This window comes from Hypanus sabinus, chromosome 4 (assembly GCF_030144855.1).
Source record: "Hypanus sabinus isolate sHypSab1 chromosome 4, sHypSab1.hap1, whole genome shotgun sequence".
In the NCBI taxonomy this organism is placed as follows: domain Eukaryota; kingdom Metazoa; phylum Chordata; class Chondrichthyes; order Myliobatiformes; family Dasyatidae; genus Hypanus; species Hypanus sabinus.
The window spans coordinates 50,435,070-50,562,321 of record NC_082709.1 but is presented as its reverse complement, the minus strand read 5'-3'; the positions used below and the strand labels follow the sequence as shown (position 1 = coordinate 50,562,321).

General features: G+C 40.2%; 1 protein-coding gene across 3 annotated transcripts; it reads right to left on the bottom strand.

Moving 5' to 3' along the window:
- Nucleotides 1–5,805: 5,805 nt before the first annotated feature.
- LOC132392752 (collagen alpha-3(VI) chain) lies at nucleotides 5,806–75,724 on the bottom strand. 3 transcript variants are annotated; one of them, XM_059967061.1, is made up of 10 exons: nucleotides 75,605–75,724; nucleotides 68,587–68,682; nucleotides 39,441–40,043; nucleotides 35,219–35,827; nucleotides 33,858–34,463; nucleotides 27,833–28,447; nucleotides 24,509–25,114; nucleotides 19,632–20,216; nucleotides 9,740–10,324; nucleotides 5,806–6,383 (listed from the first exon to the last, which is right to left on the bottom strand). In XM_059967061.1, exons 2-10 carry the CDS (start codon nucleotides 68,657–68,659, stop codon nucleotides 6,376–6,378), a joined length of 4,290 nt encoding a protein of 1,429 aa, XP_059823044.1. In that variant the 5' UTR covers nucleotides 68,660–68,682; nucleotides 75,605–75,724; the 3' UTR covers nucleotides 5,806–6,375. The 3 variants fall into 3 exon arrangements, with proteins under 3 accessions (XP_059823044.1, XP_059823045.1, XP_059823046.1); XM_059967062.1 differs by having other exon boundaries at nucleotides 24,509–25,111; XM_059967063.1 differs by having other exon boundaries at nucleotides 33,858–34,460.
- Between the last annotated feature and the right edge of the window lie 51,528 nt (nucleotides 75,725–127,252).

The following is a 127,252-nucleotide window of genomic DNA, read 5'->3' as shown; positions in this document are numbered from 1 at the left end:
TTTCTGCAAGTTTCACTCTCTCCTTGACTCCCTGATTTGCTCATTGCTCCCAACCCACCCCTCCCTGTCTCCAGATACATTTCCCTGCATCCATAGAGAAGTAACACCAGTCCTTACACCTTCTTCCATACTTCCAACTAAACAGCCCTTCTAGGTGAGGCAGAGATTCACATGCACTTCCTTCAGCCTCCCTTATGGTATTCAGATATTTTGTGGAATGTATACTCTGTGCACAATGGCCATCTGGAGCTCCCAGTTGCAAGCAGTTTCAACTCACCTTCCCATTCCCACACCCGCCTATCAGTCCTCAGCCTCCTTCATTGACATGTGAGACCAAATTATCATTGCAGGGCATTTCAACCAAGCAGGTTAGCTTGAAGAATTCTCTGAACAACTACCATCAACAAATCACCTGTGGAACCAGAAGAGCCAACACTCTTGACCACTGTTATACCAACATCAAGAATGCTTACCTTGCCACCACACGCCCACACTTTGGGCAGTCTAATCACCTGGCTGTACTTCTACTCCTGGTGTATAGGCAGAGACTAAAAGCTGCAGCATCAGAGGTGAGGATCAAGAAACTATGGTCAAGGAAGGTGGAGAATCAGTGGACTAGACAATACTGAAGGATTCTGAATTAATACATCACAGCTGTCACTGACTTCATCAAGACCTATTTGGATGAGCGTGTGCCTTTGATAATGTATCAAACAGACCCAAAGCAAAGCCCCTGGATGAACAGAGGATTCATAGTCTGTTAAGGGCTAGATCTGTAGCATTCAAGACCAGTGATCGAGAATTTTACATTCCAGGCACAACCTGTGGATGGTTATTATAAGACAGAAGAAACAATTCTGATTGAGGATAGGGATGGAATCAGATGCAAATCAGCTCTGGCAGGGTTTGAAGGCCGTTACTTCCTTCAAGGCAAAATCTTACATCATGAATGCTGTGATGCTTCACTCCCAGATGAGCTCATTGCCTTTTCTGCAAGCTTTGAAAGGGAAAATAAAACTACACCCATGCAAATCCCTGCAATATCTGGTGACCCTGTGATCTCTGTCTTAGAGGCCAACTTCAGAACATCTTTCATCAGGGTGAACTCTTGCAAGGCATCTCATGTACCTGGTAAGTCACAGAAAACCTCTGCCAACCAACTGGCTGGAGTGTTCAAGGGCATCTTCAAACTCTCACTGCTGCAGTCAAAGACTCCCAACTGCTTCAAAAGGGTAACAATCATAACAGTGCCCAAGAGAAGCAGGGTGAGCCACCTTAACATCCATCACCCAGTTACACTCACAACAAATGTGATAAAGTGCTTTGAAAGGTCGGTCAAAGCTAGAATTAACTCCTGCCTAAGTGAGGAATTGGAACCGATCCAATTTACCTCTTCTTACAAAAGATCTACGGCAGATGCAATCCCAAAGGATCCCCACTCAGCCTTGGATCACCTGGACAGTTGCAACACCTACATCAAGCTGCTGTTTATTGGTTATAGCTCAGCATTCAACAACATTTTACCACATTACTAATCAGCCAGTTCCAAACATGGGCCTCTGTTTCTCCCCTTGCAACTGGATCCTTAACATCCTTATCGGGGGACCACAATCAGTGCGGATCAGAAATAACATCTCCTCCTCACTGACGATCAACACTGCCTCATCTCAAGGATGCATACTTAACCCACAGCTCTACTCTCTCTACACCCATGAACATGTGGCCTGGGCCCAATATACTAATGTAATTACAAAGAAGGCATGACAACAGCTATATTTCATTAGGAATTTGAGGAAACTTGGTATGTCATCAAAGACTCACAAAAATTTCTACAGATGGATCATGGAGAACCTTCTAACTGGTTGCTTCACCATATGTTATGGAGAGGCCACTGCACAGAATCGGAAAAAGCTGCAGAAAATTGCAAACTCAGCCAGCTCCATCATGGGCACTAGCCTCCCCAGCATCCATCATTAAGGACACCCTATCACCTGTGATATTTGAAAGGTATTTCATTTCAGCATGGTCTCTTTGAAACTGCAACATGACTTTTTACCTTCTACCTCTTGTGTGGTCCATGTATTTTTGCATGTTCAATATGCTCTTTCTATTTGCCCTACGTTGTTGTATTTTCTGTAAGTTTTGTCTTTAAACCTTCCTTGGTTAGGTGTATGTGAGCCCCTGCCACAATGTAACACAATTTCTTCAGCCAGCCACGTTCCTGTTTAGACATTGCAATTTTGTTCATGTTCACTTTCATTCTTAATAGCAATTCAATTGTCTCCCTGGCTGTGGTTTCCATTGATACAGCAATTTCAACTGCCCTCTTAAATGTGAGTTGTTCTTCAGTTAGGAATGATATTTGAATGCTTTCTTGTAAGATTCCACAAGCTATATCATTTCTCAATGCATCAATAATCCCATTACTCAACTGGCAATGCCTATAAAATTGCTTCAATTCAGCCACATACACTGGACTCCCCTTCCTTCTGATTCCACTTAATGAAGCCTAAAGTGTTCTATAATGAACAATCAGTTCTATACGTTCCTGCATTAGTTTCATGATATCAACAAAGCTCATTGCAGCTGGCTTGGTTGGAACCAAACAACATGCCTTTAAACCCAATGAACTCAGCAAAATTGATACTTGTTTCTCATTGGATATTTCATTTGCTTCAAAATACTGCTCAATCCATTCAGTATTCAACATCCAAATATGTCATGCAATCAAACACATCTATCACGCTCTCTCCCTCTCTCTCTCTCTCTCTCTCTCTCTCTCTCTCTCTCTCTCTCTCTCTCTCTCTCTCTCTCTCTCTCTCTCTCTCTCTCTCTCTCTCTCTCTCTCCCCCTCCCCCTCCACCGCTTCAACTGGTTAGGTAATTGCATTGGGTTTATTTTAAATTTTACTCATTGTCACTTTTATTTTTTTGTAACTTCAGAAACTAATTGAAAGGAAAACATGGGAGCGAGGGATAAATGTACATGCTTTGTTTTTACTTTTCACAAGGCTCGCACTTATTACATGGCATATGACATAAGCTATTCATGCACTTTTACATATGAAACACTTTGGTTTCCCTGGCTGCATAAGTCTAGGGAAGACTCCCTCAAGTTCCGCCAAACTCGTGAGATTGAGAAGGAGGAGGGGATCCAGGGGCAAGTGATAGGCAGATGAGAAGAGCTAAGAGGTCAGAGTGGGGAATAGAAGAAGAGGGGAAGGAGGGTGGGGAATTTTTTTAAAGGAAGGAAAAATCGATATTCATGCCATCAGGTTAGAGCCTACCCAGATAGAATATAAGGTGTTGCACTCTAGTCTGAGAAAGGCCCCAACTTATCGCAAGAGGAGACCAACATGTCGGCATGGAAATGGGAATGGGAATTAAAATGTTTGCTCACCAGAAAGTTCTTGCTGTGGCAAATGTAGCAGAGGTGCTCGATGAAGTAGTCCCTCAATTTACGATGGGAGCACCAGACACAATCCCAGCAGATTCGAAGGTGAATGGGTTTGGACCCTGAATGGAGATGATGGAGGAATTGTATGAGCAGGTGCAGAATTTAGACTGCTTGCTGGGATAAGCGCCACGGTAGGGATAAATGAACAAGGAAATCCCAGTGGGAGTGATCACTGCAAAAGGAAAAGTGGGGTGGGGAGGTAAAGATGTGGTTAGTGGTGGGATCCTTTTGGAAATGGTGGAAGTTGCAGAGGATGATGTGTTGGATGTGGAGTCTCATGGGGTGGCAGGTAAGGTCAAGAGGAACTCTATCATTACTAAAGCAGTGGAAAGTTGGAGTAAGCATGAATGTTCAGGAAATGGAGGAGATGCCAGTGTGTGCTGCATCAATAGTGAAGGGAGGGAAACCCCATTCTTTGAAGAAGGAGGACCTCTCTGATGTCCTAGAAGAGAAAGTTGTATCCTGAGAACAGATGTGGTGGAGGTGAAGGAACTGAAAAAAGGAATCAAATTTCTATAGGAGATAGAGGAGGAAGAGGTATAATCATTATAACCATGGGAATCAGTAGTTTATAAAATATGTCAGATGGCATTTTATCTCCAGAAATGGAGACAGAGAGATCAAGAAAGAAGGGGAGCTGTCAGAGATGGACCAAGTGAAATTAAGGGCAGGGTGCATAGAAGCTGACGAAATTGACAAACTCAGGGTAGGTGCATGAAGCAGCATGAATGCAGTCATTAGTGTAGCAGAGGAAGAGCTGGAGAGTATTACTGGGAAAGGTTTCAAACAATGGACTGTTCTACCTAGCCTACGAAGAGGTGAGAACAGCTGGGGCCATGTGAGTGTCCATGGTACCCCATGAATTTGGAAAAAGTGGGAGGAGACAAAGGAAAAGTTGTTAAGGGTGAGGACTATTTCTGCCAAATGGAGGAGGGTGATGGTAGAGGGAAATTGGTTGGTTCTTTTGTCAAGAAAGAAGTAGAGAGCTTTGAAGCCTTCTTGATGGGTGATAGACCTGTATAAGGACCGAACATCCATGGTGAAGATGAGGCAGTCAGTTAAAAGTTATTGAGGAGATCATGAAAATGTGCTACAGATGTAGGTAGGAAGTGAACGAATGAAGAATAGAATGGAATGGAGGTATGAGAACGCAGGTTCAGTGGGGCAGGAGTAGGCAAAGTTCTCCAGAATTGATGAGCTCAGTGATTGTGTTGGTTTTCTTGGGTAAGAGGTACCTTTTCACCTTGTCTCTTCTACAGACCCAGGCAACTGCCCTTTGAAGTAGCAATTTACTTGCACTTCTACTGATCCAGATTCTTCCTACTGTATCTCCATCACCTTTCTCTGATAGACCACCCTAACTTGGACCTTCACACACAAAATGCTGGAGGAACTTAGCAAGTCAGGTTTTGGGGGAGGTGGGGTGGAGTAAACAGTCGATATTTCGGCCATGAGGCTATTTTCAAAGACTGCTGCTTCCATCTTCCCATCACTCACATACCTTTCTACCTGGGCTTCTTCTCCCTTGGCCTACACTCCCACCCCTCCTTCATCTTGTAACATCATCCTTCTCCTATCTTGTACCATAATACTTTCCAACCTTATCTCTCCTCTATCCCCTTCCTGGCTTCGATTAAATGCTGAAGTGTAATATATTGATTTAAGGAGTGATAATGATTGCATAATTGAGAACTATGTGAAAAGCCTCTCGTTGCTTGATACTTGATGAAACAGACAGCATCAGTAACATGAAAGTGAAATAAATAACAATTTCAACATCTTATTCATCATCTTTGTCCCTGAAGTCAGGTATTGAGTGTTTAGGTGAACTGTATATTTATTTCATGAAGGAATTCCTGTTATTTCTCATTTCACACACCCAACGTAACAGTGAACGAGAGCTCCTCATTTCATCCCCACTTTACGAGCATTAACATCAGATGAAGAAGTAACTGCAGTGTTAAAATTCATGTATTTTGGCGTGCCAGTGTGAGGTTACCCCAGTTTCGAGACAATGATTGTCAGCACCTGCTCTGGCATTTCCATTTCTCATATGCAGAAACTCAGCTCAAGTCTCTCCATCAACTTTTACTGTTTATTTACGTTTAGCATTAAAGTTGGTAAGGTCTTCATTATCATTCGCCCACATTCAACTGATGATAGATTGGTTTGAAACTATCCAAAATGACTTGGCAGTCAAATCTTACAGATGGCATACTATAACCCTAGAGCTAGATCTAAATCTATCAACTGTTGACAAGTTGTGTCGACACAAATATTTATCATATATCTTCTGTCTGACAGCCTCAGCTTTCTGAAAGCCAAGTACACTAAAAAAAAGACCAGAAGTGATGGTTCAAAAAGCAATGTTTAATTTGGAAAAAAAAATCAACTTTATATATCAACTTAATATTTGTCTTTTATATGTATTTATGTTTCAAAGATTACTCTTCTCGGCACTCCTAGTTTAACAGAGAAGGTGAAACGTGTTACAATTACTGTGATGTTCAACAACTATTATGTGTGAGCTCCTCTAACAGCACACAAATATAATCAAAGTGGGCCTAACTGTAACAGAGTACATGATCTTACACTGCATTTACATTGAAGCCTCTTGATCTCATGCACACTAGGTAAGTCGTGAACACCAGTTTTTACATTAACTGTAGATTGTTTCTTTTTAAATGTACAGAGAATAGATAATGTTTTAAATTTGTAGTTGCAGCAATCACTGAAAGACTAAAATTCTTAACACAACAACACTCAAAGACGTAATAATCCAGTTTCTTGACTTGCGATTGAGTTTGAACCAATTCCTTTCTCAGCGATTGCCTTATTGGTCTAGTTACTACACACAGTTTGGAGGTTGCTTATTATAAACCAATAAATTCACAAAGCCACAGCCACCTGGAAAGTCATTTATTTGTCTGTAAAGAAAAAAAGAAATGGGTTACCCATAATGTTTTACTTACAGTTCCAATGCTTATAGCTAACTGTCAGAAATATTAGTGCCAACTGCAGTACAGTTCATAGATTATTTCCTGAAATAGAGAGGATTTAGAATCTGGGAAATAGGAGAAGGTGGTGGGGATGTAGGAAGTTGTGGGCTAAAAACACATTTAAAAGAAAACTACATTTATCAGAAATTTAATAGAATAAAAAGAAACTGCTGGAAATGCATCATCGGCATTGCAAAAATAAAGGACAGATTTTGATGCCTTTAGGATCTTAGGGTCCAAGTTCACGGCTCTCCAAAAGTGGATATGTAAGTTCTGAAGAAGGCATAGGGAATGTTTGCCTTCATCACTAAGGACATACTGTATAAGCATCAGGAAGTCATATTGCAGTTATATAAAACTTTGAGGAGTCTGTAAATGGAGTATTTGCATGCAGTTCTGGTCACCCTATTACAGGAAACATGTAAAGGATTTGGCGAGGCGTCAGTATGATGCTACCTGTATTAGAGCATATAAGCTATAAAGAGAAGCTGAATCTTAGATGGTTGGATGGTTTTCTCTGAATCATTGAGGCTGAGGGAGACCTGGTCAGTTAATAAATTTATGAGAGGCATAGACAAAGTAGACATCCAGAGTCTATGTCCACATGTAGGAATGTCAAATACCAGAGGGCATAACATTAGGGTGAGACTGGAGGAGGGTGGAAATAGATTAAGAGAGATGTGCAGGGCAGGTTATTTTACATGGATGTATAGGTGCCTGGAGCATGCAGCCAGGGGTGAATGAGGAAACAAGTGATAGTCATAATCATACAAAATGCTGGAGAAACTCAGCAAGCCAGGCAGCATCTTCAGAAGAAAGCGCTGTCAATGTTTTGGACTGAGACTCCAAAACTTCAACTGTACTTTTTTCCATAGATGCTGCCTGACCTGCTGAGTTCCTCCAGCATCTTGTGTGTGTTGTTTGCTTTTCCAGCACCAGCAGATTCTCTCTTGTTTGTGATAGTTATTAATCAAGAGGCTTTTTATGAATATGCAGGGAAGGTGAGGGTTGGGTAATAATGGAATGTGTGCTGTCCGAAGGGATTAGTTTAATTTAGCAGCAAGCTCAGCACAAATGTCATGGGTTGTTCCTGCACTGTATTGTTCAATGTTCAACAACGAATGGAAAATCTTTGTTTGGAATGGTATAATGACTGCAGTTTACTATTGTTGTGGTGATATGTTATACTTCTGTTGGTAAAGAACAAAGAAAGCCGGTAACCATGAACAAAAAAGGTTAATTTCTATTGCCTATTTTCTTGAATCACATGGATCAAGCTGTAAACTTAACTGGAGTCTAAAACATACATTCTTTTCATTTTGATCCATCCACAAATATCAATTTCATTCTGCTGATCAATACACTTTAGTCACCAGCCAAACTTAGGCAATGGTACTGAGAGTTTAGGAACTCAAAATGTTCAAAGCTGAGCTGAATGCTAATGGAACATTTCATATCACAACAACTGAACTATGGTAATCAGGCCTTTCCTATTGATGTCAATCATAAATGCTTTGTGAATGTTAGGAAAGAGGAGTATTTAGTTTTTCTTATTTTCCTGCAGTTTCTATCTCACAACCGACAAGAACGTGACCATAGGTGTAGCAATCTCTTTCTTTTTCTCAAAATTTTCTTTCTGATATTTCCTTCTAACTCTCTCACTCATCATATATATTATAATATTCATTGGAATGCAATGTAGCCAAAGTTTCAAACAGTTACAAGAAAGGCCTCCTTTAACCATTATTATTTTCCCAAATGTTTGCTTTTTAGGAAGCTGCTGTCCAAGCTTCTTTTGAAGTAACTTTAACAGGTAATTGAGCACTCAGTATATATCAACAACATAGTCTGTATAAAATCACATTTGTGGTTGTGGCTTAAATAAATTATTGTATTATAACCAATGACGTATGACATCTGTAAGATCACAAGAAAGACACAAAATGTCACCAGAACAGACTCACGGTCGAGATCCCACATGGCAGACTGATCCAGAAGACTAGGTCGCATGGAATTCTGGGAGAGCTAGCAAGGTGGATTCAGAATTTTCATGATGATAGGAGGCAGAAGATGGTTGCTAAAGGTTGATTCTCCAACTAGAGGCCAGTGAATAGTAGGATACCCCAGTGGGGACCTCTGCTATGCATTAATAAAGTAAATTTGCTGATGATACAAAATTATGGAGCTTTGTTGATAGTGAAGTACATCACAGTGAATTACAGGGAGATCTTGATCAGTTAGGCAGATGGGCTGAGGAATGGCAAATGGATTTCAATATAGATCAACATGAAGTGATGCATTTTGGATGTTCAGATCAGGGTAGGACCGGAACAGTGAATAGCAGAGCACTGATGAGTGTTGTGGAAAAGAGGGGTCCTGGGACTACAAGTGCCCCATTTGTTGAAAGCAGCCACACATTGTAGATAGAGTGATGAGGAAAGCACTAAGCAGGCTGGCCTTCGTCAGTCAGGACTGCAAGTTTTGGAGTTGGGACATTATCTTGCAGTTATATAAATTGTTGGTGTAACCACACTTGGAGTATTGTTTATAGTTTTAGTTACCCTGTTGTAGACAAAACATCATCAAGTTGGTGAGGGTGCAGAAGAGATTTATGAGGGTGCTGTCTGGACTTAGGGGCAATGCTGGATCTCTGTTCCTCGGAAAATAAAATAAAAGGCGGCCTTGTAGAATTTAATAAAATCACGAGGGCTATGGATGTCATTGTTTATTGCACAGGACTGAGGAAACCAAAACTAAAGAGGAACAGATACATGATAAGGAGGGGAGTGATTTAAAAGAGAAGTTACCCTCTTTACAAAAAGGGTAGTGAGTGCCTGCACTGAGCTGCCAGAGTACGTGGAATGAGCCTCTAGAGGAAGTTGTTGAAGCAGGTACGATTGCACTATTTGTATAAGTACTTGGAGGGGAAGGGCCTGGAAGTTTTGGGTTGAATATAGCCAACTGGGACTAACAGGGAGGATGTGGTCAGCATGGACCAGTTGGGCTGAAGGGCCTGTTTCCATAGTGACTCTATGATTCTAAGGTACATGAAATGGGAAGGAACCCTTCTTTGATTATTGTGTTGTGATCAGAGGGAACTGGATGAATTTTTGTAGTGGCCTGTGCTCAGCCTATGGATGGTTAAACGAACTGTGCTGATACCCTAGCTAGAATTTGAATCACTTTGATCACTCACCTGTCAGGAAAACAAATGCAAATACTTCTTTTTCCATTTAAATAATTCAACCTATTTTAGAAAATAGAAGAAAATCTTGGATAAATACCTTCAACTGGAGTTTCAATAACTTCCACAGCTACTGTCTTTATTATTTGCTGAAGTTGATTCTGAATGTTGAGCAAACCCTGGAAGTTTTTCACAGGAAAAGCTAAGGTGGGGGAATATACCAATGGCTCCAGTACCATTTGGTCAGCCTTCTTTAGGCCAATCCCAAATAACACGATTCCAAGCTGCCTTAATTTATCTGCCTGTTGTGAAATATCATCATTTGACTTCCCAGAAGTGATGAGAACGAGAATCTGTGGAACAGCATTGTTGATCCTGCTTCCTGCTGAGCTGATAAATACATTCTTCATGACATGGTCCAGTGCCTGGCCAATGTTGATTTTTTGGCCACGCTTCAGTTTGAGTCTCTTGATAGCGACCAAAACTTTTTTCTTAGTTGAATGAGCGTTTAGAAGGAATTCAGTTCTTGGATTTTCACTGAACTGGACCACACCAAATTGAACTTTTCCTTCTCCAACATCAAAGCTATCAACCGTCTTTGCCATAAACTTACGAATTGATTGAAACCCTTTTCCAATCTTGGAAGAACCATCGATGAGGAAAACTATATCTCTTCTATCGACACCTGAAAGAGGTGAGAGTAGTCATTTGTTGAAAGATTATTGTGTTGTGCCAGCCTAATAACTTGCTAAAAGACTTTGACCCTCTCTAAGTCACATGAGTATAGATTCAACAGCGATAACTTTTACATTTGTATACAAAAGATTACATAGACATTGCAGCACATTTAATACAAGCCGTCAGTAATTATGCTGCATTTTTAGCCTCCTCCTGTCTTTCTCTACCTACTTCCATTTCCTTTTCTCATGAATGTTTCTCTAGGCCCCGACACCCACACCATTCATTGTGGTAATTAACTCTATAATCTCACCACTCTTGATTAAAGAATTTCATCGAAGGACATTACCTCGATTTTCAGAAGACATTTGATAAGGTCCCACATAGGAGATTGGTGGGTAAAATCAGAGCTCATGGCATTGGGGGGAAGATATTGACATGGATAGAAAACTGGTTGGCAGATAGAAAGCAAAGGGTAACGGTGAATGAGTGTTTCTCGGAATGGCAGGTGGTGACTAGTGGGGTGCCACAGGGCTCGGTATTGGAACCACAGCTGTTTACAATTTACGTCAACGATTTGGATGTAGGCATTGAGAATAACATCAGCAAGTTTGCTGATGATACTAAGCTGGGTGGCAGAGTGACATGTTAGGAGAATTCAGGGTGACTTGGATAGGCTGAGTGAGTGGGCAGATACTTGGCAGGTGACGTTTAATGTGAATAAGTGTGAGGTTATCCACATTGGGAGTAAGAACAGGAAGGCAAATTATTATCTGAATGGTGTAGAGTTAGGTAAGGGAGAAATACAAAGAGATCTAGTAGTCCTTGTTCATCAGTCACTGAAGGTGAATGAGCAAGTGCAGCAGGCAGTGAAGAAGGCTAATAGAATGTTGGCCTTTATTACAAAGGGAATTGAGTACAAGAGCAAGGAAATCCTTTTGCATTTGTACAGGGCCCTGGTGAGACCACACCTGGAGTATTGTGTACAGTTTTGGTCTTCAGGGTTAAGGAAGGACATCCTGGCTGTAGAGGAAGTGTAGCATAGATCCATGAGGTTGATTCCTGGGATGTCCGGACTGTCTTACACAGAGACGTTAGAGAGAATAGTTTGTACACGCTGGAATTAAGGAGATTGACAGGGGCTCTGAATGAAACATATAAGATTATTAAGGGATTGGACAAGATAGAGGCAGGAAATATGTTCCAGATGCTGGGAGAGTCCAGTACCAGAAGGCATGGTTTGAGAATAAGGGGTAGGTCATTTAGGACAGAGTTAAGGAAAAACTTCTTCTCCCAGAGAGTTGTGGGGGTCAGGAATGCACTGCCTCGGAAGGCAGTGGAGGCCAATTCTCTGGATGCTTTCAAGAAGGAGCTAGATAGGTATCTTATGGATAGGGGAATCAAGGGATATGGGGATAAGGCAGGAACCGGGTATTGATAGTAGATGATCAGCCATGATCTCAGAATGGCGGTGCAGGCTCGAAGGGCTGAATGGTCTACTTCTGCACCTATTGTCTATTGTCTATTGACATGAAATTGATGTGGTACATATAGACTTCCAAAAGACATTTGACGAAGTGTCACCTAGCAGACCTGACCTCAATATTGAAGTTCGTTGGAATAAAGGGGATATTGCACACTGCGTCAAAAATTAGTTAAATAACATGAAACAGGAAGTTTGTACTTAGAGAAAGGAATTGTACATTGCAGACATCTAAAGAACCATTATTCTGTTTAATATTTACAGTTTTTACGAAGGAATTGAACTTGGATACAAATTCCAGATTTGCAGAATGTAACAAAATTTGAAGGCTCACTAACAAATAAGACAGCAAACCGAAGAGATATAGACAGTCCAACTGAATTGGCAAGTAGATGGCACTTGAAGTTTACTGCTGGGAAATGGAAGGAAAATGGAAAGCAGCAATATGAGAGGCAGAGTACTATTTTAAAAGGGGTATAAGAACAAAGTGATCTGATTATATACAATATGTGTACATTCTGCTAAATTTGGGTAAAAAAGTATATTAGATACTAGGCTCTATAAACCAAGGCATAAAGTGCAAGAACAAGAAAGTCATGAAGGAACTTCATAAAACTTTGATCTCATGTCCCATGCTTTACGATGGCTTTAGAGAAGTGAAGAAGAGATTTACTCAAATTATTCCAGTGATGAAGGATATTAGTTATTCAGATAGAAAGCAAAAACCTGGTTGTTCACTGGAACATATGAACTATGTGGGATTTTGATAGTGATATTTAAAATCACAAAGGGTATAGAAAGACTAGGTAAAGCAAAATTGTTAACATTGCTGAAAGGCCAAAGGAAAAGTTATGGAAGTTATTGGCAAAAGGAAAATGTTGACCTGAGGATTCATTTTAGGTATTTATTAAGTGGTAGGAATCTGGAATGCATTGCCAGTGGAGAACGATTCAAATATGGTTCAAATGAGAGCCAGCTGAGTATCTGACCATGCAACTTAGAACAGTACAGCACAGGAACAGGCCATTTGGCCCAAAATGTTGTGCTAAACTATCTGAAATGCAAATCAAAAACACCCAAACACAAATCTATCCTACATACACAGTCCATATACATCCATCTTCCTTATATCCAAGTACGTATCCAAACACCTCTTAAAAGCCTAAATGTATTTGCCTCTATCACCATGTCAGGAAGCACATTTTAGACATCCATGAGTGAAAAACAATTGCAGGGAGAAGAGATGGAAGAGTGTATTGCAGAAGTGCTTTTACAGAGGGCAGGTCCGGACTTAATGGACCAATTGGTTTTCCTCTATACAGTAGCTATTCTATGATTCTGAGATTTTTATATAAGTTTTAACAGATGATTCTTTTTAGATGTTGATGCAATATTTGGAATTATAAGTTCTCATGTTTGAATCTTCCTCTGGGCTTGTCCCAGCCTCTGTACTAACCTGCAGTCAGGTGTCCTTCATTTTTCTCCATTTCCATTCCCTTGATTCTGGTGGTTTGCATATCCCCAATTTACTTCACACCACCATTGAAGGTTTTGTGGTCCATTATCAAATAGCTTTGTTACTGCATTGATTGCATTACACAGTTTTTTTTTGGATGAGATACTCCAATGAGAGAGATTTGAGGAACCCCTGGAGAAGAGCAGTTAACCATGAGGCCTAGTCTTGGTTTGACTGACTCCATTCTCCAATTGCTCCTAAATGACCAAGGCTGACTGAGATGAACCTGAAGGACTGAAGGATTGAGAGAAACTGCACTATCTGAAAATAATAATAAGGGAAAGGAGGAAGAGAGAGAGAGAGAGAGAGAGAGAGAGAGAGAGTGAGGAAGAGAGAGAGAGAAAAAGGGAGAGAGAGTGTTTGTGAGAGAGAGAGAGAGAAAGAGAGTGGGGAGGGAGAGAGAGAGGAAGGGAAAGAGAGAGAGAGATCTTCACATTCTACTTCAGCTCTTTACCCTTATTCCTGTTACTTTATTGATTAATCAGACCACACCAATTTTGACGCTACATCTTACCTGAAGTTGGACATTGAGTTGGACAATGTTATAGTCATGGCAGTGGTGCTGGGAGGTGTAGGAGGACCAAATTCATGATGACCAGGGAGGGTGTGTGAATGGTACAGACTGTGGTTTCATGAAGGCAACATCAAATGATATAGAGGTAAATACTGTAATAATGTCTTGCGGAACAGAAAAGTGTGATTGCTGCAAGCTGGACTTTAGTGCAAATTGGTAACATCAACTTCACTGTTGGGGTGCCTACCAGTGTGAGCTCACTTACTTCATACTGGACAGAAAGTAAATACTGTATGAGGAAGAGAATAACTTGCAGTAGGTATCTATTACTGAACTGCTTGTGTGGGCCAAATGATTGCAAGATAGCGCAAGTGAACCACGGCAACTTTCTGTGGACTACAATACTTCCAAATAGACAGGATCTCTTTTGAACTACTCTCACTGCAATCTGCAGCGTGTAATTTCTCTTTAAGTAATGTACTTCTAAATCGACGTAATGAACTACAGATTTCACGATCTGCTAAATGACTCGGCAGACCAAGCAGGTACAGCACCTTTACGCAGAAGAAGGTTCATCACCCTAGCCGGAAGTGTGGCGGGGAGTGGGACTCCAAGTTAGGCTAAAACCCAGAGGAATATGATCCCTCTACCCAGCATCTGAGGGCATGACTACTATATTGGAGGGAAATGAGACATTGCTGTGCATTATGTGTGATCAAGACATGGCCTACTCCCAGCATGCCAGAAATGGTGATCAGAACTAAAGGCATCAATATACACAGGATGGAGCAAACTACTGCTTTGGGAAAGGCGAAAGATGAAGGTGTGTGTTTCATAATTATCTCTCAGAGGTGATTCAATGTGGCAGTTTTGCTGAACTCCAACCTTGAACATTTAGTGGTCAAATGCCATCTGTACTATTTACCTAGGGAGTTCTCCATAATCCTAACCACAGTTTACATCCCATCAGTGGCTTTCAATAATCAGGTGTGTCAGACACAGCATGATGCCATCTCCAAACTAGAAACAGTCTAACCAGATGCATTTCAAATCATAGTTGGGGAATTCGACCCTGCATAATTACCATCAGCTTATTACCAATAGCACCAAATGTTCCAATATCCTTGACAACTGCTATATTGAGATAAAAAATGCCTACCATTCTGTGTCCAGACCACATTTCAGTAAATTGGATCACTTGGCTGTCCTTCTCCTTCCTACCTGCATACAGGCAAAGACTAAAGAACAAAGCTCAAGAGTAGGAAAATGAAGAGGTGGTCACAGAAAGCAGCGGAATGTCTATTGGATTACCTTGGGTTGGTGGACTAGGTCGTGTTCAAAGATTCATCTGCAGATCTGAATGAATACATCATTTTTGTCATGGACTTCATTAAAACGGTTGTAGATAAGTGTGTCCCCATAAAATCATTTCGAGTCTTCCCCAACCCGGAGCCTGGATGAACTATGAGATATGCAATTTGCTGAGAGCCAGATCAGAGACGTTCAAATCTGGTTACCAAGGAAGTTAAATGAGGCCCAGTACAATCTCTGGAAAGCCAACTTACAGGTGAAGTGACAATTCCAGACTAAACCTGAATCAACGAAAGATGCTCTACAGAGGCTTGATACAGGGCTTGAATGATATTACCTTTTATGAAGTTAAATCAAGAGAAATATCCAACAACAGATCTTCACTTCCAGATGAGCGCAATGTCTTCTTTGCTCGCTTTGACTGTCAAAATGTGAAGGAACCATCATGGACTCTCTCAGTCCCCGATGATCCCCGATGCCTCTGAGGCTGACAGGCAAGCAGCCTTCAGGGGGGTGAACCCATGAAAAGCATCCAGCTCAGACAAGGTACCTGGCCAAGTACTAAAGGTATATGCTAATCAATTGGTTTGAGTGTTCACTGAGATCTTTAACCTCTCACTTCAGCAGTCTGAGGTACCCACCTGCTTCAAGCGGACTTCACTTATACTGGTGCCTGAGAAGAATATGATAACCTGCCTTAATGACTGTCGTCCACTAGCACTTCCATCCACAGGGATGAAGTATTAAGAGAGGCTGGAGATGAAACATACCAACTCCTGTCAGAAAAGCAACTTGGATCTGCTTCAATTTGCCTAATGGAGCAACAGGTCCACAGCAGAGTAATAAGAGAAATAAGAAACAAATGAGCTGAAAAAACAAGTGAATCATAAAACAGCAGCAGTAACCAATATCAAAATGATTTGTTTGGAGATTCACAAGAGGTTTGTTTTTGAGAGTTTCAAGAGCTTTTGCAGTGTGGCTTGGAGTGCATGGAAAGCAAATAGAAACATAAAAAACCTACAATAGAAACCCCTGGGTCCACAAAGCTGTGCCGAGCATCCCTACCTTAAGACTACCCAGGCCTTACCCATAGCTTCTATTTATCTAAGCTCCATGTAGCCATCCAAGAGTCTCTTAAAAGACCCCATCGTTTCCGCCTCCTCCACCACCGCCAGCAGCCCATTCCCCGCACTCACAACTACGGCATAAAAAACTTACCCCTGACATCTCCTTTGTACCTACTTCTAAGCACCTTAAAACTATGCCCTCTTGTACTAGCTATCTCGGCCCTGGGGGATAGCCTCTGACTATCCACACGATCAATGCCTCTCAGGTCACCTCTCATCCTCCGTCACTCCAAGGAGAAAAAGCCGAGTGCACTCAACCTATTCTCATAAGGCATGCTCCCCAATCCAGGCAACATCTTTGTAAATTTCCTCTGCACCATTTCTATATTTCCACATCCCACCTGTAGTGAGGTGATCAGATCTGAGCACAGTGCTCCAAGTGGGGTCTGACCAGGGTCCTATAGAGCTGCAACATTACCTCTCGGCTCTTAAACTCTATCCCACAATTGATGGAGGCCAATGCACCGTATGCCTTCTTAACCACAGAGTCAACCTGTGTTTCAGATTTGAGAGTCCTATGGACTTGGACCCCAAGATCCCTCTGAACTACCTCACGCTTATCTAGGTTGAACTCTATCTGCTATTTCTCAGCCCAGTTTTGCTTCCTATCAATGTCCCGTTGTAACCTCTGACAGCCCTCCACACTATCCACAACATCCCCAACCTTTGTGTCATCAGCAAATTTACTAACCCATCCCTCCACTTCCTCATCCAGGTCATTTATAAAAATTACAAAGTGTAGGGGTCCCAGAACAGATCCCTGAGGTAGACGACTGGTCACTGACCTCCATACAGAATATAACCCATCTACAACCGTTCTTTGCCTTCTGTGGGCAAGCCAAATCTGGATCTGCAAAGCAACGTCCCCATGGATCCCATGCCTCCTTACTCTCTCAATAAGCCTGTCATGGGGTACCTTATCAAATGCCTTGCTAAAATCCATATACACTACATCTATGGCTCTACCTTCATCAATGTGTTTTGTCACATCCTCAAAAAATTCAATCAGGCTCATAAGGGACAACCTGCCCTTGACAAAGCCACACTGACTATTCCTAATCATATTATGCCTCTCCAAATGTTCATATATCCTGCCTCTCAGGATCTTCTCCATTACTTACCAACCACTGAGGTAAGACTCACTGGTCTATAATTTTCTGGGCTATCCCTACTCACTTTCTTGAATAAGGGAATAACTTTTGCAACCCTCCAATCCACCGGAATCTCTCCTGACCTCATTGATGATGCAAAGGTCATTGTCAGAGGCTCTGCAATCTCCTCCCTTGCTTCCCACAGTAGCCTGGGGTACATTTCATCCAGTCCTGATGCTTTCCGAAAGCTCCAGCACATCCTCTTCCTTAACATCTACATTCTCAAGCTTTTTAGTCCACTGCAAGTCATCCCTACAATCGCCAAGCTCCTTTTCCGTAGTGAATACCGAAGCAAAGTAATCACTAAGTACCTCCGCTATTTCCTCTGGTTCCATACACACTTTCCCACTGTCACACTTGATTGGTCCTATTCTCTCATGTCTTATCCTCTTGCTCTTCACATACTTGTAGAATGTCTTGGGGTTTTCCTTAATCCTGTCTGCCAAGGCCTTCTCATGGCTCCTTCTGGCTCTCCTAATTTCATTCTTAAGCTCCTTCCTGCTGGCCTTATAATCTTATAGACTCCTATCATTATCTAGTATTTTGAACCTTTCGTAAGTTCTTCTTCTTGACTAGATTTACAACAGCCTTTGTACACCACGGATCGTGCACCCTACCATCCTTTCCATGCCTCATTGTAACGTACCTCCACAGAACCCTACGCATATATCCCCTGAACATTTGCCACATTTCTTCCATATGTTTCCCTGAGGACATCTGTTTCCAAGTTCCTGCCTGATAGCCTCATATTTCCCATTACTCCAATTAAACATTTCCCTGATTTGTCTGTTCCTATCCCTCTCCAATGCTGTGGTAAAGGAGATACAATTGTGATCACTATCTCCAAAATGTTCTCCCACTGAGAGACCTGACACCTGACCAGGTTCATTTCCCAATGCCAGATCAAGTACAGCCTCTCCTCTTGTAGGCGTATCTACATATTGTGTCAGGAAACCTTCCTGAACACACTCTACCCCATCTAAACCCCTTGCTCTGGAGAGATGTCAATCAATATTCGGGAAATTAAAATCATCTCCCACCACAGCAACCCTGTTATTATTACCCCTTTCCAGAATCGGTCTCCCTAACTTCTCTTCGATGTCCCTGTTACTATTCTATAAAAAACACCCAGTAGAGTTATTGACCCCTTCCTATTCCTAACTTCCACCCACAGAGACTTCATAGACCATCCCTCCATGACTTCCTCCTTTTCTGCAGCCGTGACACTATCTCTGCTCAACACTGCCATGCCCCCACCTCTTTTGCCTCCCTCCCTATCCTCTCTGAAACATCTAAAACCTTGCACTTGAAGTAGCCATTCCTGCCCCTGCACCATCCAAGTCTCTATGGTAGCCACAACATCATAGCTCCAAGTGCTGACTCATGCTGTAATCTCATCTGCTTTATTCATGACACTCGATATACAGCAGCATCACTAGCAAGAAACAAACTGCAGACACTGGGAATCCGAACAACACACACAAAATGCTGAAGGAACTCAGCATGCCAGGCAGCATCTATGAAAAAAAGCACAGTCAATGGTTCGGGGGAAACCAAAATGCTGCCTGGACTGCTGTGTTCTTCCAGTATTTTGTGTGTGTTACACAGCAGCACAGACGGAAACTGTAGCAAACTAGGACATCCAAGAAGGAGTTGATCTAATTATCAATAGTTGGTCTAGTCTACACTACTCTGGCTTTGTATAACTCCTTGGATTATGTTCATTTTTCTCAGCTTGTGTATAGTGTAACTGTCATGACATCTGAATGTACTGATTCTAATATTTTATTCTCACCATTTGTTTGCATTACAAATCACTTTAGCATCAAGCACTACCTCATGATGGTGCCATATTGCTGATTTTCTGTTTACCAAAGCCTTGATGGCAAACTGTGACTGGTTGGACTTACATTCAAGGGAAAAGAAGATGGTCAGCTACTGGCCTGAGATGTGACCAGGACTGGATTGGGAGTGGTTGAACTTTGGGATGGTAAAGGGGTGCCTTGGTTTTTGGACACATTGCTTATGGGAGTCAGTGGGATTGGGAGCTGGAGACAAGCCATTGATACTGGATTAGGATTACAAGTAGTCCAAGTTCTTGTTGCTCTGAAATAGCGTTGTTCCCCTAAAACTAATTGTAAGCAATTCATAGATTGAGTTCTATTACCCCACTAAGCAAAGTTATTGCTGGCTTTCACAAGCTGTAAATTACCTGTGCTGATGGCAGGTGGTATGGGGATATTCTCAGTGTTTTGCGGGATGCTGAGCAGGTGCAGGTCCAGCTCAGAAAGACCCCAGTGGTTGTCAACCTGAAAACTCAGTTTGGGGGAATATGCAATTTGACGCAGTTCACTGGCCTCCACTGCCCCCACACCAATGCTGAATGGCACCACCCCAGCTTGCTTTAGCTCTTCTGAAGGCCGCTTCACGTCATCCTGTGACTTTCCAGAGGTGATGAGTAACAGTATTTGTGAGATGCCCAAGTGCTTTCTTCCCCCACCGGACTTGCTGAAGACGTTCCTCCTGACGAAGTCCAGTGCTGCTCCCGTCTTGAGCTTGCTCCCACCTTTGAGCTGCAGCCTTTTGACTGCAGTCAAGAGGTCCTCTTTAGTTGAGTAGGCATTCAAAGGAAATTCAACCCTTACGTTGTCACTATATTGCACCACTGATACTTGATCTTTGTCCTGTGCAATATTGAAGTTTTGGATTAAGTTGATAATAAGGTCTCGAATTAAATAAAACAACGTTCCCACATGTGAAGAACCATCAATAAGGAAAACAATATCTCGCTTATGGCCTGCAATATGAAAGAAAGAGTAATTATTACCAAAGGCTACCCAGTGATGTCGCTCTTACTTCATAAAACTGCTTGTTCTGTTAGCTCCCAGAAGGCCATGAAGTAAAAATTCTTGCTTTTATGTCCTTTCATTTCTTATTTCTCTCTTTTCCTTCCCAATATAGTATGTAACCGGAAATACAGAGGGTAACTCAATGGGTGGGACATTCAATTGAAAATTACCCTTTATCATTTTCCCTTTGCAGCAAAATTCTGTGGCATCCAACCCCTTCAGCCATCTTCTTCCAAACAGCAAGCTGCTGCTCTGATTTCTCCCTCAGTACTGCCAAGAATAGTATCTCCCTCAATGGAGCAATTGATGCTATTAATGATGGTGGTGGAAGAAAGGGCAGTCTTCATTCTTAATAATACATACGCAACACTGGAAGAACTCAGCAGGTCAGGCAGCATCTGTGAAAAGTTCTTAATAAACCATAAATAATGTTAATTCCAAAGAAACCTCTTTCTATTTATTCCACTTTGTTCTATTTATTTCACCATCATTCCCACTGTTGTTTTCTTCCTCCTCATTCATTATAATCAAAGTAATATTTCTTTATTTTTTTATTCTCTCCTTTCTTATCATTTTCATTCTCCATGTAACATTGTTCCCTATGAGTTTCTGGCACTGAGTCTGGCTCTGTGACTCAGAGGGGAGGGGAGAAGAGGCAAGCTGTGTTGGTAGGGGATTTATGAGTTGGGGGAACAGAAAGGAGTGTTTGTGGACAAGAACAAGATTCCTGGATGGTATGTTGCTTCCTGGGTGACAGGGTCCAGGACATCTCAGATTGAGTCTTCAACATTCTTAAGCGGGAGTGTGGGCAGCTAGAGGTTATGTTACCAATGACAGGTAGGAAGAGTGACAAGGTTGTGTAAAGTGTGTTCAGGGAGTTAGATGCTAGGTTAAAGACACAGCATCTAGGGTTGTGATCTCAGGATTGCTAGCCATGTCATGTGCTCGCAAGCCAGAAATGGGAAGATCAGACAGTTAACATGTGGCTAAGGAGTTGGAATAGGAAAGAGGGTGTCTGATTTTTGGATCACTGGGCACTCTTCTAAACAAGGTGGGTTCTGTACAGCAGGGTTGATTTGCACCTGAAATGGAGAGGGACTAATACCTTAGTTGGAAGGTTTGCTGGTACTGCACGGTGGAGGGTGGGAAGGGGGAAAGGGGACTGGGTTTAAACTAGATTTGCAGGCGGATGGAACTGGAGTGCCAGTAAAAATAGTGGAGAGGTTGTGGGGACAAATGTTGTTAAGACCTCTGACAAAGTCAGGAATCAAAGGTTGAGCATGGTGCAACTAATATTCTGAGCTGCATAGATTTCAAATCAGGAATTATTGTAAGAAAGGCAGATGTGTTCAGTGCATGGATCAATACGTGAAATTATAGTATTGTAGCCATTAGCGAGACTTGTTCACTGGAGGAGCATGACTGGCAGCTCAATATTCTGGGGTTCCGTTGCTTTAGATGCAACAGACCAGAGGAGATTAAAGGGGAATACAGGGTGGGGAGGCATTGCCAGTCAGGGAAAATGTCATAGCAGTGCTTAGTCAGGAATTTACCTAGTGAGGCTTTAAAGGTGAAGCTGAGGAATAGGAAAGGTATGATGACATTAATGGAGCTATATTATAGACCATTCTGCAGGTTGCAGACTGTTGCAAGAAACATAAGATTGTTATAGTAGGTGATTTTAACTTTCTGCATATGACCTGGGACTCCAATACAGTAAAAGGACTAGAAAGGCTTTGTCAAATGTGTTCAGTAAAGTTTTCATAATGAGTACATAGAAGTCCCAGTGAAGGTGCATGTGACTTTGGATCTGAGGCAGGACAGGTGGCAGAAGTTTGTGCTGGGGAACAGTTTGCATCTAGTGATAATAATGCCATTAGTTTCAAAGATTGGTCTGGTCCGTGGGTTGATATCCTATATTGGAGAAAGGCCAAATTTGATGGTATCTGTATGGATCTAACAAGTGTGGGTTGGGACAGGCTATTTTCTGGCAAAGGTGTACTTGGTAAGTGGGAGGACTTCAAAAGTGAAATTGTGAGAGCACGAAGATTGTATGTGCTTATTGGTATAAAAGGTAAAGATAAGAGGTTTAGTGAAAGTTGATTTTCAAGAGATGTTGAGGCCTCCATTAAGAAAAAAAGAGGTGAATAGCAAGTATAGGCAAGTAGGAATAAATGAGGTGCTTGTAGAGTATAAGAAATGCAAGAGACACAAATCAAGAGGGCTAAAAAAGTCATGAGGTTTTCCCTGCAGACAAGGTGAAGTAGAATCCTAAGGGCTTCTACAGATATGTTAAGAGCAAAAGGATTGCAAGGGACAAAATTGGTCTTCTGGAAGATCAGAACAATAATCTATATGTGGAGCCAATAGAGATGGGAGAGATCTTAAATGGATATTTTTTTTACACTTGTATTTATTCAGGAGACTTACACATAGTCTATAGAAGTGAGCAGAACAGCAGCGAGAACATGGACCCAATACAGATTACTGAGGAAGAGGTGTTTGCTGTCTTGAGGCAAATTAGGGTGGATAAATCCACAGTGTCTGATTAGGTGTTCCCTCGGACACTGTGGGAGGCAAGTGCAGAAATTGCAGGGGCCCTAGTAGAGGTATTTAAATCATCCTTAATGACAGGTGAGGTATCAGAAAGTTGGAGGTTAGCTAATGTTGTTCTGCTGTTTAAGAAAGGCTCTAAAAATAAACCAGAAACTTATAGGCCAGTGATCCTGACATTACTAGTATGAAAGTTATTGGAAGGCATTCTCAGGGACTAGATATATGAGTATTTTCATTGGAAGGGATTGATTAGGGATAGTCAGCATGGCTTTGAGCATGCTAGGTCATGTCTAATCAATATTATAGAGCTTTTGGAGGAAGTTTCCAGGGAAGTTGATGAAGGCAAGGCAATGGATGTTGTCTACATGGATGTTTTCAAGGCATTTGACAATTTCCCACATAGGAGGTTGGTCAGGGAGGTTCAGTCACTTGGCATTCAAGATGATGTAATAAATTGGATTAGACACTGTCTTTGTGGGAGAAGCCGGAGAGTGGTAGTACATGGCTGCCTCTCTGACTGGAGGCTTATGACTAGTGGAGAGCTGCAGGGATCAGTGTTGGGTCTGTTGTTGTTTGCATCTATATCAGTGATCTGGATGATAATATGGCTAACTGGGTCAGCAAATCTGTGGATGACGCCAAGCTTGGGGATCGGCAAGCCAGAGTATCAGAACTTGCAATGGGATCTGGGCCAGCTGGAAAAATAGGCTGAAAAATGGCAGATGGAATTTAATACAGACAAGCAGGGCTCACTCTACTGAGGTTGGGTGGGACTTCAACTAGAGGTCATGGATTAAGAGTGAAAGGAGAAAAGTTTAAGGGGAACATGATGGGGGAGTTTCTTTACTCAGAGGGTTGTAAGGGAATGGAACGAGTTGCCAGTCCAAGTGGTGTATGCGAGCTCGGTTTCAATGTTTAAGAGAAGTTTGGATAGGTGTATTGGTGGCAGGGGCATGGAGGGCTATGGTTCAGGTACGGGTTGATGGGAGCAGGCAGTTTAAGTGACTCAGCACTGGCTTTATCAGCCAAAGGGCCTGTTTCCATGTTTGACTTTTCTATAATTCTATGATTCTAAGTTCTTTTCCGCTCCTACAGTGCGTTATGTTTTCTGTTTATTGATATGCTTCCTACCTTACTCAGTAGTACTTTCTTGACAAGGTACTTTCTGTTATGTTTGCATTTTTACTCCTTGGCACTTACATTGAATATTTCTTTCATACCTTTTAGTTCCCTTGGTTTGGGGTATTTCTGTGCTCAGTTTCTCTCTCAGTGATTCTCAGTGATGTTCCTTTTTCAGTCTCTATGGAAAGCTTGTTGCTTTGCTACCATCATTTTCCCAAGTTCCTCACCTGTGTCACCACAGACACATTCCTTTCCATGGAATTTAGTGAGTTACTGAAATGAGTCACTAAACAATTTGCTGCTACTCGGGCTAGGCTTTAATTACTCCTTAATGTGGCTATTCCTAATGTGTGAGCCTTAGCTGCGAGTGTTGGCAAGCTAGTATACCTTGAAGGATGGTGCAGTATGCTGTCGGATTAATATCAGCTCAAACTGGCAACATTTCACCTCACTACACTGCAGGCTCCTTAAGCCAGTGCACTTAGAGTCTGTGTCATGACGTCTGAATTGGTTAGTTCATACATTTGGTGCGGAAAGGCAGTTGAAAATTAATCAAATATACCTTCCTTAACTCCAGCTGGCATTTTAATGACTTCAATGATGAGGGTCTTCAAGGGCTGAAGCAGCTGATCCTGGATCTCATGAAGTGACTTGAAGTCTTGGACCGCAAACAGCAGTCTGGGAGAGTATGCAATCTCCCGCAGCTCGTGGCCATCTGCATCTGCAGCGCCTACGACAAAGGCAACGATGGCAGCTCTCTTCAATGCATCTGCTGCCTCCCTAACATTGTCTTTTGACTTTCCAGAAATGAGAAGGACCAAGATCTGTGGTACATTGGTGGCTCGCCTGCCCCCAGCGGCCCTGGAGAAGACGTTCTCGATGACATGCTCTATTGCAGCCCCCGTGTTCAGCCCTCTTCCACCTACTGGCCTCACATTCTCCACTGCAGCCAGGACATCATCTTTGTTCAAGTAGGCATTCAGGGGAAACTCGACTCTTGTCCTGTCACTGTACTGCACCACCGCAACGCGATTCATGTTCTCCCCGATGTTGAGCTGTTCAATGATGCCACGGAGAAACTCTCGGACAAAAGGAAATGAAGCAGCAGTTCCCAATGAGCCATCAATCAAGAACACAATGTCTCGTTCCTGGGTATCAACGTTTTCTACTAAGACAACAGCCATTAGTTTTGCAGTTAAGATACATCCTTAAAAATGCATTGGTGAAACTTGAACTAAATTTCTTTTTGCTTCCTCATCTATACTAAGTTTCAAAGTCACACTATATGAATATAAATCCCTTTAATCTGCCAGGAAAAAACAAGAGCTGAGGGTATAGGCTTAGATTGTATTCTTGTATTCCATGCAAAACACCGTAGATCAGCCACACATTCAATTTGCAATGGGGCATATTTGCACCATTATTTGATTGAATGGGAAAAAAAGCTGTCAGATGAGTAAAAATACTAGCTATATCTATACCTGTCTGAGTTAGAACTCCAGGAACAGAACTGTATAGCGAGGAAATATTTACTCGAGTAACCCTGGTGTCTGTGATATAGATTGCCCCATTTTTCTAACACAGTACGGTTTTTCAATGAACAATGTTCTTTATAATGAAATTTACTTTAGCTTTTACTTGTAGCCATCAACTATTTCCTCAGCAATTCTTAAAAAGGCATTTAGCACAAATTTGGATAAAATAATTTATTCTACTATTAATGCTCCAATGATCTTCTTGGTGACCTTTCTTAAATCTGTCTCTTCTCTTAATTAATCTGATGTCCTTTGACATTACGATGTCCGTATATTTCTCTGAAGAAGGTGGGCCTATTAAACCAGCCTGCTCTAGATACCTTTTTCTTCAAGTATTATCTGCTTTGTATTTCTATCACACTTCATCGGGCAAATAAATTCAGAGTGTGGCGAAATTGAATAAGTACATATCTCTACCACAAGCTGGATGATGGACCTTTGTTCTGCATATTACCAGACTATTCATCCTAACTGAAGCTTGCAAAACCCACCAGCTTAAGCGGAACTTCTCTTTGAAAACTTTCAGAAGTGACAGCCTTACTTCTTACAAACACCACTGTGTGATGTACTCATCGGCTAATTAAACTTTTCTATAATATTTACCATAATGAAATATAACTCAGTAGGATGGAAGAGCAATTTGTGCCATGAACGGTCTTGCAAGGAAGCGTCTATAGGGCTGAACTCCCTAATTTAGGTGTTTTTGTACATTGGATGGGGGTGGGGGAGGATTGATGGTAGGAGCAGCGGCTGATTGAACTTTTCAAGACAATAAAGGGAGGTGATAAGGTAGATTGAGCAGTGGACAGATCCCATGAGCAGCACAGTGGTGCAAACAGTAGAGCTGTTGTCTCACAGCTCCAGGAATCTGGAATCTGGAATCTGGAATCAGGATCAAACTTGATCTCCTGAGTGTGAACTTTCCACATTCTCCCTGTGACCACCTGAGTTTTCACCAGTGCTCTGGATTCTACCCACGTCCCAACAATGTGCAGGTTTCTAGATTAATTGGCCATTGCAAATTGCCCCTTATGTGCCTGTTGCTGGTGGAATTTGAGGCTTATTGGAACATGAGGAACCTGATGAGGAGGATGATAAGGACATTTGCACTACACGCTGCATCCGTAAAGGAAACAGCATTATGAAGGACCCCATGACCCCATACAATCTCTTCTCCCTCCTGCCATCTGGGAAAAGACTCCGAAGCATTCGGGCTCTCCCGACCAGACTATGTAACAGTTTCTTCCCCCAAGCTATCAGACTCCTCAATACCTGAAGCCTGGACTGACACCTTGCCCTACTGTCCTGTTTATTATTTATTGTAATGCCTGCACTGTTTTTGTGCACTTTATACAGTCCTGTGTAGGTCTGTAGTCTAGTGTAGCTTTCTCTATGTTGTTTTTTTTACGTAGTTCAGTCTAATTTTTGTACTGTATCATGTAACACCATGGTCCTGGAAAACATTGTCTCGTTTTTACTGTGAACTGTACCAACAGTTATGGTCGAAATAACAATAAAAGTGACTTGACTTGATAAAATAGTCTAGTATAAAATGGGTACTGGATGTTTGCTGAAGACTCAAAGGCTGAAGAGACTATTTCCATGCCATATCTTTCCCTGGTTCTACAGCTTTATGAGAAGGAGAGCACTTCTGCAGGTTGGACATTCTATTAATAGAGAATATAGTCTAAGAATTAGAGCCAGGTCTTCAAGCTAAGGGTGGAAGAGGTTTGAAAACTTCATTTTTGAATGGCAAATGGTATGCTAATGTTGGTATTATTGCTAATTAACAAATTTTAAACAAAGGAGGTGAACAAGGAGTAGGTCACAATTACCCATAATCCTATTGAATACTGGGTAAGGGTTGAAGGATTGATGGCTTTCTCTTGTCTGTGTTCCCAAGTATTCAGGGAATAGAAATCACAGGTGCCTCAGTGGTTCCTAATAATTTAGCATTAAGATTAAAATTAGCTTTATTTGTCACGTACTGTACATCGAAGTATACAGTGAAATGTATCGTTTGTATCAAATCAAATCAGCAAGAATCATGCTGGACACCGTGCTTCACCATGTGTGGAAGTGTCACCATATTTCCAGTGCCAATATATCATGCCTACAACTCACTAGCACTAAATGTACATCATTTTGGACTGTGGGAGGAAACCAGAGCACCCAGAGGAAGCCCAAGAGGTCGCAGTATATAGAACATTTAAAGTTCTTACAGACGGTGTCAGGAATCAAACCCCGATCTTACAACAGGCATTGTAAAGCATTGTGTTAACTGTTAAGCTACTGTGCTGTCAGGTTTCACAAGATATTTTGTCAAATTACAAAGAATAAAATTCAGATACCATTGAGAGTCTTTACTGTTGGCGTTTCAGAAATTATCCTCACACCGGATAGAGTTGATAATGGCAACAGCACATCCTGCTTAATCTCTGGAAGTGATTTAAACTCCTTCACGTTAAAAACCAAACCGGGTTCTACAGCAGCCTCTTGTAGTTGCTGTTTTACTGCATTCTTAGCTCCGATGGCTAAAGTCATCACACCAGCTCGTAGCAGGGCATCTGAAGGTGCTTTGACATCATCCCTTGACCGTCCGCCTGTAATAATAATCAAAAACTGTGGAACACCTTCTTCTTTTCTGCTTCCTGCGTATTCAGTGAAGAAATACTTATGAACGTAATCCAGGGCTGCTCCAGTCTTGACCTCTTTGCCACCTCTCAGCTTGAGTTTCTTTACATTAGCAATGAGTTCATCTTTTGATGAGAAGGTGTTTAGATAAAACTCGGGCATTGCAGCATCACTGTACTGTACAAGGCCTACTTGCACTTTGTCACTTCCAATATCCAGGGACTCAATTATACTTATGATAAAGTTGCAGATGGCTTTTAGATTTCTGTTTCCCACATGAAAAGATCCATCAATTAAGAAAACAATATCTTTCTTGGCTGCTTCGGTTACAACTAAAAAGAGAATTGCACATGAATAATGCTGTAAATTCCAGGTATGATTTACTCGAACAAAGAAGCAGTAAAGTTACGCTAATTTCTCAGAGATAAGTCATTAAGGCATCAACACCTGTATTAAACTGATAAAAGGAGACAGGAAGCATCAGAGTTAAGTTGGCATGTTGCAACTATACAAAATGTTGGTTACACTTCATTAGACTTTCGGGCACGGTCCAAGTCACCATACAACAGGAAAGATGTGGTAGCAGTAGAGAGATTGTAGATGAGATGTAGTTATAAACATGAGTTAGTTTAAATTGGATGTATTTTCACTGGGACATAGAAGACTGAGAGGAGTTTACAAAACTTTGAGAGGCAGAGATGTGTAGTCAGATATTTTTGTCATATGAGGCAATCGAGAACTTTGGGGCACAGGTTTAAGATGGGAGAGGATAAATTTAAAGGATATGAGGGGTAAGTTTTTCATTTGGGGCCAGTGAATATCTTGAAGGAGCTGCCAAAGCAGGTAGAGGAGGAACATACAGTTACAATGTTTAACATGCATTTGGACGTACTTATATGGGAAGAGGAGAGGGATGTGGGCCTAATGCAAGCAAGTGGGATTAGAATCGAAAGGCACAGCAGCCAGCATTATCAGATAGGACAAAAGGCCCCATTGTATGGTGTGTGTTTCTACAATCCTATAAATTCAACACATTTCAGAGGCTCAACGTTCAGCAGTGCAAGCATTTGACCAGTTCTGGCAAATTCAGAACAAATTAGTTTGGGGAAGCGTTACTCTGTCATTCAACCTAGACTTGTTCTGCTCCAGCACTGGACAACTTTGTATTCTACAGCTCTGCTTCCAGTGAGTCCAGATTGTGCTCCACATCCCAGGAAAATGGGCAGCTCATTTTGCCAACAGCCTTTTTGAAATAGCCCATATCAATGGGTTTGCAGTAGAATTGTATAAAAGAAAAGAAACAATGACAGATGTAACAAATGAGTTCACTGAAGTGGGATTGGCCAGTGAAAATAAACAATCTTTCTCTGATTCTTAATTGTCTTTTAACTGCCAAGATCATGTTGCATTTGACTAAAGCCTTGTCCTTGCCCCCCCCCCAATATAATCAGATAACCTCATTAATCTTTTTGTAGACCCATAGGTTCTACTGAGCTAAAGGGCTCACAATATGAAGCGTAGAGAGAAACATGTGGCTATTAGATCTTAGCTAGTGAATCCTGATTCTGACTCATAAGAGTCAAAGAGTTGTAGAGCTCAGAAATTCCCCTATCAGCACACCACAGCTATGCAGCCCTATCTGCCCATCTACACTTACGCTATTGTTCCACATGACATCATACCTTCCTGTGCCTTGCCTAATTTGGTGTCTAAAGTCTCTTAGGCACAATAATTGTATCTGATTCGATCACCTCCTCTGCAGAAAATTCCTGAGGAAAAAACACTTCCTGAGGAAAAAAAACATTTTTCTCAAGTCCCTGTTAAAATTCTTTCCTCTCACGCCCTTCCATTGGAAAATGATTTTGATTATCTACTCTATATGTGTTTCTTATAGCTTTATATACTTCTTGCTTATCAGATTATCCTTAGGCCCCATCATTTCAGGGAAGATGAGCCCACTCTATCCAAATTCCTCCCCATAACTAAAGTCCTACAATCCAGGCAACATCCTGTTGAATCTCCTCTGAACTCTCCTCAACGCATCCATATCGGCGTGGTCACGTATCGATTAGCATAATGTCATTACAGCACCAGTGACCAGAGTTCAATCTCACACTGTCTGTAAGTGTTGGTGTGCTCTCCCCATGACTGCATGAGCTGCCTCTGGGTGCTCCAGTTTCCTACCTCTTTCCAAAGATGTACGGGTTCGTATTTTAGTTGGTCACATGAGTGTAATTTACAGTGCCAGCCCATTGGGCCAAAAGGGCCTGTTACTCTAAACTAAACTAATAGTAAATAAGTATCCTTTTATTTCATCTTTTGTTCATATTTACTTACTTGTTGTAAATTATAGGCACTAATTTTTGTCTTGCTCTCTACAACTGCCGGGAAACAACAAATTTCACAACATATACCAATAGTAACAAATCTGTTTCTAACTCTGATTCTATAATGTGGCAACCAAACTGTACATAATATTCCAAGTGCAATTTTTTGTAAAGTTGCAACATTCTGCCTCAACTTTTATATTCTATGCCCAATTTATGAAGGCAAGCATGCCTTTTGCCTTCTTCATCACACTGCCCACCTGTTTCATCTCTTTCATGAAACTTTGACATCTTTTACAGTTTGTGTTGCCCAAGTCTACATCACTACCTCTAAATATCCTTAAGATTCAAAGGAATTTAAAAATAGTTGAGATAGATTTAAATAACTTAAAATAAAACAAGTCATTTACCTTTACTTACCTTTTCTATCCAGACAGTGGACACTATTCAAACTGCAGTAATGGGCCAGATACAAAGTGTATCCAACCCCTCAGTACAATATAACTGAACTCTGATCTGGACTTGGGGGTTGAGCTCAGTAGCAGAATAAGGTGGTCATTATCACTTGAGGCGCAAATATCAGGGGTGCAGAGTTGGGTGCAATGCTGTTAATTCTATGAAAGAGGAGTAAAGTTTCTCCTTGTGCCTGCTCCACATTTTGAATGTCATTGGGGCATGTCAGACCTTGTGCTCAGTTCCACTTTCCTGTCCCAGATTCAGCCATCCTCCCATATGAATTAAAAATCTAACTTGGTGTTATATTATTCAGCCTTCCACAGTTCTCTGGGATGGAGAATTCCAAAGTTTCACCAGACTCTGAGGGAAAAAAAAATCCTCATCTCATATGGTGACGTCTTATTCTAAAATTCTCTCTTAATTCCAGGTCTTCCTACGAAGAGAAACATTTATCTCACTACCCCTTCTCAGAATCTCACATTTGTAAGGTCACCTTTCATTCCTCTGATGTGTATAATAGGCACAGACCCTTCAGTTTTCACCCCCTAAAAGATGCTAGGAAGCATGATAAAGGTGTATAAGATTTTGTGAGGCATTGTTGGTGTGGATAGCCAGAAGCTTTTTCCCAGGGCTGAAATGGTTAACACGAGGGGGCATCGTTTTAAGGTACTTGGAACGGGGGTTGATGGCATAGGTAAATTTTTCACACAGAGAGTGGTGGGCATGTGAAATGCACTGCCAAAGAAGGTGGTAGGGGCGGATTCAGGACGGTCTTTTAAGAGACTCTTCGGTAGGTACATGGACCTTAGAAAAACAGAGGGCTATGCAGTAGGGAAATTCTAGGCAGCTTCCAGAGTAGGTTACATGGATGGCAAAGCACTGTGGGATGAAGCGCCTGTTATTGTGTACAGTTCTGGTCACCTGACTATAGGAAGGATATCAGTAAGATTGAAAGAGTGCAGAGAAGATTTACTAGGATGTTGCTGGGCCTTCAGGAGTTGAGTTACAGGGAAAGATTGAACAAGTTAGGACTTTATTCCTTGGAGTGTAGAAGAATGAGGGGGGCATTTGATAGAGGTTTACAAAATTATGAGGGTTATAGACAGATTAAGTGTGAGTAGGCTCTTTCCACTCAGACTAGGAGAGATAAATACAAGAGGACATGGCTTTAGGGTGAAAGGGGAAAGGTTTAGGGGGAACATTAGGGGATCTTCTTCACTCAGAGTGGTGGGAGTGTGGACGAGCTGCCATCTGACGTGGTAAATGCGGGCTCACTCTTAGGTTTTAAGAATAAATTGGATAGATACATGGATGGGAGAGGTCGGGACAGCTATGAACTGGGTGCAGGTCAATGGGACTAGCGGAATAAAGTTTTGGCATAGGTTAGAAAGGCCGAATGGCCTGTTTTCTGTGCTGTAGTGTTCTATGGTTCTAATGTGCTATAGATTTCTATGTTCTATGCTCTATTCCGGGATCAACCTGCTGAACCCTTCTGATTGTCTGTAATGTATACTGCCTTTAATTAGAACATCAAAAAATACACAGTGCTTCAGGTGTGGTTTCACCAATGTCCTGTTGAGTTGTAGCAAATCCTCCAAACATTTACTGCTTTTCTCCGGGTCTGTCTGCTAAAGAAAAGCACAGTCCCTGTCCACAGCCAGAAGGCAGAAACTAACGGTTTCCCTCCAGTTTGACATGGCTTTTATTCCATTCATAGAGTTTCTCAACTATTTTTCTGGAATACAATTATTTTCCATGGGAGAATGCAGCATTATAAAATAGCATCTGTAGCAAAGAAGGAGAGCCATTCCCAACAATTAGAACTGGAGCAGAAAGCAAATCCTGGATTCACAAACACAGGAAGATCTGTAGATTCTAGAAGTCCAAAGCGACACACACAAAATGCTAAGGAAATTAGCAGGCCAGGCAGCATCTATGGAAAAGAGTAAGCAGTTGACATTTCAGGCCAAGGCCCTTCATCAGGACTGGAAAGGAAGGAAAGAAATCAGAACAAGAAGGTGAGGTGGAGGAAGAAGCACAAGGTGGCAGGTGAAATGTGAAACCTGGAGGGGGTGAGGGGATAAAGTAAAGAGCTGAGAAGTTGGTGAAAGATATAAAGGGCTGAAGAAGGAGGAATCTGATAGGAGAGGACAGAAGACCATGGAAGAAAGAAGAAAGGGAAGGGAGAGGAGCACCAGAGGAAAGTGATGGGCAGGTAAGGAGATAAGTTGAGAGAAGGAAACGGAAACAGGGAATGGTGAAGGGGGGGGGGGGGACAAGTACCAGAAGTTCAAAAATTTGACGTTCATTCCATCAGGTTGGAGGTTACCCAGATGGTATAAAAGGTGTTGCTTTTCCAACCTGAGTGTGGCCTCATCATGGTAGTAGAGGAAGTCATGGACTGACATGCCGAAATGGGGATGGGAAGTGGAATTGAAATGGGTGGCAATTGGGAGATTATGCTTATTATGTCAAATTCATCTCTGCCATTCATTTTTGGCTGTTTCTGACCATACATCTACATTGTGGATAGATGCCTGTAGCAGTTAGAGGGAGCTGAACAGCTCTTTACCAGAAACAATGACCCTATTAAGACACAACACATTGATCATTTTTACACAATTACAATAGGATGAATATTACCAAGAATTTTTGCAAAAATTACGGTCAAAAGAGGCTTATTGGCTTTCACCTTAACCCCTAGTCTAAATGGCTATATCGCTGTAACTAAAACAAAAAATGATGAAAATGCTCAATGGGTTAGGAAACAGCTTTGATAAACAAAAAAAAATAATATTTCAAGTTGCTTATTAATTGCAGAAGACTTTAGTTGCAATTATCATTTTACAGAATATTAGTAGTGTTCAGAAAGGAGATTACTTAGAGTTATGATATTTCTATTTACTTAATTAAGTGTAAGAGAGTTTAACTAAAGCACAGCAGTTCAAAAATCATTTACCTTTGGTGGTTGGAGATATCGGCAGGACAGAGGTTTGTGTCACACTATCTAGAGTTGACGAGGGGAAAAGCGCATCCCACTCTGTTGCTTGTAGGGAACGTATATCTTTCATATCAAAAACCAAGCTGGGGTCCAATGTAACCTCTTGAAGCTGTTGCCTTATGGCATTCTCAAATCCAATGGCCAGAGTTTTAATGCCAGCTTGTGAAAGTGTTTCAGAGGCTTCCTTTACATCATCTCTTGATTTTCCACCAGTAATGAGAACCAGAAATTGGGGAACACCCTCTTCCTGTCTGCTTCCTGAATATTTAGTAAAGAGATACTTTAGAACATATTTCAAGGCTTCTCCAGTCTTGAGAACAGTTCCACCTCTCAGTGAGAGTTTTCTTACATGAGAGATTATTTCATCTTTTGATGAGTAGGTGTTTAAAAAGAACTCAGAGTCTGACAGATCACTGTACTGTACTAGACCTACTTGTACAGCATCACTTCCAATGTCAAAGGCACCAACTGTTTTTATGATGAAGTTCTGGATAGCAGGTAAATTTCTTCTTCCACTTTTGTATGATCCATCAATAAGGAACACAATGTCTTTCTTGTCCACTACTGACCAAATAAAATACACAGTTACTACAATATAATATCAGCGACATCTGAGATATTAAATATAGGCATGCTTTCTTCTTAATTTGAAAGTAATCTGTTTCTTAAGCTTTGAAAATAACTCTTCTTTGAAAGCTTAAAACACAAGCCACATGGACTTGCTGTTTTTATAGCTATGCTCATTCCCAATAAAGACAGTTGTGGTATGACTTGAAATGCATTGGTATTTGGGCATCACCTGCTAATGTCATGAACTTTGTAATCAGTAATCACTCAGCTCTTGGGCCAAACAGGTGGCTGATTCCTAGCAGGAAGAACTTTTCAAGTGTTGCCCTGTATGAATCTGAACAGGCAGACAGCTTAATTAGGCATGTCCTGATAAGTAGTATTAACATGCCAATAATTGACAGCAAATACTAACGACAACAAGGGGAAATCAAACCAAGTACCCTTGGCATTCAGAGGCACTATTAGCATGAGAAACTAAAAGGTCAATCTCTATGGAACATATACAGTACGTTCATTGGGAAAAATTAGGACCTAACAATTTATTAATAACTTTAAAATGCAGCTGTTATAAGATTTTGTTATAATGAAACATAATGGGAAATCAAAGCAAATTCAAATAATCCCTGACCACATTTCTTTTCATGAAATACTGCTTTATTTCAGCAAATCTGGGAAAAGAACTATTATATAATGTGCTGGAACACGTTTAATGAATTAAAGAGATTCAGTAGTTTGCAAAGGTGAGATACCTTTTTTAGATGGTTCAGTCGGTTGTTCATAAATAATAGTTACACCAGCCAGAGTCGAGAGCGGTGTTAGCACTTGTTCCTTTACCTTTGGGAGAGATTGGAATTGTTCGACGTTGAAGACTAAGCTGGGGTCAATTGCAATTTCATTTATCTGTGCAGGATCTGCGTTATTTACTCCAATGGCCAGAGTCATTACAGCAGCTCGCTTAAGGGTCTCTGCAGGAGGCTTTACATCATCCAGAGATTTTTCTCCGGTGATGGTGACCAAAAGCTGGGGAACTCCGTCCTCTTTTCTACTTCCAGTTGCTCTGGTAAAGTGATTTTTGAAAACGTAGTCCAGTGCTTTGCCAGTGTTGACTTCCGAACCACCTTTCATTCTGAGTCTCTTTATTGCGGCTTGCAAATCAGATTTTCTTGAGTGGCTATTCAAGTAAAATTCAGTCCGTGCGTCGCCACTGTATTGCACCAGTCCTACTTGCACAGAGTCCGGTCCAATTACAAATTTGCTGACTATATTTGAAATAAACTTGGTAATTTCCAAAAAGTTAGCATTTCCCACAATGGAGCTACCATCAATCAGGAATATTATGTCTCTCTTGCTGACTTGGGCTGCAAAGTAACATTGGGTTAGATGAATAATGGAAATTTTTGCATCATAGAATTACTTTAATCCTAAAGAATAAATTTTGATCTTGTACTGGAACGCTGATGAAGCAGTTTAACAGATTTATTTATTCTACCAAAGATTGTTAGAACATTGAATTCTTGTAAACGTTAGCACAAAATAATTCTTGTAATAACAAATAACCATTGAGATAGTTGTGTGCTTGTAATATACAGGATCACAGCCTTGTGAGCAAATATCTGAAGGTTGAGACCATGTCAGCAGAGATGTGCCAGCTAGCTCATGGATGGATTATTATTGCTGAGCAATATCAATTTTAAAATGAATCTGAACAATAATAACTACAATATATTTTATTTTAGTTTTCCAATTTATACTCAGTGCTTCAGAAGATTGTGGTATTTACTGATTGAATAAGCAAACAAAAACTCTAAAAACGTACAAATTTCAGTGACGCTTGCCAATGGTATAGGTAATCGAATGATTTCAACACGATTTTACTGTAGACATCACTATTAATCAGTTTCTGTCCCTTTTAACTAACTGACAAATGGGAATTGAATTCAGCAGGACTTTCGAAGTTTTTAAGACTTGGAAGGGAAAATTGTGAAGGTGTTCATGCGGGAGGGTAGTGCAAGGCTTATCTGCCATCAATTTTCAATCAGCTAAAAATCTTGCTACTGAAGTAACTTAGAACACTTCCAAATAAACTTATTTCTTTTTGATAAGCAGGTTGAGTGCAAAATGACAGGAAACATTACATCTAAGGGAAAATACTGGGATTACTGCTAATCTGCTATACAGTGGCACGCAAAAGTTTGGGCTCCCCAGTCTTAATTTCTGTTACTAAAGCAAATAGCTAAGCAAGTAAAAGATGACCTGATTTCCAAAAGGCATAAAGTTAAAGATGACACATTTCTTTAATATTTTAAGCAAGATTACTTTTTCATTTTCATCTTTTACAGTTTCAAAATAACGAAAAAGAAAAAGAGCCTGAAGCAAAAGTTTGGGCACCCTGCATGGTCAGTACTTAGTAACACCCCCTCTGGCAAGTATCACAGCTTAAGAACGCTTTCTGTAGCCAGCTAAGAGTCTTTCAATTCTTGTTTGGGGGATTTTTGCAAAACTTCCTTGCAAAAGGCTTCTAGTTTTGTGAGGTATTTGGGCCATCTTGCATGCACTGCTCTTTTGAGTCTACCCACAGATTTTTGATGATGTTTAGATCAGGGGACTATGAGGCCCATGGCAAAACCTTCAGCTTATGCATCTTGAGGTAGTCCATTGTGGACTTCGAGGTGTGTTTTGGGTCATTATCCTGTTGTAGAAGCCATCCTCTTTTCGTCATCAGCTTTTTACAGGTGGTGCGATGTTTGCTTCCAGAATTTGCTGGTATTTTATTGAATTCATTCTTCCCTCTACCAGTGAAATGTTCCTCGTGCCACTGGCTGCAACACTAGCCAAATCATGATCAATCCACCCTCATGCTTAACACGTGGAGCGGTGTCCTTTTCATGAAATTCTGCACCCTTTTTTCTCCAAACTTTCTTTTACTCATTGCGGCTAAAAAGTTCTATTTTAACTTCATCACTCCACAGGACTTATTTCCAAAATGCATTAGGCTTGTTTAGATGTTCCTTTGCAAAATTCTGATGATGAATTTTGTGGTGAGGATGCAGGAAATGTTTTCTTCTGATGACTCTTCCATGAAGGTCATATTTGTGCAGGTGTCGCTGCACAGTAGAACAGTGCACCACCACTCCAGAGACTTCTAAATCTTCCTGAAGGTCTCTTACAGTCAAACGGGGGTTTTGATTTGCCTTTTTAGCAATCCTATGAGCGGTTCTCTCTGAAAGTTTTCTTGGTATTCCAGACCTCAACTTGATCTCCACTATTCCTGTTAACTGCTATTTCTTAATTACATTGTGAACTGAGGAAACAGCTACCTGAAAACACTTTGCTATCTTCTTATAGCCTTCTCCTGTTTTGTGGACATCATTTATTTTAATTTTCAGAGTGCAAGGCAGCTGCTTAGAAGAGACCATGGCTGCTGATTGTTGGGACAAGGCTTGAGGAGTCAGGGTATTTATAAAGCTTTGAAATTTGCATCACTTGTCCTTTCCTAATGATGACTGTGAAAAAGCCATAGCCCTAACAAGCTAATTAAGGTCTGAGACCTTGGTAAAAGTTATCTGAGAGCTCAAATCTCTAGGGGTGCCCAAACTTTTGCATGGAGCTCTTACCTTTTTTTCACTTTAAAATTGTACAAAACAAAAATAATATACTAATCTTGCTTAAAATGTTGAAAAGAGTGTTTCATCTTTAACTTTATGACTTTTGGAAATCAGTTCATCTTCTACTCACTTAACTATTCACAGTAACAGAAGTTTTGACCAGGGCTGCCCAGACTTTTGCATACCACTGTATATGATCATATATAAGCTGAAAAGGGGCAGATGCTAAGAGAAAGGGAAACAAGAGCTATTGTTTCAATCCACAACTAATATGGAAACTAACTTTTTTCTCTCTCTTTGGACGCTGCCTAATGTGTTCAGCATTCATAATGTGTTCTGCACATATTGATAGATTCCAATTCATGGAGTGAATTGATAATGGCGCTAAACAGTGACTCTTTTGCTTGCATCTTCGGAAACAGTTCTATTTCTATCTTTGATCTCTCTTTTTTTCCCTTTTCAAGGTTCTTTTGAAGACCCTGACCTGGAGTTACACTCTTGACTTCGGTTCTTTGCGGGAATGGGACCCGCTCTCAGGGCCTTTTGATATCCCAAGGATTAGCTGCCATGGGCAGTGTGTCCAGAGACCTGAGCTCTCTGGGTGCAGAGCTCAGAAAAAATGACACAACACACTTCTAACATCATAAATCAGAGTTATTTGTTACATCTCCCCTCTCGCTGTGAAATGGGGACACCTCTTTTTCCTTTATTAAGGAGAGAGAGCGCGAGAGAGCCTATGGTATGTTGAATTACCTGATGAACAAATAGTCTTTGGGATACTGCAAGTCTGTGTCTTTATTGATGCTTTGCTGAACACTTGAGTGCTCAGTGGGAGGTGCCGATGCTTTTTTGTTGGTGGGGGAGGGAGGGATCGTTGCCTTGTTGCTGCTTGTGTGTGGGAGGAGGGATCTGGGGTAGGCTTTAGGGTTCTAACATTTAATTTTCATTCATTCTTTGGGGCACTCTGTTTTCATGGACGATTGTGAAGAAGAAGAATTTCAAGATGTACATTGTATACATTTCTCTGATATTAAATGTACCTACTGAAGTATTTGCTGCTAAAATCATTCAAATCCTGAAGCAGCTATTGAGAAAGGTAGAACAAATTAATTAAAATATACACAAACAGATTTGGAATCTCATTTTCATTTTTAACTTTATTCTTCAGATTTCTTAAAGTTCTGGGAAGGCAAATGTAGATTTTCTATTTGCTGAGCTATTTAGCCTTGAACAGGTTGCTATCTCTCCAAACTGAAATCTTGTGTACAAACAAAGCCACCTTAGTAGAAAGAAAGTCATCTATTCTGTCGAAAATATTTGTCTTACATCTGCAAACAATAAAAATAATGTATTGGAAGTTGCCCACCTTCTACTTTAGATTCTTGCACCTGGATCACCAGTTGTTTTTTGGCCACCAGTGAGAACAGAGGCATAAGTTGTTGCCGTGCTGAATCCAGTCGTTGGTATTCAGGAATGAGCACAATAAATGAAGGATCAGTGGCTATTGTCTTAGCTTCAGCTGCATCAGCAAGTTTCACACCAATAACAAATGTAAAGGTGCCCTGCTTTTTTACTGAAAACACTCCACTCCGGACATCATCGCTGGACGGTCTTGAAGTTAGAAGGATCATTACCTGAGGTACCTCCTGTGCTGCCCTGCTCCCAGACAATGGAGTAAAGTGATAGTCGATCAGAAACTGGAGAGCCAGTCCAGTGTTAGCTTCACCTCCACCTTTCGGCTGAAGATTGTTTAAAGCTTCGAGCACTTCTGTTTTTGTGTTATACGTGTTCAAATAGAACTCGGTACTCGGGGTGTTGCTATACTGTACCACAGCAATCTGGATGTCATTGGGGCCAATATTAAGATCTTTAATGCAATTTTCAATGAATGATTGTATGAACTGAAATTCAGCTTGTTTCACATTATTTGATCCATCAATTAGGAAGATTAGGTCAGCTGATTCTTGTGCTTTCAAGAGAAAAATAAGATGAACATGTTAACACAGTATTTCAAAACACTTTTACATTTATGCAGTGCCATTCATGTTCTCAGGTTAACTAAAAAGAGCAAAATTGAATACAATAAAGTTTATAAAACCACTCAATGTATGAAGTCTAGGAAAATAACAGGGGAATTCACCAGGTGTTATTTTGCAACCTGAGGAAAAAATATTACTAAACTAAGACTGAACAAGCAGAAAGCAGTCAAAATGTCAAAAATACGTATGGGTATTAAGAGGACTGAAGAATGAAGTCATCAGGACTTCACTTGCATTCAAATAATAATTTATAATAAATTAGAATAATTTTGTGCTGATTGCAGATAGAGGGAGGAACTGTAGAATAGCAAGTTTGAGGTGGAAAGGAAAATAAATTCTGTGGACCAGTCATGTGTGCATTGCTGATAAAAACAGAGAGAGAGAGAGAGAGAGAGAGAGAGAGCCAAGAGCAACTGGAATATAACAATTCCTGATGATAGGGGCAAGCCAGATATTCGTTTTTTTTGGTAGCTCATGCAGTAAGTAGTGCATTGCCCTAACATGGGAGAAATATTCGTCTTGAAGGGAATAAATTAGAAAGGTTTTGAAAATAAAAGGACTGTGATCAATTTGTACAAGAAAATGCTCAAACTGGCGAGATAATATAGAGTTTCTTTTATTCCTAAGATTCTGTTCAAACTACTTTTAAAGAATATTAACATGTCACCATCACTTATAATAACAATGAAATCTTAATCAAATCAGGTGGCCATCTAGTGTTAAGGTGGAAAAATGCAGGTTCTGTCAAAAATTACTTAATGTCAGAGACATAGAGCAAGGCAGAATAGTTCCAGCCCTCCTGCCCAATCAAACCATGCCAAATACAATACCCTCCCAGCTAGTCCCAATTTCCTGCATTCAACCCATATTTCTTTAAGCCACAACCCTCCTTATTCCTTTCGTAGTGCTTCTTAAATGACACAACTGTACCTGCCTTAATATCTTCCTTTGGCAGCTCATTCCATTACTCATTACCCTCGACATGTAAAAATACCCCCTCGTGTCCTTTTTAAATCCTTCTGCTCTCACCCCAAATTTATCCCACTGGTTTTGGACTCCCCAACCCAGAGAGAAAAACTGTTACCACCCACCTTATCTATGCCTTTCCTAATTTTAAACCCTTTATATAGGGTTAAACACATCTATAAGATTGTCCCTCATTCTTCAATGATATAAACCTGGCTACATCCTCATTAATTTCTCTGAACTCTTTCTAGTTTAACCAGTCTTTCCTGACCAAAACTACAAAGTATTCCAAGTGCGGCCTCTCCAACATCTTATACTACTGGAACATGGTGTCCCAACTGTTAACTCAGTGCTCTGACTGATGAAGGCAATCAAACTCAGCTTTTTTCTTTGAAGTTGGGTATTAAGAGAGCAGATAAAGAGTATATTTCAAAATCAGAGTCAGGTTTAATATCATCAGTTTATGTCATGAAATTTGTTGTCTTTGTGGCAGCAGTACCAAGCAATGCATAATATTAGAGAAAAAGTGTGAATTACAGTAAGTGTGTATATATTAAATAGTTAAATTAAATAAATAGTGCAAAAATAAAAATAAGAAAGTAGTGAGGTAGTGTTCATGGGTTCGATGGTAGAGAAGCAGCTGTTCTAGAATCATTGAAATGTGGTTTTGGCTCCTGTAACTCCTTCTTGATGGTAGAAATGAGAACAGGAAATGCTCTGGGCGATGGGTGTCCTTCATAATGGATGTCACCTTTCTGAGGCATTGCTCCTTGAAGATGTCCTGGATACTACGGAGGCTAGTGCCCATGATGGAGATGACTCAGCTTACAAGTCTCTGTAGCCTTTTTCAATCCTGTACAATAGCACCCCCATAGTAGCCGGTGATTCAGCAAGTTAGAATGCTCTGCACAGTACATCTGTAGAAATTTGTGAGTCCTTTGGTGACATACCAAACGTGCTAAGCACTTTTTTCTACACCTCTTCTTCCTGTGATGTGACTTACAATGAGCTAAGCCCTTGTAGTCCCTACATTTATTACACTCCCTAGTTCCCTACTGTTGGTTTGACTTACCAAAATGCATCACCTCTCACTTATTCACATTGAGATCCATTTGCCATACCTCAGCCCAATTCATTGACTGATCAATATCCCCTGTAATTCACAATAACATTCTTCACTATCAATATCGCCTCCATAATGTTTAACAAAAGATTCAAAATACATTTATTATCAAAGAATGTATAAGGTTTATAACCTTGAAATTTGTTTGTTCACAGATAGCCATAAAGCAAGAAGCCCAAAAGAACCCAATTAAAGAAAAAAATAAAAGACCAACACCCAATGTGCAAAAGAAGGGAAAAAATGCACAAATCATGCAAACAATTGAAGTGAACAACAACATTCCGAACCAAATTGAGTCCTCAGATCTGAACCTTGGAGCAGCCCAGAGTAGACCCCAAGCCTCGATAATATCATATTAGCGAGCATAGAGCACAACAGCCAGGGCAGTCTTCATAGCCTCGGTGCCATGGCGAGAGGAGTGATCATCAGGAAGAATGAGTGAAATCAGCTCTCACCCTGGACCCTGTCTTCTCAATCTGTCTGGGCTGGCATTTAAATCGACCAAACAATGGAACAGCGAAAGGCTCCAGCACCCTGGAGAGAATAGTGAACATTGCAGAGGGTGAGTGAAATCAGGTCTCGCCTCCAATCTGGCCCGGCATTTAAATTATCTTTACAGTGGATCATACCTTGCTCTAGGACACAGCTAATGCAAAGGGCTCGGGCCTAGACCATGTCACCTAGCTTGAAGCCGCTCTCAAGCTTTTCAAATCAGCTCAACACCCAGAGCAATCCAACCTTGCACCTGGGCCATTTGTACAGGCATTGGAACTCCATCTGCAACGATTCTGCAATACACCATGTCGGTTCATCCCCTGAACACACCTTGCCATTGCTCACCCCTTTACTTTTTGCAGCGATAATTTAACACAATCTACCTCAGAAAATGTATTTTAAGTGATGTCGTTAGCTGGATTTCTTAACTTTTTAACTACCAGAGAGGTGTTGTATGCATTCGGTAGCACCACCTTATCTGGAAGTTACAGAGCCAAAATATATAGAGCCAGTAGAGAAGTGTGCATGGTGGTGTTTCAAATCAGACGGTGGAGCCGTAAATTTCAAACCTGAAGCAAATAAGTAGTCATGTATTAAATCTGAGATTACAGCACAAGAATTTAAAGCTATTGCATCAGGAATGTCATTATACAGGAAGGCAGATATATTTGGATGGTAAAGTAACATGCTGCAGTTGGAGGAAAGCTCCCAGTAGTGCAGCTCTGAACTGGTGATCAGATAATGGAGAATGTTTAAGAGGAGGAAATATATAAGGTTTGATATGCTGATGTACTGGAAAAGGACCAACATACACATGATCTTCACTGCAGCAAGTGAGTTAGTATGTGAAGACTATGCAAGAAAATTTAGTTCCATTGATGCGCTGATGCAGCTGATCCAGAATCATGAACTCCGAAGCCTGCTTTATTATTAACGTTGTTATGAGCCGGCAACAATAAATATAAAATCGAGACTGTTTTTTTATAAACAAATAAAATATTTATTAAACACTGCTCAATAAGAAAAACAAAAGTAATCAAACGACTAACTTAACCGGAAGTTAACTGCTATACGGCAACTCGAACAGTTCTTAAAGTGATAAATGCAAAAGTCCAAATGATTTACACAGTCAATTAGGAGAGACTTTCCTGAAGTAACAAATTCCTCGATGACGTGACGTTACTGCTGATCACAGCCGAAATATGCCTTGCCGGGGGCGGAGTTTCAAGATGGCGATGTAGACATCTGCCTTTTAGGCGCTCTTCATTTTTTAAACTATAATCACCCTTTAATCAAATCTTTTCGTACTTAATTACATGGGTTGATATTTACGATTTATTTCTTTTCTAAAATAATACTTGATTTAATCTTTTCAAACTTAAAATGTCTGTATCTAAGAAATCGGCTAAAGACCCTCCATCTCTTGAGGCAATTTCCAGTCTTCTGGATACTAAACTGGATACTAAACTTACAAGTCTGGAAAATAAGCTTACTGCGAAAATGTCTGAGCTTGAAGAAGTCGTTAGATCGTTTGATACCAAGCTTCAATCACAGGCAGCAGATATTGAACGACATGAAGAAAAGTTTGCGGCTCTTGACAAGTTAATTTGTGAAAAAATACATACTATTGAAACTTTGGAGAAGAAGGTACGGTCAACCGCTAAAATAGTGGAGCAGAATAAGTTTAAAATCACCGATCTTGAAAACCGATCTCGCAGACAGAACTTGCGAATTATCGGATTTCCCGAAAATGTTGAGACTGGTGACTTAACTGAATATTTCTCTAACTTATTGTGGGAAATTTTTGGCGAGGACGCTTTGCGGGCTAAACCTACTATTGATCGTGCCCACAGAGTTTCGAGATTTTCGATCTCGAGAGACAAGCCATGAGCTGTGATTGTTCGCCTCCATTATCCTCGGGAGAAAGAGCTTTTAATCCGATTAGCTAGTCAGAAAGGTATGATTTCTCACAGAAACAACAAGTTTCGTATTGTTGAAGATTATTCATTTGAAGTGATGAAGGCGAGAATCGCTTTTAAACCAGTGATGGCAGAGATTCATTCAATTGGACTTAAACAAGCTTTAAGATATCCAGCGAATCTCAGAATTACGTTGAGTGACGACAGTCAGCACTTCTTTAATACTCCGGAAGAAGCGAAGAAATTCATCGAAGAATATAGGTCTTCTAGAACAAGTTGAACTATGTGTTATGTAGAAGAATTTTTGGAGAGAAGATGCCATTTCATTTTGGGCTTTAACTTATGAAGCTGCGGTATAGCTTTTTACTTTGGTCTGTAGACCTGGGGTTTTTTTATTATCATGGTTTATAGATGCTCTTCTAATTTTACTATAATGTCTTTTTTCTTAATTTTTTTCCTCTGAATTGGATATACACGTTAATACTCTGTAATAATGATTTATTTTTTAAGATGTCGTTTCTTCTTCCCATAAGACTTTGCTTTCCGTAAGCATTTATTTGCTTGTACTTGAAAATGGGACGAATGTTTAGGATTTTTGGGCCTTTTTTTATATATTGTAGTGATTATTAAATCCTTTTTTAATCCTATTTTGATGACCTTTTTTTTAAAAAAATTTTTAATAGATTGGTGAATTTACATTTATATTCTGTAATATGGTTTTTTCAAAATGTCGTTTCTTCTTCCCATAAGTCTCTGTTTTTGAAACATCATTTTCTTGTATTTGAATATGGAATCTTTTTTTCAAGGCATATTACACTGTTTTAAACTTTAATGTTTATCCTTTTTATTAATGATCTTTTGCTTTATTATATTACTTTTTCATTTTGATTGATATATATTCTTTCTTTTTACAACCCTGTATTTATATCTGGGTGTTATATAGTCTTTTTTTTCTTTTCATGGAGTTGCCATCTTGAAATGGGGGTAATATTAGTATTAGTTTGTGCGCCTGCCGCTTGGCTTTTTTCGTGGGGTTGGGATCTTTTTTCACGCTTTTGCTTTTTATTTTTTTGCTTTTAGTTTATGGGCCAACTTTAGATTATTAATATTGTTGAAGTGTCATGTTCTCCGGTTGCTCCTGAATCATTTTTCCTTCTTCCTGAATTATGGGTTATGTGTCTTTTTAACCATTTATGATATATACAATTAATATTGGCATGATGGATAAGTCTATTAACTTTATCTCTTGGAATACTGATGGTTTAAACCATCCGATTAAACGTAAAAAAATATTTAAAGTATTCCATAGACTAAATGCTAATATTATCTTTGCACAGGAGACCCATATTAGGAGGGAGGATAATCAACGCTTTTTAGGTTCTGGAAGGGTCAACAATTTCACTCGAATTGTACTGCTAAAATTAGGGGTGTGTCTATTTTATAGACCCCTCAATTTCGTTTACACATCATGAAATTATTTCTGATACACAGGGCAGATTTTTGTTGATAACTGGCTCACTTTTTAATCGAAAAGTGGCTCTAGTTAATATTTATGCTCCAAACTTCGACTGCCCTGATTTTTTAAACGTTTATTTACTTCCCTCCATAATCTAAATGAATATATGTTGATAATGGGTGGAGATTTCAATTGTTGCCTGAATCCTTTGATGGATAGATCTAAACCTATTCGAACTCTTCCGAATAGATCAGCCTTACTTATTAATTCCTTTATGGTTGATTTGGGAATTACTGAAATATGGCGGTTTTGAACCCTAAAGATAAAGAATTTTCGTTTTTTTCACATGTATATCACAGTTATTCTAGAATTTATTATTTCCTTATTGATCATCATTTATTAACAGATGTTACTGATTGTAAATATGATTCTATTGCCATTTCGGATCATGCACCTTTGAAGTTATCTATCAAGATTTCGGACTCTTTCAATAATACTAGATCTTGGAGACTTAACGCTACTTTGCTTCAAGATCCAGAATTTATCTCCTTCATAAAACAGCAAATTGACTTGTTTTTTTCAACAAACTATACCGAAGAGATTGACAGAGGAATATTTTGGGACTCTTTTAAGGCTTTTATCCATGGACAAATTATCTCATATTCCGCCAGTAAAAGAAAACAAAGATATTTAGATATTGCTTTATTAGTGGATAAAATTAAAGAAATTGATAAGATTTATTCCATGACTCCTACCAAAGAACTCTATAAGAAGAGAGTTGAGCTTCAAATGGAACATAGCTTACTATTATCTTCTTCAATTGAGAATCAATTAATTAAGACCAGGGCTCAATTTTATATTCATAGTGATCGAACTGGTAAATTGTTAGCTAACCAATTAAAAAGCTATTTTGACTAAGCGACAAATTATTAAAATTCGTAAACAAGACAGTAATCTGACTACTGATCATAAAGAAATTAATAATACTTTCCAAGATTTTTATAAATCTTTATATCAATCAGAATTTGATGGCGATCTGTCCATGATGGATAACTTTTTTAACAATTTGAATATTCCTAAACTGACAGATGAAGATCGGAGCTTGTTCGATGCTTCTATTTCTATGGCCGAAATAGGAGAGGCTATCTCATCAATGAACTCAGGGAAAGCTCCTGGTCCTGATGCTTATATCATAGAATTTTTTAAAACTTTTTCTTCTTTGCTTTCCCCTTGGTTATGTGAAATCTTTAATGATGCATTTACTAAGAAGAGATTACCCCAGTCTTTTTATGAAGCTACTATCTCTCTAATTCTTAAAAAAGATAAGGATCCTACTCTATGTGCATCTTATCGTCCTATATCGCTATTAAATGTAGACACTAAGATTCTTACAAAAATGTTAGCTATTAGATTAGAAAAGTTACTATCATAAATTATTTCAGAAGACCAAACTGGTTTTATTAGGAACCGGTATTCCTTTTTTAATGTTAGAAAATTGATTAATATAATTTATACTTCTTCACCCACAACCTCAGAATGTGTTATTTCATTAGATGCTGAAAAAGCTTTTGATAGAGTTGAATGGACATACTTATTTAATGCCTTGAGAAATTTTAATTTTAGTCCTAATTTTAGATCATGGATTAAATTAATATATTATAAACCTGTTGCTTCTGTTCTTACAAATAATTACAGATCCTCTTTTTTTCAATTATCTTGTGGTACGAGACAAGGTTGCCCTTAAGTCCTTTATTATTTAATATTGCATTAGAACCTCTAGCCATTGCTATTCGTGAATCCCCTAATATTTTTGATATTACCCGTAATGAGAAGTTATACAAGTTATCACTTTATGCTGATGACTTGTTGTTATATATTTCTGATCCTGACAGGTCTATTCCTGCTATTTTATCCTTGTTGGTTCAATTTGGTAGTTTTTCTGGTTATAAACTAAACTTGGATAAGAGTGAATTATTCCATTTAAATGTGCAAACTTTATTGAATGACAGGATACCATTTAAAGTTGTTACTGATAACTTTATTTATATAGGTATAAAAATTACCAAGAAATATAAAGATTTATTCAGATTGAATTTTTTACCTATGCTTCATCAAATTCAACAACTTACTACAAGATGGTCTCCTTTATCCTTATCATTAGTTGGTCGGATTAATGCTATTAAAATGATGATTTTACCGAAATTTTTATATTTATTTCAAGCCTTACCAATTTTTATTCCTAAATCTTTTTTTGATAACATTGATTCAAAAATTTCCTCATTTGTGTGGCAAAATAAAAACCCCAGGTTAAGTAAAAGGCAGTTAGAAAAATCTAAAAAAGATGGTGGTTTAGCTTTACCTAACTTTAGATTTTACTATTGGGCGAATAATATTCGAAACTTAATATATTGGAAATTAGATTTGGATTCGCCATTGTGCCCCAGTGGGTAAATTTAGAATGCAATGATGCACAGGGATATTCTTTATTCTCTGTTCTTGGTTCTTCTCTTCCTGCTGATTTAGTTCAATTCAATAAACAGATATCCAACCCTATTGTCAAACACACATTACGAATTTGGTTTCAATTTCGTAAGTTTTTTACTCTGAAAAACTTTGTTCTTGATAGCCCTATCTTACTTAACTTCTTTTTTAAACCTTCTTTGACAGATCAAGCTTTTAGCATATGGAAAAGGAAAGGTATAATATGTTTTTGTGATCTTTTTTTTGAAGGTAGTTTGATGTCTTTTGACCAACTTTCCAACAAATTTAAGTTACCTAAATCTAATTTTTTTAGGTATTTACAAATCAGAAATTTTTTACATAAAATTCTACCATCCTTCCCCAATTCAACTTTGATAGATTTTTCAGATATGATTTTTACCTTGAATCCTTGTTTGAAGGGATTAGTGGCTCTTATTTATAAAATGATTATGAATAGACAACCAGAAATATCAGAAATATCAGAATTAAACAAGAATGGGAAAACGAACTTCAATATAATATATCAACAGAAAAATGGGAAAAAATTTTACAAATGGTTAATTCTTCTTCTATATGTGCTAAACATGCTTTAATACAATTTAAGGTTGTACATAGAGCCCATATGTCTAAAGATAAGCTTGCTCGATTCTACTCTCATATTAACTCTCAATGTGTCAGATGTCATTTAGATGTGGCCTTATTGACCCACATGTTTTGGTCATATCCCACTTTACATAACTATTGGAAGGATATATTTGCTATCATTTCCTCAATTTGGAATATTGATTTACAACCTCATTTTATTACTGCAATTTTTGGTATACCAAATGAGGATGGTAATCAGTTTTCCCCTTCAATTAGACGAATGATCACCTTTGTAACATTAATGGCCAGAAGGTCTATACTACAAAATTGGAAAGAATTAAATCCTCCTACTACGTTTCAGTGGTTCTCTCAAACTATCTCTTATTTTGAGCTTAGAAAAGATTAGAAGCACTATTTTTGACAAACTTGGGGACCGTTCATTCGACACTTTCATATGAATTAATTTGGCCTCTTCCAGACCTTTTCCCTTTTTATTCTTGTTCTGGTATGGAGTTCCGGAGTTTTTGACACTATCATATACATATAAACTGTTATTACTGCCCATGTTAGTTTAGTTTAGGTTTTATTTTTTTTCAATATATATTTTTTTCTTATATTTTTTTTAATTTGTTTTTTCTTTTGATGATTATTCTTACTCTTTTTCATGTATAATGAATATAGGTTTGATTGATTAATGTACTTTTTTTTTGCTGATATTTTAATAAGATATTGTTATCTTATTACTAATTCAACTTCAAGTCTAGTGCACTTATAACCTATTCAATATTATGATATGTTTTTTTATATATGAAATTCAATAAAAAGATTGAAAAAGAAAAGAAATATGCCTTGCCTGAAGGATTTACAATGAAGAAAATAAAAACGGCTTTAAGGCATTGACTTTTCCTTGGCGAATAACCCTGCTCCAGCCCTTCCTGCTCTTACAGCAGGGACTATCTCGGATGCAGGTTACTATCTGTTCTGAATGAGGATTCAATAAGGTCGATCCTTTACACCAACTTTACTCGATCCTTTAGGTCTCCGTACTTCCATAAAACTTCACTCTCCAACTGGACTAAACTGGCAGCCTTTGGTGAGACTGCCGGCAATAACCTTTGAGACTTAAGGCAGAAAGTGAAACTCCACGTAAAACAAAACTGCGTCATGAGACAAATACACAGCATAACGGAGTCACTGATGAACTAAACGATGAACTGACTTGCGTCACAGCAAAGCTTTCCCCTTTTATACCTGTTGAAACAGGCCATCAAATGACCTCTCACTGCTGGGAAGATTACCTCACTCCACCATCACAAGACCATTACATCATGCTAAGCAGAGACTCAATTACATCATGGTCATGTGACAGTCACAAGATACCCATGTGTTGTGTAACAACTTTCACACTTTTTAAGCACAGGAATGAAGATTTGCAAGCTCTACAACTGCTTAATGTTAAGCAAAATTAGTAAAGTGTTAATAGTTAGTGGAATAGGTGAACTTGCACCATGCTTTGCAATGAACATGCTGGAGAATACATCAAACAATTCATTGAAGTTGGGAACAGCAGAGGTTCCACTCCACATTGATATGTTTAATAATGTGTTTTGGCGGTTATTAAGTATCAGCAAATCTCAAATCTTTGTTTGGCTTATTGAAAATTTCTCTCCACTGAAGCCAGCATTGATGTTTTCCTGGAGAGTAGGCAGCTATCAGGTACTATATGGTGGTACCTGAATTCTTGAACAGTCATTATCTGTAAGTGGAGAAGTCACCATCAGAGCATTAACACCTAACATTTGTACGCTATTAGAGAGTGATCAGGAATAACAATTTACATTTCAGAACCATCTTAAACACTTTATTTACTTGAAAACACTGATCCACTAAGACAGTTTTATAGACCATTACCCAGCCGGTCTGAATCAACTGTGTTTCTTGATATCTTTAATAAGCTGCTTAGAACATCTGTTATGAATCAAGTATCCAGGACTGAAAAGTGCAACTTTCAAGTTATCTTCAGTGACAGGCCCAAGTATTACGAGACTACAAACATTGAAAACAGGATTAGTGTTATTGACGTCCCAAAGTGGAAAACTTTAGGCACTTTGATGTGAGAGCTTTTAGCGGAGATTTCTTAGAAATATCAGATATGTGTTAAAATCAAATATTCCCAGTAACATCTGCATTGTAACTGGGGATCCAGCCTGAAGGACTGAGGTGGTGCAGCTGAATGATCCTTTCTCATCGGGTCTCACAATGTTATCTGGAAGATGTCTACATGCATTCAGTCTGAAGCTTTCAAGATCTTGTGAAAATAGGAGCAGAATTGGGCTACCAGCCCTCAGCTCTGCTGCATTATTCAATATAATCATGGCTAATCTGTCCTAGGCTTCAACTCCACTTCATGCCAGTTCCCCCATAGCCTTTGTTTCCACAATCTTTCAAAAATTAATCTACCTCTCTACTTAACTCCACAATCCTCCATATGTGACTCAGTATTAAGTTCACAATTCTGTGGCATTTTTGACTTGGGTAACATGAGAAGCAATCACCTAACAAGTAAGGAGAAATCCGTCATCCCTGTTAAGGATAATGAAAGGAAGTTTTACTGAAACATGTAACCATTTAAGTGTGCACAGGAAGGAAAATGCTATAATGATTTTTTTCCTCTGATGGGGACAACCTAGCTAGAGGGAATTTTGCTTCTTTCCTGTTCAGTCCCTCAGGGTTGGGGATGGTTCATTTCCACTGTGCCTTTGTGGGTTCTAAGGTAGCTGATGATGTTAATATGGGAACTGTAGGCAAGTGGTTGCTGTCAGGGCAGCAGGCAAGTAATTTGTGAGATGGTCCACTCCTTCTCCAACTTGTACGTGTGTGTTCCTGGTGCAGAGATTCAAGGCTCTCAATACCATCCTGACTATTCTTTCTCCACTATGAACTGTCATAGGCCAGAGGTTCCAAGAAATTAGCAGAACATTACATTCCTCCAAGGAGTCCTTGAACACATCTTTGAACCGTTTCTGCTGCCCTCCTAGATAAAGGCAATGCTCTTTAAACAGAGATGAAGAGGAACTTCTTTCCTGAGAATCTCACAAATCCTTAAAGTTCTCCAGCCTAAAAACTATTGATGTTGAGTTATTAAGTATAGACGAGCCCAAGATTGATATTTAACCCACAATGGAATTCAGGTTCATGAGCATCAAGTGTAAAAGGAGACTGAGGCCAAGGTCAGATCAGCCCTATCAGACTGAGCAGCAATGTTAGTTTGTGAAACATTGCAGCAGCTCCTGCTCCTGTTTTCAATCTCGTGTTTTTATGCTGTACAGTCACAGCAGCAAGCAGGTCACTTTGCATGAGTTGCACCGCTGAGGTTAACCTGGAATGTTTACTGCTGGCTAGCCTGATCTGAGGGTACGTGATGATCCAGGAAGGGAGAGAGAGCTTATCTTCACAGTCGGTCTGGATTAGATACGCCAAGCTCAGGGTGGGTTGAGCTTAGGAGCACTGATGGCGCCTAACAGCAACTCCTTTGCTTGCATCTTCAGAAATAGCTCTGTTTCCACCTTTAATGTCTTTATTTTTTCCTTTCAGGGTTCCTTTGAAGACCCTGACCTGGAATTAAACGCAGACTTCAGTTCTTTGCGGGAATGGGACCCCTTCTCGGGGTTCAATGACTGGCCGTTATTCAATACCAAGGGTTTAGCCTGAGAATCTCGATTGTGTTCAAAACCTAAGATCTCAGGGCTCTGGAGAAGGGCGGATCGAGGGTCATTGTGACAGCTGGAGAGTCATGTGTCATTGAGGAGGCCGGAAAATCTTTCACTGTGGGCCTGAAGACATGAGGCCTTCATGATCTTAGGACACAGTGCTCGAAAAAAGTGATGGAACGGACTTTTAAGATTGTAAACCAGCCAGTTGTTGTTATGTGTCCCACTCACTGTGAAAATGGGGGACAGCTCCTTCTCCATTGCAAGGGAGAGCGAGAACCTGTGGATTGTCGAATTCAGATGAAATGCGAATCTTTTATACTAACTTTGGTCTGTGTCTTTGCTATTGCTTAGCACGTGCTTGGGCTCAGTGATTGTACCAATGTGCGTTTATTTTTGCTGGTGGGGGGGAGGGGGGATTGTTACTCGCTGCCGCTTACGCGTGGGAGGGGGGATCTGAGGGGACTTTGGGGTTCTCACATTTAACTGTCGTTCATTCTTTGGGGCACTTCTTCGTTTTTGTGGATGTTTTGTGAAGAAAAAGCATTTCAGGATGTAGGTATATTGTATACATTTCTCTGACATTAAACTTGACCTTTGAACCAGCAATCGCCAGTAGAAAAGCAAAAAATGAAAGCCCTGCTATATGGCATGGTTATCCCTGAATTATAATGATAACAGAAATTCCTGGAGCTGTTTGTTGAATAACAAACATACAGTTCTTTTCCAAAAATGCAACTCAACCAATGTAAATCCTGGCATATTCTTGTCTTTTCTCATAGGAAGTACAATAAAATGAATCTGTGTAAGTTTAAATATTGTGTCTACCATGCTGAATGAGATTTTATACACTGTTAGGCCAGCCCGTAGTATTGGGTAAGTACAGACTGCCTTCCATAAAGGGTATTTTATTGACAGCTCTTTCCTTATTTCTTGCCACAGTGAATGGCAATACCATCAAGCCTTTATGCAGCACACTGGCACCAAGTACATAGTGTTACTGTTTGGGAAAGTAGTTGGGCATTATCACGTTGGTGATGATAGTAGACATTGAGGAGATTAAAGATGGCAGCCTGAAGATAAAATGAGCAAAGTTCCCTGAGGGCAACATATTTTACTGAAGTTTAAGGAGTGGAAATGGAGCAGACAAATGGCACCACATGCCCAAAGAGAAGGTTGTTATTGTTCCTAGTGATCAAGTCTGAGACATATGAGATGTTGCTCCATATGCATTTACTGTGAACCATGTATAAGGTCTCTGATGAGGGCACGAGAGAAGTTCTCAGGGACGTTTTACCCTAGCATATTCAGAGAATTTCTGGAGTTAAAGGTTTAGCAACATGGACTCAAGGAGAAAATCTGAAAAAAAAAGTGCAATTGTCAGACCTTTCCTAGATTATGAACTGCAAGATGCTTTAAATCAAGCGCCACGGAAACACGAAGCAATGTGCAGGAGTGGTGTTGCAACATCAGTCTTGCAAACGATGTCACCAAGATCAAGGAATTGATTGTGGAATTTATGAAGGCAAACTTGGGACAATACAAGCAAGTCCTCATTGAGTTTTCAGCAGTGGAAAGGATGAGCAGCTTCAAGTTCCTGTGGATCAATATCTCAGAGGATCTGTCCTGCACTCAATGCATTGATATAATTATTGGCACTATCATCGGCTCCATCTAGCCTCCCTAGCATTGAGGACCACTTCAAAAGGCAATGCCTCAAGAAAGTGGTGTCCATCATTAAAGACCATGTCCTCTTCTCATTGTGTCCATCAGCGAGGAGGTGCAAAGCCTGAAGACCCACACTTTATTGTTTCAGTAACAGCTTTATCCCTTATGCCATCAGGTTTCTGATTGATCCACGAACACTACCTTACAATTCCTCTTTCACACCATTTTTAATTATATCTTCCAGTATTTTTTTTTACATCTTGCACTGTACTGCGGGCACAAAACAACACATTTCATTGTATATGTCAGTGATAATAATTCTGATTCTGATTCACCCGTTTAAAGATGCTTCGACCAGAGAGTGATTGCAAGTTGCATGCAGGAATTAAGCCTACAGAAATGGTTATAGTAGTAGAGTCACTTTCTCACGTGGATGTAACAGGTGGCTTTGATTTAAACCAAAGGATCAGGCTGAGTTGCACAGGAATATGGATGCAAATAGCAGAAAGCCTTGCCAAATAGGATTTGAGAGCCACCAACTTCAAGATGGCTGTTTAGGTAACCAGTGTTCATATCATCACAGGGGAGGAGGGCACTGTACAGGGGTACAACTCCCAAAACATTGTAACTGTTGGAAAATAGATCCATTTACCTTGGTTACAAGAGGAAAGGCTATGGAAAAGTCAAAAGAAAACAAAAAATGCAAATGATGGAAATATAGAAACAATTATTAATGACTACTATTTGAACATTAATTGCATTTCTCTCACCACAGTTACTGCCTGGTTTACTTAGTACTTCCAGAATTCTCTGTTTTTATTGAATCATTTCTCTGGGTACCATCCATGTAGTAATGAAGAGGTGGAATTTATTGCACACCTCAGAAGGAGATCAGTAATATTCAATACCAACTTATTAACCATGAATGCCACAGCAAGTATCTGTATTGACTTTGCAAAATCAGAATGTGCATAGGAAGCTCCTCAAACTCTGTCCCATTGAGGTGGGATAAAATCCTTTGTAGGAGCTACTTTCCAATTTAAGAGGCAAGTATAGAGCTGGATTGTCAGAGAAGACATTTATGCCCTGTCACATATCATGGTTATGGGCTCATAATATGGACAAATGATCATGGATGTTGGTGGACAGAGGTCCTCAGATTGAATGACTGTGTGGGAGAATCGCATTGTGGGGCAGTAGAGATCCAGTAGCCACTTGTGCTTTGGAGTGCATTGGTCCTTTCCAAACATACCACTGGTCAATGATTCTTGAATGGTATCAAGGAGTCTGTAATTCACACACACAGCCAGATCAGCATCACTAACAGTACTTCTAACAGAGTAGTCATATTATGCAAGAGATCGACAGCTACTGTTTCAATATCTGAAAAAGTGTGAGAAAATGAACCAAGGAATGAGTGTGGATACTGTAGACAGCTCTTTCCATCAGGATAAGTTTGACTATCAGGTACGATTAGTGCAGCACCATTGCAATTGGAGTTTGATGACTAGTCATTTCCAAAAGGCTGTGATGCCTGGGCTGAAAGCCAAACTGAGCAACTAATTGCTAGACCTTCCCAGGATATGCCAGGAGATATGCCAGGATTGCTCCAATGCATGCAACAATTACATGCCAGAGTAATCAAAAGAAGATCGAGTGATCACTTGGAATCGCTTGGACTAACGCTGTTCCCAGAAGTGGAGCTGCACTGGGTTGGTAATATCAATGAAGAATACACCTTTTGGGACATAAGCGGAACTTTAACAGCACTTTTTCAATGTTGTGTGTTTGTGTTGTTAATTGGGTTTCTGCAGAAGGAGCTGAACACATTTACTGTATTCTATCATTTAGCTATAATATATGGGTCAACTAACTAATTTAAAAGAAATATATACTTTGTACTATATTTAACCATACCCAAATTCACTCAGTCTCTCTATCTTCCCTGCTACAAAATTCACTACAGTGTCTACTAACACCCACAGTCAGAGTGACACAGTATAGTAACAAGCCCTCAAGCTCATGAGTGTGCACCAACCACCAAACATCAATTTACACTAATCCACAGTAATCCCACTTAACTCTCCCAACATTCTTCTCAACTTCCCTCAGATTTTACCACTCATCTACACAATTAGGGGCAATTTGCAATGATCAATTAACCAACTAATGGAGAAAGCAGAGCAATGGGGAGGACCCATGCCATTACAGAGAGAACATACAAACTTTACATAGATAGCCTTAGGTTTTTGGTTTGAACCTGGCTGGGACTGTGAGGCAACATCCCTATGAGCTGCAACAATATGCTAACCAACAGGTACAGATATGTGCTGTAAATAACTTCCCTGCAACAAATATTCACTCATACTAATCTTGTCACGACAGTTATTGCCTTTACTGCATATAAATGTGCGTGTAATGCACTGCCGGGAGCAGTGGTAGGAGCAGATACAATAGGGGCATTTAAGAGACTCTTAGAGAAATGAATGTAAGGAAAATGTAGGATTATGGACTGCGTAAGAGTAAAGGGTGAGATTGATTATGGAGTGGTTTTACATAGGTCAGTACAAAATCATGGGCCAAAGGTCCCATAATGTTTTAACGCTATGTTATAAATATTAAAAATTGTGTAACATATTTTCTAGATTTCAACTACAGTTAAGCACTAAATTATACATATTAATAATGTTTGTTAACTACAACAACAGTTGTATTATGCTTTACATTCTAGTTTTAAGTACCATAAACACAATTATCACTTTTGACTTTGGCTACACTGTATTGAGCTGACATCAGTGTAGTTCTAGTTGTGCGATCTTCGGAGCTCTCAAGGTGCCTCTTTAGTGCAATACCTTCTTCCTTCATGTCATTTAAAAGTACACCTGATTTGATCTGATCACTAACACTGTGGGCAAAAGAAACTATGTAAAAATCAAACACTTTCCCAAGACTAGAGCACCCTCATTCATTCCAATGGTTTTCTCCAACTTACGTTAAATGATTTCACCATACTGAGCTTCCTGTCTTCCACTTCACTGTAGATTCTTGCAGTGGTACAACCATTGTCTGGAAACCTGATGATCCAGTTAAAATAGACAATAGGTGCAGGAGTAGGCCATTCGGCCCTTCGAGCCTGCACCGCCATTCAATCTGATAACGGCTGATCATCCACAATCAGTACCCCGTTCCTGCCTTCTCCCCGTATCCCTTGACTCCACTATCTTTGAGCTCTATCTAACTCTTTCTTGAAAGCATCCAGAGAATTGGCCTCCACTGCCTTCTGAGGCAGAGTATTCCATAGATCCACAACTCTCTGGGTGAAAAAGTTTTTCCTGAACTCCGTTCTAAATGGCCTACCCCTTATTCTTAAACTGTGGCATCTGGTTCTGGACTCCCCCAACATCAGGAACATGTTTCCTGCCTCTAGCATGTCCAATCCCTGGATAACCTTACATGTTTCAATCAGATCCCCTCTCATCCTTCTAAATTCCAGTATATACAGGCCCAGTCGCTCCAATCTTTCAACATATGACAGTCCTGCCATCCCGGGAATTAACCTTGTGAACCTACCCCAATAGCAAGAACGTCCTTCCTCAAATTTCGAGACCAAAACTGAACACAGTATTCCAGGTGTGGTCTCACCAGGGTCCCATACAACTGCAGAAGGACATCTTTGCTCCTATACTCAACTCCTCTTGTTATGAAGGCCAACATGCCATTAGCTTTCTTCACTGCCTGCTGTCCCTGCATGTTTACTTTCAATGACTGATGTACAAGAACACCTAGATCTCGTTGTACTTCCCCTTTTCCTAACTTGACACAATTCAGATAGTAATCTGCCTTCCTGTTCCTGCCACCAAAATGAATACCCTCACATTTATCCACATTAAACTGCATCTGCCATACATCTGCCCACTCACCCAACATCCTCCTCATATTTCACACTGCCACCCAGCTTTGTGTCATCTGCAAATTTGCTGATGTTACTTTTAATCTCTTCATCTAAATCATTAATGTATATTGTAAATAGCTACAGTCCCAGCACCGAGCCTTGCAGTACCCCACTAGTCACTGCCTGCCATTCTGAAAAGGACCCGTTAATCCCTACTCTTTGTTTCCTATCTGCCAACCAATTTTCTATCCATGTTAGTACCTTACCCCCAATACCATGTGCTCTAATTTTGCCCACTAATCTCCTATGTGGGACCTTATCAAAGGCTTTCTGAAAGTCCAGGTACACTACATCCACTGGCTCTCCCTTGTCCATGTTCATAATTACATCCTCAAAAAATTGCCTTGTGATGACCAAAATGGTCATGGACATTTTCTCCAAATCACTTCTGATTGAGGACTACAAATATTCTTATTGTTCTCAAATCAAATCACTACCATACGGTACTCTGAACATGTTCTGAGCTCTGCATTTTGGGAGATTTTGGCTGATCTTTCTGGAATACACAATCCTCTTCTCCATAGATTTGTCTTTCCATATCCTGGTGGCTTCTGTTGGCTTCAGGAATGGACATTTCTTGTCCAAATATCTCACAGTTTTATTTACAGTCCATAATGAAATACAATAACGTTATCTAAGTGAATAACTAATGAGTATAACTTTAAGTGTAAACACTGTAGTGTAATGGTTAAGAAGTGTGTGTGCCATATTATTATGACATTGATAAACTGTCTGTTGACTATCTTCAATAAAGTGTTTTGGTGGTAGCTCTGTACTTGTCATTTAATAACAGCAACATAAAATTGTCTATGGGCTTTACAGGGGTTACAGTAGTATACAGGGGGCATGGTTTTATATCAGTTAGCATAATGCTTTACAGTGCCAAGTCTAATATCTTTGTTCAATTCCTATTGCCCTCTGTGAGGATTATGTACATTTTCCTTGTGACCAGACAGGTTTCCTTATGGGGCTCCGGTTCCCTCCCACATTCCACAGACACATGCTTTGAGTATTTACTATTTCAGTAATATTTGAGTAATACTGTAAATATATTGTTCAATTAAGCATTCTTTGTTTCTTAAATGATTCATCATGGGTTAAATGTAAAAGTATGTGAATGGCATACATTATCATGCCACCACATCATTTGCGTGTGCCTCACAAAAGTAAAAACAAAGTAGACACGTTATTCCCAGCTCCGAGTTTATCTGCCAATTCGTTCCTTGATTTGGATTTGCAAAACATAAGTGGAAATTAGTAAGTTTCAAAGCAACCCCCAGACAATTACCAACTTGTTGAAGTGAAGTGAGGCATTTGAGTTAAAAAAGTGCAGCATGTTTTTGTTTTCTTCAAAAGAGGACAGAGACATTCAAGTTTAAAGAAAGGCAGAAAATCTTTAAATATTTCATCATGTGTTAAATGTAGAAGTATGTGAATGGCATACATTATCATACCGCCACATCATAAGTTTGTGCCTCATAAAAGTAAGAACAAAGTAGACACATTATTCCCAGTTCCATGTTTATCTACCAATAAACAGTTCATAAAGAGTGAGTACCAGATGATAATGATCATAAATTTAAAAAAGCAGAAATAGCTGGTTGCATCAGAAAGAGAAACATGTTCAATTATGCAACAGATAACAGGGTGATGTATACTAAGCAGACTGAGCAGTATTTTGTAGCAAATAAAATACCAAAGCAAATTTTTCTAAGTGTGATAAGTAGAAGAGCATACAATTTGCTTAGAAGTTTAACTGCTCCAATCAAACCAGCAGAAATGAGCATTACTGATATAATGAAAGGAATGCAGGAACATATAGAATCAAAACCATTGTTGATTGCAGAATGCTTTGGATTTCACAAGTGGAATCAAAAGGCAAGGGAGTCTATTTCAGTGTACATGCTAAAATGAAGAGATTTCCTAAGCATCATCAGTTCAGTGATGGGCTTAATGATGCACTGACAGATTGCTTAGATTGTGGAATCGTACAAGGAAGCATTCAAAAATGGCTCCTCATTGAAGCACAACTCATATTTACTAGAACAGTTGAAATTGCTGTATCAATGGAAACAGCAGCCAGAGATGCAAGCGAGTTGCTGTCAGGAATGAAAGTGAGCATGAAGAAAATTGTGACATCCAAACAAAAGCCTACCTGGCTGAGCAAATTGTGTTACAATTGTGACAGGGACTCACATGCACCAGACCAATGCAGATTTAAAGACAAAACTTGCAGAAAATGCAAGCAAGTAGAACACATACAAGCAGGCAAAAATAAATGGACTGCACAACAAAGAGAAAAAGATAAGAAGTTAAGATACAGTTTCAAAAAGAGCACTAATCTGCATTCTATTGATGAAAAATCTGATAAAGATGAGAGTAAAACAGGACTGATTAGCCTTGAGATTTACAATGTGAAAACTTACAGATAAGCAATACTAGAAATGAATGGCAAATTAATTAAGATGTAATTGGACACTAGCTCAGCTGTTTCAGTCATTTGAACAGCATTTCAAAGATACTGAACTGAAGCCTGCAGATATCCAAATAAGAACTTACACTGGAGAAAAGATAACTCCTGTGGGAATGACATTTGTAACAGTGAAATACAACAATCAACAAGCCACATTGGGCTTCCAAGTGACAAAAACAGGAGGGGCTGTGATTGGCTGAGACAACTAAAACTTGATTGGAGATCTAACCATCATTTGCATGTCATACCCCCTGCAATAGAGTCAACAGAAAGTGAACTAAGAAAGTTACTGGATGATGCTACAACAGTACTCAAGGATAGTATTGGAAACATATCAAAAAAATAGTGTTAAATGAAAATACCACACCGAAGTTTTACAAAGCTCACCCAGTTCCATATACCATACATGATAAAGTAGTCAGTGAGCTGGATTACTTGGAGGCTGAAGGGATTATTTCTGAAGTTGAGTGGAGCCCATGGACAACACCAGTGGTCCAAGTAGATATAAAGAATGGGTCTATCAGGTTCTCTGGTGATTCAAACTCAGCACTGAAAGTAGATCAATGCTCTCTGCCCCTGATAGAGGACATTTTTGCAAATCTTTCTGGATGGAAACACTTCAGCAAGGTGGTCTAATCTGTAGCTTACTTACAGATGGAAATGGGAGAAGAGTCTAAAGTAAGTGTTCTCAATATAAAGACTCATGAGGGGCTTTATCACTATAATAGGCTTATTTTTTGAGTAATATCTGCACCTGCACTCTGGCAAAAAGCTATGGACCGCATGCTGCTGGGCTGCCCAGCCATTCAGCGTTACCAGCATGACGTCATTGTTACTGCTAAGGTTGACAAGGAACATCTATAACTCTCAAGGCAGCTAAAGATTAGAAGATTATGGGCTCAGAGCACAACACAAGTGTGAATGCTGTGATCACATGATTCACGCACAAAGATTACACATGTGTACTGGGAAAAGTCAAGCAGTGGTGGTAGTCGCAAGGCCACAGGACATGTCACAGTTGCAGTCTTTTTTATGATTTGTCAATTACTACAACAGGTTCCTGCCAATCCTGCCGACTGTGCTCCAGCCTTTGAACTCTTTACTACAGATCGGGAAGAAATAGCAATGGACAAAGTGGTGTGAAGTGGCTTTTAAAAAGGTAAAAGAAATGGTGATGGAAGACACTGTATTGAGACATTATGACCCGCATTGTCTCGTGAAGTTTGACTGTGACACTGTGCCCTTTTGAAATGAATGACCTGTAGCCTTTGCATTATGTTCAATTATAGCTACAAAGAAAAGTTATGCACAGATTGACAGAGAGGCTTGAGTCTGGTTTGGGGTGTAAAACATTTCAACCGGTACTTTTGTGAGAGAGAATTTACCCTCATTACTGATCATCAACCACGAGTGTCCATTTTCAATCCACAGAAGGATTGCTACTAACAGCAGTAGCACAAATGCAGAGATGGGCTGTGCTTCCTGGGGGACACAATTACGAGATTAAATTCAAGAGGACGACTAATCAGGGAAATGCTGATACATTTGCTGTCCTACTTACCCTTGGAAATGGAAACATCTGAAAGATTTACAGAAGAGGACACTCCTCTTGAGCTATTATCCCTAATGCAAATTGGAAGTCTCTCTATTATGGCAGAGATGATCCAAAGGGAAATCAGTAAAGATGCCACACTCTCTCAGGTCTATGAGGCAACCCAAAATAGTTGGAATGTGCAGCAGAAATCCCAGCTCCAACATTTTTACCAGTGCTGGGATGGGCCCTTGATAGGGGTTGCCTTATGGGGATTGAGAGTTGTACCATCCAAGCTGACAGCTAAAGTGTTGGAGGAGCTGCACTGTGGTCAACTAGGCACAGTCAAAATAGAAAGCATTGGCTCAAAGCTTTTTCTTATGGTATTTCTTATCATATTTCTTATGATAGCTCAGCAGATTGAACAGTTTGTCATGCATTGTCTGAAATGCCAACAAATCCAAAACAGCAAATGCCAGTGCAGTTCCATCCCTGGGAATGGCCAGTATTGTCCTGGCAGGAGATTAATGTGGATTTTGCCAGTACATTCATTGGCACAGATTTCTTGGTAGTAGTGGATGCATTTTCAAAGTGTCTAGAAGTGTTCCCAATAGTCTCTGATACAGACTCACATGCTGTTGATGTGTTGAGGCATCTCTTCTCAAGAACTGGTGTCCCAGAACACTTAGTCAGTGACAATAGATCACAATTTGTTGCACAACCGTTTCAGTCATTCTGAATGAAAAAAGACATTTTCCATTCATTCCATACCTGCACCATACCACCCAGCTACAAAAGGCTTAGAGGTGTTGTTTGTCCAGAGTCTAAGAACACACTGCAAGCAATGTTACCAGAACACTCTACACTGACACTGAACCAGAAGCTCACTGATCTCCTCCTTGCATATCACAATACAGCACACTTCACAACCAACAACTCACCAGTCCTGCTGTTCCTGGGTCATCCTTTGCACTCATACTTGGATCATCTCAAACCCTGTCTCTGAAGGAGCATGCAGACCAAACAGCTGAGCCAAACAAGGAGGTTCAATGTTTGACTCCTGGATAGGCAGTTCTGGTGAGGGACTACAGAGCCAATCAAACGTGGGTACTTTTGAAAAGATTAAGGATAGAACTGGACCACTCTCCTACACAGTGGAGATTGTGTCTGAAATCATCTGGAGATGACTTGTCAATTAGGTGAACAGAGCAGAGTCATTTGCTAGAGAGGAACGGCATCCAAAGCTGACAGAACCACTTCCTGCAGTCCCAGAGTCAATTCCTACAACCACCAGAAACTAAGAGTGTTCCACAGCCACAAGTTTACCAGCTAAGCAGAGTGACGTCCCCTTGTCAAGAAAGACATTATCCCACCAGAGTGAGAAATCCTCCACAACAATTAAATCTTCAGGCTTGAATGGGACAATTAAAGTTTACTTTGCTGTGGATGTCTCTATAGTAGTTGAATTATATAGTACATGTGTGTGTGTGTGTGTGTGTGTGTGTGTGTGTGTGTGTGTGTGTGTGTGTGTGTGTGTGTGTGTGTGTTTATTTATGTTGAAATGCATTCTATGCATATTGAATTGAAGTTTTTAGATAAGCAGGGAGGAGTGTTGTGTTTTTAACATTTGGGTAATATGTGAGGTATATTATAAATATATTGCTTGATTAAACATTCTTTGCTTGTTTAAATAATTCATTACAGGTTATAAATAAAGGTACGCCATTACACCGCCACATCATAAGTGTGTGCCTCACTAAAATCAGAACAAAGTTGACATATTATACCCTGCTCCAAGTTTTTCCTTCGATTAGTTCTACGTTTTGGATTTACAAAACATAACTGTATGGATTAGGGTTATTAAGCTAGGTTAGTGCCAGAAGTATGATGATACTTGAGGGCTGCCCCCCCCCCCCAAATATCCAGGACTCTGTCAGTCATTGACATAAACAGTACATTTCATTGTATGTTTCTATATATATGTGAAAAATGAAGCTAATCTTTATTCACTTTAGTCAGAGAATATTACACATTAAGAAGATGTGTAACAAATCAGTGCATGGAACCATGACAGGTTACTAACTTCACATAGTTCGCTCTGACCACTTATACAGTTTCTCCTTCCTGCTTCAAAACGTGCACTCAGTATGCAGTCTTCTGAGACTATGGCATTGAACCGTTTATTAAACACATCATATATCTTTTCTGTTCTACTCAGCAGTTTTCAGTTCAAAGGAATGATGTTTAGCAACAACCAACCTGTTGGAAGAACTGGTTGAACTGGTTGAACAGCATCAGTAGGAAGAGACATTACAAATACCTTTCCTGCCACAGATGCCACTCGACCCACTGAGTTCCTCCAGCAGATTGTTTACTGCTCCAGATTCCAGTCTTCTGCATCTCCACTGAAATTTAACTACTTGATCCCTTTTTTAATCAGGTTACCAGAGCAAAGATACTTTATCAGCATTAGCTGTCAGGAAGAGAATGTGAAGAATCAGCAAAGATATCTGCATTTTATCAGATAGCTGATGATGTATAAATAATGAATACATTTAATTTTCCTTTATGCTATTAAGATGTTTACACTTGTGTGGGCTACACAGATCGTTAAACCCAAGTTTCTCAGCTCAGAGCTGATCATATAAATAAGGCATTCAAATTAATGTGAAAGCATAGATTTCCTGTTATACCACTTTTCTGTTCCGATCATCACTTTTGAATCTTTTGACTCAGTTGTGAAGGCTGTAGGAGCCGTCCTTTAACCACCGCCTTGTAATGGTGACCTCTCCCTGTTCACCTCTGACCTTGGTAATGGCCGAAGAGGTTGCGAGAGGCAATCTCACTCAGCAGCATTAAATGATTCCTTATCCTCAGGTTTCAATAGTCTTCTACTTTCTGAGCTAGATCATGCAAGAATGTTTACAAGTGTTGCTATGGATTTGTAATTTAGTGGAATTCGAGTCATTTCCCCTTCCAGCTGCTTTGACTTTGTGCCATAAAAGATTTGACTTATTCCAAAAGACAGCTACGGGGAGGAGAAGCTTTGAGGTTGGGGGATATTAAGATTCTGGTCAAGAAAACAGAGGCATATGTCTGGTATAGGCAGTAGCAATCAAGTGAACCCATGAGGAGCATAAGGGAAGAAGGAAATCAGGAAGAGAAAAAGGGGACGTTGTAGCGGTGTGCTACATGCAGCACTAAAATTACAACACAGAGTCGGTAACTGCAGTCGAAGAAAAAACTTTATTCAAAATACCCAGCCTTGCTTTTAAGCCTCCCTCAACCTGCCCCCCATGGCGCAGAGGCTCCAAAGCTCTGTGCTCGCAAACCCCCATAGGCTATCTCCCTTAGCCGGAACGCTGGCTAATTGTGAGCCGGTTCGGATGTGCCAGGAAATGGGTCGCCACAACGTTAGATATTTCAGGTAGATAAGGACAAGGATAAGTACTGTCTATTAAGAGCAAAGGTGTAACAAGGGAGAGAATAGTTCTCCTTCAGAAGCATGGTTTCTTTAAGGGAAAATCTTGCCTGACTGATCTGCTGGAATGCTTTGAGGAAATAGTGAGCAAGATAAACAAAGGAGAATGGGTGGATATTGTGTGCTTGGATTTTCAGAAGGCCTTTGACAAGGTGCCACACATGAGGCTGCTTACCAAGTTAAGAGCCAAGCTGGTACAGGAAAGATACTGGCATGGATAGAGCATTGGCTGATTGGCAGGAGGCAAAAACTGAAAATAAAGGGAGCCATTTCTGGTTGGCTGCCGGTGACCAGTGGTGTTCCACAGGGGTCTGTGTCGGGACTGCTTTTTTTTACATTATACAGTATGACAATGATTTGGATGATGGAAGTGATAGCTTTGTGGCTAAGTCTGTGGACAATGTAAAAATAGGTGGAGGGCAAGTAGTGTTGAGGAAGCAGGGAGGCTGCAGAAGAACTTAGACTAATTAGGAAAATGGGTAAAGAAGTGGCAGATGGAATACATGTCGGGAAGTGTATGGTCATGTACATTGGCAGAAGAAATGAAAAGGTTGACTATGTTCTAAATGGAGAGAAAATACAAAAATCTGAGGCGCAAAGGAATTTGGGAGTCTAGGTTAATCTACAGGTTGAATCTGTGAATCTGTGATGAAGAAGGCAAGTGCAATGTTAGCATTCATTTCAAGAGGACTAGAGTATAAAAGCAAGGATGTAATGCCAAAGCTTTATAAGGCACTTTCGAAGCCTCACTTGGAGTGTTGTGAGCAGTTTTGGGACCCTTATTTAACAAAAGATGATTCCGGAAATGAAAGGGTTGTCATATGAGAAGCGTTAGATGGCTCTGAGCTTTTACTGTCTGGAATTTAGAAGAATGAGGGGGATCTCAGTGAAACCTATTGAAAGTTGAAAGGCCTAGATAGAGTGAATGTGGAGAGAATGTTTCCTATAGTGGGGGAGTCTAGGACCAGAGGGCACAGCCTCAGAATGTCCGTGGAAGGAGGAATTTCTTTTGCTAGGGTGTGGTAAATCTGAGGAATGTGTTGCCATGGGCAGCTGTGGAGGCCCGGTCATTGGGTATATTTAAGGCAGAGGCTGACAGGTTCTTGATCGGTCAGGAAATGAGAGGTTACGGAGAAAAGGCAGGAGAATGGGTTTGACAGGGAAAATAGATCAGCTATGATCAAATGGTGGAGCAGACTTGATGGGCCGAGTGGCCTAATACTACTCCTATCTCTTATGGTCTTAGCAATCAGTATGGTCATCTATGTGTGGAGCCACAGAGATGGAGAAGGCTGCTAAATGTTTTCTTCTCTATTCTATTTACCAAGTAGAATGTCATTGAAGTTACAAAACTCAGGGAAGAGAACAGTGAAGTCCTGAAAGATATCAGTATTATGAAAGAGATTTGACAGTCTTCAGGCACTTTCTGGTGGATATATTTCCAGTGCCCAACCAAGTGTCCCTCATCCAAAAGTACCATTAACCACTGAAGTGGCTTCCTGATAAATAAAATGGGTATTTATTAGTGTGAAGGCCATCAAACAGTATACAATTCAAATGCCAACAAGTACCCTGAGCATGCAAAGCATTTACTATTTCTCTTTATTTTTATCCCTAAATGATGGGACACTTGCTTGAAACAGAATGAAAAGTAAAGGATCTTGTGGTTCCTCATGCATAATTCTGAGCTACATATGGGCTTCAAGCAATAGGCTCAAGAGGAATGGATACTTTAGCAAATGCTTATTGCCATACAGAGTTATAATATTGGACCATAGGTCCTTTCTGAGTTCTGAATGCCTGCCCTATTGACACAAGCGTTTGGATGGCAAGACGAATGGGGATGGATTTGACTGCTTCTGCGGGGCTGCAGTTATCTCTGCCAGGTGAGGAGGAGACATGTCCACGTTTCTTCTCTCCACTTAACGCCATCCAACCACTCACCCCCTCCACCCCACACCAAGCCACAACATTTGGGGACTGGGTTAAGCTACCAAGAAGAGCTGAGGGAGCTGAGCACACACACTCACTCACTCTCTTGTTCATTTCCTTCACTGAAGTTTGCAAGCGGGCATTCTTCCTGCATCTCCTCACTCTCCCATCACCACTGTTTCTGTGATCCTCTCTCATATGTCTCAAATAGGAACAGTTCTCGGGAATGGAGCCCTGTTATAATCTGGGGGGATGGTCTATATCTACTGTTTCCTTGTTGATTTATCAACTATTTATTCTCAGGGTTGTCTGAAGTGCTATTGGGTACCTTCCTATTTTAAACCATCTTTAGAAATGTAAGCTGCCGTTTTTATTTTGATTGAGCAAAGAGCTTGCTCACTTAAATGCCATTATTCAGGAACCAATGCATTATCATGAGCTGTAAAGGTCTTTCTACATAGAAATAATAAGATGAAACTACAATTAAGGGCCTCAGATAACTAATTGGGTACATCAATGTACAATCCTTGCATTCCTGACTGTTGTACATCCTGATTCTGCTCCCTTTATTCTGAATCTGTTAAAAAAAAACTTTAGCAAGCTTCATTTGCAAAATCTTCAACGTCCAGCTTTGTTCTTGACAAGCAGTGAAGCACAGAAAGTGACTTTCACTCAGAACTTTCATTTTATTGTTTTCTTACCCTGTTGTGCTTCGGTACCAAAGTACAGGAGGATTAGACCGAGCACAGCCCAGAGGGACACAGAGCACTTCATTTTGAATGTTCTTTGGAGTAGACCTGCAACAGAAAAATATGTCACCTCAGAATTGCACCTTTAATAAGTAGCCGCCATTTTGTTACTCTGTTACAAAGTTATGGCTCAGATGAAAAAACATTCACAAACAGATCAAGAATTTGAGAATCACTGCATCTCTGTGTGTGATGTAAGCTCACAGGTACCCAACGTAGTTGAAGCGGAAAGAATAAAGCTTTCAAGGTTAGCCTGTAAACATATGAAGGTTCAATAAAGTTCATACTTTCTGATCTTTCTCCACATTGTGTACTGCTCAGGACACACGAACACTTACTGACTAGTCTTCTATATCTGTGCTCTCCTTACTGATTTTCCAGCAGTTTCTTGCCATGTATGGGTAAGTTGTAATGTTCCAATCTGAACAACTTATCTCAGGGAAGTCACAATGACAGGCTTTATTAGTCTATTTTCCATTATAACTCATAAATTGTCGTTCACTTATCATGACTTAACACTAGTGCAGGTTCTTGGCTTGTAGTTTTTAATGTCTGTACTTTCTAGTTTGGGGATTGTCTTTATTTAATCATTTATAGATGAGAAAACTAATACATAACATATTGTTTCTATTTAACCTTATAGAGATTAGGAGAATAATTATTCCACACCATCACTCAGAGTCACTTCTTATATCCGAAAGACCAAATGGAATTGACTGGCTTCTATGATGACAGGGATCCTAGGAAGGGACAAAGCGGGTCATCAGCTTGACACTTCAGACTGAATATGATTGCAAGCTATGACTTTACATCTCAATGCCTCACCAAACTGATGATTGGGATGTTCTGGAGCCTTAAGCTTTATTTATTTGTGTACCTCGATTTGTAACTAGGTGGCTGAACTGTGGTGCTTTGAGATTCTTCATCTCAAGATTGCTTAGCTCCGTCCATTGAATGTGGTTTTGCTGTCCAGCGTGCATCTCAAATCTTCAGTTCCCTTCTTGCTATTTTTTGTTTATTTACTGTTATGATAGGGAATAGTGTGTGGTGAGAACTACTGTATACTGCTTAAAAATAACAGCAGTGGAGATATTGTGAATGCAAATAATAAAATGTCAAACAAGCAGAATTATCATTTTGCAAGGATAGAGGAAGAAGGTTGCATCTCAAAAGTTCCAAGGAAAAGAGTAATAAAGCTCTGCAGCAGAGAAACTGGCCCTTTGGCCCTGCTCGAAAATGTAATATGGAATCAGTGACAAGAAAGAAAACACCAACAAGCCCTCAGCAGCAGATGGTTCTCATTCTAGATTTTGATGTGGGTAAGGATAATGTAGATGTTGAACTGTAATCTTCCAAAATCTCCTCAAATGAAAAAACTCTGCATCTCAGTCAGCTGCTTAATGAAGAGAAATAGCAAGAAGGAAACTGAGGAGCAGTTAGTAAAGAACTGATTTTCGAGAGTACCTGGAGTTTGCAATTAAGAATAGTTGAGTGTTTTCAGTTGATTAGAGACATACAGTATAGATGTATAAAAGATGCTTTTGATGAAACTGAATGGAATTTCTTAAGAAGACTAAAATAGTAGTCACAGAGCGGGGGAATGTCTGTGGATGTTAGTTATGCAGAATGAACATCCGAGTTTAAATTTATAATATTTTTTCAAATTCTAGGAGATCAAATACAAATCCACCTATCCAAATTTGTAGAAATGATAAAACAGGCATCACCTTAGATGGAAGCATTAAGCTGAAAGAGTAAACATGAGGAAATCTGCAGATGCTGGAAATTCAAACAACAACACACACAAAATGCTGATGGAACACAGCAGGCCAGGCAGCATCTATAAGGAAAAGCACAGTCGACGTTTCGGGCCGAGACCCTTCATCAGGACCCTGATTCATCAGGACCATCATGTTCTGATGAAGGGTCTCGGCCCGAAACAGCTGCCTGGCCTGCTGTGTCCTATCAGCATTTTTTGTAAGCTGAAAGAGTTATCACTTTCCATTTCAAGGAATGGCCAGATCTGTGGCATTAAATTTCAATGTGTGAGTAAATGTGATGTTATTAATTTCAAATCAAAAAGTGATGGTGTTCTAATATCTTAAAGATTTTAAGCCAGAAGCAGTACATGTGTAAAGACTTGAACAACATGTGCTTGATTATTAGCATTTCTTGCAGGCACAGATTCTTTTTAAGCATTAGTGAAAACTGACCATATCCAGAAAACTTGAGTAAAAGAAGAAAAAAGTTATGCTACGGAAATAAAAGTCCTTGTTAGATTATGTCTACATTAATATGAGCCACACTAGAAAGAGCTCTTACTGAAAAATATATTGGTCTCAGTGGGAAAGGTTTAACAAAATCCCCTCTGAACCTCTGGATTAAATTGCAACAAAAGTTTATGCAACTATGGTTTTAACTTGCTGGAATGTAGCGGTTTTATAGAAGGGTGGACGTAATTGGCCGTCTTAGGATAGATTGTTAAAAATAAACAATTCTTTTTCCTGAGGTGCAGTTAAGGCACTGTAGTCCAAAAACTACAGGCAAGCCTTTCATGTGTGAAATTAGAGAACGTAGTCACATGGAGGTCAGTAGCAAGTTGGATTTTTCCCTTGAATCTGTCAATTGATCGCAATTGTTTATTTTAAATTTGTGATTAATTGATACAAATACATCAAAGTTGTTGAAGGCTATGTGGATACAACAATGCAGATGAAGTCAGATGACAGATTAGTAATGATGTCACTCAAAGGTATATACCTAGATTCCCGAGATGGTCTTTGAATTTTTAAAAATGTTAACCTTTGGACATGCCTAACTTAGTCATCTTTGTGTGTTAAAATGTATGTTATACATTTCAGGGAAAATGTGTTTCAGTTAATAATTATAGATACGGACTGGTACTGGACTGCAAATTTGATGGTGCCATTTAGCACCACCTTCAAGTTTGTTTTGATTTGGGATCTGTGTAAAATCTGATGAAAAATCTGGGACATCCTGATCAGGGCATGATGATTCAATAGGCCTATGACATCTTCTCTGTGAATAAGTAGGAATTTATACTTCAAGAAGAAATGCAAGTTAAATAAAAATATTATCCTTAAATCATTGCAAGCTACTGCTTTAAAAATTCTTGGCATTAGAGATAGATGTTCAAATTTCAAAGTTCAAAGTACATTTATTATCAAAGTATATATACTTTATGCAACCTCAAGGCAGCCACAAAGCATGGGATTTTGACTTCAATTTTACTGAATGTATTTGGGGATTTGTATGAACTTCTGTTTTAAATTATGTTAATATGCAAAATTCTCCTCCTTAATTGAGAAGTTTTGTTCATTGCAACCATTGTCCTAGCATCAATAAAGCACAGAGAGATTCTGGTTAGTTATCATTTTATGAATTATTCACTAGCGTCTGATTCAAATTTTATACATATTATCTCCGAATCTGTGTGTGTGTGTGAAAGAAAACACTGCACTAAATCAACACCCAGGTATAAAGCATTACTCTATAAATGTTGCTCTGCTTGCTAAGAATTTTCAGCATTTGATCATCAATGAGCATTCACCTCTGGGAGATGGGCTATGGTATTGATTGCCTGTGTCTCTCAAATTTCAATCATAGAACTGCTTTTTCAATACTAAACATCCTCCCTTTAGTCATCTCCTTGTGTTCTGCTCTGGATTCATGTTAGTGAAAGGGCAATAGAACAAATGGTGTTGGCTTCAGCCACCCCCAGATATACGTAGCACCAAAGTGAGGCTGGGACAAGCAGAGTCAGCGATGCCAGGGCACCTCTCAGTGCATTCTATTGCTGCACTCTATTTGGAGCCTAATAGAATCCTGGATGTGCTAGCATTTTCAGCCACTACTCAGGAGAATCCACTTCCCTGATCCCAAGGCAGCAGGCTTGGTGTTTGATTCAGATTCCACCCTTGTTTTTGGAGGGATTCCCTGATCTAGAGGTTGTTATATATGTATTTACAATATTTTTATCATTAAAAAAACTAACTTTGTTCTAAAATATTTTTGGAGTAGTTTTACAAACTAGATCACATGTGATCCAGTGCACACGGGCCTCCTGGCGATTTCCGTGACCCCTGGTGACCTTGGGGCCTCGTTGCTACAGCCAGCTTGCAAAGTGTGATCTGGGCCGAGGATGGGGTGTAGTTTGCAGATCCCAAGGCCGCATTCCCAGGCTGCCCTGATGGCTTTCTCAGGGCTTGGGCAGGGAAGGCTTTTTCAATTGTTTTGAAATTCATTTGATAGCATTTATAGATAGTTGACAGATATTTTTTAAACTATATAAAAGTAGATTTTAAAAGTAAAATATCAGGTAAAGTCTCTTAACTAGAGCAATTTAAGCAAAAATATTATTAAGGAACAAAAACAACTAGGCCACCATCCTTCCTTTGCTGGTAGACAATACTATAAGTGAGTGGAGCCAGGCTACATATGCCACCTAATGGCCCAGAAATGCTGTTTACTGGCTACTCAGCTCGGACAGTGAGTGAGCACTGACTCCTGAGGTCTGGTGTGTTCACTGCAGCTGGATCAAAGTGTGAAGGTCTGGGGTATAGTATGTACTGAACTGAATTAGTCGCAGAGTTGAGAATGCTTCAGACCAAAGGTTTTGAAAAGCCTCCTTGCGAAGGCTGTCTGGGCAGAACCATAGCAATGACTGAGACATCCCATGACCATCAATCTTCACACCATGCCACTCGTGCTAATATTACTTTGTGACCGTATGTACTATCATTACTCTGTGTGCTATGTTTTTGTGCTATGCACTTGTTTTGCACCCTGGCCCCAGAGGAATGCTGGTTCATTTATCTGTCTACATGTGTACAGTTGAATCACAGTTAAACTTGAACTTCAGTTTGACCTGGTCATGGCTGAGGACTCATCATCCCTCGCTATTCAAATCCCAAGAGCAGGGAGTCAACCGATTCAGCCCTCTGCATCCAAACCAGTATACAGTATGTGGCAGTACTGGAGGATCCAGTTTCATTCAGTCCATTTCTAGAGCCCTCCCTCTTTCCATCTTTATTATTTGCGTCATGAGTGAACCCAGCAACAGTCAGTGGAAAGAGAAAGAAGCTAATGACATTTTTTATTAAACAATCCGTTGCCCTCTAAGTATGACTTGCAAAGTAGAGGGCTTCTTGTCATTTGTAGACCCTCTAAATTCTCTTTGTAGCTGAAGTTCTCTGTCGAAGTTTTGCTTCCTTGAGTAGAGCTCAGTTGTTGAAGGATGTTTCATGTTTCATTGTGGTGTGAGCAGCATGGATGAATTGCTTTGATGCAAACCACCCCAGTGTGTATTTGGTAATAACAAAACTGGAGAAAGCAATCTAGATACAGTTTTCTTCAGTTTGCCTTTGCTACAGAATTGGCTCTTGTAGAGACAAATGTTCCATCAGCAGCTGGGCTACAAAAAATGAATTGAGCAGACAATCTTATGCTAAAATATGTAGTGAGAAACTTCCTCTTGGAACACTTTTAAAAACCGCTGTTTGTTTATTAACAGAACCCTTCACAGCTGTTGCAGTTGCTTGAGCTCTTGGTGTTTAACTGAAACTATTAAATACTGCAGTACTATGCTGAAGAGAATGCAGGGTTTCAACCTAAAATGACAGGAATTGCTACAGATGCTGCCCGGCTCCATGAGTTCTTTCAGTACACAGTGTTACATGGTGAATCATAGCTGATTATGATCTCACAGACACCTGACTGGCAATTTGAGTGTGACTATCACGGTGGTTGAGCTTAATCACATCCTTAGAGAAGCTCACACTTCCCAACAGTTAACTGAGAATAGACCAAATGACATAGCAACTGAATTAGGCTATTTGGCCCATCGAGTCCACTACACTATTCCGCCATCTGAAGTGAGAGTAGTAAGGACTATCTCTAAGAGAGAGTACTGCTCTTTTTTGAGTTGCAGAGGGGATATTTCTTGCACACCTTGAAGGGCAGACCGAGCTTTAACATCTCACCTGAAATACAGCAGCTTCCTTAGAGCTGTTGCGAACCAGATTATGAACTCAACTCTCTGTTGTAGTGCAAAGTCACAGTAAATTTATTATCAAATTATGTACATGTCACCATTTACCACTTTGAGATCAACTTTCTTACAGACATTTAGAGGAAAAATAAACAAATACAATAGAATTTATGAAAATCATGCATAAACAAATACTGACAAACATCTGGTTAAATATAGACAGGATACATGCCAATTCATCTCCACCTTTGATTTGGCCAACAACAGTGGTGTCATTAGCAAACTTAAATACACTATTAGAGCTGTACTTAGCCTTACAATCACAGGTATAAAATGGGGAGAACGGGGTTGTGGTGCACCTGATGGGAATTCTGGAAGACTAGTTGTCATTTTCATTCCTGTTTTGCTCAACATTTGACCTCAGACCTGTTGACACTGAGAGACAATAGACAGGCTCAAGATATTTCCAAGGAGATTAGATTCACCTGGCACTATTGGAATAAAAGGACCAGTAGGTGAATGTCTGAATGTCACTCTCAGCTACAAACTGATAGGTCATGAACAGCCAAAGAGTTCATGATTTTAAAATTAATTAATTTCTGTCATAGAGAAAAGAAATAACTGGGCGGGCGGGGGGGGGGGGGGAGGAATCTACTTACTTAACAAAAGTAATCATCTTTAAAGCATAGAGTAAGATTTTTTTTTATTTCAGAACCAAATAATGTCATTTGTAACAGAACATCACCTTGTGCAATGTAAATAAATTACTTTAATAGATCACTACCAAATTAAGTATTTCCTACAGGAAATAAATCCTAGGGTATCCCAGGTAATAGTGATAACAGTTTTTTTTAATGAAGGTAAAATAAAACAAAATTATAAACTCCCTTGTGGTTTTACAGCCATCATAAAAGGAATTAGTTTCTGTAGCCTGATTAGAATAGTGAAACAAGCACTTACCATCAAAGCTGTTATCATGAAGTAAATGTGCACAAGATGTTCATCTGCTGATCTCTTCTGTTGAAGTAAGCTGAGTCAAGCTACTTCTCTCTATTTGAAAAATATTATTTACAGTTTTTTTCCACTTTACTCAGTTCAGGAGGCATGTACTAGGATGTGTGTGATAATCCATCCACTCATTGGTGGATATTTTGGGAATGTATGCAGTACTTCTTGCTTCAGTCAGAATTAATTTTTCATTGTTTTTTGGTTGCTTTGAAATTTTTCACCTTAGACTACTTTTGTCTATTGAAAAACATTCCAGATTGGGCAACTGGTGCACAACAAACAGTACATTTGGAAATTGCTGAGTCTATACCTGCTAAAAGTGAAGGTATCATTTTTATTATTCTGTGTTGTGGTAATCAACAATTTAAATCTTCTCCCACTCATGGTTTTAATTATTTTTGTTCTTGACTTTGTGTTATAAACTTCTGTTGCTGGAGAGCGATTCTGTTCAACTGGCAGGACCTTGTTTTAAAACATGCATTTTGATGCGATTTGTGATTGTCCTTCGGGTAAGGCTGAAAGAGTGTAAACTTGTATATTTTTATTACTTTCCTATGGAGTCTGGAGGATCGGGATGCTTTTTTGGGACAGTGAGTTGGAATTAGTGAGTCATTCCTCTTTTATCTCTTCCTCACATCCTTCTCCACCCATCTTCCCACGCTCTGGAAATCCTCACAAAATTACATCCCTGCAAACACCTGGGTCTGTACATTCTTTTCTTCCTGTTCCCAGGATGATGCATACGGATGGACAAAGCCAGAAGAGCTGAGGAGTCTTGAAGATATGGCCCAGTAGTTAAAGTGACTCAACTCTCACACTGCCAGCTGCTTCAGCTGTACACGGCTTTATATTATCATTTCTATTGATATACAGTGGAAAAGCTTATTTTTGTTAGCATGCCATCCAAACACATGAACCCATCCATAACTGCACTGAAATACTTCAATAAAATAGAATAAAACTGATGTTGCTGTTATAGGGAAAGTGCAGTGCAGGCAGATGAACAAAGTGCAAGGCCCGTGACAAGGTAGATTGGGAAACCAAGACTTCATCTTTTAGCATATGAGGAATCTGATAATAACAGGATAGAAGCTTTCAAGGTTATGTATCTTCTGCCCAACAATAAAGGTGAGAAGAGAGAATGTCCAGGGTGGGCGAGATCTTCCATTATATTGGAATGTTGGACAGCCCTCTTCAGTCTCCAAATTATCCAAGTTCCAGTCTTGATCAGCTGAGATTTCTTCCAAATAAATACTGTGAAGACCAAAACCAATGTCTTTAATTCCTGCAGCAACCACCAACTCCATCCTACTCCTTACCCACTCTCTGAGGCTGAGTCATACTGCTCACAACTTTGACATCACATTTAATCCAATGTTTAACTTCCAATTACATATCCACCCCAAAACTAAAACCAATTATTTTGCCCTGCATCTGACTCAATTTATTGTATCTGCTAACAAAATATTTATCTGTGCCATTCTGCTACCTCCTGAGGTCCTGATATGACAATTATAGTACACCCGGTCAACCTTCCCCAATTTACCCTACTTACTGTCATTCCAAAACTTGCACCAGATTCCATTCATTAATCATTCCTGCAGGATAACTAATGCTTTGATCTCAGTATTCTTATCCTTGCTTTCAAATAATTTCTTGACTTCACCCCTGCCATCACTGACTTTTGTTCATCTGCCTGTTAGGAGACAAATTTCAAGTTTGTATAATGTATACCCACTTTGATAATAAGTATACTTTGAACTTTGAAATTTGAACAGCTCTCCAACATAATTGCAATCCTTGAATTCAGACTTATTAACATTCCTGATTTTAATCATGCCAGCACCATTAGTTGGCCTTTTGGCAGTCTTTAACTCTTGAGTTCTCTTAATGAACCTAATTATCCCTCTTGCTCTATGGCTTTTTTTAGAAGTCATCTCTTCAACCAAGCTTTTATTCACATGACAAGATATTTTCTTAGGAGAATGGGTTAAGTTTTATTTGATAACAGGCTATGTAAACATCTTGTTACATTTTACTATTTAAAATGCATTATACAGATAAAAGTTGTTGTTCAAACTAACAATTCCAAAATCACAGAAGCAATGCCTTTAACAACAAACTCCGAGATGCAGAAAACCAACACGAAGGAACTTAACTTATTCTGGAGTGAATTATTAGTGTATTTAATGGAAACGTGATGAATTCTTCGTGGCTAATGCCAGTCTTAAGATCCACACATTTAAGTTTATGGAAGCCTTGAAAACATTTCTCTTTGCTTTAGTATGTAGTTTACCTGGTCACGCCATGGTGATGCTGTTAACAATCCAGAGACCAGAGGTCAACCTCTGATAGCTTCTTTTCCTGCAAAATCATGAGTAATCACAAAGATCTTACAAACTGTTGGACTAGATTATTGCAAGATACCATCTGGTTCATTACTACTGTACTTCTATCTGTCAACTTTAACCGGCCCAAATGTGGCCCAAGAGACACCAGCAGACTTGTCTCTGAAATGGCCGGCATGCCACTTATTTTTATTATATTTATTTAGATATACAGCATGGAACAGGCCTTCCAGTCCAACAAGTCATGCCACCAAGCAGCCCACCATTTATCCCTGGCATAATCACATGACAGTATTCAATGAGCAAATAGCTCACTAACCGGTATGTCTTTGGACTGTGGGAGGAAACCAGAGCATGCTGGAAGAAAGTACAAACATTCCTACAGAGGACACTGGAACTGAACTTCAAACTCCGACACCTCGAGCTGTAATAGAGTTGTGGTAACTGCTACACCGCTGTTGCAGCCATGCTTTAAGGGCTATTAAGGATGGCCATTAAATACTGGAATTTCCTGTCACCCAGTTCCCTAAAAATAAATAAATATATATTAATTCTTACGCCTGTTCAAAAACACCTGCATTGAAGTAAAACACAAACAGAAATTTTCACCTTAAAGCATACTTACTGCTAAACAGGAGACACTTTAGCTAGCAGAATCCATGTCATCTTCCAGCAGAACAGTGACATCAATCCTATTACCACTTCCTTTCCTCTTTCTTTCCAAGCGACTGTCCGATTTACACAGCATTTCTATAAGGAAATTGCTGGAGTATCTAATCTGGCTTGGAGTGCACATGCAGGTCAGGTAGTCAGAAGGAAACAGTCTGCTAATAGGATTCTGACCCTAATGGCAGCCAAGCTTGTGCTTACAGGCCCCATGGTTTGGACAACACAGATTTTCGTTTGCTGTGCATTGTGCAAATATGCATTCATGCAATGAGTATAGCGTTTCAGGTGTGCTGCTCTTACACACCGGGAATATACAGAACAGAACAACTGTGTTATGTGTCTCTGCACGACACTGGGTTGCCACCACCACTGCTCAATGATGCAGCTAATGCCATGTGTGGAGTACCAATGATGGAGTAAAGGGATAGGTAAATAGGGGTATAGATTAGAAGGGATTAAAAGACAATGATTAGGTAATGATCAATTACCTTATAGCTACCTTATGTTGGTTGCTGTACAGCCAAAAAGGGAACCTTACCCAGCAGCAAGTGATGTACCAGACATTGTTCCCTAATAGCGTAAGACATAGATTGAGAGTAGGGGCAGGTGTCAACATAAGGAACTGAGATTGTATCCATGCTGGCCTTGGCAGAAATAATTATAACTAACCAATAATGATTTTACATCTAATTGTATCTTAGCATGTGATCAAAACTATTCTAAAACTGTATTAACTCACGTAATTATAATCTTTCCTGTAATGATTACTGTTATAAATTGTGTGGAATTGTGCTTCAGGGGCAGGGCAGTATCAGGACTGTCTCTTTGGGAGATTAGTCTGTGACTTCCCCCATAGCATGCTGTGAATAAAAAGTGAAGTTTGACGAAGTAGCGCTTGTTTTATGGTTTTATTGAATTTGTGGTTCCTTGCGTTATTGCATCGGGTCGATCCGCCTTTGACACCAAGCCTTTAGCATCAAGAAGAATTAAGAGCCTCAGCTACAGTATTTCAATTACTCAATGGTTTTCAGCAGGGTGACTTGAAGAATCCTGGTTGGAATGGCTTACAAATTAGTTGTTTTTTTTCTGTCCTTGCACCAGTTTTGTGATCTGCTTCATAGAGACATCACAGAAACAAGCCTTTACCTCACTGAGTCACAGCAATCATTAATAATCCATTTCTTACTTTAATCCCACCTATTCCATTTCATCACTTCCCCGCTACCAGTAACTTTAAGACCTGATAAAAGTTTGTAACAATTCTAAGAGGCAGAGTTGCAGTTGGGAGCTGGTATCCTTTTCCAAAGGTCAACATTTTTAATATTAGAGGAAATGCATTTAAGATGAGAGGGGGAAAGTTAAAAGGAGAAGGGTAGGGCAAGCTTTTTTTACACAGAGATTAATAGGTAATGGAATGCCGTGCCAAGCTTGGTGGTGGAGGCACATATGATAGAGGCTTTCAAGAGGCTCTTCTGTAGGCAAATGGATATACAGAGGATGGAGGGATATGGCTGAAAGGAACAGGTGTTGTTACTTCGACACTTTATTTAACCTCCTTAGAACACTTAGGCATGACCTTTGCTTTTGACAAATAGTCTGTCTGAATGATTATATAAAGTCATAGAGTCACACAAACGTTCAAAACAGAAACAAGCCCTTCATCCCTCCTAGCCCACTGCCTACTCCCATCGCCCTGCACCTGGACCATAATCCTCTATACACCAGCCATTCATTTACTTATCCAGACTTCTCTGACAGCTCATTCCATACTCTCACAACTCTCTGAGTGAAGAAGTGTTCCCTGATGTTCACCTTAAACTTCTCACCTTTCACCTTTAACTCATGATCTCTAGTTATAGTCCCACCCAACCTCAGTGGAAAAAGCTTGCTTGAATTTATTCTATCTATACCCTTCATAATTTTGTATACCTCTGTAGAATCTCCCCTCAATCTTCTGCATTCCAAGGAAAGAAGTCCTAATCTATTCAAACTTTCCTTTTAACTCAAGTCCTCCAGTTCTGGCAATACCCTTGTAAATTTTCACTGTATTCTTTCAACCTTATTTACATCTTTCCTGTGGGTACGTAGGTGACCAAAACTGCAAACAATATTCCAAATTAGGCCTCACCAACGTCATATTCAACTTCAACATAACATCCCATCTCCTGTACTCAATACTGTGATTTATGAAGGCCGATGTGCCAAAAGATTTCTTCATGACCCTATCTACCTGTGCCGCCACTTTCAATGAATTATAAACTTGTATTCCCAGATCCCTCTGTTTTACCACACTCTGTGTAAAACCTAACCTGGTTTGTCCTACCGAAGTGCAACACCTCACACTTCTCTGTGTTAAATTTCATCTGACATTTATCAGTCTACTTTTCCAGCTGGTCCAGATCTCACAGCAGCCCATGACAGTTTTCTGTTATGACAACCCCCCCCCCCAGTCCTGCTGTCATCCACAAATTTGCTGATTCAGTTAACCATTTTATCATCCAAGATCACTGATATAGATGTCAAACAACAACAGATACAGCACTAAACCCTGTGGCACTCCAGTAGTCAAAGGCCTCCAGTCAGATTGGCAACCATCTTCTACTACTCTCTGGTTTCTCCCACAAAGCCAACGTCTAATCCATTTTATGGCCTCATCTTAAAAGTCAAGTGACTGAATCTTCTTATCTAATCTCCCATGTAGGACCTTGTCAAATGCCTTGCTAAGGTTCATATAGACAACATCCACTGCCTTCCCTTCATCACTTTTCCTGGTAACTTACTCGAAAAACTCTATTAGACATGACATACCACGCACAAAGCCATGCTGACTGTCCCCAATCGATCCATGTATATCCACATACATATATATCTCCAGTCCTTTAGAATACCTTCCAATAACTTTCCCACTACTGATATCAGGCTCACCAGTGAATAATTTCCTGGTTTATTTTGACAGCCTTTCTTAAAAAGCATTAGCTGTGCTCCAGTACCTCACCTGTTGCTAAGAATGATTTAAATATCTGTGGCCGGGCTCTGCAATTTCTGCACTTACCTCCCAAGTGGGGAAGCACCTTGTCAGGCCCTGGGGATTTATCCACCTTAATTTCCCTCAGGAGAGCAAACACATTTTCCTCTGTAATCTGTTTAGGGTCCATGAATTCTCTGCTGCTTTGCCTCATTTCTAGAGTCTCCATGCCCATCTCCCAAATAAATACATCTACAAAAATTTATTTAAAATCTCCCCCTCTCTTTTGGTAATCTATCCACAGATAGATCACCATCTGATCTTCCAGCGGGCCAACTTTGTCCCTTGCAATCGCTTTAATTTTAAGATATCTATAGAATCCCTTAGGATTCTCCTTCACCTTGTCTGCTAAGTGTTCTCTTGCATCTCTTAGATTCCATAAAAACCTCATTTGTTCATGCCTTACTATACCTACAATGCACTTCACTGTTTTTCTTAACCAGGTCCTCAATCTCTTTTGAAAACCAAGATTCACTAAACCTGTTATCTTTACCTTTAATTCTGACAGTCACATACAAGCGTTGTACGTTCATAATTTCACATTTGAAGGCCTCCCCTCACCAAGTATACCCTTGCCAGAAAACAGCCTGTCCCAAATCACATTTGCCAGATCCTTTCTGATACCATCAAATTTGGCCTTTCTCCTACTTAGAATCTAAATTTCCATATTTACTTTGAAACTAATGGTATTTTGATCGCTAGATGCAAAGTGGTCCCCTACACAAACTTGCCCTCTCTCATTTCCAAATAGGAGATCACATACCACACACTCTCTCATTGAAACTTCTATGTACTGATTGAAATGACTTTCCTGAACACATTTGACAAACTCTATTCCATCTGGTCCTTTCAAGGATAGGGATCCCATTCAATATGTGGAAAGTTAAAATCACCTGCTATCATAACCTTATGTTTCTTGCTACAGTCTGCAATCTCTTTACAAATTTGTTTCTCCAAATCCCACAGACTGTTGGGTGGTCTATAAAGTAACCCCATTAATGTAGTCATACCTTTCTTTTTCCTCAGTTCCACCCATAAAGCTCACAAGATGAATTCTCCAGTCTGTCCTGACTGAGCACTGCTGTGACATTTCCCTTGACTATCAAGTCCATTCTTCCCCCTTTTCATCCCTCCCATTCAGTAGCATCTAAAGCACAGAATACTGAGCTGCCAGTCCTGCCCTACATGCAGTTGGGTCTTTCTGACGGCTACATTATCATAATTCCAGTGCTGATCCATGCCCTAAGGCCACTTGCTTTTCCTACAATTCTTCTTGCATTGAAATATACAGAGCTCAGAATAATTGATGCATCATGCTCAACCTTTTGATTCCTGACTTTGTCTGAGGTTTTAAGAATATCTGTCCCCATAACCTCTCCACTATTTGTTCTGACACTCTGTCCCATCCTCCTGCAACTCTAATTTAACCCCCAACCCCTACCACAAAGCAGCAGTATCAAACTTACCGCTAGAATTTTAGTCACCCTCCATATCAGTTACAAACCACCTTTCCTGGAAGAGAACCCAATGGTCCAAAAATCTAATGGCCTCCCTCCTACACCAAATCGTTAGCCACACGTTAAGCTGTATGATCTTCCTATTCCTGGTCTCGCTAGTGCGCGGCACAGGTAGCAATCTTGAGGATAACAATCCTGGAGGTTCTCTCTTTTAACTTAGCACCTAACTCTCTGAACTCACCTAGCAGAATGTCATCACTTTTCCTACCCATATCATTGGTACCTACATGGACCATATCCTCTGGCTGCTCACCCTCCCACTTAAGAATGCTGAGGACTCGATCTGAGATGACCCAGACCCTCCCACCCAGGAGGCAGCATACCATCCAGGAATCTCATTCTCATCCAGAGAACCACCTTTCTGTTCCCCTAACTAATGAATCTGCTTGCCTCTTCTCTCCACTTCCCTTCTAAGTCACAGAGCTGGACTGCTATGACTTTCCTCTGCTAGGTCATCACTCCCCGACAGTATCCAGAGGGATTTCATGTTCTAGATGGTCTTGGAATTTTGAATCAACATAATTATTCCAGTCACCAAAGTTAAACTGTTTCTTCCACTTGTTAACTCTTTCTCTTTCAAAATATTAAATGGGTATGCAATTAGTTTAACACAACATTACAGGCTGAAGAGTTGTGTTCCTGTGCTAAACTGTTCCATGTATCTAGGTAGCTTCCCTCACATTCCACCACTCGCCTTATCACTGAGCGGAATCCACAACAGCTAATTAACAGAGTGATCCACACATTGAGAGGAAACCAAAGCATCTGGAGAAAACCCATACAGTTACCAGGATGTGCAAAACTCTACAGAGAAAACAGCAAAGACCAGGAAACAAAGCAAGGTAACCGGAGCTGTGGAGCAGCAGCTCCACCAGTCTTGCCACCATAGCAACATGACAGGTGGGCCAGAAAGAAGAGGTAGCGTGTGGGGACCGCAGTTTCAGAAGAGTTGCTCTTGCTTCCATCTAAGTGTATAGAAAGCCATTGTCTTAGGAGTCCAACATAAAAGGGAGAATGAGGAGGGAGCACACAACCCATGGAAATATACCAGAGAATGATCATTTGCAGAATATAGAGCAGAATAAGAGAATAATTCTTCTAGCTGCAGTTCAGCAAGGAGACATGTTGAAGGAAATTACACTTCATTAAAGGAGTCCTGTCAAAATTATGGTATGTACTGCTGTAACCACGAGCAGGATCAGAATCATGTTAGCAGCAGCTATAATGGTCAGCTGGAAAGCTGGTGGGGCAGTGGCCAATTGAATTTAATCCAGGTAAGTGTGAGGTGGTGCACCTGGAAAGGTCAAATTCTATTTCAGCATATAGAGTAAATGACCTGAACCTAGAAGCACTGATGTCAACCTCTTCCCATTTCCACATTTACCTGCACATGTGTGGCTGCTGAAAATTGCTCTCCAATCGGCGCACAAGTTAATGGAGGGTTTTTTTCTCTCACCAAGTTCATGTCATTGTTTTCTGTTGATCCACTGACAGAAAACAGAATTTATGCCTTGGATTTCGCAAAAATAAAGTCACAGATGGTTTTAGTTCATTAATTCCAGTGACTCAGAAAAATTATTATCAACACCTAGGAACACTGTGTATTGCTGGTATTAAATTACATGTGCATAATATTTTCTCATATACCTCTTATGAAAGGTGGTTTGAATAAACTAAAGCTGCCCTGCCTGGCAGGCCTGATATTTGAAATATATTTCTTGGCATTGTGAGAACCTTGGGTGACTTTAAATAGCTGATTTTATGAAGATGCTTTCTTGAGTATCCTGCAGTCTTCATATTGAAGCAACTACCACAATGATCTAATATTTTGCTTCAAAGATAACAATTAAAAAAGAAACATTAAGGATGGCCAAAATGAACTGACAGATAACTAAGACATTTTACAGTTACTTTGTCATAGTAATTATCGGGAGAGAGGGCTAACAAAGCAAATGCCTGATTAGGAAGAAAGACAAAAGCTCTAAATTATAAAGACAGCAAGTGGGATGTAATTGGAAAATTAAACATACTTTTGAGAATATAAGCCTTGTTTTGGCTGGATTGCACCCACATGCATTGAAAGAAACCAACAACAAACCAATTAACTGGAAAAGGGAAAAATATCAGAGGTCTGACTTGAAGCTTTTTTTTGGAAGAGCATAGAAGTGGAGGAGTAATAGACCAGCCAAGAATAATGATGACGAGATGTTTATCCATGGACTTCAGTAATACCTAGAACCTGAAAAAGTGCCTGCTCGGACAGAATATATTTAATGGCAAAGGTCATGCCCAAGTATTCTAAGGATGTAAGAGTGGAGATGTGTAATGACGTAAATGAAATAGATCTGAATTTTCTAAAAACCTTTAATACTAACTTCAAACCAGATGAATTATTTGACAATACCAGAATAGAATGCATTAAGGGGAGGTACCCAGTTTGGTAAATTGCGGAAATTGATTTTCTACAGGGATAGGTATTATTGACATTTTTGTTTACACTGTAAGTCGAATTTTGAAACTTATAGTCAACATAAGTAAACAGAAAGAGAGAATATGATAGTAACAATGAGCCAATAATGAATTCAAAGAATGTGTACTCTACGTATGTTTTGCAATTTTTAAAAATTTATTCATTTACGGGACGTGGGCATCACCAATTAAGCCAGCATTTATTGCCCACCCCTAGTTGCCCTTGAGACGATGGTGATGAGCTGTCTTCTTGAACCACTGCAGTCCCTGAGGTGTAGGTAGGAAGGAAGTTCTATCATTTTGACCCAGCAACAATAAAGGAACAGTGATATGTTTCCAAGTCAAGATGGTGAGTGACGGAGGGGGATTTCCAAGTGGTGGTGTTCCCAGGTATCTGCCCTTCTCATCCTTCTAGATGGTAGTGGCCATGGGTCTGGAAGGTGCTGCCTTAGGAACTTTGGTGTGTTGTTACAGTTCATCTTGTAGATAGCACACACTGCTGCAACTGCTCATCAGCGATAGGGGATTGGATGCTTGTGGAAGGGATACAAATCAGGAGGGCTGCCTTGTGCTGGATGGTCTCAAGCTTCTTGAGTGTTGGTGGAGCTGCACTCATCCAGGCGAGTGGCAAGTATTCCATTACACTCCTGAATTGAGCCTTATAGATGGTGAACAGGTGAGTTACATGCTGAAGGATTTCTACCCTTTGACCTGCTCCGGTAGCCACGGTATTTATATGGCTAGACTAGTTCAGTTTCCTGTCAATGGTAATCCCCAGGATGTTGATAGTAAGGGATTCAGTGATGGTGATGCTACTAAATGTCAAGGGGCAATGGTTAGAGTCTCTCTTGTTGGAGATTGGCTGGTACTTGCCTGGCTCGAATGTTATTTGCCACTTGTCAGCCCAAGCCTAGATATTGTCCAGGTCCTGTTACATTTGGGTATGAACTGCTTCACTGTCTGAGGTGTCATGAATAGTGCAGAGCATTGTACAGTCATCTGTGAACGTCCCCATTTCTGACCTTATACAGAAGGAAGGTCATTGATGAAGCAACTGAAGATGGTTGGTCCTGAGGAACTCCTGCAGTGATGTCCTGAGGATGAGATGATTGATCTCCAATCTTCCATTGTGTCAGGCATGATTCGAACCAGTGGAGGGTTTTTCCCCTAATTTCCATTGACTCCATTTTAGCTGGGGCACCTTGAAGCCAAACTCAGCCAAATGCTCCTTTGAAGTCAAGGGCTATCACTCTTACCTCACCTCTGGTATTTAGCTCTTTGGTCCATTTTGGACATAGAAAATGGAATAACATGCTACTTTTGTGAATCATTTCTAAAGTAAAGTTACCAATGTGACCCAGTAATATCTCCAGCAAAGCACTGAACTGTAGCACATAGATTAAGAAGGCTTTTGAAAACAAGCACTGGTGTTCATTCCTAAAGGGGAAGATTTGGAAGGCAGAGAGCCTGTGCTGCTGGTTAAAATACCTTTGGAATTGCTATTTTAGAGGACATGTTGAAAGGTGATAAAGAAGGCACAAAATGATTCTGAATGATGATTCTGGAAGCAAAGTACTAGTCAGCCCAGTAATTCTTCTCTGGAAAACAGAAATTCAATGGATATCTAAATAAGATAACCAAATAGTTAGAAACAATAGATGCAGAGAAAATGTATCCTTCCCATTGGGAGTCTAAAACTAAATGTTGTAAGTACAAGGTAGTCCATAATTAATCCAATCAGTAATTCAGTAGATTCAGGAAAAGGCACACACTACAATTGTTTGATGTAAGGAGGGTTGATAATTTAGTTATGAACTCATTGGAGAGAAAGCACTTGATGGGCATGCTAATAGTTATGAAGTTAGGAATTCTATTCTAAACAGAAAAGTTGGTGTAGGCCTAATGGACTGTTCCTATATTATAGGAAATGTGAGCCACCATAATAAAACAAGAAATTGAAATTGCAGTGTCAGAAGATTCCATAACAAACATTTAATTCTAAATCCCAAAAACCGGATTACATGTTAGACATTTTAGAACTACTACATCTGTTTTGGGAATAAGTCAATCTGGTACAATTCCAAATAGTTTAAGCAACCCACACAAAATGCCAGAGGAACGCAGCAGGCCGGCCAGCGTCTGCAGAAAAGAGTACAGTCAATGCTTCGGGCTGAGACCCTTCATCAGGACTGAGTTCCTCCAGCATTTTGCGTGTGTTGCTTAGATTTTCAGCATCTGTAGATTTTCTCATGTTTCCAAATAGTTTAGGTTACTTCTCTCATTACATGGTAGGAAAAAAAGATTAATTATTCTGTATGGGATTAGTTTCAGATTTCTACAATGCAATATCCTTCTAAACAATGGAAAACGTTCTGATTTGAATTACTGAAAGTAATCGCATTTACTCATTTGACTACACAATTATCAGATTTACTTCATCCTCAATGCCAATATTACTCAAAATATTATTGAACTGAATATTCTGATTAAATTTTATTAAATATCTTTAGTCTCCTGATGATCCAAAACAGTGGTTAGTCCTTTCATTTCAAAAACATTGCAAAATCTGAATTAGTGATCAGATGACATGAACAGAATTTATAAAATTCCAGGAACAAGGGTATTTTTTGGGGATCCATTGTATTAGTGACAACGTAGCAAAAACTTAATTGCTTCTGATTAATTTTAATTCCTTGCAGCAAAGATCAATGATGAAACCAGTATGTGGCTCAAAAAAACTTTTCGAATAGACTTTGCTTGGAGAGGTTCGATCTTTAATCCTACATTTTACAAAATGTTTAATTTTTACTTAAAGATAATGGAACTTCTGGAGTCACCTTCTAGTACAAAAGGTGAAGGTTTATAATAGTTGGATGAGGCAGTCAAATTTTAAGGCTGTATATTTTTGAAACTCTTTGAATTTGTAATATATATGTATGGGCTACATAACTATAAAAGGCAGAGGTAATCTATTCTAACATATACAACTTTAAATAAAACTGAGCCCTATTTCATGCAGATGTTATTGTTTGTCCAGTGAGCTGAAAAATTACTGCTGTTGATATGGTACTGCAGTCTTAAGTTGTATCAATACATATAAAACAAAAAAATATTGAGTGACTTTCTTTACTGCTTTATTATGCATATACAGAAAAGGCTCAACATTTGAACCCAGCACCTGTGTATTTTCGTAAATGTTTTTAAGCAGACCATGGATAAGAAGCTTTCTGAGAATTTGACAGAGTTTGACATTCAAAGCAAACTCAACTATAATCAATCCGTAAAGCAGGAATTGCACTCCCCAGCAATCCTGCAAATTCAATTCCTCTTTACTCATTCTGATGCATCTGCCTTCAAAGTTTACATTCCTCTTTTTGTTTCGCCATTCGGAGGGTGTGATGCAACAGCTGAATGACTATGAATTGATGTTTTCCCCCTGTTTTTTTTTCTCCATGACTACATGTTGCACAGCAGTCATATACAACTTCCAAAAATTTGACTTTGAAAGCCCATAAAAATATACTTGATGTAAGACAAACAATTTAAGTTCCAGTTTAACAAACACTTTTTAAAATAAGAGAATTCTCAACTTCTATTAAAAATCCCTTCCTTTTTTAGGATGTGGATATCTTTGACAAGAGCAGCATTTCTTGTCATTAGTGCTATAGTCAGGATATTATCTGGCTTCATAATCCTTGCTACCTTCTGTGCCTTCAGCCATTTCTTGGTAATATGTTGAGTTAATTGAACTGATTGAAGACTCTTTTCTGTGATAGTGGAGGTCTCAGCAAGAAATCGAGGTGAAGCATCCACTTGGCATTTATGGTTAAGCAACGTGGCTGATATGTGGACCTGGTCTCTTCTGGTCAGTGCTAGATCCTGTCATCTTTGAGGATGAAGGTGTTCTCTCTTCCCCCTTTCTTTAATTACTGACCACCATTCAGACGACATGGTACGGCCACAGAGTAAGATCTCATCCATTCAACTGTGTCTGTTAAGTGCTGTTTTTGACGTTCAGCATACCTGCAGTTCTGTGTTGCAGCTTCAGAGTTAAGCATCTCATTTGTCCCATTAGATTTACATCGCCATCATGAATCCTAATTCTGGAAATAATGAGCCAACAGCCTTTTTCAGCCCAGTGATCTGCATGATTACAATCCAACCAATTCAATTTTTTATGGCTCACTTTAGCCATCCATGGACAAGTGTGGTTATGACTCAAACTTGGAACAGTTTTTGCCTCTCTTGTTTGCCCAGATAATAGATTCTATGAGACAAACACATGCAAATAGAGTTAGTTTAAATGGATATCTTGGTCAGTATGGATGAGCTGGCTGACAAATCTGTGTCCATGTTGTAATACTCCATGACTCCTTGACTCTATTCTTCAATTCATTGATCAATACCAATTTCAGCCCACACTGCCCAACACTGCCACTGTTCCTAGCAATATCTACTTAAAACCAAGCAAAAACACTTGAATATGCCCTGACAGAGTGGAAATACTTTGGCCTCAAGTGAGTACATAAAATCATAAGCCATCTGTCCAAAGTTTGTAACTTCTGAAATAATTGACTTTTTATTGCATAAGTTCAAAGTAAAAATGTGCCACAATTTCTCCTGTTCTTAATTATTGCACTAAAATTAAACATCAATTGGAATGTGGCTGGCTCCAAATGTTGATGGTTTGTGAAGGGACTAAGAAGGCATCCCTCTCTGCTTCAGCTGTCAGCTCATCATCATTCACTGGCAACTACAATTCTTTTGGAGATGTTTCTTTTCTTTTGTTGAAATACCTCCTGATCAATGTTTATGCTTTTATATTGGGGATGATGATCACTTAGCACATTTTGGAACCAGATGTCATCCTAAACTCTCATGTTGGATATCCTATAGGAAAAAATACATAATATATCTCTATTTCTCTGTCCCAACCATGCATTAGTTGTGACTCATCAGTTTACAAGCTGACTTCTAAGACAGCAGATTGTGGTGAAACTTGCCCAGTAAAGACCTAAGAACCATGACTTGAGTTGACATTCTAGTGCAATGCTCAATAAGTGTTGCTCAGTCAGAGGCAAGATGTCTTTTTTTGTATGAAATGTTAGATCAGGGGTGGGCAAACCTTTTGACTTGTGGGCCACAAAGGATTCTAAAATTTGACAGGGGGGGCCGGACCAGGAGCAGATGGACGGAGTGTTTTGGTAATACACCTCATAAGAGAAAATAAAATATCATGGGATATGTAGAAAACATGTGCTTTAATTTCAATTGAAAATGAACAAACGCATTACAACAAAATATCTGTCTTTGAAGTCCCATGGTATTTAGCTATTTATTGAAATGACTTTTAAAACACTGAAAATTAAATGAATAAAATACAGCTTTTTTAAATAGTAACAGTTATTATTTTAAAGCACTGAAAATTCTGTTATCCTTCAAGATATTATCATCATCACTCTCCTCCTGACTGTCTTTATTTCAAAAACGGTAGGAGATGCAGGTCTACTTGTCCTGCTCCTTCTTATTCAATTGTCCCCTGTGCCAAAACTCAACAACGACCAGCACAAGGACAGAACAGTGACAGAGCGCCAGTATGCGGAGCGCGTTATTTGATCTGGAGCGCATTTTTTATTTTGAGAACGTACGTGCACCTGCGCACTACTCATGTCCATCACTTAACAGAAATGACATGTAACATGTAAGGCTTATTGAAAAAAATATTTTCAAATGCATTTTTTACATAACACAACGAAGAAACTTATTTTTAATTTCAGTGGGAACAGTGTTGTTGGTCTCCCTTTTTAGCCAGCGCATCAAAGTCTGGATTTAGTTTTGTTGTGGTGATTCTCAGGATGGATCTGAGGTGTTGGTTAGTTAACTTGGATCTGTGGCTGGCTTTGTTGATGTTCATGAAGCTGAACGCTTGTTCACACAAATAGGTCGAGCCGAACAAAGAGTAAAGCGCAAATGTGGAGTAATATGTTGCACCTCAACAAAGTTTAATGTATATAGAGTGCGTCATCTATTGGGAAAACGCCAGAATTGCGGGGAAAAAATGTTAACAAGGTTTATTAATGTAATTTCATTAAGTTCTGCAGGCCAGGTTAAAAAGCTTAACGGGCCGCATATGGCCCCCAGGCCATAGTTTGCCCATGCCTGTGTTAGATTAATCTCTCAGGTGGGCATGGCACATCCTGTATCACTATTCCATTAGGTCAATAGGTACATTTAATGTCAGAGAAATGTATACAATATACATCCTGAAATTCTTTTTCTTCGCAAACATTCGTGAAAATGGAGAAGTGCCCCAAAGAATGAATGACAGTTAAACGTTAGAACCCCAAACACCTCCCCCCCCCCGCTCCCCGCTCCCATGCACAATCAGCTGCAGGCAATGACCCCCTCATCCCTCCCTCCAGCAAAAAAGCATCAGCGCCCGACACCGAGCACTCAAACATGCAGCAAAGCATCAATAAAGACAGAGGCTTGCAGTACCCCACAGACTACTCATTCACCCGGTAATTCGACACACCACAGGCTCTCTCTCTCTACCTAATAAGAGAAAAAGAGGTGTCCCTGTTTCACAGCAAAAGGGGAGACATAACAAAAAACTAAATACTCCCTGTTAGAAGTCTGTTGCATCGCTTTTTCCGAGCTTTGCGCCCAGGGAGTCGGCCCCAGAAAGATGCAGCTCTTTGGACACATAACCCACGGCAGCTAACCCGCTACACCCGATGTTCTGTGTTCTCCTGCAATGCTTCAGTCAGGAGCACTGGCCTAACACCAACACATCTCCAGAACAATGGAAGACTGGATCCCTGAAGTCACAGTAGTCTTCCAGGCTGCATCCTTGGGATACCAAAAACAGACAGTTGTTGAGGTCCTGAGAGTTGGGCCCATTCCCACAAAGAACTGAAGTCAGAGTGTAACTCCAGAGCAGGGTCTTCAAAAGAATGTCGAAAAGGAAAAAAGGAGATTTCAAAGATAGAATATATATTAAAAACAGAAGTGTAGTCCTTAACGCGCGGACCAAATTATCACTTTCAGCCATTATCAGCAAAGTCTGATCTTCGGGTCATTATCATGTATTGTCAATGGGACGAATAGCAAAGTCAGTTCCTGTATTTCCTGTATTACAACAGTGGAAAGTGACCATACATGAAAATCTGTTCCTATATCTACTTTATTACAACAAGGAAGTGAGCATACGTGAAAAAGCACTTCATTGTCTGTGTCATACTTCAAAGTACTCTGAATGTGTGTTTTTAAAATCATCTAAATTCATGCCTTTCCAATATAAAAGCAGAAAATGTTGGAAATAACTTTACAGGTCAAGCAGCACCTGTGAGGAGAAAGAGGTATCTGCAACTTCTGTTTTTATTTCAGATTTCCAGCATCAGCAGTTTTTGACATTCCTCACTGCTGCCTGCACAATCCAGGTTCAAGCTAGAGCAAAAGACATGCAAGAAGACCCATAGCACGAAGACATAGCTGCATCTCCATCTTGTTATTAGGGAGCATTTCCAGGAAGCAGTCATCCAAAGGACAGATACAGGGAAGGAACTGCACTGAAGCTCCAAGTACTGTCAGTTCAAGAGCAAGAGAAAATTAATCACCTCTATGGAAACAACTATATGGCCAGCTTCTCAGCAAGGATGCATTTTTATACACAATTTGCTGGAGGAAATCAAAGGGTCTAACAGTATCTGTGGGTGTAAAAGAAAAACTGATATTCTGGGTCAAAATCCTGCATCCAAACTTTTGATTCAGGGTTTCATCTGGAAACATTTACAATTCTGGTCCTTCCACAGACACTGCTCCACCTGCTCAGTTTCTTCAGCAGATTGCTTGCTGAGTGAGCCAGATCTACAGTCTCTTGTGCCTGGATACATTCTTGCACATTCTAATCCCTCATTTCCTGCCAGAAATGTTATTGTTAGCAAGATGACTACATTTAAACCTGCAATTCCAAACTGAAGTCTGTGCAACCTTCCTGTCTAGAAGAAGAAGAAAGCCCTGAACTCCAAGTGGAGTCATTGGGACGCTGTCGTGACAGTGCTTTTGTTTAGCAGGCTTTACAAGGCCTAGTTGCTAGCTGGACTCTCAACCCAACACGGATGGAAAGCATGCGAGGCAGCCTGCTGGATTCGAACTCGAGAGCCTTCACTCCGAAGTCTGGCACTGATGCCACTACGCCACCAAACTTCCTGTCTGCTGCCAGTGAAAGGTCTGTGTGTGGTGAGTTGGAGATAGAAGGAGAGGAAGTGTGTGAGTCTGTATGTGCATGCATGCATGCATGTGTGTGTCAGAAATTGATGGTGATGGAACCCAATGAGATCCTCTCCCCCAAAACCTGCTCTGCATTACATTGGAGGAAATCCATGGACTGGACCTCTAAAGTTTGAAGTTCAAAATAAATTTATCATCAAAGTACATACAGATATGTCACCATATACAGCCCTGAGATTCATTTTCTTGCAGGCATACTCAGCAAATCCAATCCTCTTGTTCACGTTTGCATAATTGCTGCATCTTCCCTTGCTAATCCTGATGTCCAAAGAGAATCACAGAGTCGTGCAGCGTAGAAATAGAACCCTTCAGACCACAATGTCCATGACAGCCAGCACTTGTCTATGCTTAAACCATTGACATACATTTTATCCATAGCCTTCTATGCGAAACCTTCTTGGTTAAAAAAGAAATGAGAGAATAGCAGAGGAAAGTTTACCCTATTGTATTACTTACCTTCTAGAATAGCATCATCATGGAGTAATACAGTCATAGAAAAATACTGCACTGGAACACATTCTTCTGCACATCTGCTCTGTGCCAAACCATTTAAACTGCCTATTCCCATCGACCTGCACTGGGACCCTAGCCCTCCATCCCCTAATTATCCAAACTTCTTTTAAACCTTGAAATTGAGTTCACGTGTACCACTTGTACTGGCAGCTCCTTCCACACTCTCACCACCCTCTGAGTGAGGAAGTTTCCTCTCATATTTCTTTTAAACTTTTCACCTTTCACCCTTAACTCATGACCTCTGGTTGTAGTTCCACCCAACCTCAGTGGAAAAAGCCTGCTTGCATTTACAATAATTTTGTATACCTCTATCAAATCTCCTCTCAAACTCCTCCATTCCAAGGAATAAAGTCCTAACCTATTCAATCTATTCAGTCATATCATCATGCCATTTCTATTTTCTGATTGTTAGTAGGAAGGGTTTTAAATGAAGGAAAGTAAATGCTTTCCTATCCATTTCTTACAAGAACTGCGATGTGTCAGATCCCCTCTCCATTCCCCACATTTCACTTTATTCCTCACAAGATAGGGATCTTTGCCACCTGAAATTAAGAGAAATGAAATAATACGATTAACCTCTTGTGCTAATAGGTTCAATGGATAAATCACAATAAGTAGAGCAGTCATGCACTTAGTGCTATGGTGGTCTGCTGACTTCGGCTTATTCAGCATGGCTAACTCAGTTCAATAGCCATTAAATCTTCTTTGCTGGGTAACACTAAGCACTCCAATTGAAGTGGCAGTTGCAGACTAATGAAGTCAGGCTTTAATGGCTTTAATGCTCATTCTCTGCCTGTAAAACATGCAATGTAAGGTCCATTTTATACTCCCAGGGATTTATCATTGTTCTGCTCCTGGAATAAGTCATGCAATATTCTCCTGACTTTGTATAAGGTTAGACTAAATCAAATAAACTGGCTCCCATTTTGATCATAAAGCAAGCATGTGCTTCAGCTGAAATGCTCCATCTTTATTAGAATTCCACACCCAATATATCTCACTCAGTGCGATGACATCACTGCCGAGTCATATTCCCTGTACTACCGACCCCTAATGCTGTATATAATGCAAAGCATATCAAACATCTTTTATAGAAGCTTGTGATAGTCAATCATAGTTATCATCTATGGTGTAAACTGTACTTCAAATTGTACACCAACATTGTATGATCATACACTTTGGTAGATGGAATAAAGGTGTAGAATATTTTCTAAATGGGGAGAAAATTCAAAAGTCAGAACTGCAGTGGGACTTGACAGTCCTTGTACAGGAATCCCTAAAAGTTAACTTGCAAGTTGAGTTGCTGGTAAGGAAGGCAAATGCAGTGTTAGCATTCATTTCAAGAGGACTAGAATATAGGTGCAAGGATGTAACGTTGAAGGTTTATAAGGCAATGGTCAGAACACACTTGGAGTATTGGGAGCAGTTTTGGGCCCTTTTCTAGGAATGGATGTGCTGGATTCAGAGAGGATCGAGATGATGTTCACATGAATAATTCTCGGAATGAATGGGTTATACTTATGAGGACTGTTTGATGACTATGCCTGTACTCATTGGAGTTTAAAAGAATGAGGGGGGAATCTCATTGAAACTGTAGGGTATTGAAAGGCATAGATAGGCTGTAGGTGGAGAGGAAGTTTCCGATAGTGGGGGAGCATAGGACCAGAAGGCGCACTCTCAGAATAGAGGGAGGTCCACGTAAAACAGATGAGGAGGAATTGCTATGGACAGCAGGTAGTGAATCTGTGGAATTCATTGCCACAGACAGCTGTGGAGGCTAAGTCATTGGGTATATTTAAAGCAGAGGTTGATAGGTTCTTATTAGTCACGGTGTCTAAGGTTATGGGGAGAGGGCAGGAGAATGCGGTTGAGAGGGATTCAAGTCAGCCATGATGGTATGATGGAGCAGACACAATGGGCCGAATAGCTTAATTCTGCTCCAATGTCTTATGGTCTTATTTTTGTCTGGAAGGTGCTTGTTCATGTAACAAAGGAGTTTTGCATCCATGAAGATGTCCAGCCCTCAAGTAGATGTGAAGCAACCCAGAGTATTTTTTTTCTAAAGGGTAAGCGAGTTACCTGTGATGTCCTGGTCAATATTTATCCCTAACTCAACAGTACTAATAAGATCAGATTAACTAGCAATATGTCTACTGTCATACACTACCTTTCTCCAATAATATGGCTTGTGGAGTAGTGTCACCCTCTCTTCTCATGAGTGATATTCATGGAGAATTACTGCATGAAGCCGGAGAAGTAACTCCAAAGTATTTGATTTCCTCCAAAAACTTCTTCAAAAGCAGTGTGTTCTCCAGCAGGACATTAAGTAGAATACTAAATTCTCAGAAACAACTTGACTATTTCCAATCATCTGGCTGCTCTTATGCAAGGTTATTGGGTAAAATGTCAGCCTGACAAGACTGTGTCAGCAGGTGATTAATTTTCTACCGGCCCTTTTCCTATACTCTCTTGGCTGCAGTTCATAAGACTCATTTACAATCCCTTTCCAAGGGAGCCTCTTGCACTAAATGCAGGTAAAGCTGGTTCAGCAGCTGAACATCAGATTAACAAGTCAATTATTTAAATCCTGAGATATCCAAGAAAAAGACCTTAAATCAGAGGTACTTAAGACTGGTTATCCAGACACCTGCACCTTGAGGAGAGACCAGGAATCAGGGAAAATGTTCAGAGCAATGAAAGAGGAAAAGGAAAGGAAAAATGCAGGACACTGGAGATGTTAGTGATCGGGAGGAATTAACTATACAGAGAGGTTGACACTGGCAGGTCAGCTTAGAGATTTGGGACAGTGAAGAAACCAAAGTAGCTCAAGGTTGGAGATCCTGTGGACACCAGTAAGATCAACTCTGCAGAAGCACCTGTGGGAGGGCAGAGATCAGCAGAGAGAAATCAAGGAAAGGGAGATGTCAAAAGAATGGGACATAGCAATGAGATAAGAAGGAAATCAATACATACAAACAAACTGGAGGAACTCAGCAGGTCGGGCAGCATCCACAGAAACACACAGTCATCGTTTCGGGCTGAGACCCTTCGTCAGGACTGAAGAGGGAGGGGGCAGGGGCCCTATAAAGAAGGTTGGGGGAGGGTGGGAAGGAGAAGGCTGGTAGGTGCCAGGTGAAAAATCAATCAAAGGAAAGATCAAGGGGTGGCAGAGTGGAAGCAGGGAGGGAATAGGCAGTGTGGTAAACTATGTATACCTGTCTGGACACGCCCCTCTGCTGACTGCTCCTGTGGCTCCTCCCACAGACCCGTGTATAAAGGTGATTGGGGCACTGCTCCTCCCTCAGTCTCCGAGATGTCGTGCTCCCTTTTGCTGCTAATAAAAGCCTATCGTTCACTTCCTGTCTCTAAGAGTTATTGATGGTGCATCAGGCAGAAAAGGTGAAGATGGAATGTAAGGGGAAAGCACTATGTGTAGTAGAAGAAGACAGAATCATGAGAGAGGTGATAGGCAGCTGGTGGAGGAGGCAGAGTGAAAGTGGAATGGGAGAGGGGAGGGGGAGGGAATTACCGGTTCGATGTTTATACCAAGGGACTGGAAACTACCCAGACAGTATACGAGGTGTTGCTCCTCCAACCTGAGTTTGGCCTCATCATGGCAGCAGAGGAGGCCATGTATGGACATATCCAAATGGGAATGTGAAGCAGAGTTGAAGTGAGTGGCAACCTGGAGATCCTGTCTGTTGTATCAGACAGAGTGGAGGTGTTCGACAAAGATATGAGGTGCCATAGGGAAGATAAAAGGACAGTAAAGAAAGTAAGACAATGGCAAAAGCTAGAGGTGGGCAGAAATTTGGCAGGAAGAAAGACCGAAGAAGGATGAGGAGAAGGTAAGAAAATGGGAAGAAAGGAAAGACTGAGGGAGAGCAGTGAATGTTTGGGGAAAGAGAGGAGTACGCAAGAGAAAATTGGGATTGACACGTAAGCAATGGTGCAATTACTTCAAAGAAAACATTAAGTGGAAGGATGAATGATTGAGAAAAGCTTGGTGTAATAACAAGGAAAGAAGAATTTGGAGGAGAGACTAAGTAACAATAAAAAAGACAGCTGTAAAGATTAGGGAAAGTGAGGGGAGAAAACATGAGGGGACAGAAGGTTTAGTAGAATCTGAGGGAATAAAGGAAAAGAAGTGGGCAGGGGAAATGAAAATGAAAGAGATTAGGTTTAGTAATTGGTATGATGGGCAATGGATGATTCATGGAGGTGGATCACTTCAGTGTGATTCACGATCATACAGGCTTGGTCACTGAATAGTGTGGAGGAGATAGAGATGAGTTTTAGGGTGAGTGAAAGGTTTGATGATTACAGGAGGGCTCAGTGATCAGTGGTCATGTATTCAGGGATCAGAAAGTGAAAATTTAAGAACAATGAGGAATGTCAATGATCATGTTGGGAGAGATTAGTAATGGGGGTTGGAAGTCAGAATTGCACAGGGTTAAAGACTGATGTAAGGCAGGACTCAATAATCAGTATGTGGAGGTGGGATTCATCATTGTGAGGGTTTGGGTGATCACATCAATAATTATTGATTGAACTCGGTGATTATTGATGGAGCAAACACGAGGGTCTCGGCCCGAAACGTCAACAGTGCTTCTCCTTATAGATACCGCCTGGCCTGCTGTGTTCCACCAGCATTTTGTGTGGATTATCGATGGAGGATCATTTTGAGGATGATCATAGATCACAGATCATAATGAGGAGAGTAGTGATCAGTAAGTAGATATTAATGATTAAATTTAGCTCTGATTACTGGGGTAGGGAAGACGCTAGTGGTGCACAGTCAATTTGTGAGGGAAGTTCCTATTCCTCTTTGCCCTTCAGCACTGCTGTTAGGGGTTTTACTGATCCAACCATTGCGTACACTTACTTCCGGAGATCCCCAGGTCCACCAACATGGATTAAAAATACAGGTCAGGATAAAATTGCAATAAGTGATTCTTTTAAAACTTTTTTGCCAGGATTAGCCACCATTCCACCTCCATTAAAATCAGAAGCAGGCAAGTTTAGGATGTCTAAATTAGGCTTTGAAATTTTGAACATTTCAATTTACCATCTAGCTTAAACCCACTCATTTCAGGATATTAAATCTTGATACAATGTATCCCATAATTTTAACACGCATAAGATAAATATGTGCTGTGGAACTAAATGTTAAGTCAAGCTACGCAAGCCACACTGTTTGAGTCAAACAATCAATCAGGGTAAGACTCAGCATCTTAACCTGTTAGCCCTTTAAAAACTCACAAGATAAGCAAAGCTCATTAATAGGAATGGAAATGTTTAATAAAGCCATAATGTCAGCTTGAGCATCTAAAGTAATATCCTTTGTATTCGCATTTCTTGATGTATGATCATTCTTAAGCACCCCATTGCTCACTAACTTGTAGAATACATTTTCCAGATGTTAGAACATTAAAACTTTACAATTGTTTATGCACATTTATATTTTCAACTTGGTTTAGGCTTTGCTTTGTAATGAAGATGTGCATGTTTACAATCCATCATGTCTCACCACACCACCTTCCATGTCAATATTTTCTTTCTTTTGTCTCACAACTATGACACTTATTTTTTTTGTTCCTCCTTGTGATTGTCAGCTCATAAGCACCTGTGCCTCTGGCCATTGGAGTTCATTCTACCCGGACATCCCCAACTCCTTTCAATACTTATGTCCTATACTTTGCACTTAACTCCATAGTGTTGCAATTTATAGCATTCACTATTCAATCACTTGAGCAGACATGTTAGAAAAACGTTTAATTGGAGTAAGGGGAAATATGAAGCTATCAGGCAGGAACTTGGAAGCATAAATTGGGAGCAGATATTCTCAGGCAGAGATGTGGCAAATGTTCAGGGGATATTTTCATGGCGTTCTGCATAGGTATGTTCCAATGAGACAGGGAAAGGATGGTAGGGTACAAGAAACCATGGTGTACAAAGGCTGTTGAAAATCTCGTCAAAAAGAATAGAAAAGCTTACAAAAAGTTCAAAAAACTAAGTGATGATAGAGATCTACAAAATTATAAGGCTAGCAGGAAGGAGCTTAAGAATGAAATTAGAAGGGGCCAGAAGGGGCCGTGAAAAGGCCTTGGCCAGCAGGATTAAGGAAAACCCCAAGACATTCTACATGTATGTGAAGAGCAAGAGGAAAAGACGTGAGAGAATAGAACCAATCAAGTGTGACAGTGGAAAAGCGTGTATGGAACCAGAGGAAATAACAGAGGTACTTAATGAATACCTTGCTTCAGTATTCACTACAGAAAAGGATCTTGGCGATTTTAGGGATGACTTACAGTGGACTGAAAAGCTTGAGCATGTAGATATTAAGGAAGAGCATATGTTGGAGCTTTCAGAAAGCATCAAGTTGGGTAAGTCAACAGGACCGGACGAGATATACTGCAGGCTACTGTGGGAGATGAGGGAGGAGATTGCTGAGCCACTGGCAATAATCTAATAATCTTTCCATCATGAATGGGGATAGGAATGGTTCCAAAGGATTGGAGGGCTGCAGATGTTGTTCCCTTATTCCAGAAAGGGAGTAAAGATAGCCCAGGAAATTATAAACCAGTGAGTCTTACTTCAGTGGTTGGTAAGTTGATAGTGAAGATCCTGAGAGGCAGGATTTTTGAACATTTGGAGAGGCATAATATGATTAAGAATAGTCAGCATGGTTTTGACAAACGCAGGTCATGCCTTACAAGCCAGATTGAATTTTTTGAGGATGTGACTAAACACATTGATGAAGGTAGAGCAGGTAGAATGTAGTGTGTTTGGATTTCAGCAAGGCATTTGATGAGATACCCTATGCAAGGCTTATTGAGAAAGTAAGGAGGCATGGGATCCAAGGGGACCTTGCTTTGTGGATCCAGAAATGGCTTGTACAACGAAGGCAAAGAGTGGTTGTAGATGGGTCATATTCTGTATGGAAATTGGTGACCAGTGGTGTGTCTCAGGGATCAGTACTGGGACCCCTACTCTTCGTGATTTTTATAAATGACCTGGATGAGGAAGAAAAGAGATGGGTTAGTGTATTTGCTGATGACACAAAGGTTGGGGGTGTTGTGGATAGCATGGAGGATTGTCATTAGAGGTTACAGCAAGACATCAATAGGATGCAAAACTGGGCTGAGAAGTAGCAGATGGAGTTCAACCCAGATAAGTGTGAGGTGGTTCATTTTTGTAGGTCAAATATGATGGCAGAATATAGTATTAATGGTAAGACTCTTGGCAGTGTGGAGGATCAGAAGGATCTTGGGGTCTGAGTCCATAGGATGCTCAAAGCTGCTGCTCAAGTTGACTGTGTAGTTGAAAAGGCATATGGTGTATTGGCCTTCATCAATCATGGGATTAAGTTTATGAGCCGAGAGGTAATGTTGCAGCTATATAGGACCCTGATCAGACCCCAATTGGAATACTGTGCTCAATTCTGGTCACCTCACTACAGGAAGGATATGGAAACCATAGAAAGGGTGCAGAGGAGATTTACAAGGATGTGGCCTGGACTGGGGAGCATGACTTATGAGAATAGATTGCATGAACTTGGCCTTTTCCCCTTGGAGTGGCAGAGGATGAGAGGTGACCTGATAGAGGTGTACAAGATGATGAGAGGCATTGATCGTGTGGATAGTCAGAGGCTTTTTCCCAGAGCTGAAATAGCTAACACAGGAGGGCACAGTTTGAAGGTGGTTGGAAGTAGGTACAGAGGAGATGTCAGGGTTATGTGTTTTTTTACACAGAGAGCAGTGAGCTGCTGACGATGGTGGTGGATGTGGATACGATAGGGTCTTTTAAGAGATTCCTGGAGCTTAGAAGAATACAGGTAATTCTATGGATAACCCTAGGTAATTCCTAAAGTAAGTACATGCCGGGCACAGCATTCTGGATCGTAGGGCCTGTATTGTGCTGTAGGTTTTCTATGTTTCACTCATCCAGTAGCAATCATCAAAACAGTCATTGCCCTAATTGGATTACTTTTATTTCTAGGTGCTGCTCGATTTTACAGCCTGCCTAGAATTTGAATCGATATTGAAATGTATCTAAGTCAAAGATCAATAGCAACCTTATAATGAGAAATCTTTTTCAAACAGCTGGTTGTAATCAACTAGTCGTAATCAATTCATCAAACTAAATTAGGCTACATGCTGACTATTTTGTTAAGCTAGGCAAAGCTGAGATTCTGCAGTTAGATCCAAGGAGCATTAACACATTTCTAATGATTGATGTATAGACAGCATTTTGGGGGTAATTGGTTTGTTATTGTAGCATATGCTGGCATACAATGATGAGCTTGTTTTGCAGGCAATCCGTACAGATCCTTCCAAATCCACAACATAAATACATCAACATAATGCAAAGGAAAAGGCAATAACAGTATGCACATATCGTGTTATATATGACAGATTTAATAGTGGCCAGAAGACTTAGGGTAACAGAGGAACTGAAGGAAATTCACATTAGGCAGAAAATGATGTTAGGTAGACTGATGGGACTGAAGACTGATAAATCCCCAGGGCCTTATGGTCTGCATCCCAGAGTACTTAAGGAGGTGGCTCTAGAAATCGTGGACAATTTGGTAATCATCTTCCAATGTCCTATAGGTTGAGGATCAGTTCCTAAGGACTGGAGGGTAGCTAATGTTATCCCACTTTTTAAGAAAGGAGGGAGGAGAACACAGGGAATTATAGAACAGTTAGCCTGACATCAGTGGTGGGGAAGATGCTGGAGTCAATTATAAAAGATGAAATAATTGCACATTTGGATAGCAGTAACAGGCTCAGTCCAAGTCAGCATGGACTTATGAAGAGGAAATCAAGCTTGATTAATCTTCTGGAATTTTTTGAGGCTGTAACTATAAAAATGAACAAGTGGATGTAGTGCACCTGGACTTTCAGAAAGCCTTTGATAAGGTCCCACATAGGAGATTAGTGGGCAAAATTAGAGCACATGGTATTGGGGGTAGGGTACTAACATGGATAGAAAATTGGTTGGCAGACAGGAAACAAAGAGTAGTGATTAACGGGTCCTTTTCAGAATGGCAGGCAGTGACTAGTGGGGTACTGCAAGGCTCGGTGCTGGGACCGTAGCTATTTACAATATACATTAATGATTTAGATGAAAGGATTAAAAGTAACATCAGCAAATTTGCAGATGACACAAAGCTGGGTGGCAGTGTGAAATATGAGAAGGATGTTGGGTGAATGGGCAGATGCATGGCAGATGCAGTTTAATGTGGATAAATGTGAGGGTATTCATTTTGGTGGCAGGAACAGGAAGGCAGATTACTACCTGAATGGTGTCAAGTTAGGAAAAGGGGAAGTACAATGAGATCTAGGTGTTCTTGTTCATCAGTCACTGAAAGTAAGCATGCGGGTACAGCAGGCAATGCAGAAAGCTAATGGCATGTTGGCCCTCATAACAAGGGGAGTTGAGTATAGGAGCAAGGAGGTCCTTCCATAGTTGTACAGGGCCCTGGTGAGACCACAACTGGAGTATTGTCTTCAGTTTTGGTCTCCAAATTTGAAGAAGGACATTCTTGCTAATGAGGAAGTGCAGCATAGGTTCACGAGGTTGATTCCCAGGATGGCAGGACTGTCATATGTTGAAAGGTTGGAGCAACTGGGCTTGAGTACACTGGAATTTATAAGGATGAGAGGGGATCTGATTGAAACATGTAAGATTATTAAAGGACTGAACATGCTAGAGGCAGGAAACATGTTCCTGATGTTGGGGGAGTCCAGAACCAAAAGCCACAGTTTAAGAATAAGGGGTAGGCCATCTAGAATGGAGTTCAGGAAAAACTTTTTCACCCAGAGAGTTGTGGATCTATGGAATGCTCTGCCTCAGAAGGCAGTGGAGGCCAATTCTCTGGATGCTTTCAAGAAAGAGTTAGATAGAGCTCTTGAAGATAGCAGAGTCAAGGGATATGGGGAGAAGGCAGGAACAGGGTACTGATTTTGGATGATCAGCCATGATCACATTGAATGGCAGTGCTCTCTCAAAGGGCCAAATGGCCTACTCCTGCACCTATTGTCTGTTGTTATAGTTACAGAGAAAGTGCACTGCAAGGTAGACAAATAAGGTGTCGGAGCCACTATGAACTAGGTTGAGAGATCAAGAGTTCATCTTCATCGCACCAGGTCTTTTGAGAATGGGATAGAAACTTTCCGTGAGCCTGTGCTTTGTGTTACGGTTAAAGTGGCTGAGGAGCTGTGGCAACATTCTTCACCAGAGAGAAGGTGATGCACACAGCACGCACAAATTAAAGTAATAACAATGTTACTTTAACCAAATATGGCTAGCTGGTCATGCCATAAGTGGAAAAGAAACACCACTGCCGTTTGAAGATGATCAGGAAGAACTTGCAGGTCAGTTACTAGATTATTTCTGCTAGATATTAGTGTAATATTTACATGTTTTTGGAAATTACCTATACTTGAGTAGTCTGTGGAGGTTGGAGCTGGTTGGTCCATGTGTCATATACAGAACTGAAGTTGCTGTGAGGTATGGGTGAACTATCAGAGTCCTTGAGTATGACTGAGAGTGCCAACGAGCAACGCAAGTCTGCCAGATAGTCAGGCAAGCAGCTGGAAGAGTGGCGACTGATTAAATCATATGAATTAAAGGATGAATGCTGAATAGTAGAGGTCATTAGGTGCGAAGGGTGCAATGAGTTCAGCTAGTGCTGCAGCTTGTAGGATTTTACTGAATCACATTAACAGCTGTATTGTGATTTAATTTATTCCTCATTCTCAGAACTACATTCCTGCCATCGATCTCCGTTGCCTCTGCACGTTTTCATATACTTCACTTCCCCTTTTTATTGGGTTAGTCATGTTAACCAGCATAGAATCTAGATTTTCAAATTCAAAGTCTATACTTTTATTTTTAAGAAGGTAGTTTTCTGGATTAAAATAGCATGCCATTTTTAAAAAAAACAATGTACGGAATATTCTAATTCTGAATAATTGTGACTTGTGAAAACTCTGTAAGTGGTTTTGAAATTTGAAACAACCAGTGTAAGCACTAGAGTAGCAAGCAACACACACAAAATGCAGGAGGAACTCAGTAGGCCAGGTAGCAACTGTGGACAGGAGTAAACAATTGAGTTTCAGGCCAACACCCTGCATCAGGACCGTGATAAGCAGAGCCTTAATTTGCTTAAATTAAAATGATTCCAAAGCATACTGAAAATTTTAATGCAAAATATCAAAGGAATTACTTGAGAACAAACTCTGGAGGCTCTGTGCTTGTCAATGGTTAAAACCAGTACTACTAAGGTTCCAAATCTCTCGGTGTTGAATAAATTTTGACAGATCCTGTTCAGACTAGCTGGCGTACAGGCCCTTTTGGTTGCCGTCATGATTTGACCTCATTCAGTCCCAGCCAAAGTGATAAATTGCCATTTCACAATCCTGTGTATCATAACGGATAAAACTGGATATACTTCTCTGCATCAGTGGTTACTGACAAATGGAACAACTCTGTCAGACTGAGGGATAAAACCCAGAAACAGTGACTTGGCTTGAAGCAGGAACATTTCTCAATGTTGTAAAGACGTTTTCCTGTTCCTGGTTCATGGCTGCCCTCAATGCCTTTCACAACGTTTGTGCCGAAGTGCATACCCTTTCCTTGCATCACTAACGTGCTATATTTCAAGCGAAAGGCTCTTCATAAGTGCACATATCTCTACTGCCTCCTCCAAATGCTGGCACCTCTGCTGTTCCATCATTTTTTGTCATGCAGACAATAACTTGGATTGTGTTCTCGAGAGGAACAGGATCTGACCCCACAACCTCGTGACATAGAGGAGAGCTGAGCCCCAGACAAAACTAAAGAGCTACTGTCCATCAGAATCCACCACCCAGGCCATGCTCTCTTCTCACAGCTACTATTTGTAAGGAGGTACATGTGCCTTAGGTCCCACACCAACAGGCCAGGAACAGTTATTATCCTTCAACCATCAGGCTCCTGAACCAGCATGGATAACTTCACTCATCTCAACCGTGAACTGACTCCACACCTCACTTTGAAGGACTCTACAACTCATGTTCTCAGTATTAAGTATTTTTTAAAATTTGCACAGCTTGTCTTTTGCACATCGGTTGTTTGTCAGTCTAGTTTGCTGGAAGAGACAATTCCATATGTAGTGAAAATCTCCATCAGATACCGTTTGGAGATAAGCTTTATTAGTTAGCGTACATCGAAATATTGAAGCATGCAGTGAATTGCATTGTTTGCATTAACAACCAAGGCAGTCCAAGGATGTGCACGTAAATATTGCCATGTTTCTGCTGCCAACATAAGCATGCCCACAACTTAACTAACTAACTCATACGTGTTTGGAATGTGGGAGGAAACAGGGCCACTCAGAGGAAACCCAAGCCATCAAAGGAAGAATGTACAAACTCCTTACAGACAGTGGCAGGAATTCAACCCTAATTGCTGGCACTATAAAGCATTAAACTAGCTGCTACACTACTGTGCCCCACCCATTGTTTGGACAGGTTGAAGCTTAGACTGTTGATTGTTGGTTTTTTGACTCAGATCTCAGAGGCCTCACTACTTAGTCTTGTGTAGTGTACATTACCAATTTAGATCAACAAGTTTCCAGATATAACAAGAATTGGTGGTGTGGTTGCCAATGAGGTGAAAAGCTGCAGTCCACAGGAAAATAGGCAGGGAAGTATTGAGTGGTGTGGAACAACAGAGGGATCATGGAATTAAAGAGTTCACAGATCCTTGCAGATCGCAGAACAGGTTCGTTAAAAAGGGACACAGATACTTTATGACGAAGGATTAGAGGTTTGGAAGCTCCATTTGAGGGTAAGTCTATATGAGATGTGTGGGAGTCAGCTAGTTAGAGTTCAGCGCCAGCATGTTCCTGTGAGGATGAAAGGTGTAGATAGCTAGGTATGGGGACCTTTGATGAAGAGTCTTGGTCCAAAACATCGACTGTTTATTCCCCACCATAAAAGCTGCCTGGCCTGCTGAGTTCTTCCAGCAATTTTGTATGTGTTTTTCTGGATTTCCAACATCTGCCAATTCTCTTGTGTTTATTATTAGTGATCCGATGGTTTTCATCAGCATTCCTGTATTTTCATTGTCATTGTCACTGATGCTGGATTTCTTTAATATCTATTCAGTTACTAATTTCCCTTTTGCAATGTTGGGTTTTGAATTCAATCAACAGTTCAAACCTTATTATACTAGTCCAGTAACATAACCACTTTCTTTTTAGCCAGTCCCTAGTAAGTGAGAATGACATGCTTCTGCTTTGGTCTTGTGATTCTGTGGTAGCTTATGAAGCAGACGTGGGAACTACAGAACCATGCACAGATTGGCCTGGAGATACTCTGTGATAGATGGGTGTATAGTTTGTGTAGGTTTCAATAACATCACCCCCTCTCATTCTTCTTAACTCCACTGAGTACAGGCCCAGAGCCATCAAACACTCCTCATATGTTAATGATTCATGGAATCATTCTCATGAACCTCCTCTGGACCCTCTCCAATGGCAGCACTTCTTTTAGATAAGGGGTCCAAAACTGCTAACAATATTCCAAGTGTGGTCTAACCAATGCCTTATATAAGGCTTCAGCATCACATCCTTGCTCTTATATTCCATTCCTCTCAAAATGAATGCTAAAGTTACATTGCCTTCCTTACTGCCGAATCAACCTGCAAGTGAACTTTTAGGAAATCCTGCACAAGGACTCCCAAATCCCTTTGCGCCTCTGATTTCTGATTATCTCCTTGTTTAGATAATAATCTATGCCTTTACTCCTTCGACCAAAGTGCATTACCATACACTTCCCTACGCTATATTTCATCGACCACTTCTTTGCCCATTTTCCCATTCTGCGTAGGTCCTTCAGCAGCTGCCTTTTCCTCTGACTACTTGGTAATCTCTTTCCTTGACAGAGTTCAGAATAGAATATCTGTTTTATGAGTCTCATGAGTGAGCAATATGGCCTGTCTAAACCAGTCAACTAAATGTAACCAAGGCCTCATTTTGTGGATGTTACTCTAGGAATGTACACTGATATTGGCCTTGGGTCCTTGGAGAGAATTTGGTAAACTTTGCAGAGACTGGGTGGTGGTTTTCCAGTGCATTGAAATGCCTTCTGGAGCCTGTCCAGAGCTCAAAAAACATATAGGTGGGCAGGGAATCACTGCTACATAGTAGATCAAGAGTTTTCTGCAGATGTGAGATTTCATCCTTCAAATACCCATTTCCTTAATTTACCAAGATTGTGTGGGAGCTTTGAATTTATCATTGATATCTCCCTTTGCTTCGGAGAGATAACTCCCAAGATAAGAGAAGTGATCATTGTTTTCCAGGGTCTTCCTGTAAACAGCCATTACAATGCAGCAAGGGCTGATGTGTAGTAGACCTTTATCTTGAAAGTGAGACCCACCTTCCTGTATGCTTCATTGGATAAGCTGATGGCAGCTTTTAGGTCAGTCCTTCGACATGTACAAACACAAGCATCAGTTGCTCACTGAAACTCAGCTGCCATGGTTAAAATGAGTTTTATTCTGGAGTGTCCCATTAATTTTGAATATCAGCTCAATTACCACAGGAGCTTCATTGGAGATGAGGTGCTGCAATGCGCCAAAAAATATTGAGAAAATCTCGAGTAAAGTTTTAGCTTGTCTTCACTGTGATTGAATAACTTAGGTGATGTACTACTGTATATGGATCAAGTTCCTGCAAAACATTAGATAACAACAAAATTCCCTTAGGCCACAGTTGATCACAAAGGTAACACAACACTTTCTCAGGTGGAACCAGAGATGATTGGCTGTGCTGTGGCATATGGTTCCATCCTCTGGTTTTTGACAACAATACCATACCTGACTCACTGCTTTTAGCTAGGAGCAAGCGTTGTTTTAGCCTTGCACATTATTAGTTATTATGAAATGCTTATGAATAAGATGTAGTTAGAATATAATAAAATAACCCCATTATTAGCATCTAGAACTTGAGCTCAAACCAAGTCAGGCCTATAAAATTAAAGATTACGACTGCTTCATCTGAAAATGCTTTGTCAACAATCCAATTGAAAAATATAAATCACTTAAAAGGTTATCAAGTTATCTAATATTTTCAACACATTTCATTAAGCATCTGTTACTAATCATGATTCAAGCTCTCATGAAAACAATATCACATTCCACTTGAACATTTTGACAGCTCCAGAAACCATCCAGGTTTCAAACAATGAATAAAAAGGATAAGAAGTGTTAGCTCCTCAAGACCGGAAAGTCACAGTCATAGGGTTCAGATAATATGATGAATTTGGAAGGTCAGCTTCTCAATCACATCTAACTGAAGTATTCAGTACAGAGCTCAGGCCAAGATAGAGAATCCAGGCAGAATGACAGGAGGGAACTGTGCCAGGGTTTAGAAAGCTTTATAACCCATTTAACCAAGCAATTTCCTTGGTTATTGGAGGGATAAAATGAAGGAAAAGCTGGTTTTTGAAAATTACTGTTCACACAGCCACAGGAGACATGCAATAATGTCCTTAAGAACTATGATTACTTCAGCATTTTCAACTCTCTTAATGCTGAGGTGGACAGCCAGCTGCTCAGTGAAGGATCAAGGACAACTTTATTTGCCATAAACTGTACATCTACATGTATTGTGAATTAGGAATGAGCATCAAGGAATGAGCAAACACGAGGCAATCTGCAGATGCTGGAAATTCAAACAACAACACACACAAAATGCTGGTGGAACACAGCAGGCCAGGCAGCATCTATAGGGAGAAGCGCTGTCGACGTTTCAGGCCGAGACCTTTCGTCAGACATCTCTTACTATCTTTACTTTCAGTCAGTCCTGACGAAGGGTCTCGGCCCGAAACATCGACAGCGCTTCTCCCTATAGATGCTGCCTGGCCTGCTGTGTTCCAGCAGCATGTTGTGTGTGTTGTTGTTATCAAGGAATGAGCTTGTATTTTGTTAGTTGCTCTGCCTTCTTCATGGGTTAAGGTTTATTGGTTACCCTCCTGGGTGGTACAGTGACACAGTTGCTAACACAATGATTTACAGTGCTAATGATCAGAATCCAATTCTCACCACCATCTGTAAGGAGGTTGTATGCTCTAGCATGACTGCATGGGTTTACATGGCTGATGTGTAGCGGGAGAACACTGAACATTGAGAGCAGTAGGTTAGCAGCCATGAGTTGTGTGCCCAGAGAGCTCGGTAAAAGCAATCTAACAGACATTTAACATCATAAATCAGTGAGTCGTTTGTTATGTCTCCCCTCTCACTTTGAAACAGGGGCACCTCTTTTTTCTCTTATTAGGGAGAGAGCCTGTGGTATGTCAAATTACCGGGTGAACGAGTAATCTTTGGGGTACTGCAAGTCTGTGTCCTTATTGATGCTTGAGTGCTTGGTGGAGGGTGATGATGCTTTTGCTGGTGGGGGTGGGGGGATTTGTTGCTTGCTGCTGCTTGTGTGTGGGGGGGGGCTTTAGGTTCTAACATTTAACTGTCATTCATTCTTTGGGACACTCCTGTGCTTTTGTGGATGCTTGTGAAGAAAAAGGATTTCAGGATGTATATTGTATACATTTCTCTGACATTGAATGTACCTACCTACCTACCTCCCTACCTCAAACAAGAGAAAATCTGCAGAAGCTGGAAATCCAAACAACCCACACAAAATGCTGGAGGAACTCAGCAGGCCAGGAAGCCTCTATGGAATAAAGTACAGTGTGGCCTTATCATGACATTGGAGGAGGCTAGGGATGGAGATAGCGGAATGGGAAGTGGCCACACTTAGGGATGGAGATAGCGGAATGGGAAGTGGCCACACTTAGGGATGGAGATAGCAGAATGGGAAGTGGCCACACTTAGGGATGGAGAAGATAGCAGAATGGGAAGTGGCCACACTTAGGGATGGAGATAGCAGAATGGGAAGTGGCCACACAGGGATGGAGATAGCGGAATGGGAAGTGGCCACACTTAGGGATGGAGATAGCAGAATGGGAAGTGGCCACACAGGGATGGAGATAGCGGAATGGGAAGTGGCCACACTTAGGTTGGAGATAGCGGAATGGGAAGTGGCCACACTTAGGGATGGAGATAGCAGAATGGGAAGTGGCCACACAGGGATGGAGATAGCGGAATGGGAAGTGGCCACACTTAGGTTGGAGATAGCGGAATGGGAAGTGGCCACACTTAGGGATGGAGATAGCAGAATGGGAAGTGGCCACACAGGGATGGAGATAGCAGAATGGGAAGTGGCCACATTTAGGTTGGAGAAACAACACCTCATCTTCCATTCGGGTAGGCTCCAACCTGACGGGAGGAACACCAATTTCTCAAACTTCTAGTATTGCCTCCAATCTCCCCCCCCCCCTTCATCATTTCCCATCCCCTTGTCCCTCACTCATGTTATCTCCCTGCCCACCCATCGCCTCCCTCTGGTGCTCCCCCACCCCATTTTTTTCTTCTTCCATAGCCTTCTGTCTCCTACACCAATCAACTTTGTAGCTCTTTGCTTCATCCCTCCCCCTCCAAGTTTCACCTATCGCCTGGTGTTTCTCTCTCCCCTCCCCCCATCTTTCAAATCTATTTCTCAGCATTTTTTCTCCAGTCCTGCTGAAGGGTTTCAGCCTGAAATGTCAACTGTACTCTTTTCCATAGATGCTTTCTGGCTGGCTGAGTTCCTCCAGCATTTTGTGTGTTGCTACCTGCCTACCAATTGAACACTTGAGTGCTACCTCTTGCACATTCTAGAATGTTCTGGTCATTGATGCAAACAACACATTTTACTGTATTGTTTCATGTTTGATATATGTAAACAAAAAAAATTAAAGTTAATCTTTATCTTTGTAGTTGTGGAGCAGTTGGTTACCCCCACCCAAGCATCTGTAATTGGTAATCAGGATCATAATACAGAACAGTGAAGATGCTGGAAATCCAAACTAAAAATAGAAAATTGCCAGTCAGAGAGAGAAAAATGTGTTAATATTGTAGTTCAACACACAAAATGCTGGAGGAACTCAGCAAGTCAGGCAGTATTTATGGAGAGGAATACCAGTCAATGTTTTGGGCTGAAACCTTTCATCGGAACTGACCTTAGTCAGAAACGTTATCTGTTTATTCTTCTCTATAGATGCTGCCTGAAATGCTTGAGTTCCTCCAGCATTTTGTGTGTTGTTCTTTATTCCAATATCTGCATAATCTCATGTGTTAATGTTGGGATTCTGAGGAATGGTCATCCAGCTAAAATGTTGACTCTGTTTCTTTCCCCATGTTTGACACCTGACATATTTGAAAATGGAGAGAAATCTGAAACATTCTGGCTTTTTCACAATATGTCTGTTCTATCCTAACAGGCATTCCAATTCACCCTAACCCTACCCCAAACGAGGCACACAGAAAGACAAGGAAGCCTCCAGTTTTGCATGAATCCCCTGACATTGTATCAGTCCAACATTGTAACTTTCCTCGTTACTTACAATAAAATTATCCTGTTTATTGCTGAAAATGATAGTATATTGATAATAACAATTGGGTCCTTGTAATGCAAACAGCCAACTGAACACAACTTTCTAGTGTTAATTTTTACATCATTTACACTGAAATGCATCAGGTCAGAATCAGAGTCGGGTTTAATATCACCTGCATATAGAACGTAGAAATCTACAGCACATTACAGGCCCTTCACAGACCACAATATTGTGCCAACCATGTAACCTACTCTAGAAACTGCCTAGAATGACCCTACCACATTGCCCTCTGTTTTTCTAAGCTCCATGTACCTACCTAAAAGTCTCATAAAAGATCCCATTCTATCCGCCTCCACCTCCGTTGCCGGCAGTGCATTCCATGCACCCCACGCACCCACTACATATGTCATGAAATTTGTTCTCTTTGTGGCAACAGTACAATGCAATACATAGTATTAGAGAAAATGTAATTACAGTAAATGTGTGATGGGGGGGGAGTGTGTGTGTGTGTGTGTGTGTGTATGTGTGTATTTCCATTTTGAACATTTTGTTATTATATATGTGTATATATCTAATAGTTGAATTAAATAAGTAATGCAAAAATAGAAATAAAAAAGTAGTGATGCAGTGTCCACAGGGCTCAATGTCTGTTCAGAAATTGGATGGCAGAGGAGGAGAAACTTTTCCTGAATGGTTGAGTGTGTGCCTTTAGGCTTCTGTACCTCCTTCCTGATGGTAGGCATGTCCTGGGTGATGGAGGTCCTTTTACTCATCGCTCCGTGAAGATACCCTGGATACTACAGAGGCTAGTGCCCATGATGGAGCTGACTAAGTTTACAACTCTCTGCAGCTTATTTTGATCCTGTGCAGTAGTAGCTTCCTCCCCCCCCCCCCCATTCCACCCATACCAGATGGTGTTGCAGCCAGTTAGAATGCTCTCCTCAGTGCATCTGTAGAAATTTGCAAGTGCCTTTGGTGACATACAAAATTTCCTCAAATGCTGAAAGAGGAGTCTTTCAGGACAGAAGAAACTGTCGTGCTTCCCTGCAGCTGCATCTATATGTTATGTCCAGGTTAGATCCTCAGAGATATTGGCACCTGGAACTTGAAATTGCTCACTCCTTCCACTTCTGATCCTTAGAAGGACTGGTGTGTGTTCCCTCGTCTTACCCTTTCTGAAATCTACAATCAGTTCTTTGGTCTTACTGACTTTGAGTTCAGGTTATTGCTGCAATACCACTCAGCTAGCTGATATAGCTTGCTCCTGTAAGCACTCTCGTTATCCTCTGAAATTCTGCCAACAATAGTTGTATAATCAACAAGTTCATAAATGGCATTTGTGTTGTACCTAGCCACACAGTCATGAGTGTAGAGAGAGTAGACAAGTGGGCTAAGCACTCATCCCCAAGGTTGATTGTCAGTGGGTTGGAGATGTTCAGAGTCAGATTCAGATTCAGTTTATTGTCATTTAGAAACCACAAATGCAATGCAGTTAAAAAAATGAGACAACGTTCTCCGGAATGATATCATGAAAAAAAGCACATGACAAAACAGACCACACAAGAAAAACCACATAATGTTTGGTAATCCCCAATCCAGAGTCTGGAGAGGCTGTTGCATATCAATATCGCGCTACCATCTTAGCACGTTCCCCGGAAAGGAACTCCAAACCCATCAGACAAAACAAGACTACCCAGACACACCAAGTCAAGAGATCAGCACTACCACCCAACATACCAAAAACCTACACAAAACCACATAGTTATAGTTAACACTTAGTTGCAACAGTGCAGACAATACCATAATTGATAAAAGACTGACAAAAATCACATAATTATAACATTTAGTTACAACAGTGCAGACAATACCATAATTGATAAAAGACTAACTGACAAAATCCACATATTTAACATATAGTTCCAACAATGCAAAGCAATACCATAATCTGATGAAGAGCAGACCATGGCATGGTAAAAAAAAAGTCTCAAAGTCCCGACAGCCCATTGTCTCACGCAGACGGTAGAAGGAAGAAAAACTCTTCCTGCCATGAACCTCCAGCGCCGCTACCTTGCCGATACAGCCCCCTGGAAGCAGCCAACCACAGACAACTCTGAGTCCGTCCGAAAAATTCGAACCTCCGACCAGCCCTCCGACACTGAGCACTGAGCACCATCTCTGCTGAGCGCTTCGACCCCGGCCCCAGCTACCAAGAAACAGGCAAAGCCGAGGATTCAGCCCTTCCTCCCAGAGATTTTCCAATCGTACAGTAGCAGCAGCAGCGAAACAGGCATTTCAAAAGTTTCACCGGATGTTCCTCTGTGCTTCACCCATCTGTCGCCATCAAATCAGGATTGTACATGGCATCCTACTTGACAGATTACAGATATTCATTCCGAAGTGGCCGCTGCGCGCTGCTGCGTCACGCCGCCATCTTAGTAAATTAGGTATTTCCAATCCGCACAGATTGTGGTTAGTGTGTCAAGGAACCAGTTGCAGAGGGAGATACAAAATGCTCAAGTTCTGGAGCCTTCAAACAAAACTATTGGAATGACTGTGTTAAACACTGAGGTGTAGTCAATAAACAGCAACTTAATGTAGATATTTGTATTGTCCAGGAGATCCAAGGCCTCATGAAGAGCCAATGAATTTGCATGCACCGTAGACCTATTGAGGTGATGGGCAAAGTGTTATGGGTCCAGTTCCTTGCAGGAGTTAATTCTGGGCATAACCAACCTCTCAAGGCACTTTATTACCATAGATGTGAGTGCTACTGGATAATAATCATTAAGGCAGCTCACCCTGCTCTTCTTGGGCACTGGTGTAATTGTTGCCCTTTTCAAGTAGGTGGGAACTTCTGACTGTAGCAATGAGAGATTGAAAATGTCTTTGAATATCGACGCCAGTTGGTTGGCGTAAGTTTTCAGTGCCCTACCAGGTACTTCATCAGGGCCTGTCACCTTGAGACATCCTCTTGAAAAGCAGCCTGACATCAGCCTCTGAGACAGAGATCTCAGTGTCACTGGGCGCTGCAGGGATCCACATAGCTGTAGCTTTATTCTCCCTTTCAAAGCATGCATAAAAGACGTTGAGCTCACCTGGGAGTGAAGCATCACAGCTATTCATGAGGTTAGGTTTTGCTTTGTAAGAAGTAATGGCCTGAAAACCCTACCAGAGTTGACGTGCATCCAATTCCACCTCCAACCTCATTCAGAATTGTACCTTTGCTCTTAAGATAGCCTTCCATAAGTCGTACCTGGTTTTCTCATACAGTCCTAGGTTGCCAGACTTGAATGCCTCAGCTGCATACTCCTTCTGATATTGGGTTTGAGGAGATCCAAGGATGAGCTCAAGGGATGACCCAGGAATAGTGTAACTGATGAAATGTTAATTGGAGAATATGCTGCATTGAGATAAGCAAAGAGGAAATTGGCGAGCTTCTGATTCAGAGCAGTGTGTTCTGCTGACACTGCTTGCAGTGCATTCTTTAGACTCTGGACAATGTATCATCTCCAAAGAACATCAGACTCTAAAGAGTTCACTGTGAGCTCTTGCACTCATGCTTGGATCTCCTCAAACTCAATCTTAGAAGGAGTATGTAGGACAAACAGCCAAGAGAAACTGAGGACTCCTCAAACAAGGAGGTTCAACGTTACACTGCTGGACAAGCAGTCCTTGCAAGGGAGTGCAGAGATGATCCAAAGTGAATATTTGGAAAGGTTAAGGGCAGAACTATATCTACACAGAGGAGATTGTGTCTGATGTCCTCTGGAAATAACACATCAATCAGTTGAGGAGGACAGAGTCAACTGTTAGAGCAGAAATCTGTCCAAAGTTGTCAGATCCTTTACCTGCAGTCCCAGAGTCAACTCCCACAACCACCATGGAGGATGCTGCAGAAAATGAGATTGTTTCACAGCCACGAGTCTCTCCTGCCAAGCAGAGTGACAGCCCCCCCCCCCCCCCCCGTCAGGAAAGGCATTATCCCACACAAGATAGAAATCCTCCACTGTGATTATATAGTAGTTGTATTATATAGTATACTGTGTATAAATATATGACTGGAGAGACAATGTGTTACATATAGTATTTGAGTTGAGATGCATTCCATATTGAGTTAGAATTTATAGCTAAGCAAGGAGGACTGTAGTGTATTTAATATTTCAATAACCTTTGAGTAAAATTTGTGTGTGTGTGTGTAGTTTGATTAAGCATTCTCTGTTTGTCTACATAATTCATTATGGGTTATATGTAAGAAGCACATGAATAGCGTATGTCATTACGCCACTATATCATATGTGAATGCCTCACTAAAAGAAAATAAAGTAAACAAGTTATCCCGGGCTCCTGTGTTTTTCTTTCGATTAGTTTCTGGAGTTACAAAACATAACAGCTTCCTCAAAGACTTCCAAAAGAATTATCAGTAAATTATACAGGCCACAATTTGTATAGCAAAGTTTATGTTTCAAGTTCCTACTGAATCATTCCCCTCTCACCTTAAACCCTAATTCTTGATTCGCCAACCCTGGGAAAAAGACTGAGTGCATTCACCTTGTCTATGCCCCTCATTACTGTCTTGCAGTGATTACTTTTTATTTGCAGTACTATTATCTTGATTTTGGAGCACAATCTAAATAAGTGTAAAATAATAAACATTAAGAAAGATCAGATTCTACAATATTTATTATGTCATTGAGATGGGATAGTGTAATTAGCAACGTCTAGATTTGGAGAAGTAAATGTACATGATACTTCACTGACAATTTATGTACTGTGTTTAAATTAATTCATTCAGTTATGCTGCATTATTCCCAATTATTCTCTTTGAACCTTAAGGCAAATTGCCGCAAATCTCACAATGTACAGAAACCTACCTCAGAGTGTGTGTTCCTCCAACAGTTTAAACATTGTGAGAAAGATCCTTAAGGCAAAGAGCCATTGGTCTTATCGGTGGCATGAGATACAAGTCCATAGCTCCCTAAAAGTATCAACACAAGTAGATAGGACAGTAAAGAAGTGGTATTATGACATACTTGCCTTTATCTGTCTGGCCTTGGAGTATAAAAGTTGGACAGTAAAGTTGCAGCTGCATAAACCTTTGGTTAAGCCTCATTTGGAGTATTTTACTCACTGCATTACAACAAGGAAATGGAGCCCTTGGAGGCTGGAGAAGAGTTTCATTGGGATGCATCAGCTGCAAAGGGAGACTGAACAATTTTAGTTTGTTTTCTCTGGGGAATCTCAGATGGTCAATGACCTCAGGCATAGGACAGAAAGCAGTTTGCTACCTCATTCATTCCTGTTGCATATGTAATCAATAGTTTCACATCCAACAAATGCTAGGTTTAGATTACTTTGAAAGAAACATGTACAGTAGGTATGCATATATGTTATTTCTAAGGATATAAAATTTGGTTGATCAAATTCAACTGTCATTTGAAAAGCTACTCCTGTTGAAGATATGGACAAATTCCCATACAGAGAACATAAGTCCTGTCAGTGGGAGCTTGGTGTATGACTTCACAGTAGAATCATGCAGCTCCTGCCACTAATTTTACCCACTGCTCAGAAATCTGATTGCAGAGGGGTAGATGTTGCTCCTAAAATATTGAGTGTGTATCTTTAGGCGTCTGTGCCTCCTCCCTGGCAGTAATACAGAGTAATTATAACTAAAAAGTAAGTTACTTGTTTATTTATGTTTCTTAGTTTAAAATAAGCATATTGTACTTAAATATTGTTTATATCTTGCAATATTTTAAAAAATATTTTCATTGCTTATGAGTGGAAATATCTCAAAATCAGTCTTATTTTGCCTTTGGATCTTAATGTTTTAATAAGAACACTTCTCATTCTTCCAAGTTCTACACTGATTCATATGGCATAGAAGTGAGCCTTTCAGCACTTCGTGGTCATGCTGACCTTTAAACTCATCTACACTAATCCAATTTCCCTCCATTAAGACTGCATCCTTCTATGCTTTGCCTATTTAAGTGTGATAACCCGTCTTTAATGCACTTTATCAAAATGCTTCTGACTCGTACTATTTATGATTGAACCAACCAACCTTAAACTATCCCTAAAGCTACAATCTGAAAGCCACAAACCTATACACACTATATAGAGTGTATGTATATTTATCTGGAAATGTTCTAATTGAGAGTCCTGCACTATTTGCTTCAAATAGAAAAATTATATTATGGATCATGTTGATCACACTCAAATCATTAATCATCTTGAAAAACCTTGGCTGCCATGCTCATTAAAGATGTTTTTGTTATATTTGTACATATGATCCCTTTGCCTACATTTATCTGCCAATTCAACTTTTAGCCTTTGTGTGAATCATCTTGTTATTGCATTGAATATCTCCCAGAATTATTTGAAATGATCTTTCTCTGAAGCTATGAACTTGATTACATAACTCCTGCTTATTGTTCCCTGCTGTCATTGTTGGCTTCAACTTCAGTTTCCATTAATTTAATTGTCTCCAAAAGATGCATTATCCTCTCCCACTTTGTTCTCAGTGTATAGTACTGGTTTCCTGCTTTCAACCCTATTCCTCAGGAAATTTTTCTGCTCTTACTTTGCCCAGATTGCAAGGGGAACTGGAGAAATAAGAAATCTGCTGGAGGATTCCAAACCCAGGTAGATGGGACTCATTAACCTTGTCAGACAGTCTGCCTAGGAGAAGAAATAATCTGATACTCAATCTACAGCCTTGTAGTCGCCAGTCATCACAGTTCACTATGCCATTGTGGAATGTCCCCCGGTCAGTGCACACCGATCCTCACTATAAACCAAAGCAGCACAGAGTAGGGGAGTAACGATTGGCCTCTACAGTCACCATTGATAGTGATGTCACTCCTGAGGATGCTTCTTCCCTCCTGATCTTTGCAAGCAAAGAACCAGCTATCATCACTTAATCTTGAAGTTGTTTCTTAACAAGCACCATCTTATAAGGAAGGTGGTCTTGTTGTAAGTCAGACAAGAAAGTAATATTAATGCAAAGGCCTTTCTTAAGTCCACAGAGATGAAGAGTACTTTGGAGAATGTTGTCAACAATTGTAGTGTATTCCAAGTTCCTCTGTGCCGATCTTCAGAACAAAGTATCAACATTATTAACTTGCATAATCATGGAGCTTCAAGGGAACACAACTGATCATTAGTGCAAACACTACAATGTCTGCAGATGCTGGACATCCAAAACAACACACACAAAATGCAGGAGGAACTCAGCAGGTCAGGCAACACCTATTTCTTCAGGTCCTCAAGAAGGCTCTCAGCCTGAAATGTTGACTTTTTACTCTTTTCCATTGATACTGTCTGACCTGCTGAATCATTAAAGCAGTGAGTTTTCAGTTTTGTTGCTTAATACTTCCATTAGACATTCTGTTTCTTTTTATGGTACTATGTCTTTTGGCTTTGCATATAGAAATAAGAATGACATTATGATATTATTCATCAAAAACATAATTTCTACACTGACCTATTTCAAGTTAGCTCCCCAAGGCCTATAATTCTCCAAGTTCCTTCAACTTTAGCCCTTTGGGCATATCCCATTTCCTTCACCTACCAACAGTTCCTGAGCCTTCAGCCAGCTGGCTCTGGAATGTGCTTTCTAATCATCTCTCCTTCTCAACTTCACTATACACTTTAAAATCTGCATTATACAAAATGAGAACAAAAAATAAGATCAAAAGACATAGGAGCAGAATTAAGCCATGCAGCTATCTAGCCTGCTCCATCATTCCATTTTGTCTGATTTATTATCCCTCTCAACCCAGTTCTCTTGCCTTCTCCCCATAACCTTTCACACCACTAATTATCAAGAACCTATCACCCTTAAGCTTTAAATATACCCAATAATTTGGCCTCAACAGCCTTCTGTGGCAATGAATACCATAGATTCACCATCTTCTGGCTGAAGAAATACTTCCCATCACTGTTTTTTTACAGGAAGTACTTTTATTTTGAGGTTATATCCTCTGTCCTAGCCTTCCCTGTTACAGGAAACATCCTTTCCCCATCCATTCTATCTAGGCCTTTCACTATTCTATTTCAATGAGAACAACCGCATCCACCTCCCCCCACCGCCATTCTCCTAAACTCGAAAGCACGCCGGCCCACAGCAAGCAAACATTCTTAGTTTGTTAACCCTTTCATTCCTGGAATCATTCTCATGAACCTCCTCTGGACCCTCTCCAATGCCAGCACATACTTTCTTAGATAAGGGGCCCAAATCTGCTCACGATACTCAAAGCATAGTCTAACCAGAGCCCTATAAAGCCTCAGCGTTATATTCTACTCCTCTCAAAATCAATGCTAACATTGCATTTGACTTGCTTATCACTGACTCAGCCTGCAAGTTAACCCTGAAAAGGACTCCTGTCCCATTGCACCTCTGCTTTCAGAATTTTCTCCCATTTTTTTTTAAAAAAGCGACACATTTATTCATTGTGCATGGCCATACACTTCCCTGCACTATATTCCAGTGATTACCAGTGGGACGGTACTACCTTCTCATCCCCGAAGGAGGAGGTTATGTGTCCTAAGAGGGCATTAGGGAAATAGGTCATCAGGGGGTATTCAAGGTACTTGTGGGGAGGAGAGCAATAAGCAGCACCCTAATTTGAGGAACAAGACATGACTGTCCGTGTCAACACACTGCCATCATCAACATCTGATAGGCATTCCCATTTTGTGTTAATTTTTTATTTTAATTTAGCCCTCTTAATGATGGATAAATACATATAGTATGACCTCTGTGTCCGAAGGCAGTGAAACCTTGAATTCTAATCCTGCTAAGGAACAGAAACTACGGAAAGTGCATCAGTACAATGTTACATACCTGGAGTATGGTTTTATTCTGTTCCCGTCAGATCAGTGATGTCCCATATGTCTTATTTGTAGTACTGTACTATCTAATGGAGCCATGAAATCATCAAGGTTGCAGGAACACTTCTGTAAAAGACATCCTGAAAAGGCTGCTTGTTGTATTACTCAGTTCCAGAGGATGAAAGAAGCATTTGAAAAGCATTGCATGCTGGAGTCATTTGCCAAGACAGCTAAGAATGACCTTGATAGTGGTCTCACAGTTTCTTATAACATTTCCAAAATGATAGCAAACTGAAGAAAATCTCATACAATTGGTGAAAGATTAAAAATACATACTGTATCAGAAGTGCTTACCATTGTTCTCAAAATGGACACCAGTACTTTAAAATCCATTTCTCTGAGTAGTAACTCTATAGCTTGTTGTATTAGCAAAATGAGTGAAGACATGGAGTATCAACTAAGCATGGAGCTCCAAACAACAGAATTTGTGATTCAACTGGATGAGTCAACTGTGTGAGATAATGAGGCATTATTAATCGCATATGTATGATTTATCAAAAATGTTAGTTTATGAAGAGTCTCATTTGTAAAAAGTTAAAAACAAATATCAACATCAATCTACAATGAGCTCAAGATGTATACAGAAAATAAAAATATTCTGATTCGGAACATGATTTCTTGTGCTACAGATGGAGCATAATATATGACAGGTCACCATGCTGGTTTAGTGCCATTTATGAAAAAGGAAATTCCAAGTCTGTTTGCAATCCATTGTGTAATTCATTGTCAACATCTCACAGCCATCTCTGCATCTGTGGAGATTGAAGCCAAGTTAACATTCAACAGGGCAATTAAATTGTGCCTGGATACCGACTATTTAAAACAGGATATTTTATTTAAATTAATTTGTCGATGTCACTGAGTAGGCCAGCATTTGTTGTTCATCCCTAATTGCTTCACAAGCTGAGTAGTTTTCAAGAGCTTTGGTCAAACACATTAATCTGTCAGGGTTTGTGTGTAAACCAAGCCAAGGTTGGCAAACATCCTTCCCTCAGCCAGTGACATTTTTCACTCATGACTTTTGTGGTCTGCTATCAACAAATTTAAATCTCATTCATTAAATAGCAGATAACGGTGAAGAGTGTGAATGATTGCTTCTTCACACTAGTTTCTTTTGCTTTTATGCTGCCTTTGACTTTCATTGTCAACCACAGTTGTCTCATCCTCTATGAAGAATACTTGTTCTTTGGGATATATCTATTTTGCGCTTTCTATATTACTCCCAGAAACTCCAGCTATTGTTATTCTGGGGGTATCCCTGCTCGTGTCATCTTCCAATCAACTTTGGCCTGCTCCTCTCTCATGCCTCTGTAGTTCCTTTACTTTACTATAATACTGATACATCTGATTTTAGCTTCACCCTCTCAAACTGCAGGGTGAATTCTATCATATTATGATCAGTGTTTCATAAAGGTTCCTTTACCTTAAGCTCCCTAATCAATCTGGTTCATTACACAACACCCAATCCAGAATTGTGTTTTTCCTAGTGGGTTGAACCACAAGTTGCTCCATTTCACCATCCCTACAAATTTGTTCTCTAGGAATCTAACACCAACATGATTTTCCGAATCTACCTGTGTATTGCTCTTTTTACATTCTTTTTCTGTTTCCCATTGTATTTTGTACACCAAATCCTGGCTACTGTTCAAAGACCCATAAGTAACACCCATCAGAGACTTTTTACACTATCACCTTCTATCTTGTATTCCGTACCTTCCTCCTACCTTATTCTGGCTTCATTCTCCTTCCTTTCCAGTGCTGATGAAAGGTCTCAGCCTGAAATGTTAACTGTTAATTAATTTCCACAGATGCTGCCTTACCTGCTAAGTTCCTCCAGCTTTTTGTGTGTGTTGCTCTGGGGTTCTAGCAACTGTAGAATTGCTTACATTTATTCTTTGTACCCTTGCAGCTTCTTAACTCTACCTATGTAAATTCTACATCCTCCAATTTGATGTCACCTCTTTCTAAGGATTTAATTGATTTTTATACAAACATAGCCACCTTGCCCACTCTTGCTACCTATCTCTCTTTTCGATGCAATATGTATCCTTGGATTTTAAGCTCCCAACTATGATATTCTTTCAGCCACAACTCACTGTTAACCATAACATTATACCTACCCATCTCTAATTGCACTACAAAATCATCTACCTTATTCCATATACCATGTGCATTCAAATATAACACCTTCAGTCCAGTATTCATCACCCTTTTAGATTTCCCCCCATGTTACACTGCAACTCATCCCACAGACTGCAATTTTGCCCGATTACCTGCCTATCCTTCCTCACTGTCTCACTACACACTCCATCTACATGTATACCTACTGCCCCATTCTTGTCCCTGTCACTCTAGTTTCCATTCCCCTGCCAAATTGGTTTAAGTCCCTCTTAACAGATCTAGCAAACCTGCATGCAAGGATATTGTTGCTCCTTGAGTTCAGGTATAACCCATCCTTTTTACACAGGACATACCTTCCCCTAAAGAGATCTCAACGATCCAGAAATATGAAACCATGCTCTCTGTACCAATTCCTCAGCTAGGCATTCACCTGCCAAATCATCCTCTTCCTACACTCACTACTGCATGGCCCAGACAGCAATGTGGAGATTGTGACCCCTGATGTCCTGCTTTTCAGCTTTCTACCTAACATCATATATTTGCTCCTCAGGACAACATCCCTTTTCTTATCCATGTCATTGATACCAAAACGACTTCTGTATGTTCACCCAGCAGGTTCACCCTGCATCTGTGGACACTGAAGCCAAGTTAACATTCAACAGGGCGATTAAATTGTGCCTGGATACTGACTGGTTGAAACAGGATTTTTTTAAATTAATTCATGGATGTTACTGAGTAGGCCAACATTTTTTGTTCATCCCTAATTGCTTCACAAACTGAGTAGTTTTCAGGAGCTTTGGTCAAACACATTAACGTGCCAGGGTTTCTATGTGAACCAAACCAAGGTTGGCAAACATCCTTCCCTAATGTTGTATAGTGAACCAGCATTATAGTAGTCCAGAGATCATCATTACTGACAGTAACATTATTCCAAATATATTTAAGTTTCTTACAAGTTGCAATGGGAATCAAACCCATTTGATTCAGCAACTTAATCTTTTACTGCTGAAACACCCTGCTGAGGTTCTTCCTGAAACCTCTTTAAAAGAATAATTGATTTTGAAATAAAAGTTTTCCATGCCTATGTAAGACTCCACTGTACAAAGAAGAACAGGAAGTAACTGAATATGATAGTCTTAGTGACGTGGCCTTTGAAAGACAGAAGAGTAGATTCCAGATGCTTCCTAAGTTTCTGTAATGCAGTTGCAATGACGCAAGTAGCACAAGTCTGAATGCTTTCCCTGCAACAATGGTGCCTTACGAGGTAAAAATAAATTCAGAAGCAGGTTAACATTTGGCTTCTGGGCCCAGCGTTGCTCCTCTTCAAGGGCTCTTGGGAAAATGGTGGGACACTCTTGCAAGCTTCTGGGCATGGAACTTTGTACATGAAGTTAAGGTTGCTAACATTCCCAGATACTATAGCATTTTCCAGACCTTAAAGGATAATTAGCTGACTTGAATTACTCTAACATATCAAGTCAAGTTTCCCTTAAAGAACCAAAGTTTATGAAGGCCAGAACCCCAAGGTAGCCCCAACAACTTAACAAGGACTGGCCATGTTTATCACCACTCAGCTTGCATTGAATTTCGAACAGCTTGGTGATCAACAGGAGCATTGAGGAAGCAGAGGTTGATTTCTGGAGGTAGAGACCCACCTGGTAGCAGATCCTGTTCCTAGAGCCCCACTCAATGAAGGTGAAAGCTTTCAAGGCCTAACCATTGCTGCTTCAGTCCATGGGACCATCTGATTTAGGAATGGGTTCTTGAGACCACCCAGATGTCAGGGGCAGACCCTGCACCAAGGACCAAGCATCCAGGATAACATTTGTGCTCACGACGTTCTGAACCCAAGTTCAGATCGAGGTTAATACCTAGATCTAGACACAGATATGCAGTATTGGTGGCCAAAAGTTTGATATATTACAATTTGGTATAGATATGTTTCTCTGTAATACCAAAACAGCTTTGAAGGCTATAGGTCTTCCTATGTTCAGCACTTAGATCCAGTACTGCTGGACACAGGTCTGTAATCATATAACACTTGGGTAGATTACATGTAGGCATATGTCAATCACTGTATAAGATGATGCAGCTATACTAATGAACACAGCTCCATCACTAACTCTGGCTTGCAAGCATACATACATTTATCTTTGCTCAACACTGGGGTTGTACCTTCACATTACTGTAATGAATGACATTAAAAACACACATTATTGATTAAAAAAAAAACAATTACTAAAAAGTGAAGGGAGGGAGGAAACTAGTTCTGACATTCAGAAAAAAATCAGAATGTCAATCAGACTTATAAATTTAATAAAATTGTGAGAACAAGCTTGTACGTTCTGGTGCCCATAAATTAGGCGTTTGTAACCCAGGACAGCCTATACACTATGGTACCAGGAAACACAAGTCTGTCACTGTATACCGATTTATAGTGACAGATTTGTTGCCAGTGCTAATAAACAACGTTAAGCCTGAATGCGTACAAAGAATTAAAAGAATCTTGACAGAGCTCGAGAGCCTGGATTACAGGAACAGGTTAGACAGGCTAGGACCTCCTTCCTCGGAGCAAAGAAGATCCAGTAGTGTCGTTAATGAAGCTCATTAAAACATGAGCAGCACAGACAAGGTGAATGCACGCTGTGTCTCTCCACAGAGTATCAAAGGCCAGAAGGCAGAAGTTTAAGATGAGAGGGGAATGATTCAATAGGGATCATTAGGTGGTGTGTACTTGGAACAGGCTGCCAGAGAAAAAGCCCGGGAAAGAAACAGTAGAAAAGTTAAAAGACATTCAGACACGTTAATAGGATATAGGACTAGCTTAGGTAGCTATCTTGGACAACATGAACAAGTTGTCATCCCAAAGTACAATGCCTCACACCTAACTGCATTAAATTTCATCTGCCATTTTCATCCCATTTCAACAGCAGGCACAGGTTCTGCTTCAAGCTTTGGTAGTCTTTCTCACTGTCCACAACACCCCTAATATTAGTGTAATCCACAAACTTACTGATCCATTTTACCACATTTTCATCCAGGTCATTGATATACAGTATATGAGAAACAATAACAAACCCAGCACCGATTGCTGCGGCAGGCCTCCATTCAGAGAGGTGGCCATCTACTAGCGCTCTCTAACTTCTTCCACAAAACCAATGACTAATCCAATTTATTATCTCATTTTGAATGCCAAGTGACTGAACTTTTTTGATTAACCTCCCATACGGGACCTTATCAAAACTCATGCTAACATCCATGTTGAC

What these genes read in the sequence shown, in the direction of transcription:
- LOC132392752 (XM_059967061.1), bottom strand. Translation starts at nt 68,659, where the DNA reads ATGAAGTGCTCTGTGTCCCTCTGGGCTGTGCTCGGTCTAATCCTCCTG. An exon ending in TGGTACCGAAGCACAACAGG is followed by an intron (nt 40,044 to 68,586) that starts GTAAGAAAACAA and finishes TTCTCTTGAAAG; the next exon opens with CACAAGAATCAGCTGACCTA. An exon ending in ACCACCTGCCATCAGCACAG is followed by an intron (nt 10,325 to 19,631) that starts GTAATTTACAGC and finishes CACCTCTTTCAG; the next exon opens with GTGTCGATAGAAGAGATATA.